General features: G+C 42.1%; 3 protein-coding genes and 1 long non-coding RNA gene across 8 annotated transcripts; 1 reads left to right on the top strand and 3 right to left on the bottom strand.

Moving 5' to 3' along the window:
* Positions 1-7,809: 7,809 nt before the first annotated feature.
* On the bottom strand, positions 7,810-45,429 carry LOC118888208. 3 transcript variants are annotated; one of them, XR_005018268.1, is made up of 8 exons: positions 45,228-45,429; positions 40,012-40,145; positions 36,977-37,049; positions 36,072-36,195; positions 19,455-19,506; positions 18,156-18,209; positions 9,719-9,792; positions 7,810-7,925 (listed from the first exon to the last, which is right to left on the bottom strand). It is a non-coding gene; the product is annotated as an uncharacterized LOC118888208 (long non-coding RNA). The 3 variants fall into 3 exon arrangements; XR_005018267.1 differs by having other exon boundaries at positions 19,465-19,506; XR_005018269.1 differs by having other exon boundaries at positions 19,465-19,506; positions 36,072-36,166.
* Positions 45,430-55,249: 9,820 nt separating this feature from the next.
* ZCCHC12 (zinc finger CCHC-type containing 12) lies at positions 55,250-58,126 on the bottom strand. Of its 2 annotated transcripts, none has more exons than XM_036839930.1 (3): positions 58,106-58,126; positions 57,498-57,637; positions 55,250-57,071 (listed from the first exon to the last, which is right to left on the bottom strand). In XM_036839930.1, exon 3 carries the CDS (start codon positions 56,960-56,962, stop codon positions 55,751-55,753), a length of 1,212 nt encoding a protein of 403 aa, XP_036695825.1. In that variant the 5' UTR covers positions 56,963-57,071; positions 57,498-57,637; positions 58,106-58,126; the 3' UTR covers positions 55,250-55,750. The 2 variants fall into 2 exon arrangements, with proteins under 2 accessions (XP_036695825.1, XP_036695824.1); XM_036839929.1 differs by lacking the exon at positions 58,106-58,126 and adding an exon at positions 57,873-58,017.
* A 21,836-nt stretch (positions 58,127-79,962) lies between these two features.
* IL13RA1 (interleukin 13 receptor subunit alpha 1) lies at positions 79,963-139,168 on the bottom strand. Of its 2 annotated transcripts, none has more exons than XM_036840374.1 (11): positions 138,944-139,163; positions 132,667-132,806; positions 126,999-127,137; positions 124,989-125,109; positions 111,840-112,027; positions 109,147-109,298; positions 103,331-103,378; positions 102,911-103,043; positions 99,366-99,462; positions 96,458-96,542; positions 79,963-82,432 (listed from the first exon to the last, which is right to left on the bottom strand). In XM_036840374.1, exons 1-11 carry the CDS (start codon positions 139,020-139,022, stop codon positions 82,340-82,342), a joined length of 1,275 nt encoding a protein of 424 aa, XP_036696269.1. In that variant the 5' UTR covers positions 139,023-139,163; the 3' UTR covers positions 79,963-82,339. The 2 variants fall into 2 exon arrangements, with proteins under 2 accessions (XP_036696269.1, XP_036696270.1); XM_036840375.1 differs by lacking the exon at positions 79,963-82,432 and adding an exon at positions 89,024-89,195 and having other exon boundaries at positions 138,944-139,168.
* Positions 139,021-142,160, top strand: LOC118888348 (translation initiation factor IF-2-like). Its single transcript, XM_036839315.1, has 4 exons — positions 139,021-139,116; positions 139,176-139,607; positions 140,042-140,230; positions 142,080-142,160. The coding sequence occupies exons 1-4, from the start codon at positions 139,021-139,023 to the stop codon at positions 142,158-142,160; spliced, it is 798 nt and encodes a 265-aa protein (XP_036695210.1).
* Positions 142,161-144,179: the final 2,019 nt, after the last annotated feature.

Below are 144,179 nucleotides of genomic sequence, written 5' to 3'. Positions count from 1 at the left end.
CACCTGCTTGGAGCACAGGGGCCGTGGCCAGAAGCCCTCAGGAAGGCCACTGCGCCTGCCCCAGTGCCTCTGCCGTCCATCTGTTGCTCCGCTTATTTAACCACGGGCTGCTGTCATTATATGGTTTGAATCTGTTACAAACCAAGATGATAAACTGCACTTTTGATTATTCCTTTGTTGTTTTAAACATCCTTTTGATGCACTAAGAGCCACTTACATATACATAAAAGAAGCAGCTGTCTCTTTTATGAACCATCAGATTGAAAATGTGTCAACTCAAGCACAGTCTACCAATTTACTAATTGTTGGCCTATGGCTAATTAACAGAAATTAGCTATGTTACTGGCAGACACACCGACCGTTACTTCATTAATTGTACGTGTCTGTGTGCGGCGGGAAGTTGTAAAATAACACTGGTGAAGAAGACCAGGGCCCTGGTTCACCCCGGGCAGAAGGGGCGTTCGCTTCCTAAATGCAGCGTGCAAGGGTTGCCCTACTGCCCTCAGTGCCAGGCTAAGCCCAGCCACCGAGACTGACTCCCCTCCGTCACAGGAACCAGACTCAATTCACCCTCCACCTGAAGTCTCTGATACTTGGCAGTCAAGTTCCTTTTACAGGTAGGACTTCAAGAGTGGCCTGCCTTTGGGGAGAAGGATAAAAGGCTATAAACACAAAAGAAGGGGAAACTGAATAAAAAAGAAAGCTCTCCTGCGATCAGAAGGTGCCTTTCTCCTTAGTTAAGTACACTGGATTCATAAACACTCTTTTATTGAGTTGGGTTTCAGAGCTTTTACTTAGTGTTGACTTACTAGGTAGATAAGACAGCAACAAACAAGGCATCTAGTGATCCAGCTCAAGAGTGGGGCCCACCAGGGCACGATCCAGGTGTACTTATGAAACAGGCAACTTCTGATCTTAGCACGTCCCAATTCCTCTTTTGACACATTCCCCTCTTTTCAGCCCACCTCCTTGGGTCCCAGTATCTCCTGCTGCCACTTGGCCGTGCAGGGTCATCCCCTGACCTCCCCTCTAACTTAAGCTGGAGTTCCCAGTCCTGAGCACTGCGCACCACGCCAGACCTGGCCACCGCCTCAAATCAGGTTTTGTTCCAGTCCCTCAGGGCCAGCGTCATAATGGGATATCCTTATAAGTGATACGTTTGCATTTTTTTTAGAGAGGTCTTCTGGAGTTCCTTATCCTGAATGAGTGATTCTAATGGTAGAAGTTTCTGGCATGATTAAACCTTAGTAAAAGACATTTTGGGGTCCTTGGGAGGGCAGTTTAAGAACTCCTTAAAACGTTACCTTCTAGGCAATTGTACTCATTCCTGTGCATGGGACTGTTTCTAGAATCACACGGAGGTTCCTGGGCAAGAAGCATATGTCTAGAAGTCCACTGGCCACTGCTGTCTTGGTAGGTTTCTCAAGTGGTGAGAGAAGTTATTTGAGAACAGTTCAGGCAGTCAGGGGTGCTGCTTTCTGGTTTTAGAACTCTATAATGCTTGTTTAGAAATTATTATCTACTTCTTGCCTCTCTACTTTTTTTTTCACCAGAAGAAACAGATTAAGAACTGGATAAGAGAAACATTAATAACTGTCAGTCATTTGACCAAAGGTGATTTCATTGCACACAGATTACACTTTTGCTGCACTATTACAAAGCCTGCTTAGAGAACTAATCAACAAAATTGGAGAGCAATTCTTAAGTAAAAAGGGATCTTAAAATGAACTACTGAGAGATACAACAATGTGATGAATCCCAAAGACATGATGCTGAGTGAGAGAAGCCAGTTTCAAAGTTCCCTACTGTATGATTCCATTTCTATGACTTTCTCAAAAAGACCAAACTACAGTGATGGAGAACACATCAGTGGTTGCCAGGGTTTTGGGGCGGGGGTTGTGTGTGTAACTACAAAGGGGCAGCATGAGGGAGTTTGGGGGGATGAATCCTGATACAGTCTGTATCCTGACTGTAGTGGTGATTACATGAAACTATACATGTGTTAAAATTCATAGAACTGTATACCAATAACATCAATTTTTCTATATATTAACTTAAAAACTAATATAAAGGGAAAATGCACTTCTCCCATTGTTTGTTTAGTCCTCTGTAACATCAAGTGATAAGTTCAAGATGCTCCAGGTCTGAAGAACAGGCATGAAAAGGGCTCTTCGGAAAAGATCATAAAAACCCTCTGAGCTCCTCCTAAGGAAGGTGTTGAATCTAAGAAGGCGGCAGAGCATATGTTTGGAGGCGTTGGCCCAGCAATGGAATGGGGTTTGCAGCCCATCATCCACAGCTTCTCATTCCCCCTCAGGGTTCCTCTCGTGGTCTGAGCCCACTGGCTGACTGACCAGGGTTAGGGGTGGCGACTGTTCACCATACAGAGTTAACAGGCCCATTCAGGCCTCACATATTGGCTCCATGAACAATGAGCAGGCCAGTGATTCCTATTTTGGAAGGGCTAGGGTGGGGACAGGTTGGAGATACCCTATTCTGATTTCCTAGGGCGGCCCTCTGATATGAAGACATATGGCAAACACTTGCTTTGTCATGGAAGTGATTTGCAATTAAATTTGGTTACTGAGAATTTCCAGAAGGTGAACAATACCTGTTTGGATTATTATAGAGGCTTATAGATTATTATAGAGGCTCCCGAAGGGGCTGCATCCCCAGGTTGGGGGAGTCACTGTTCTTTATAACCATCTAGTCTGTAGCCAGATGGCCAACTAGTTCCATGCCCGCGCAACGAGCCAGATTCCTCAGCCCAGCTTCTGGCAAAATGTTCAAGGGCTCAATTTTTTGTCTTCATCTTTTTTTCAATTGAACTTTTTACTTTGAGATCATTGTAGAGTCACATGCAATTGTAAGAAATAATGCAGCGAGATACCACATACTCTTTAATCCAGTTTCCCGAAAGGGTAACATCTTGTCAAACTGTAGTATAATATCACAATCAAGGTATTGACACTGCTGCGAACCGTTGATCTTGCCCAGATTTCCCCAGCTTTACTTGTAAACATTTGTTTGTATGTGTCTGTGTATTTAGTCGTATGCAATTTTATCGCATGTGTAGGTTCACGTATCCACCGACACGATCAGAACTGTACTATCACCAAAAGGGTTCTTCCTCTGCAGCCACACTCACCTTCCATCTGCCCCATCCCCTCACCCCTGGCACCCCCTAACCTGTTCCCCATCGCTATGTTTCTTGTCATTTCAATAGTATTATATAAATAATCATATAGTATGTAACCTTTAAGACTGGCTTTTTCTCACTCAGGAGGATTCCTGGGAGATTTATTCAAGTTATTACATGAACCGATACCCCATTTCTTTTTATTGCTGAGTAGTATTCCATGGCACGGATGTCCTACAGTTTACTTAACCATTAATCTGTTGAAGAATACATGTATGAGTGATTCAGTTTCTCTGCATCCTCACCAGCATTTGGTGTCACTATTTTTTATTTTAGCTATTCTGAGAGGTGTGTAGTAATACCTCACTGTGGTTTTGATTTGCACTTTCCTGATGACTTACGGTGTTGAACATCCTTTCATGTGTTATTTGCCATCTGTATACCCTCTTTAGTGAAATGTCTGTTCATATCTTTTGCCCATTTTCTAACAGGATTGTTTGAGTTTCCAGAGTTCTTTATGTATTCTAGATAAAAATCTTTTCTCAGATACGTAGCTTGCAAATATTTTCGCCATTCTGTAGCTCATATTAATAGGATCTTTCATAGAACAAAACTTCGTAATTTTGATGAAATCCAATTAATAGTTTTTCCTTTTATGGATCATGCTTATGGTGTCAAGCCTAAGAACACTTTGCTGAGCCCTAGACCATGAAGATTTTCTCCTGTGGGCTTTTTTTCTACAAGTCTTATAGTTTTACACTTTAAGTCTGTGATCCATTTTGAGTTAATCTTTGTATACGGTGTGATGTTTAGGTCAACGTTCACTTATTTTGCCTATGGATGTCAATTGCTCATGCACTATCTATTGAAAAGGCTACCCTTCCTCCATTGAACTGCTTTTACACCTTTGTCAAAAATCAATTGAACAAATTTGTGTGAGTTTATTTCTGGGTTCTCTATTCTGTTCCATTTATCTGTGTGTCTCCCTTCCACTACTACAATACTAGCTTGATTACTGTCGCTATATAGTAAGCCTTTACATTGGTTTATTCTTTTAAAAAGTTTATTCTTTATAAAAATCATTTTAACTACTCTAGGTCCTTTGCCTTTCCATATAAAAAAATTTGGGGGGGTGGGGGAACTACACCACGTGGCTTGCGGGATCTCAGTTCCCCAACCAGGGATGAACCCGGGCCATAGCAGTGAAAGCCCAGGATCCTAACCACTAGGCCACCAGGGAACTCCCTCCATAGAAATTTTATAATAAGCCTGTCTATATCTACAAAAATCCTTGCTTGGGTTTTCATAGAGATTTCATTAACCTATAAATCAACTTGGGGAGAACTGACATCTTAGTATGTTGATTGAGTATTCCAATCTATGAACACGGTCAGTCTCTCAAATTACTAATGTCTTAAGTTCTTTCATCAGTGTTTTGTAATTTTCAGCATACAAATCCTGTACCTGTTTTGTTAAGTTTATACCTAAATATTTCATTTTCTTTGGAGCACTTATAAAAGGTGTTATTGTTTTTTTTAGATTTCCCGTTACTATATAGAAATGTAATTGATTTCTGTGTGTTGCTCTTGTATCATACGGCCTTGCTGAATTCCATTATTAGTTCTAGAAGGGTTTTTTTTTTTAAAGATTTCTTGTGATTTTGTATGCAGATGATCAAGTTTTCTTCAAATAGAGACAGTTTTACTTTGTTCTTTCTAATCTGTATGTTTTAAAATTTCTTTTTCTTGCCTTGTTACACTGTGTAGAACTTCCAGTACAATGTTGAATAGAAGTGATAAGAGCAGACATGCTTGCCTTGTTCCAACCTTAAGAGCGAAAGCATTCAGTCTTTCACCATTAACTATAATGTTAGCTGTATGTTTTTTGTAGATGTTCTTTACATGGTTAAGGAAGTTCCCCTCTAATTCCTAATGTACTGAGAGTTTTTATCACGAATAAATGTTGAATTTTATCAAATGTGTTTTTCTGTGCCAATTGACATGGGCATATGATTTTTGTTTAGTCTTTTGATATGGCAGACTATCTTGACTGATTTTTTAAATATTGAACCAGGCTTGCATACCTTGAATAAATCCCACTTGGTCATGGTGTATAATTCTTTTATACATTGTTGGTTTCATTTTGCTAATGTTTTGTTGAAGATTTTTCTAAGTTCATGAGATACTTGTCTATAGTTTTCTCCCTTTTCTGCACTGCCTTTGTCTGGTTTTGGTATCTTTCTGGGACTCTGACATGAATGTTGGATCTTTTGTTATTTCCCACAGGTTTCTGAGGCTCTATTTTTTTCCAGTCTATTTTCTCTCTGCTGCTCAGATTGAGTAAGTTCTATTGGTTTATCCTCAAGCTCACTGATTCTATCATCTGTCATCTCCACTATACTACTGAGCCTATATAGCAAGTTTTGAATGTCTACTATTGTATTCTTCAGTTCTATAATTTCTGTTTGGTTCTTTTGTGTAACTTGTTTTTCCTTTGCTCAGATTTTCTATTTTTTTCATTTGTTTCAAGAGATGTTGCAATTGCTTATTGAAGCATTTTTGTGATGCTGCATTAAAATCCTTGTCAGATAATTCTAACATCTGATTCATCTTGGTATTGATGTCAGTTGATTGTCTTTTCTCATTCAAGTTGTGATTTTCTGGTTCTTGGTATGATGGGTGATTTTTCATTGTATTCTGGACATTTCGGCTACTATGTTAGGAGACTATTTAAATCTTTTATTTTAGCAGGCAGTCAATGTTTAGGTTTAGCACACAAGTCCTAGCCTACTTTTGTAAGCTGTGATTTCAATGACGATTTACTTTCCAGAGCCTCTGTGGTGCAGTTTTGGTCCGATTGGTTAATGTGGTGCTGATGGGGCCCTCACTGGTCCCTGCTGGTGTTGCCTGAGGGAGCAGAAAGTGCTTTACCAGGCTGCGTTGCCTGATGTCTCTAGGTGGAGGAAGTGAGTCTCTAGTCTGTGGAAACAACAAATCTTCCCTGGCTTTGCTTTGGTGGAACCCCCCTCCACTTGCCAGTGCTGTATGCCCTCCTGGTATCTCTTTTGGGGAGAGGGGATCCTTAAGACCATGGGGACAAAGGCTTCCTGAGCCAGACTACTTGTTGTAGTGGGATTTCCTCTTGATGGTGCCCTGGTTGCACAGTATCTTTTGGTGGGGCAGGGGAGTCTCTGGCCTGGTGGGAAAGGAAGGCACTTCCCCTGGCGGCTTATTGTCAGTGGGGCTCCCTGTTAGGCTCCCTTTGCTGGAGTTGCCATGCTCACTTGGTGCTGTCAGCAGGACTCCCATTCAAACCAGAGGGAGAAGGAGCCTATCTGAGCCACTGTTGCTAGGTTGGGAGCTGGGAAATGCTGGGTCTGGGTTGCCTTCTTCTGTTGGGTAGTAAGTCATAAGGCTCCCATAGTGTTCCTCCAGTCCTGGAATTCCTAACCATTCTGCCGTCCTCTTTACACCTTTTAGAATTCTCCTTTGGTTGCCTCTTGAATTATTTCTAGGATTCATAATTATACTTAGCTGGGAGGAGCAAGGAGAAATGAGTCTATGCCATCTTGTCCAGACTGGAAGTAGAAGACCAGTTTTGCACTGGTTTCTGCTGCTGCTTCTCCTGGGAATGACTCAGGCTTTCATCTGCCACCCTTTCCTTGGCAAAGAGAAGCTCAGGAGGCTTTGCTTTGGTTAATATAACAAGCTCCCAGTTTGGGGGCTTTTGTTTGTGTGTATGTGTGTGTGTTGTTTGTTTTTAAGAAAGGCTGGCAGAGATCAGCCCTGAAGGAGCAACTGTGTTACAGTGGGGCAAACACTCTTGATAGGACGCTGAGTCAGCTGTGGATCTGTCTTGCCTATAAGATACTCCTGTGCCACTGTACTCACAGGATCATATTTTGAGGAGTCAGAACAACCAAAGTTTGGTATTTCCAGAGAGGATGGAGGCAGAAAACAAGATTTTAAAATATTCTCCTTCCTTTGCATAAAACCTTGGCATATCAGTGTGTGGCATACTCTGTGCAGCACTGGTCCTCAAGGAAAACAAGATGCCACTGGAGGACACTGCCTGTTATGGTAGGCTGAATCATGATTCCCCAAAGATGTCCACGTCCTAATCCCTGGGATCTGTGGAAATGTTACCTTACATGGTAAAAGGGACTTTGCAGGTGTAATTAAGTTAAGGATTTAAGAGGGGGACATTATCGTGGATTATCCAGGTGGGCCTATTCTAATTACAGAGTCCATATAAGAGAGAGACAGGAGGGTCAGAGTTAGAGAAGGCAATGTGAAGCAGAGGTCAGACAGTGAGAGAGAGGTTTGAAGATGCTATGTGCTGGCTTTGAAGATGGAGGAAGGGGCCAGGAGCCAAGGAACGCAGGTGGCTTCTGAAAGCTAAAATATGGCTGATTTTTTTTAAATAAATAAATTTATTTATTTATTTATTTATGGCTGCGTTGGGTCTTTGTTGCTGCGTGCGGGCTTTCTCTAATTGCATTGAGCAGGGGCTACTCTTCGCTGCAGTGCACGGGCTTCTCATTGCGGTGGCTTCTCTTGTTGCGGAACACAGGCTCCATGTGTGCGGGCTTCAGTAGTTGTGGCTCGCGGGCTCTAGAGCGCAGGCTCGGTAGTTGTGGCTCACGGGCTTAGTTGCTCTGCGGCATGTGGGATCTTCCTGGACCAGGGCTCGAACATGTGTCCCCTGCATTGGCAGGCAGATTCTTAACCACTGCGCCACCAGGCAAGTCCCAAAATGGCTTATTTTAAACTTCTGATCTCCACAACTGTAAGATAATAAATTTGTGTTGGATTAAGCCATGAAGTTTGTGGTAATTTGTTATAGCAGCAACAGGAACTAATACACTGACAGAGGGCAAGTGACATGATCAGGGTAGGAGGTCGGGGGGTATCGTACAGTAGTAGGAACACGGCTGCTGCACAAGGACATGCTGAAAACATGAGACTTCAATCTGGAAAGGGGAAACCTGAGAGGAGACTGATTTGAAGTCTAGACCACTGCTGAAAAATAGAACTTTCTGTGATGATGGGAATGTTGTGTATCTGCATTCTCCAGTACGGTAGCCACTAGCCACATGTGACTACTGAGAACTTGAAATGTGGCTAGTACTACTGATTTACTCAATTAATTTATATTTAAATTGTAAAAGCTTCATGTACCTAGTGGCTAGACAGAGTGTATTGGGCAGAGCAGGTCTCTACCATTAAAAAGAGTGTGGGGCTTCCCTGGTGGCACAGTGGTTAAGAATCTGCCTGCCAATGCAGGGGACACGGGTTCGAGCGCTGGTCCGGGAAGATCCCACATGCTGCAGAGCAACTAAGCCCGTGTGCCACAACTACTGAGCCCATGTGCCACAACTACTGAAGCCCGTGCGCCTGGAGCCCCTGCTCCACAACAAGAAGCCACCACAATGAGAAGCCCGCACACAGCAATGAAGAGTAGCCACCGCTCGCTGCAACTAGAGAAAAGCCCGTGCTCAGCAACAAAGACCCAGTGCAGCCAAAAATAAATTAAATAAAATAAAATTTTAAAAAAAAGAGTGTGGATAAGGTAAATACAAACTTATTCATTAAATCCTTCAATGCTAGAAAACTAGCCCAAAATAGCTATATCATATTAAAGAAGCACCAACACTTCTCTGGAGATCAGATTTCTCATAACCTCTGCCATAATACAACCACAAACCTAGAAAAGAAAAAACCATCTAAACAGCATGTCAAATTGCTATCATAAAATCCATGAACTTCACAGGAGGTGTATGGGGTCAGTCCTTGGTCAAACACCTGTACATTAGAAGAACCTAGAATACGCTGATCTCAGCCTCTGACAACAAAAAGAGTAAAGGTGGAAACTAAACGAGATAGAATTTCAAAAGCACAGAAATCTGGGACCCATTTAATAGGGAAAGACATATTCCTACATGCCTCAAAGGTCCAGGGCAAAAGCAGATGGTCATAATGGCCATTCTGAGTCACAAAGGAAGGTTATATTATGTTCTGAATTATCTGTTCAAGAAGACAAAACAGTGAATGATGTAATTTTTTTAACATCTTTATGGGAGTGTAATTGCTTTACAATGGTGTGTTAGTTTCTGCTTTATAACAAAGTGAATCAGCTATACATATGCATATATCCCCATATTTCCTCGCTCTTGCCTCTCCCTCCCACCCTCCTTATCCCACCCCTCTAGGTGGTCACAAAGCATCAAGCTGATCTCCCTGTGCTATGCGGCTGCTTCCCACTAGCTATCTATTTTACATTTGGTAGTATATATGTGTCCATGCCACTCTCTCACTTCGTCCCAGCTTACCTTAAAAAAAAGAAAGAAAAACTCAACAAAGGAAATGGGTAAATCAGAACAAAACAAAAAAAACTATCTTTCCAGTGTCATGCAAAACCCCTGCTTTTAAGGTTCCAGCCACTATGCTATACCATCCACGCCAGCTCCTCGTCACTGTCACTTACACAGGAATGATATGCACCAGGGTTGATAACTCACTTCAAGAACTCTCTCACCATTACCATCAACACCATTCTCACCTCATCCTCCTGCCTTACCTGCCACACAGCTTCCAAATTTGGATCAATGCAATCATCGACCACTGCTGTTTCTATGTCCATTCTGCTGAGCCCTGGGGGAGGAAATAACACAACAGTACAGACAGGATCATCTTGAAAAGCATGGTCTCTGTGGAACATTACATAGCAGTTATATACACAAGAAATCTATATTTGCTGATATGGAACAATATTCAAGGCACCTTAAATTAAAAAGCAAGTGATATCACACCCCTGAGTATGGCAATCACCAAAAAGATAGATTGTAACAAGTGTTGGTGAAGATGTGGAGAAACTGGAACCCTTATAGGCTGCTGCTGGGAATGTAAAATGGTGCAGCCACCTTGGAAAACAGTGTGGCAGTTCCTCAAAATGTCAAACAGAGAGCTACCATATGACCCAGCAATTCCACTCTTTGGTACATACTCAAGAGACATGAAAATATACGTCTACACCAAAACTTGTATTTGAATGTTCAGAACAGTATTATTCATAATAGCCAAAAAGTGGAAACAACCCAGTGTCCACTAATTGATGAACAGATAAACCAAATGTGGTCTATATGTACAATGGAATATTATTCAGCAATAAAAAGAATGATTCTGATTCATGCTATAACATAGATGAACCTCAGAAACATGTGCTAAATGAAACAAGCCAGTCACAAAAGACCACCTATTATCTGCTTCCATTTATATGAAAGTCCAGAATAGGCAAATCGTAGAGACTGAAACGAGATTAGTGGTTGCTTAGGGTTATGAGTGGGGATTGTGGATAAGGGGGTGATAGCTAAAGGGTACAGAGTTTCTTTTTGAGGTGATGAAAATGTTCCAAAAACTGACGATGGTGGTGGTTGCACATTATCTGTGAATGTAACTAAAAACCACTGAATTGTACACTTTAATTAATGTGTGAATTGTATGGTATGTGAATTATAGCTCAACAAAGCTGTTTTTTTTTAAAAAAAAAGCAAGTGCTAGAATAATGCATGTACTATGAGTTCATTTACATAAAACCCCAAACTACATATGCATGTAATATAAACATTTGTGAATGTATGTAAATATATAGAAGATGATTTGGAAGGCTACCCACCCATCTGTTAACATTGGTTACTTCTGGAGAGGGAAACAGGATTGCCTTCTGTACTATCACACTTTCCTGTTTCTCCTCCTACCACCCTAGTTGTTCCTTCAAGTTGCTTTTGTAAGCGTTCCTTCCTCTGCCCATCTCTTTTGAATCTCATTCTACTCTTCAGGCTCTCCTTGAAGTAATCCTAAGATCATACATTTCCCATGGCTTCACCAACCTCCATCCATCTCCTGACTCATTCATTCAGCAAATATTCATTGAGCACCTACTAGGTACTGTGCTAGTACCTTTGATTCCTTCCTCTCCCTCGTCTCCCATCCCTCATCCAACAAATTCCACCAGTCCTCTCTCCAATAAACATACTCTGTCTCTCTACTTCTCTCCATGTCCGTGGCCTCCAATGTAATGCAAGCTACTGTCATCTCTCCCAGATCCCTGCAACAGTCTCCTGCCCCGTCTCCCTGCTTGCATAGGCCATTCTCCACACAACAGCCAGAGCCCACTTTTAAATATATAAATCAGCTCATATCAGTCTCCCTGCTTCGAAGCCCTCTAAGGACTTCCGAATACACTCTGCATAACATCTAAGCTCTTTACTTTGACCTAGTAAGATAGAGCCCTTGCCTAAATCTCTGATCTCATCCCATCCTTGTTTGCTATGCTCCCAGCTATAATTTCCTCTCTCTTGAGGGTCTCTGAACTTGCCTAAAATGTTCTCTCATCATCCACGTCTCAGCTCCAGTGTCAGCTCCTCAGTGAGGCCTTCCCTGATCATCCCAACTAAGTAGGCCCCGAGCCTGGTCAGTGTCTCATCGCATCTCCTGTTTTACTTTCTCCCAGCGTTTATTGTCATCTGCAGTTGTTTCATTTATTGGTTTGCTTGTTCATTATATGTCTTCCCTGCCACTTGAATGTAAGCTCCATGAGAGTGGCAACTCTATTTGCCTTGTTCCTGCTGAATCTCTAGCACCTAGAAGGTACTCAATGAATATTTGCTGAATGAATGAGTCAGGAGATGGATGGAGGTTGGTGAAGCCATGGGAAATGTATGATCTTAGGATTACTTCAAGGAGAGCCTGAAGAGTAGAATGAGATTCAAAAGAGATGGGCAGAGGAAGGAATTCTTACAAAGGCAACTTGAAGGAACAACCAGAGTGTCTGACCCTCAGGTTTCTGGCTGAAGCAACTAGACAGATGGTGGGTGCCATTCACTGAGACTGAAAGACAAGGGGAGGAGCAAGCGGGGTTGGGGATTGCTTCAAGAACTGAGTTCTGGACATGTTAAATTTGAGATGTGTATGAGTCACCCAACTGGAGATCCTAAGTAGATGGCTAGTTATAGAAGTCTAGATAGACTTCAGTGAGGTGGTCAGGGCTAGAGACGGAAGTCTAGAAATTGAATTCATCAACATAGATACAGTATTTAAAGCCCTGGGAATAAATAACCTAGGAAGAAAGCAGAGAATGAGAAAAAGGGGGCCTGATGCAGAGTTCTAATGTCTCCCACACTTGTATCTCCAGTCCTCACCTCCTTCTTCCAGGAGTTCCAGAACTACTATCAAATGCCTTACATAAACCCAGGGTGTCCCATAATGACTCCATTGACTTCCTCTTCAAAACTGGTCCTCCTTCTGTATTCACCAGTCAGTTGGACCTCTTCGTAACATCCCCAGTACTGTTCCCCACCTTTCCTTCCCCGTGACAGTTACCTTAGGTCATCAATCTCATCATCTCATGCCTGGATGACTACAATAGTTTCTTAGCTGGTATCTCTGCCTCCAGTATTGACCCCCGACTGCTGCCAGTAGGGTCCTTCTGAAATCCCTTGATCATGGTACTTCCTTACTTAAAACCTTTCGATGGTTTCCCATTGTTCAAGATAAAGTACAAATTCTTAAACCTAATGTATAAGGTCTTTCAGGACCTGCTTCCTGCGACCTTTTCAATCCTGTCTTCCGCTTACTCCCTCTCCCTTACATCCTAGGCATACCAATTTATCAACTGCCTTTAGTTCTCTGGATGCATCATCCTTGTTTATTTCTACAAACATGTACCTGCGATGCACCCCACCACTACCTGTTCTCCAGCTCCATGAAAAGTTTTGCCCTCCAACCAAGCCAACTTGCTCTCTTCTTTCTTGATGTCCCCTCAGCATCCTGAGCATCTTGCATCTTTATTTTCTGTAGTATCTTATTGTATTTCTATGTTCATGTAGCTCTCTCCCTCTACTAGCCTGTAAGCTTAATGAGGGCAGGGATGGTACTTCCTTATCTTTGTTTTACCAGCACCTAATATAGTGCCTAGCATATAGTAATCACATCAGCCAATATTTATCAAGTGCATATCAGTGCCAAGTAATTCTATAAGTGCTTTACATGTACTGATTCATTTATAACAACCCTATGAGGCAGGTAGTATTATTATGCCCAATCGACAAATAGGAAATAAAGACAGAGAGATTAAGTAACTTTGCTCAAGTTACACAGCTAGTAATGGATACAAGCCCAGTCAGTCTAGCTCCAGAGTCTGTGCTTGTAATCACTAGTCTCTCAGCAAATGCCTGTTCAATGAATGGGAAATTGGAAATGTGGGACATGTGACTTTTTTCATGTTATTATTCTGACCTTGACTATTTCATCTTTTCTTTCATTAAAAAATCTCATTTCATTCAGAGCTCAGACACAATAAAGTTACAAAATCAAATAACAGATCCTGTGCTATGGAGCTCAAGGGAGTCAATAAGGGCAAATGTCATTATCCTCACACCTCCAGGCACTTAGCAAGTCAGGTTGATTTACTGATGTTGAGCGACTAGGGCCAAAGCACAGAAAAGTAAGATAGGACGAAACATCATAACATCTTAACATCAAAACATCCTGACAGCAACCACTTACTGAGAGCCTCATAGATGCCAGGCGCTTTGTTGAGAGTTTTACATGGATTACCTCATTCAATCTTTCCAACAGCCCTCTGTGATGTCCGTACTGTTAGGCTCCCCATCTTACAGATGAGAAAATAGGCTCAAATAGGGAGCCTATAGGCTCCAATAGGGAGGTTGGATAACTCGTGCAAGGTTACAGGGTTAGTAAATGGCAAACCAGGATTTACGCCAGGGCTGCTGGCTGCAGTCCGTGCTTTATTTTTTTTTAACATCTTTTTTGGAGTATAATTGCTTTACAGTGTTGTGTTAGTTTCTGCTGTATAACAAAGTGAATCAGCTATACATATACATATATCCCCATATCTCCTCCCTCTTGCATCTCCCTCCCATCCTCCCTATTCCACCTCTCTAGGTGGTCACAAAGCACCGAGCTGATCTCCCTGTGCTACGTGGACTGCCCCACTCACCCTTGTCAACCGTGACTCTAGGGCTGCACTGCCCCCACTGGACAAACACTAGCCATACACGGCTAGGTCAATTTATTTATTTACTTTTTAAATTTTATTGAAGTATAGCTGATTTACAATGTTGCGCTAATTTCTGCTGTATAGCAAAAGTGACCCAGTTATAGATATATATATTCTTTTTCATATTCTTTTCCATTATGGTTTATCACAGGCTACTGAATATAGTTCCCTGTGCTATATAGGACCTTGTTTATCCATCCTATATATACTAGTTTGCATCTGCTAATCCCAAACTTCCCATCCATCCCTCCCCCACCCCCTTTCCCCTTTGGTAACCATAAGTTTGTTTTCTATGTCTGTGAGTTTGTTTCCGTTTTGTAAATAAGCTCATTCATGTCATATTTTAGGTTCCACATATAAGTGATATCATACATATGGTATTTGTCTTTCTCGTTCTGACTTAGTTCACTTAGGATGATAATCTCTAGGTCCATCCATGTTGCTGTAAATGCCATTATTTCATTCTTTTTTATGGCTGAGTAATATTCCATTGTATACATGTACCATTCCTTCTCTATCGATTCCTCTGCTGATGGACACCTAGGTTGTTTCCATGTCTTGGCTATTGTAAATAGTGCTGCTATGAACATTGGGGTGCATGTATCTTTTCGAATTATGGTTTTCTACAGATATATGCCCAGGAGTGGGGCTGCTGGATCATATGGCAGCTCTATTTTTAGTTTTTTTAGGAATCACCATACTGTTTTCCATAATGGCTACACCAATTTACATTCCCACCAACAGTGTAGGAGGGTTCCCTTTTCTCCACACCCTCTCCAGCATTTATTGTTTGTAGATTTTTTGATGATGGCCATTCTGACTGGTGTGAGGTGATAGCTCATTGTAGTATTGATTTGCATTTCTCTAATAACTAGCAATGATGAGCATCTTTTCATGTAGGTCAATTTAAATTAATTAAAATTAACTACAACTAAAAATTCAGTTCCTCAGTCACATCAGCCACATTTTAAGTGTTCAAAAGCCAGATGTGGCTAATGACCGCCATATTGGAGAGCGCACACAAAGCACATTGCCCTCATCACAGAAGGCTGCATAGGTCAGCGTGGCACCAGAGTGTGCTGGCTATGACAGGGTAGGTTCGGTGAGCTTCTTCCAACTGCTGCCCCCCTTCTCTCCACCCTGCCAGTCTGGCTCTTCTCACTTCAGCGTCTTGGGGAAACTTTGAGGCATACGGTAAGGTAATAACTTTCATTATCGTCCCCTCCATCATTCACCTCCTCAGTAATATCACCCTTTCTATCCACTGCCTGCAGTTCATCCTCGTGCCCCATCCCAGTCGCCCCCTCCCCTCTCCAGTTCTGGGGAGACAGAGGTCCTGTTGTTATGCATTCTCATTGTGCCTCCAACCAACCCAGATGATCCAGTGCAGGACAGGCACTTTACAGCCGCAAGAAGCAGAGATCCCTGACCATCGTCCGCAGCCACACCTTGTCTCCCCACCTGCCGCCGGCTCAGCTCTCCAGAGGGAGGGCTCACCCTAACCCTGGCCCAGCCGGCTGCTGAGGTGCAGCCTCCTGTGGCCACCACGACTCCAATATGATTTTGGAGCTGGTGAAAAGGACCTGGAACCTTCCTAAAATCACATGTTACCCAATGTCAATGAAATCTAATAGGATGCTAGAAGGCAGGCTGGTTATATATGATCTGCTCTGCACACAGGGACGAGTTGGGAAGAAAGGAGACAAAGCAGCCAGGGATAGGGGAGCTAAATAAGATACACTCCATTACCCATGGTCATGGAGAACAGACATGGCAGCTTATTAAAGCCAGTCAATAGTCCCAAAGGCACTCTGGAATTCATCATATGACGCAGCCATAACCTACCTCTGAACCCCAGCGGATTTATCCATCTAATTAATTTTTCTCAGACTGATATTAAAATGAGTGTATACTTTCCAAGCTGATTCTAACTGATGTCTAGAGAAGCGGGCAATGGCATGCATACTGGGAAGGGTAAAGACAGCCTAAAATGATTAATTTGCCACTGAAAATCTCAGTGTAGGTATTTGAGAGTCACCTGTACACACTGTCCATAGGAGAATTCTGCCTGTCAAAGCAACTAAAGAGTTGAGCCACCTAAGACTCTTCTCGGAGGCCCACATCAAAGATGTAGGAAACGGTCAAGTCAAGCTGGATGTCTCTCAGTCCATAATGCGCCCAGTCACAAAATCAGAGACACCCTGCTGATTCCCAAAAGGTTCTCATGCAGAAGCAACTTCACTCCAGCGCATGCCACTTAACAGCAGGGGCTATAGTAGGGAAAGGAGGGGTAGGCAGGCTCTGTCCCCATCCCCGTGATGTGTGGGCCACACCGCCTCTGAAAACACAGCTGTGAAACAGGGACAGTAAGCGACACTCAGGGTTCCGCTTCAGTCATGCTTGAAGTGGGTAGAGCAGAGTGACAATGGAGCACGGAAAGGACAAGGGGCCAGAAGACAGAATCAACGTTCCTGAAAGCAAGAGTACTCGCGAGACACGTATTGGTTTCTGTTTTCCCTCTGAAGGGGAGAAAGTAGGTCAACACACTCAAAGAACTGTGACCAGGGACCGTGGGTCTGAGAGGGAGCCAGTGGCTGAGCCCTGCCAAGATGAAGCAGTGAGACACATGCCTTTCACTTTCAGGGATTTGTCTGAGGTCACTTGGCCTTGGGAAGAACTCGGGCTGTGAATCCCTTGGTGTGTATCCTCTGCAGGCCCTCGGAGTTGGGTGCAAGGGGAGCCTCGCATTTTAAGACCGACATCCTAATGATTGGCTGGCGTGAGCTGGCAGGCACAGGAATGTTTATGAGCAACCTGCCTGCTTTGGCTTTCAGACAAGGTGGACAAGGCCCGGGGCAGCGTGGCTAAATATAGACAGCACAGGGGGCCCAGAAAGCAGGAGAGCTCGGTTTCATTCCCACGTCTCTCGGTTAACTTGGGGCAAACTCCCTGAGTGTCCTTCTTTCATGGACTGATTTGTTGGTAAGGCAGGAGCACTGAGGAAGCTTTCCCAGGCCTAGAGCAGGGGGTCACACTGAGTCTGCTGCATTTTCTTGCCTCATCTTCCCTCAACGACCCAAGTTTGGGGAAAAGACCGGTTGTGATCAGGTGGGAGGTGGAGTCGCCGATTCACGTATGGAAACAGGACAAGCTGTGATGACCCAGTGGCGGCCACACGAGGCCCCCTCAACAAGGTTGCTGCCCAGTCAGAGCCAGAAGGAGGCTGCCTGACCCCTGGTCTAAAGGTAGAGGTGGCAGAGACGCATACCAGAGGCGCCAAGTCAGAACTCTTGCTGCCTAGCACACAGCTACGAGGCAAGCAGTGTGAAACGCAGGAATTTAGGTAGGCAATTTTAGGAGGAAATTCAAAACCCAGGCAGTTCCTGCCCTCTGTCACTGCTCATATGCCATTCCTTTCCTCAGCAAGACTCTACTTGTACAGAAGCAAAGAACCCAGGCCAAGGCGGCCGCTTGTCCAGTCCCGTTAGGGGGCAGTGTTCTTAGGAAAAACCTGGACTAGCCATGGAGCAGGGGAGGCCGAGCCCAAGGAAACTCTTCAGTATTTCCCGCCCCAAGGCCCTCGGCCCTACCCTCATTCCTGGACACTTCCGCCAGAAGTCAGTATATCCCTGGGTGGCAGCAATACCTGGGAGGAGCTGCTACTTTTTTTTTTTTCTGATTATAAAACTGATAAGTGATTACTGTATAAAACTGAGAGCATAAAGGAAAATAGAAACTAGAAAATTTTAAAAATCACTATAATCCCATCACCTAAAGATTACTACTGTTAACAGCCTTTATGTAAATTTGGAGTAGTCAGGCCTGGATTCAAGCCCTGGCTCTATTGCTTACTTACAGTGTGACTTTGGGCAAGTTACATAAGCTCTCTGAACCTCAGTTTTCTTATCTGCAAAATGAGAATAATCATAGCACTCACCTTAAAGTGTTGTTTCAAGGATCCGAGAATTCCCGTGAAGAGGTGTAGTCGTCCCTGGCAAATAGTAAGTGATCAATAAGTACTGGCCACCACCATCATCATCATCATCATCATTCTACGTGCCTGTATTCAAAACCCTCCATAATGATGGCTGCATAATATTTCACCTTGTGATGGTACTATTTCCTGAGTGTTAAACATCTATGTTGCCTCCAAGATTTCGGTATTACAAAACTGCTGCAAGGAATATTCTTGCACATAATCTCTGATCATTTCCTTAACATAAATCTCCTAGAATTGAGTTTACTGGGAAAAAGAATATGAACATTTTTTAGGCCCTTGTTCCAGACTGTAAAGTGGCTTTCTAGAAAGGTTGTACTCACTTACATGTCTACCAGCAGGGCATATAAGTACCTATCTCTTCATACTTTCACCAACACTGAGTAATAACATTTTTAAAAAGTCTTTGAGGCTTCCCTGGTGGCGCAGTGGTTAGGAATCCACCTGCCAATGCAGGGGACACGGGTTCGTGCCCCAGTCTGGGAAGATCCCACATGCCGTGGAGCGGCTAGGCCCATGAGCCACAACTACTGAGCCTGCGCGTCTGGAGCCTGTGCTCCGCAACGGGAGAGGCCGCAACAGTGAGAGGCCCGCGCACCGCGACGAAGAGTGGCCCCCACTCGCCGCAACTGGAGAAAGCCCTTGCACGGAAACGAAGACCCAACACAGCCAAAAATAATAAAAAATAAAATAAAAATAAATAACAGTGTGTGTGTATCTATAAGGGGTTAATTGTACAAAGTTCTATACTTTAAAAAAAAAAAAAAGGTCTTTGCCGGGCTTCCCTGGTGGTGCAGTAGTTAAGAATCCGCCTGCCAGTGCAGGGGACACAGGTTCGACCCCTGGTCGGGGAAGATCCCACGTGCCATGAAGCAACTAAGCCCGTGCACTACAACTACTGAGCCTGCGCTCTAGAGCCCGTGAGCCACAAACACTGAGCCCGCGCGCAGCAACTACTGAAGCCCGTGCGCCTAGAGCCTGTGCTTCGCAGCAAAGAGAAGCCACCACGATGAGAAGCCCGTGCACTGCAATGAAGAGTAACCCCCCCCTTGCCGCAACTAGAGAAAGCCCGCATGCAGCAATGAAGCCAAAAATAAATAAATAAATTAAATTAAATTAAATTAAAAAAAAAAAGTCTTTGCCAATTTGATAAGGGAAATGGTGCTTTGTTTTCACTTGTAAGGCTTTGACCATAAGGGAGGATACACATTTTAAGCTAATTCTCTGTTAAACTCGTACAGGAACTCACGTGTCCCCAGAGACAAAATCCATAATGAAGTCTTCAGGGATCCTGAAATGAAAACACACGAGGGACATATGCATTAAAATAATTTACATTTGAATAGTTGATATACTTATTTTGAAACACTTTTGGTTGTAAAATCTAACACATAGAAAACTACGGATCTTAATAGAGCATTATAAAGTCAGTACCTTCCTGTTCTCATCTAGGTCAGGAAATAGAACCTTGCCAGCCACCTCAGAAGCCTGACACACATCCCATCCCAATCCTAAAATCAACCACTATGATGACTTTTATGGTAATCCCTTCCTTGCTTTCTCTTAGTTTTCTTTCTTTCGTTTGCACCAGAGTTGCAACCTTAAGCACTATACTTTAGGTTTTTTTTGTTTTTTTAAATTTATTTTTGGCTGTGTTGGGTCTTCTTTGCTGTGCGCGGGCTTTCTCTAGTTGCGGCAGGTGGGAGCTACTCTTCGCTGTGGTGCACGGGCTTCTCATTGCAGTGGCTTCTCTTGTTGCGGAGCAGAGGCTCTAGGCGCCCGAGCTGCAGTAGCTGTGGCACGAGGGCTCAGTAGTTGTGGCATGCGGGCTCTAGAGCACAGGCTCAGTAGTTGTGGCGCACGGGCTTAGTTGCTCCGGCGGCATGTGGGATCTTCCCAGACCAGGGCTCGAACCCGTGTCCCCTGCATTGGCAGGCAGATTCTGAACCACTGCACCACCAGGGGAGTCCCTATACTTTAGTTTTGCTTTCTTAAAATATTTTAAGTCTCTTTCCCTTAGTAACTGACATACTTGTAATAAAAGCTATGCTGGATTATAATAGCATATAACTGAAAGAAGCAAATGCTTGTTTTTTTTTAATGGACCTGTACATACACATAAAAACATACACAATTTTCCCCAGGCATGTGAGTAAATAAATTACTCTGCCTCAAACTTAGCATATCACTTGGATATAGTTACATGTGTTAGTTCAATTTCGAAGTCATGCCCCCAACGTCAGTATAATTTTAACATTTTCCACTCAAGTTTAAGTGTCAGTTATAAGTCAGGATTCTGATGTTCCATCTTTTTTTCCCTCCTCAACCTGTTAGATAGGTCAGAGTTCTTAGCTGCAAACTACAGAATCCACTCTGACTAGTTTAAGCAGAAAGGAAATTTATTGAAGAATATTAGACAGTTTCAGGATCTCTTGGGACCCATAAAGCCAGGCTCTGAAGAAGCCAGAAGCATGGTGCAAGTACACTGGGAGCACTGCTCTGGCAAAAACGCCACTGCCCCTACCCTGCAGAAGACAGCAGTGCCCCATGATCCTTGCCTTCCATTTGGAATTTCCAGGCTGCTGGTATCTCCCTTCCAACGGCCCCTAGAAGCCCATCAAAGAGAGCAATGGGCTGGAGAGATTCGAGCTGCTCGACGGGGCCCCTCTGCATCTGCTGGTTTCTGCTGTCCAGGACAGCAGGACTGACACGCCCTATGTTGGATACCAGAAAGCACAGAGAAGTTTTCTGCGTGTTCTGCTGGTTCTCACCCAACTTGCCAGTAGAATGTAAACTTTTAGGGGCAGAGACCGGCTCTTCACTTTTAAGTAGTCACATACTGAGTATTTACTAATTATCTGCTACATGTACCAACAAATAGTTCTGAATGCCTACTCTGAATTTGCCACAGTGCTGGGTGCTGGGGATATAAACTGTGGACTAGATAGAAAAGCGTCTCCTCTCACAAGCTTACATTCCAGCCAGCGTTGAGTGACAGCAAATATATAAACAATCATGATTTCAGGTGAGGCAAGGGGCAAGGCTACCTTCAATAGGGTGGCCAGAGAGGGTCTCCATGAGGGCCTGACGGTGGGAATAAAATGCTAAGGATGAGAAGGATCCAAGCATTTGAAGAGTTAGGGGAAGAACAGTCCTGGAAGAAGGCATACCACACAAGGAGGAAACAGACTGACTCACTGGCTCTGGAGCTGGAGCATGATGAGCGAGCAGGGTAGAAAAATGTTTGCATTTTAATCCAAGCACATTGAGAAGCCACTGGAGGCTGTGAATGGCAGGGAGTGACAACATCCGGTACACATTTTGAAGGATCACTCTGGGTGGTGAGGGGAGAACACACCATAAGGGAGACAAACAGAAACATTAAGAAGGTGAGTAATCCAGATGAAAGATGATGGTGGATTGGAGCAGGGTGGTCGAAAGAATGAGAGGTGGTCACATTTGGGATGCGCCTCAGAGTTAGAATTAACAGGAATTACAGATTGGCTGTGGGAGGTGAGAGGAAGAGGCGAATCAAGGATGATGCCCAGATTTGGGGGCTTGAGCAATAGAGCAACTGATGCTGACAGTTACTGAGATGGGGAAGAGTGGTTGGGGGCGGGGCGGTTCGAGTTCAGATTTTGACAGGTTCACGTGCCAGTGTCTACGGGACTGGACGGGGTGAGTAGATAGTGACGTGTATCTGAGTGGAGCTCAGAGGAGAGGCCAGGTCTTGTGTTGCCCCACACTGAGCACTCCGAGAGGGGACATGAACTGTACCAGACACAGCTTGGAAGAAGGAGTTAACACAGAAGGTCTTGTCGATCAGTCCTTGTGTGTCTCCAGGGAAGCCTGGCATCATAATTGACCCTTGACCTACCCCGGGGACTATGGCCCTCAGAAGGCTTTTTTATGTCTCTGATTGACCTTGTTGTTTTACGTATCTGTCCAGAGAAATGGGGCGTGTTTGTACCAGTTCAGGAGGACCTCTCAGGAGTGTTTAAGAAGAGTCATCATGTACCTGCTTTCGATGCTGGAGTCCTGAGTTTTGTTTCATAAACACCTCAGACCCTGAGACTTGGTGGACTTCCCTGGGCACAGACATGTCACAGGTGTCCCTGTAGTTTGCTGTGAGCTGCTCCTGTGTGGCCCTGGGCAGGGAAGAACTTGGAAGCCTGTGCCTGAGCGATGCGTATATTTTTCCCACTGCCTTTCTCTGTATCCTCTGCTGTAAGAAACCTTAGCTGTGACTAAAACCCACTGTTGAATCTTATGAGTCCTTCTAGTCAATCACCCAACTTGATGTGGTTGTGAGCCCCCCGAAACACAGCCTTTGCCCTCAAGGGGCTTAAGCTTTAGCTGAAGAGGAGAAAGGAAGAAACATGAAGCAACAGTGACCCAAGCAGGACAATATATTTATATAGCATGGTCCGCCCGAGGACAGGGACTAAGTCTTTATTCATCTTTGTATCCCCCAAAGAGGGCTGGGGAACTGCAAGGGCCTCAGTAAAAGTTTGCTGAACTTCACACAAGAGGTGGAACTTCCTGGATGGTGAGGATTTTCAATAAGCTAAGAAGAGAGGGAAGGCCTGCCAATTGGAGAAAACAACTTGATGGAGGCCCAAAAGCAAGAAGAGGCAGGGTTTGTTTGTAGAAAGCTGTCCTCTCAGTCTCCCTGCTCCACAATGCCTGGCTCAGTCACCAAACAGTGGGCATTTAATAAAGTCGGCCACTTGTCAGGTATCCGGGCCCAAGTTTGCTGCCACACCCTCTCCAGCCTCCCCCCCTGCTTTTCTGGGCAGCGCTAAGGATGAGAGGTGAGGGCACAGCTTATTCCTCCTGCACCCGCTCAAGTCACTTGCAAGAGAGTAAACTGCGGCTGAGATGTCTACTTCCAAATCTTACTGCAGCACAGTTAGCTGGGCTGATCTCCCTGTGATTCTGAGATAAAATTCCAGATGGGACTACAATACCTCTATTAATCCTGAATTCCAGGTCAGTTCCAAAATCAAAACTCCCAGAACTTAGGCATCTCTAATACAATCTTTGCCCAATTCCCTGGGCAGCTTTCGAAAGAAATAGATTCATAACTTCTTCACCACAAGAGAGGCTCAGGTGAAGGGAGATATGGAGACCAAGGAAAAGAGAAGGCACTCTCAAAAATGGACCAAAACATTTCTGTCTGTATGAACAGGAAAGAGAATGGAAGGATGAGCACCTGGACTTTATAGAGATCATCGAATGCAACCGTTGCCCCTCCCCCTCTGGCAGATGAAGAAGAGATCTGTCTAGCATGGAAGCAACCTAAGTGTCCACCGACAGATGAATGGATAAAGAAGATGTGGCACATATATATAATGGAATATTACTCAGCCATAAAAAGATACGAAATTGAGTTATTTGTAGTGAGGTGGATGGACCTAGAGTCTGTCATACAGAGTGAAGTAAGTCAGAAAGAGAAAAATAAATACCATATGCTAACACATATATATGGAATCTAAATTTTTTTTTAATGGTTCTGAAGAACCTACGGGCAAGACGGGAATAAAGATGCAGACGTAGAGAATGGACTTGAGGACACGTGGAGGGGGAAGGTAAGCTGTGACAAAGTGAGAGAGTGGCATTGACACATATACACTACCAAATGTAAAATAGATAGCTAGTGGGAAGCAGCCGCATAGCACAGGGAGATCAGCTCGGTGGTTTGTGACCACCTAGAGGGGTGGGATAGGGAGGGTGGGAGGGAGACGCAAGAGGGAGGAGATATGGGGATGTATGTACATGTATAGATGATTCACTTTGTTATACAGCAGAAACTAACACACCAGTGTAAAGCAATTATACTCCAATAAAGATGTTTAAAAAAAAAAAAGGAGAGAGAGATTTGTCTAGGACCACACAGCTGATCCAGGACCAGAACCCAGTTTTCCTGATTTCCAGTCCAGTGCTTTACCACATTTTAGTGGTATTCAGCCCTATTCAGTAGTTCTACTGCCATAAGGATCATCCCCAAAGAAGGTGGATGCGTTAAATTTCCAAATTAGCAACCATCCCTTGGTGAAGCACGTTAAGGGCCAGCACAGGGGAGGGAGGCAAGAGGCTCAGCCAAGGCAGCACAATTGCAAGGGCTAAGTGAGACATGCTTCTGACTGCTTTACAGGCTCTGCAGCCTCACTGTTTCTTTGCTTTGAGCCAAGTCAATCACGCTCTGTGTCATGGGGTGGGGGGTCAGGCAGGGAGAGGAGTGAACAAAACAGACTTTCCTGCCGGCAGAGGTGCGTGGCCAGACTATTAATCGACCAGCAAAAGGAAGGAGGTAATTGCAGATGCATGTGCCGGCAGCAGAAAGCCCTGGCCCGACCAGCATCCCTCCCACCCAGGCCTGCCAGTTCACAGCAGCCGGTCAGAAAGCTCATGGTCATGAGAACGGGATAGGTTGCCAGAGTGGAATCTGCACATCAGCCTCTGCGCCCTGCCCAGACTTCTGACTCAGAGGTGGTGACGAAGAGGCTGGGCTGGTTCATCAGCACGGTGAACCCAGACGACAGGCTGGCAGTGACTTCTTTGAGGACCAAAGTCACTTCCTGTTTGGGACCCCCAAGCCCTGAGCTGCACTCCCACACAGCTCGGACCTCCATGGACTATCACAGGTGGCTTCTAGGCCAATCGCAAAAATGTCAGAAAAAGCCTAGAGGTAGTTAAGGGAGCCTTAGATAAAGTCTGAAATGTGACGCCTCTACTGAGTACCAAATCCGAGAATGAATGAATTCAGGATTCAAATCACATTCTTACTAAATGCCTGAATCACTCTCACAAAACAAGACTTAGCTTCAGCTCCTCTCAGGGCTTCAAATCCTCACTATAACAAAGCATTATATTGTCATCACAGGAAATACCCCATAATTCTAGCTTAGGTGAGGTATGGCAGAGTTAGAAATAACTGGATTTGTACAGATAAGGGAATCGTATCCTTTAAGCACCAAAACATTCAAACAGTATCTTTGTTGACATGAAATATACGTGTATATATTACACGCTTCCCAGATTTCTTAATTCACTCGATGTTTTTCCCGCTAATTCAGAGTAATGAGAATCAACATGCTTTATTATGTTATGCTATTTTGTTTTTCTGTCTCTTTTCAGGATATCAGGCCTTCAGCCAGCACTTCCTCTGTCAGTATCTCTGAGCTTCTTCCCCCCCATCCCCCACTCCAACATCTCTTCCTGTTGCTTCTAATCTGTACAGCTAGGAACCAGATTACAAAACTCTTTATAGCTATGTTACAAGCAAGGCACTAGAAAATAAAGTGCCTTGGGGAATAAAGTTTGTGGCTTTAGTGCTATCTCTGTGTGTTTGAGGGAGTTTGTAGCTATTTCTTCTTTCCAGGTTTGGAGAAAATTTCCAGAGAACAGAAGTTGTCAGAAACCTGGCCTGGGGTTAAGTTCTGTGCTACTGAATATCTGCCTGGGATCAGGCCAGGCCTCAAAATCCCCTGTGCCCACACCAACTCCCTGGCTCAGACAGCTCTGAGTGACAGAAAATTGGGAAGAATAACCAAGAACAAACATGAGGCCGTGCCAGATTCTTCTTTCAGAAAGTGAAGTGCTGACAAAGTAAGGGCAACATGGGCTTGGGGAATCTGCTCTAACCTCCAACAGAGGAGCATCCCTGCACTATCCCCAAAACTGTGAAGCACTGAGGAAATTAAAAAGGTGAATTCTCAGAGCTAGAACAAAAAAAATCTTAAAATCTGTATGGAGACAAAAAAGACCCCGAATAGCCAAAGCAATCTTGAGAAAGAAAAACGGAGCTGGAGGAATCAGGCTCCTGGACTTCAGACTACACTACAAAGCTACAGTAATCAAGACAGTATGGTACTGGCACAAAGACAGAAATATAGATCAATGGAACAGGATAGGAAGCCCAGAGAGAAACCCACGCGCCTATGGTCAAGTAATCTATGACAAAGGAGGCAAGGATATACAGTGGAGAAAAGACAGTCTCTTCAATAAGTGGTGCTGGGAAAACTGGACAGCTACATGTAAAAGAATGAAATTAGAACACTCCCTAACACCATACACAAAAATAAACTCAAAATGGATTAAAGACCTAAATGTAAGACCGGACACTGTAAAACTCTTAGAGGAAAACACAGGAAGAACACTCTCTTTGACATAAATCACAGCAAGATCTTTTTTGACCCACCTCCTAGAGTAACGAAAATAAAAACAAAAATAAACAAACGGGACCTAATGAAACTTGAAAGCTTTTGCACAGCAAAGGAAACCATAAACAAGACCAAAAGACAACCCTCAGAATGGGAGAAACTATTTGCAAATGAAGCAACTGACAAGGGATTAATCTCCAAAATATACAGACAGCTCATGCAGCTCAATATCAAAAAAACAAACAACCCAATCCAAAAATGGGCAGAAGATCTAAACAGACATTTCTCCAAAGAAGATATATAGATTGTCAACAAACACATGAAAGAATGCTCAACATCACTAATCATTAGAGAAATGCAGACCAAAACCACAATGAAGTATCACCTCACACCGGTCAGAATGGCCATCATCAAAAACTCTACAAACAATAAATGCTGGAGAGCGTGTGGAGAAAAGGGAACACTCTTGCACTGTTGGTGGGAATGTAAACTGATACAGCCACTATGAAGAACAGTATGCAGTATGGAGGCTCCTTAAAAAACTAAAAATAGAACTACCATACGACCCAGCAATCCCACTACTGGGCATATACCCTGAGAAAACCATAATTCAAAAAGACACATGCACCCCAATGTTCATTGCAGCACTATTTACCATAGCCAGGTCACAGAAGCAACCTAAATGTCCATCGACAGATGAATGGATAAAGAAGACATGGCACATATATACAATGGACTATTACTCAGCCATAAAAAGGAACAAAATTGGGTCATTTGTAGAGACGTGGATGGATCTAGAGCCTGTCATACAGAGTGAAGTAAGTCAGAAAGAGAAAAATAAATATCATATATTAACGTATATACATGGAATCTAGAAAAATGGTACAGATGAATCTGTTTGCAAGGCAGAAATAGGGACACAGATGTAAAGAACAAATGTACGGACGCCAAGTGGGGAGGGTGGGGTGGGATGAATTGGGAGATTGGGATTGACATATATACACTATTATGTATAAAACAGATAACTAATGAGAACCTGCTGTATAGCACAGGCAACTCCACTTAATGCTCTGTGGTGACCTAAATGGAAAGGAAATCCAAAAAAGAGGGGATATATGTGTACATACAGCTGATTCACTTCTCTGTACAGCAGAAACTTACACAGCACTGTAAAGCAACTACACTCCAATAAGTAAATAAGTAAATAAAACATGTGCGTACACAGATTTTACCAGAAAAATAAAAATAAACATAAAAAGGTGAATTCTCATGCTTAGGCAGATCCAGAGAGAAACCCAATGACATAAAAAAAAATGCACTCATCAATTTTTAAGCACATGATACCTTATTGTTAACTATAGGCACTACATTGTACCGCAGATCTCTGGAACTTTCTCATCTTGTACTATATATCTGTAACTTTATACCTATTGAACACCAACCCCCTCCCCATATCCCCATCCCCCCAACCCCTGGCAACCACCATCCTTACTTTTGACTATTTTAGATGCCTCATATAAGAGGAATCATGCAGTACTTGTCCTTCTGTGACTGACTTAGTTCACTTAGCATAATGTCTTCTAGGTCCATTCATGTGTCCAAACTCACCAAATTATATATATTAATTATTTACAGTTTTTTACATACCAGTTACACCTCAGTGAAGCTGGAGAAAAAATAACTAAGCCATGGGCTCTACCTTCCAGCAAAACAAAAATGCACTAATCAGAAGTAAGGTAAATAAAGTGAATTTTGAAGTTTCTTAACTATGGTAATACTTGAGATCTTTGAGGTCTTTCTTTAAAATCCTGGGAGAAAAGCAACACATGCAATTCATAATGTAGTACCAATAGCCATCATGTGTTCCATGTTTTTACAATTTAGAAACCATTTTCATAGTCAATACTTCACTGATAAACTGCAGAGAAGGCCATTCTCTCTCGCATCCTCAGCCATCACTTGTTACTTTAAGAAGCAACATTTGAAATTTTCTACTGTCTATAATATTATTGACAGCTAAATCCCCACTGTGTCCACATCCTCTGTAGACGAGGATTACCACAGGGTCCTGCTGGGAGAGCTGGGTCAGGCCGCAAAGGCCCAGCTACGCACAAGATATAAAAGGAGGATTGCCTAGATGCTGGGGTCCCTGCCTTCTGGGGACATATGACCCCAGAGTCCTGCCTCTGCCAGACCATTAGCACCCACACGATGCAGAGCAGTCTCCTTCAGCCTGTCCCAGTGTCATTTTTAGCCCAGGATGGAGGTAATAATGCAGAATCCACAGGTCAGCATTTGATTACTTTGGCCTGGACATCAAACAGCCAGCAGGATGAAGATGAGGTTCATCTCTGAAACTTGATTTGACCATTCTTAAGATAGAAGGGATAAAACTTGCCCCTACCTAGTTCCCAGATATTTGGAGATGATAAATGAAGTACTACAATGACATATTTTAGTTTTTAAGGTGAATTACTTTGAAGTCCTTGGAAAGATCACAGAAGTCTGAGAGATTCTAACTGGCTCAAAATTAAATATCTTCGATCACTTAACAGTTTTACTAGAAATCATACACAACATCTCAAACTAAAGATATGGAAAAGAGAAAAAAGCTTAGGTTTTGATGTTGGGAAGTAGGAGGAAACTTAGTGAGGAAAGTGTCAATCAACAGCAGGAGTATGAAATAGGAAGAGGAAGACATGAAAACGTCAAAGTGAAGAATTAAAATTTTGTTTCTGGGAAAGAAAGCGGGGAATGTAAACAGCAACCATCGAACAATGTTTTCCCATAAAGAAAACACAAAGAAATTTTTAAAAGTGGTTCAATCTGGAATAACTGATAAACAATTAAAAACACATCATAATGGACATAATGCTTGTATGTGTGAAATAAATTTAAATGGCAAACTCCAACCAAGGTGAGTGCTGTACCTGAGTCTTAGAAATCTTTTAACCATAATGAGTTTGGCAGTGATTCTAGAAGGTAAGGGGATGTGAGTTGTATCTCAGAACTGTATTTGGGTGAGTCTCATCCAGATTCAAGCTAACAAGACCCACACAGAGTATCGCAATGAAGCCAAAGGAGAGAAAGGAAAAACTAATCATCCTGCCCCTCTTTCAGATACAGCCTTGCCTAACCCCTACCTCCTTATGTTGCTGCCCCTTCACACCCTTCTAAGCCAACCAGCTAACCAGCCAAGCAGTCACCCTGCGGCTAACTTACTTACATCTGGTCTAGGGCCTACCCTGCAGAAAGATACACATGCCAGAGGCAAGGAAGCTGAGCTGCAATTCTGGCAGATGTGCACTCCTTGGATTGGTCTACACTGATTCCAGCCACCCCTTTCCTCTGGAAGACACTAAAGGCAGTAAGAGTAAATTATTATTTCCTTAGTTTGCTCACGCCTGCAATTCCAAGGGAAAATAACAACAACAGAAGAAAATTGTTGCAAGGGCTGGGCAACCAAAGTCACCAAGTACCACAGGATCGATTTTTATACACACACACACACACACACACACACACACACTCTAGTATACTCTAGTGGTTATGGTTCAGCTAAACACGCTAAGTCAGGACAGGAGAAGGCAACCACTTTTTTACTCTCAGGTCCGTTCTGGGAATTTGGTCCTCACTTCTAGTGAGAAATCTGGAAATGGCTCCACTGGTCATCCTCCTCTGGGAGAAGGACCACCTTAACTGTGGAGAACTTGGCTTTGGGAGGGGAGTGAGTTCCCTATCTCAGTGATACTCCTGGACACTTGGGGAATTCTGCTCCCTCAATCTTGTCAGAGGGTTTGCCGTAAATTAATTTATGGTGACTCAACCCTGGGGCATCTGGACCACTAGAGACATGGACAGCCTGCCCCAACCTTGTGAGAACTTCATAAACACAACTCTTGCACTTTCTCATCAAACACTCCCGCAGCTCCAGTCAGACCTGGAACCTGGGACTAGAATGACAAAGGTGCCTGACCTGGGGGCAACTCTTATGTTCATATGAGTGTGACTCTCAGGACAGAGCAGAAGTGAGAATGTTTGCTTCATGGTGAGCGACGAGGGAGGACAAGGAAAAGGACTGTACCTGTCAAACAGGTGAGCACTGCCCGTCCTATCCCCTTTCCTTAGATAAAACAAGCGCTGTCTGTCAGGTTGGAGAGCTGGTTTGGTGTTCACAGTCAGGTCTGTTACAGAATTAGAAAATCAGCATCGCTCATACATTCCCTGAGAGTGGGGTGGGAAGTTAAGGGTCAGTTGGTACCCAGGGGATGTAGCAGAGACTGTTAACAGCCACCAAATACACCAAGTATGCTTCTACGTACCCCTTGCAGTTAGATTGGGGTGAAGTGATTAGTTCCTGCTACTGAAATATGTGAAGTGATGTGTGTCAGGGCTGGGATGAGGCAACTAAAGCATACGAGCTTCCAGCTGTCTTTTCCTCTGCCATGGTGCCCTTGGAGGTCACGTGTGCCAGATGGCATTGCTACAAGATTAAAGAGAGCCAACCAGTCTGCATCAAACCTTATTTATGTGAGCAACAAATAATCCTGTGTTGTTTATTTGTTACTGCGTCAGAGTCTAGCCTATCCTGACTAATACAGGAGCCAAAGTAGCGGCCTGTCCCCAATGCCAGAGACTTTAGTGCACTAAGTTTAACCTAGTCACACTCACAAACTCTATGAGGATGATTGGATCTCACATGTCTTCCAAGACTTTCTTCAACAAAACATTGTCTCTGAGGGAGGATGGTTCATCCTAAAACAGTAACTTCAAGTGTAAAGGCCACCTTTCCCAAGACATGTGTCTTCAAAATATCATAAAGCATCCAAAACTCATTCAATGGCTCATGAAATCTCTTCCCAGGCACCTATAACCTCCTGCTGTTTCCCATTTTACTAACATCACTGGACACAAATGCTGGCTTATAGCCTCTATAAACAGAAGTTCCTCATAAATTCAGGTTCCCATAAAAATCAAACAAGAGAAAAGTGAAAAAAGAGCCACCAGTAAGCTTCTCTCTGTCGAGACCATCTCAGTTTCGTGAGGGCCCTGGCTCAATTCACTTTTAAAGTTTGGAATAGGAAAAAAGAGGAGCTTCCCTCACGCACTGTCTCTAAAATGTCTGGATCTCTCTCGGAGAGCCAGTAAGTCCGGCATGAGGTAGGAGGCACATCGCTTTAAAGTTTGAACTGAAAGGGCTGGGGATGCTTCTGGCTGGGCACTCCTCACAAGCTGCTGGAAGCCCTACCTTTCAGAGCACCTACCTACTCAGATGACAAGGACCCCGTATAGGACTACTTGTACATGACCAAAACGTGTCTTTAAAAACACGTCTTTCAGGCTTCCCTGGTGGCGCAGTGGTTGAGAATCTGCCTGCCAATGCAGGGGACGCGGGTTCGAGCCCTGGTCTGGGAGGATCCCACATGCCGTGGAGCACACAATTACTAGGCCCGTGAGCCACAACTACTGAGCCTGCGCGACTGGAGCCTGTGCTCTGCAACAAGAGAGGCCGCGATAGAGAGAGGCCCACGCACCGCGATGAAGAGTGGCCTCCACTTGCCGCAACTAGAGAAAGCCCTCGCACAGAAACGAAGACCCAACACAGCCAAAAATAAATAAATAAATTAATTAATTAATTTAAAAAAAAAACCAAAAAAAACCCCACGTCTTTCAAAGGCAGGTCACATTATCAGTGTAAGTTTGAGAAATTACACACATATATTTTTCTCGGGCTGGGACTGGATGGAAATGTTCATGTATTCAACCCCTAAGAGAAGGCCTGCTGGTGGTTAGGGGCTGCACAAAAGCCACGGCCTGGGCCCGTGCTCCGCACCCGGAATCTTCTGGCAGGAGAGGATGGTCAGAGAAGTCCTTACTCTCTGACCCAGAAGGCCTCTTCTGAGCATTGCCCAATGCTCTTGTTATACAACATGCAAAATAAATAACCAACCTTAAAAGTCAGGCAGCCAAAACTCTACTCAATAATAAGCCCTTTTACAAGCTGCTTATCACTTGCCAAAATCAGCTCCAGAGGAACACCAGGAACTCTGAATTCTATTGTTCTTATGAACTACTTGGGGAATATAGACAAGCTTCACTGGCTTTATTGGTTTTCTAAGAGACAAAAGACAAAGGTTTTCATCTACCCATACTCTGACCTTGATCTCAAGAATGTAAATATAGCCCCATCCCACCATCTCAGAGAGGTCCCTATTACGAGTGTGAGTTAGAAAGGGGTCCTGGTCTTTTCTTAGAAAACACGCCGCTCTCTGCTTTCCCTCTCACCTGATTGTTGGGGTGAGGAAGGGAAGATAAATGCCAACCTTTTCAGAAAATTCACTGGGAGGGAGGGAGAGGGCAGGACAGAGGCATCTGGAATGCAGTCTTCTGCCTGCGAGGGCTCTCTGGCTTAACTACAAAAGGAAAGAGGAGTTTTGCTCAAGGAAAACTGTTCAAAACCATTTTTGGTACACTTAGGTTGGCCTGATGATACGTTGTTGTTGGCCCAGAATGGTTTCTCTGGGTTTCCAAATACACGGTGGAGCCTCTTGTTAAGGGGTCTTGTTAAAGAAATTGATGGGAGAAATCTGTTATAAAACTCATTTCTGATGAACCACAAAAGGGATTTTGATACCCATTTGGCATTCTTATTCCAGGATCCTCAACCCACAGATGCAAAGCTCAGGATGTACCTGCTCCAGAAAACCTTACTGCCCTCCCATTTCCCCTCATTGCTCCCTCCCTCCGCCAGGCTCTATACATACTGACTTGTTGCCTTCACTAGCTGAGAGGTTTTCTTAGAGCAGGAAGCAAGCCGTACACCCCTCTGCATCTCTACTGTCTAGCACAGTCCACGGAACATGGTACGTGTTTATTAAATCATTTAATTAACGATAAGATTAATAATAAATATAGTTAATATCCGAATGTTCAGTAACTGTGTTTAACTTCCAATATTTTTTCTCATTTTCCAGATGAGGAAGCTGAGGCAATGAGGGGTTAAGAAGCTAATAAGTGGCTAAGCAACGACACAAACTAGGCCATCAGGCTCTAGAACCTTCATTCTTAACTGCTACGTGGAGCAGTACACAGCAATAAATAAGTGAGCTGATGAAAGGGCTATACACATATGAAACCATTAAACATGAACCTGGTTTAGTCACACAAAAATGTATTAAGCACCTAGCACTCTGTGCCAAGCCCAGTGCTAACATAAGGGCATCATCTTATTCCTCAAGGAGAAGAGAGACAAATAACAAAAGCTTATTGAGCACTTACTACAGGCTGGGCACTGTTCTAAGTACTTCACACATATTCTTTCCTCTTTACAAAATCCCTATGAGGGCACTACTACTACTATTATTATTATATTGAGATGAGACAGGTGAGAAACTGAGGCAAAAGGAGATTAAGCAATTTGCAAGAAGCACTATTCAAACCCAAGCAGCCTAGCTCCAGAGCCCGTGCTCTTATCCACTACACTCTGCCGCCTTTTCTGTTTACAACCGCACACAACTCAGCGTAACATGTGCGAGAAGAGAGAAAGAGAAAAAGTGGTATAGAAACTCAGGGAAGGAAATGGTTCGTTTTGCCTGAGACGGGGCTCACAGAAGGCTCTGCAGAACAAGTGACACTTGAGCTGGGCCTTGAAGACATGAGAATCGGAAACAAGTTCAAATAAAAACAGGACATGGAGACCAGTAAAACTTGTGTTTTCAAAGCCATCACTACTAAAACACAGAGCTAAGAAGCAAGCCTGGCTCAACAATGGCTTCTGCTGCTGAGGCCACTTCTTGCCAAGTAACAGGGACGTCATTAGTGGAACTGTGACCTGAATTTTTATGTCACTTTTCCCACTTGGTTCAAACTCTACCTAGGGTTTTGTCATGCTCACAGTATCTATAGAAGTTTCTTTTCCTCTCCCTTCTCTGGATAATAAGAGATAATAATGTTTCTGGAAGCGGATCTACAGGCCGTCTGCAGTGTAACTGAGGCCAGATCCTTCAAGGTTGGCAAAGGAGGCTGGAATCACCCAGTGGACAAGGGGGATGGCTAGAGCTCATGGCCCCAACCATTTCCACACGTGGAGATACTCTCCCTTTCCCTAACTGCAGAGGGTCTGAGTCCAGTTTTATTAAAGGCTGCCCACGGGTTTCCTTAGAGTTTGTTCCAGTCAAACCTGGCAACTTCCCCTCCCTCAACATCTAGCTTCTCTGAGGATTACTGGCTACTATGCCCAGAAACGCATGTGGCTACGGACTAGTGAACTCCCACGACCAGTGAGTACTCCTGGGGCAAACGTTCCATTATTTCTCCCATTCTGAGTTTATTTTCGTGGATGGTGTGAGGGAGTGTTCTAGCTTCATTGGTTTACATGTGGCTGTCCAGCTTTCCCAGCACCACTTGCTGAAGAGACGGTCTTTTCCCCATCGTATATTCTTGCCCCCTTTGTTGTAGATTAATTGACTGTAGGTGCGTGGGTTTACCTCTGGGCTCTATTTCTCCCATTCTGATACCTTCTTTTGACCCCCTCTCCCACACACCATTCCAGTTACTGCCTCATCTCCCTCCTCTTCGTGACAGCAAAACTCTTCAAAAGATTTGTCTATATTCCCCGTGTACAATTTTTCTCTTCCCTTTCTCCCTTGAACCCACTCCAATCAAGCTTTTGTCCACTGAAAAGGCTTTTATCCAGGCCACTACTGGCCTCTATGTTGCTAGAGTCCACCGAATATTCTCGGTCCTCATCTTGCTTGGCCAACCAGAAGCACTTCTCACAGCTGATCATCCCCTCTTCCCGGAAGCACCTTCTTCACGCGGCTTCCGGGGCACCATCCTCTTCTGGTTTTCCTTCCATCTTCCTGGCCACTCCTTGTCAGTCCCCTTTGCGGGTTCCTCATTGTCTGCCTAACCTCTGGCTGTGGGAGTTGCCCCAGGGCGGGGTCCGTGGTCCCCTTCTCTTAACTCTCCTCACTCCCAGTGATTTCATCCATCTCACAGCTTTAAATACTATCTAGATGCCTATGACTCAAGAATGTTTATCTCCAGCCCTAACCACGCCTGTGAGTGCCAGGCTCATACATCCCACAGCTCACTCCTCACCTCCACTTAGATGTCTAACTGGCATCTGAAATTCAACATATCCCAAAGTCAACTTCCGATATACTCCCAACCTTGTCTACCCACAGTCTTTATCACTGCAGTTAGTGGCAACTCCATCCTTCCAGCTGCTCAGGATGAAAACCTTGGCATCGTCTCGAACAGAAACACTGTGTTATACAACTCCAGAGGGCACGAGCCACATTTTATGCAATGCTATTGGTGTTATGTAACATGGTGACCCTGTTTTCCTTGATTCCTCATTCACATCCCACATCTGATCTGTTAGCAAATCCAATTGGCTCCACCTTCAAGATATACCCCCAAATCCAACAACTTCTCCCAAATTCCACTGTTACCAGCCTGGCTCAAGCTTATCCCCTTAAACATAATGTATTATCCAAAAAACAAGAGTGATCCTTTTAAAACATGTCAGATCACATCATTCTTACTCAAAATCCCCCACTGCTTCCCATCTCACTCATAGTAAAAACCAAAGTTCTTACAATGGCCTTCAAGACCTTGCATTATTTGTTCTTTTTAGCACTTATCCCTATCTAATATACTACATATTATTATATATCTAACTTACTTATTATCTGTTGCCCACATATGAAATAAGCTCCATGAGGTCAGAGACTTGGTCGGTCTTGTTCACAGATGAAGCCTCAGCATCTATAACAACATCTGACACAAAGCATATGCTCAGTATATATCTGTAGAAGAAATAAAAGATTGGGAAGAGGGAAATCTTTACACATGGGCCAGAATCATACCAAAACCCAATACAACAAGTGAAATGGCATTTGGGCCAACTGGTGCTGAGACCAAGTCAAGTCCCAAGAGATGTTATGTGCAGTTCCTACTTCCTACTATTTGTTTTCCCATTGCTTTGATATTTTGCCTGATGAAGTCTCCTTTCTTTTGCCTCTAAAGAAAAAAAAATTGACCTAGCTATAGTAAGGAGCTCCCCCTGGAGGAAGCAGCTCCATTAAAGCAATGGCAAAGAAAATCATAGAAAACAGGCTTTAAGTTACCAAGGAGATCGCTGGAGACAAAGGAGTGACTCCAGCATTTCACAGGAAAAGTCCTTACTAGAAACAAGAGAAACTAAAGATTAGATTCAAGGTACATGGGGGAACTTATCAACTTATTTTACTGCTGAACTTCTTTTGCATCTGATGATGAGAAAGAAAATATTTAAAGTCGAACAACCTAAGTACCCTTCCCTCAAGGAATTTAAAATCTGGTAGAGGAGGTAAGTCATGAATACAAATAAGTACAGGGGCTTCCCTGGTGGTCCAGTGGTTAAGACTCCACGATTCTACTACAGGAGGCACAGGTTCAATCGCTGGTCGGGGAACTAAGATCCCACATGCCACTCAGCCAAAACAAACAAACAAACAAAATAAACAAATAAGTACAAAGCAATGAGTATAACTGTGAAAGAGTGAATGGGGGCTAAATAAAAGGAATAAACTAAGAGCTATGACTTACCTAGGAAAAAGGATTACTTTAGGCTGAGTAAATCCAGGAAGACAACTTGGAGGAGGTGGTTCTTGAGCTGAGCCTTGAAAAACAGACGAATTTTTATTGAGCGTAAATGTAGGGAAGGGCACATCATGTGGAAACCCAAGTTGACCAACAGGACCCTGTAAAGGTCACAATTTGAGTGACAACACAGAATTCAAACTCTTTCTTAAAAAGAGCAGAGAGGGATTCTCAAGAGAAAACTCCTTGGCAGAGGTAGACACAGCAGGTAAACAAAGAAAGCTCCTTTCCTTGTTTTTCCTTGGGTGAGAGGAACACTATTAAAAACTATAGAAGAAAAAAAAGATAAAATACAATCTCCATGATAAATGGTCCAGCTTCCATGCTAGAGGATTTAGAATCCACAAAACCAATGAAAAAGCCCATATAGACATGCAGGGTCTATTCTGTTCTATATTTTATCTGAAGGTAATGTGCAGAGAACATCCTTTTCAAATGAGGCTGGTCTCCCTTCTGTTCCCTCCTGTGCAATGTCCTTCCTGTGGAGACGCCAAAATGCGTGCTGAATCCATCCACCCCTCTCAATTTCCACTGCCATCCCCCTAGTCTGAGCCACCATCATCTCTCCCCTGGTCTAGTGCCACAGTCTCCTGACTGGTCCCCCCACTTATACTCTGGCCCCTCTGTAAGCCCCGCTGCACACGGCAGTCAGATCACCTAGGGATATTTGGGGGTGAGGTAAATAACTCATGTTTCATTTTCTTTTTTTTTAATTTATTTTTATTTATTTATTATTTATTTATTTGGCTGTGCCGGGTCTTAGTTGTGGCATGTGGCATCTTCATTGCTGCGTGTGGGATCTGTAGTTGAGGCATGCGAACTCTTAGTTGTGGCATGTGGGATCTAGTCCCTGACCAGGGATCAAACCCGGGCCCCCTGCATTGGGAGCACGGAGTCTTAGCCACTGGACCACCAGGGAAGTCCCTCATGCTTCATTTTCAACTTTTCATTTTGGAAGTACAGACAATGAAAAAAGTGGCAAAATAGCACAAAGAATTCTCATATACCCTTCACTCAGATTCTCCAAATGTTAACATCTTCCATAACCACAGTACAATATTATAAATCAGGAAATTAACATTCATACAACACTATAACGTAATCAACAGACTATTTGATTTTCTCCAATTGCCCCAACAATGTCCTTTTTCTAGTCTAGGATCACACCTGTCTCCTTCAGCTCCTTTAATCTGGCATAGTTCACTAGTCTTTTTTTTTTTTTTTTTGGTCTTTCATTACCATGACACTTTTGAAAAATACTGACTGGTTTCAATTTTGGGTTTGTCTGATGGTTCCTCGTGACTCAATTTAGATTATTTGTTTTGGCAAGAATACTACAGATGTGATGTTGTGTCCTTCTCAATGCATCCTACCAAGAGGCACATGGTATCAGTTTGTTCCACAACTATTGATCTTAACTCTGATCATTTGGTTAATGTGGTGTCTGCCAGGTTTCTCCCCAGTGAAGTTACTATTTTGCCCTTCGTAACGAATAAGCATTTTGTGGGGAGATACTTTGAGACTATAAACATGTATACTGTTTTTCATCATACTTTTGTCCATTTTGTGGAGAAAAGGGAACCCTCTTGTGCTGTTGAGTGGGATTGTAAACTGGTGCAGCCACTATGGAAACAGTATGGAGGTGCCTAAAAAATTAAAAATAGAACTGCCATATGATCCAGCAATTTCACTTCTGGGTATTTATGTGAAGAAAACAAAAACTCTAATTTGAAAAGATATATGCACGCCCATGTTCACTGCAGCATTTACAATAGCCAAGATATGGAAGCAATTTAAGTGTCCATCGACAGATGAATGGATAAAGAAGATGTGGTGTATACACACACAGACACACACAGACACACACACACACACACACACACACACACACACTGGAGTATTACTCAGCCATAAAAAAGAATGAAGTTCTGCCATTTGCAGCAACGTGGATGGACCTAGAGAATATTATGCTAAGTGAAATAAGTCTGACAGAGAAAGGCAAATACTGTATGATCTCACTTACATGTAGAATCTAATAAACAAAACGAAAACAGACTCACAGATACAGAAAACAAACAGGTAGTTACCAAAGGGCAGGAGGGTGGTGGGAGCAAAATAGGAGAAGGGAATAAAGAGGAACAAGCTTCCAGTTATAAAATAAATAAGTCACAGAGATGTAATATACAGCATAAGGAATATGGCCCATAACATGTAATAACTTTGTATGGGGACAGATAGTTACTAGACTTATCATGGTGATCATTTCACAATGTATGCAAATGCCAAATCACTCTAGGGTACAACTGAAACTAACATAATATTGCATGTCAACTATATTTCAATTTAAAAAAAGGAATTCCAATCTTGTAAGTAACTTAGAGTCATGTGAAATTGGGAATACTGACACATGCTAATAAAGCTCAGAAGAGAATGAAGTTTATAAATTACAACATCAATTTATTAATTGAACTGTAAAGTGGGCATTCTCTCCCCACAGGCTTGCCTACTAAGACAGTTTTCTGGTGAGCCTAGAACAAGGATCCACAAACTTTTCCTTTTAAAGGGCCAGATGGTAAATTTTTTTGATTTTGTGGGTCATATACTCACATCTGTCACAATTACTCAACTCTGCCATTGCGGGGTAAAAGCAATGATAGACAATAAGTAAACAAAGAAGTATGGCTGTGTTCCAATAAGACTTTATTTACAACAATAGACGTCAGGGTTTATAGATCCCTGGCCTAAAATAAGAATAAGAGGAGTAGTAGTTACATGATTCAAATGCTTGATCACATCAGGCTTTTGTAGCCTGATGTGTCCATCAATGGAGGAGATAAACCCGTCTCCGCTATCAGATTAGACACGCTGCTTAGCTGGACACTGCCAACGTCTGCCTCTCTAGTCCCCCTTTTTTAATGCCAGCCACCCTACAAAATTCCCACCCCATCCTAAAGCCTTGAGTATACGAAAGCTCTACTTACCAGTAAAACTCTAAGGGAAATGCCAGCAGGCTCAGTGTACATTCTGCAGCTATTTCACGGAGAAAGCCTTGATCCTTTGTTACCTTCGGGGTGGGGCGGGAGGAAGAGCACCCTCCATTCTTACTTGTGTTCCCCTAGAAAAAAAGTGACAGATTTGGCAATATTAATACTTATAAGAGGCACTAGCATGTAAGCTCCATGAAGAGAGAGATTACTTTTTAAATTAGAAAGAATCTCTTATTTTTACAAAAGCAGTGTATGTTTGTTCATTGTGGAAAATTAGAAAACAAAAATTAATAGAAACATTACATTTCTACCACCCAGAAATTACCACTGTTAACAGCTTAGTATACATCCTTCCAGATCTTTTTCTAAGTATATATAATATGTATATGTACTTTCTACCAAAATGAGGTAATGCATGTGCATAATGCTTTTTCTCAATTAATGACCTCCACCATTCCACGTTAAGAAGTTTTCATCTCATCTAAGACCCATCCATATCCATATCCACTTACTTTTCCCCAAAATGTCCTATAAAGCTAATCTGTTCAAATTAAGATCCAATCTCAGACCACATATTGCAAGCTAAGTCTCTTTTCATTTAGAACAGTATCCTTTTTTCAGGACAGGAATTTTGTTTCCCAATGTATCCTCAATGCCTTTAACAGTTCTCGGTACACAGGAGTAGATCAAATATTTGCGTAATTAAGTAATTAATAAAAAACTTAGGAGATGGGGGGCTTTCACCCTCGAGCTTATCTCATCCACCCACCACCCCTTATCTTCACTTTATAGATAATAAAAATCAAGGCCAGAGAAGTAAAGTGACTTCCCAAGGTCACCCAGCAAGTACATGGCAATTTCTCGGTTTCTTCTGTTAAACCAGGAGTCGGCAAACTTTTTCTGTGAAGGTCAGATAGTAAACATTTTAGGCCATATGGGCCAAGAAGCAAAATCGAGGATATTATGTAGGTACTTATATAATGACAGAAAAAAATTTCCATAAATTCTTTACTGATGAAACCCAAAATATAATAATAATTGATTATACGGTTTTGTAATACAGGTCTACTAATGAAAAAATGGAATTGAAGAATAATATTTTGTTTTATTGTGGTTGAAACTTAGTGTTCCCTATCATCAAACTGATTGTAAATGTTCATCTGAAAAAACATTCTTAGCTGCCAGGTCATAGTGTGCCAACCTCTGTCCTATACTATGCTGCTTGTCTGTGATTTGGCTTTTTCTTTGAAAGTTTGAATGAAAATAACATTCTTCCTAATTGACAGTTGTAATTGGAGTCTGGCTTATTGAAGTTATATGGTACGAAAATACCAATGAGGAAAACAACTCCTTGGCTGCTCCTTTAAAATGTATATCTTGTCTTACTTCAGTTATTCTGGTACCTAACTGTTGGTAATGCCTGTCTTCTTTCATTTAAATGGTAAGGTAGGTTGCACTGTGACTGTGGCTTTCACGATTAACCATGTGTTAATATTAAATGGGGCTGGGACTTCCCTGGTGGCGCAGTGGTTAAGAATCCGCCTGCCAATGCAGGGGACACGGGTTTGAGCCCTGGTCCGGGAAGACCCCACATTCCACGGAGCAACTAAGCCCGTGCGTCACAACTACTGAGCCTGTGCTCTAGAGCCCGCGAGCCACAACTGCTGAAGCCCACGCACCTAGAGCCCGTGCTCCACAACAAGAGAAGCCACCGCAATGAGAAGCCCGTGCACTGCAACGAAGAGCAGGCCCCACTCGCTGCAACTGGAGAAAGCCCGCGTGCAGCAATGAAGACCCAACGCAGCCAAAAATAAATAAACAAACAAATAAATAAATAAATAAATATATTAAATGGGGCTGACCAATTGAGAAATCACTGCAAGTGAGGATGGTGATTGTTCGGCCTGTGTTGGGGCTGATAATTTTTCTTCTAAAATAAAAATATGCTTGCTATTTAAAGATATAGAGGTAAATATCCAAAGAGTTAAAAGAACAGAAACTGATTGGTTTGGGGGAAGCAGGGAATGGGGAGGAAGGCTGGGGACTCCTCTTTTTAAAAATAGCCAACCTTGTAGAAGTATTTGACTTTTTAAAACTATGTACATGTGTAATTTTGATAAAAATACACAAAAGAAAACCAAGGCACATTAAAGTGCCTTCTAGAAAAGGCTTTTTTAATACTTTCCTGTACACAAAAACAAACTCAAAATGGCTTAAAGTCTTAAATATAAGATATGACACCATAAGCTCCTAGAAGAGAACATAGGCAAAACATTTTCTGACATAAATCATAGCAATGTTTTCTTAATTCAGTCTCCCAAGGCAAAAGAAATAAAAGCAAAAACAAACAAATGGGATCTAATCAAACTTACAAGCTTTTGCACAGCAAAGGAAACCATAACAAAACAAAAAAGACAATCTACGGACTGGGAGAAAATATTTGCAAACAAAGGCTTAATTTCCAAAATACACAAGCAGCTCATACAACTCAGTATCAAAAAAACAAACAACCCAATCAAAAAAATGGGCAGAAGACCTAAATAGACATTTCTCCAAAGAAGACATACAGATGGCCAACAGGCACATGAAAAGCTGCTCCACATCGCTAATTATCAGAGAAACACAAATCAAAACTACAAAGAGGTATCACCTCACACCGGTCAGAATGGCCATCATCAAAAAATCTACAAATAATAAATGCTGGAGAGGGTGTAGAGAAAAGGGAACCCTCTTGCACTGTTGGTGGGAATGTAAATTGGTGCAGCCACTATGGAGAACAGTATGGAGGTTCCTTAAAAAACTAAAAATAGAATTACCATATGACCCAGTAATCCCACTCCTGGGCATATACCCAGAGAAAACCATATTTCAGAAAGACACATGCACCCCAATGTTCATTGCAGCACTATTTACAATAGCCAGGTCATGGAAGCAACCTAAATGCCCATCGACAGACGAATGGATAAAGAAGATGTGGTACATATACACAATGGAATATTACTCAGCCATAAGAAAGAATGAAACATTGCCATTTGCAGCAACATGGATGGACCTAGAGAATACCATACTAAGTGAAGTAAGTCAAACAGGGAAAGACAAATATTACATGATATCACATATATGAAATCTAAAAAAAATGATACAAATGATACAAAACAGAAACAGACTCACAGACATAGAAAACAAACTTATGGTTACCAAAGGGGAAAGGGGGGGAGGGATAAATTAGGAGTTTGGGATTAACAGATACATACTACTACCTATAAAATAGATAAACAACAAGGACTTACTGTATAGAACAGGGAACTATATTCAATATCTTGTAATAACCTATATTGGAAAAGAATTTGAAAAATATATAACTGAATCACCTTGCTGTACACCTGAAACTAACATAATATTGTAAATCAACTATACTTCAATTTAGAAAATAATACTTTCCTCCATCCTCCCCCCCAGACTAGGTTAGGTGTCCCTCGTCTCTGCTCCCCATAGCATCCCTTGCTCGGCTCCATCAGAACACTTAACACACTGTACTGTAATTATCTGTATCTCTACCTGTCTCCCTGAAGGAACTGTATATGAGCTCCTTGCAAGGAGGGACCATGTATTATTCATTTCAGCTCCTAGATTAAAATATTAAAATAGGTATTCATTAAAGTGAAGTGAAACTAGCTAAATACCACTCAGTCAGGCAAATTAACATCACAATGAGATGCCAAACAAAAAGACAAAACAAGTGTTGGTGAGTATGTGGAGAAATTGGAACCTTCATACATTTACCGACGGGAATATTAAATGGTGCAGCCACTTTAGAAAACAGTCTGGAAATTCCTAAAGAAGTTCAACATGCAGTCACCTTATGACCCAGAAGTCCCACTCCTAGACCAGGGAACAAGTGAACATGGTCCTTGCCCTTTCCAGTGCAGAGATAGAGAATGAACCCAAGCTTATAGGGCAGTGTGTTAAGTGTTATGACAGAGGTCTGCTAAGGGCACTACGGCAGCACCCGAGCAGGGCAGTGAAATCAAGAGAATTGAAAACATATGTCCTCACAAATGTTCACAATAGGATTACCCATGATAACCAAAAAGTGGAAATAAATGTCCATCAACCGATAGATGGATAAACAAATGCGGTATACCCATTCCATGGAATGTTATTCTGCCATAAAAAGCAATGAGGTACTGATACATGCTACAGCATGGATGAACCTGGAAAACATCATGCTAAGTGAAAGAAGCCATTCACAAAAGACCACATATTGTATGATTCCATTCACATGAACTGTTCAGAAAAAGCAACTATAGAGACAGAGGGCGGTTACATGGCTGCTTAGGACTAGAGGTAGGAGGAGAGATTAACTACAAATAGTCTTTTGGGAATTTGGGGAGGGGTGATAAAAATGCTCTAAAACTGGATTCTGGTGATGGTTACACAACTCCATAAGTTTAGTAAAAACAAGTGTACACGTAAAATGAGTGAATTTAATGGTATGCAAAGTATAAGGCTCTTTTTTAAAAAAAAATCCCTCAATTACATTATTTAGTTTCTCTCTAAATTAACTTTTTTCCTCCATGACAAGACCTGGTAAGAATTGTGGTAAATGAAGTTTCTGAGGCATTTATGTCGGTTGGGGTTTGGGGTTGTGCTGACAGAAACATCAAAGTCAGCCTCTCTGAATATTGCGTGATGAGGTGTACAATGCGTTTCCGGTTGGGTGATCCCAGTGTGTAATCTGGACAATCCGTGGTCTGCCAGTTTAAGTGTGAGTGTGCCAGGCCCCTACTCCAAGCAATAAACTGTAGTCAGGTAACAAATTCACTTCTTGCAACTCTCAAGCCTTGTTCACAACCAGGTGAATTGTTCTATTACAGCATATCTGTGAAAATGTTAGTGGTTTTTGTTTGTGTGTTTGGGGTTTTTTTTGGCAATTTGGTCAGTGCTTACTAGGCAAGGATGTCCTGCCAGAACAGCTGATAGATACTAACTCCACCCCTCCAGACCCGCCCCCTGGGATACTCTAAAGGAAAGCACATCTATCTAAGGGTGATGGGGGAGGTGCCAGGGGGTGGAACAGCGCCTCTCCGAGCTAGGGGAAAGGCTAGGACCGAGTCCCTCCTTCTTTGCGTTGCGGAACGGGCAAAAACTGCTACAAAGTCAGGGTGAGGTGTCTCCTCCCAGGGCCTCCTGGTGCCCGGGAAACTCACGCGTCTGCTTGTCAGGGTCGCCAAGAGGTTACAGATAACTGCGCCCAGACCTCAGTCGCTTTCGCCGCTACAGTCCCACCGTGTGGTCCGCGCACAGCGAAAGAAGGCGATGGAGGAAGGCAAGCGGCCTGAGCAGGCTTGCAGCCGTCCCGAGTTCCAAGCCGCGGTCCCCTAAGTCCCAGCGCTCGGCTCCCTGACCACGTGGCCGCCACCCCTCCCCGCACGCGCGATTATGTCGTGGCGCCCCCTGGTAGCCGGAAGCGGGCAAAACCGGCGCTGTTGTCACCAGCTGGTCGGAGCATGCGTGGACTGGCGAGTGGCTTCCGGTCCGCGGGGCAGCCCAAGCAGAGGTTTAGGCGTCTGCGGCGGAAATGGCCGCGCCGCTGGCCCAGGGCGAAGCGGCGATGCCGAGGGGAGCTGACCCAGATCCAAAGTGGAGTAGGTGGAGGCGGCCTCCACCCCTTCCTCCTTTCTCCCCAAAGGGAGAAGGACCCCAAACAGGACAGAATGGTCAAATAATTATCTCGAACCTGGATGCCAGCTCCCTTCTGCAAAAACGGAACAGAATAAGGCAGCTTTGTTGAAGATGGTTTTTGTTGACGTTCCGAAAAAATGCATTTGTAGCCGCATCGCTGTGAGCTAATTATTACCTCCCTGAGCCTCAGTTTCCTCCTCTTATAAAATAGGGATAATAATAGTACCAACTTCACAAGGTGTTTGTGAGGATTAAATAAAATAATCCACCCAAAGGGTTTACCAGACTGTTAAAGCTAGCTATGTAGTTTGTTTCGCAGGATAAGAGTAGGTATTATCTTCCCTCGGGATTCAGAGAAACGAAAGGATTTTGACACTACCAAATAAACGCATACCTAAGGTGAATTATTCATAAAAGTGTTTTGTATATGAGAAAACAGTCCATCCCCACACTCAGCCTGGACACTGAGAAGCGAAACCACGCCATACTATGTACATAAATGTGTCTTGCCAGTCCACTGTCTTCGTTGGCATTACTTTTCCAGGACTCCTCTGTCCAGGCAAATAGTTTCTTCACTACAGCAACGTCCCCAAAGATCCATCAACTCTTCAATGGAAAGCAGCAACAGTTTGCTCTCTGAAATTCTTGAAGTCCCTCTCCTCAAAATCCTCCCCTTGCAGCTTCCCTCAGTCCCAGACTGTTGGTATCATGATCCTTACCCAATCCTAATCAAGCCCCAGAGTTGAAAGACCCTCTGCCTTAAACCATGCTTTCATTTCTCAATAAATTCTGCCCTTTCTTTCCTCCCTGAAACACTGGCAAAGCTTTGTGAGGTGAGGGTTCTCCCTTACAGAGGTAAGCGATAAATTCAGCATTGTCATACCAACAGGTGCATTGGTGATATTTGGGGAGCCAGCACTTGACGGTTTTGAAGTCCCCACTGGCATCCAGTGCCCCTGAGACCTCAGCACCACAGCTCAAGACCTTCAACTTGGAAAAATGTGCTCCTCCTGCCTCTTGGGCCTCCAGCTTGGGGCTCTCTGACCACAATGGTAAGGTACGTAGGTTTCACATTGGTCAGCGCTCTGATCCCTTTGAGCTCCCAGTTGCTGAGGATACTAGTCCCACAGCCTACACATGACCCCCTGTGAGAAGCCTGACCCCGCGGATTATAGGGCCCTCCTCTGTGTTCTGACTGTCCCCTGACTCACCCCTGCCGTGGCTCTCACCACTCTTGTTTTATTCCAATGAGCTACTGCACTTAATAGTAAGCCAAGTGGGGCAGAGGATCCCTGCATTGTAATTGTGAGGTCCAGCCTGTGATGTGGCTGGGGCCTGGGTGATTTTATGATAATGTCTTCCTCTACATCCACCACGCTCACCCACCATCCTCTAGCTGAGCTTCAGTTCTCTCCTTTCATTCGTATCTTCTAATGGTAAAAAGAGTTTTATCATTTTCTTTTCCTAAGCCTTTCAGATTTTACATTAACGTCCCTCATTTTATTTTCAGAAACGTTTCCACCAATTCTTTTGCTTTGTCTATGAAAATAATCATACTTACTACAATTAATGATCATTATTTGTCAGCCAGTAACAGCACAGTGTTTATTTCTTGTATTTTTTTGGGGGGTATGTTTTTATATTTGCTCAGGCTTTACCACCCCCTTACTTCTCTTTTTGCCAATCTTTATTTTCTACTTTTGAAATTATTGCACTTATTAACAGAAAAAGAACAAAATTTACTCAATAAATTGTGCATATATCTACACTCACAAAGTTAGAAAAAGGATTTAAAAGAAAGATGCCACAATGTTCAGTATTCACCTATGGTTTATTTTTTCTTCCTGTATACTTTTATGGCTATTTAAATATTAACCATGTAAAATCTTTTGTATAGTTTTGTGACATTCTAAATACTCTACTTTTATAACAACTCTAAAATTATTTAGTGAATAAAATAGTTTTACCAAGCATTCTGGCAGACAGAGAAGGAAAAAGTTTATGTGTCATTTCTTGAGTTTCAGAGATCAGTGATACTAAAGACATTCTATTTTCAATTATGTTTCCCTGAGCTAAATTAGATCTTGGTCCATTCAGGATATTTAAAATCAACCTCTATCATGCTCCCTCTAGTAAAATTTAAGTTCTTTTACTTACAGATTTTCAAACAGCTTTAACCTGTGCTTGATGAACAGGAAATTGATCAGATGTTCATATCTTCCTGGTACCCCTGCCCCAATAACTGATCTTCCACTGTGATACAGTTTTTCTCATTAATGTCAACACTTCTACTTCAGATATATGATGGAAAGTTCATAGGCTTTGGTGCCAGACTTACCATCTGTTTACTGGCATATAACACCTTAATCCTGTTGCTGTCTCTTACTGAGACCCATTTATTGCCTCTAAAATGGGGTTAATAATTCTTACTATATTATTGACATGTTCAACACATAGCGAATGAAAATAATATTCATTATTTTACTCTTTTTTTACATCTTAGGTTATTTATTTATTATGCATGCAAGTCTTACATATTTTTATTGAAGTATAGTTGATTTACAATATTGTGTTAGTTGCAAGTGTACAGCAAAGTGACTCAGTTATATATATATTTTTCAGATTATTTTCCATTATAGGTTATCACAAGATGTTGAATATAGTTCCCTGTGTTACACAGTAAATCCTTGTTGCTTATCTATTTTATGTACAGTAGTTTGTATCTGTTGATCCCATATTCCTAATTTATTCTTCCCCCCTCCCTTTCCCCTTTGGTAACCATAAGTTTGTTTTTTATGTCGGTGAGTCTGTTTCCATTTTGTAAATAAGTACTATTTGTACTATTTTTTAGATTCCACATATAAGTGATATCATGTAGTATTTCTCTTTGTCTGACTTCACTTCGTATGATATTCTCTAGGTCCATCCATGTTGCTGCAAATGGCAATATTTCATTCTTTTTTATGGCTGAGTAATGTCCCATTGTATGTGTATATATATACCACATCTTCTTAAATCAATCATCTGTTAATGGGCACTTGGGTTGTTTCCATGTCTTGACTATTGTAAACAGTACTACTATAAACATTGGGGTGCATGTATCTTTTTGAATTAAAGTTTTCCTCTTTTCTGGATACATGCCCAGGAGTGGGATTGCTGGATCATATGGTAGTTCTATTTTTAGTTTTCTGAGGAAGCGTCATACTGTTTTCCATAGTGGCTGTACCAACTTACATTCCCACCAACAATGTAGGAGGGTTCCTTTTTCGCCACACTCTCTCCAGCATTTGTTATTTGTAGAGTTTTTAATGATGACCATTCTGAGTGGTGTGAGGTGGTACCTCGTTGTAGTTTTCGTTTGCATTTCTCTAATAATTAGTGATGTTGAGCATCTTTTCATGTGCCTATTGGCCATTTGTATTTTTTCTTTGGAGAAATGTCTATTTAGGTCTTCTGCCCATTTTTTGTTTGTTTTTTTGTTTTTGTTGAGTTGTATGAGCTGTTTGTATACTTTGGAAATTAAGCCCTTGTCGGTCGCATCATTTGCAAATATTTTTTCCCATTCTGTAGGTTGTCTTTTTGTTTTGCTTATGGTTTCCTTTGCTGTGCAGAGCTTGTAAGTTTGATTAGGTCCCATTTGTTTATTTTTGTTTTTATTTCTATTGCCTTGGGAGGGTGACCTAAGAAAACATTGGTACGATTTATGTCAGAGAATGTTTTGCCTATGATCTCTTCTAGGAGTTTTATGGTGTCATGTCTTATGCTGTCTTTAAGCCATTTTGAGTGTATTTTTGTGTATGATGAGAGGGTGTGTTCTAACTTCATTGATTTACATGTGGCTGTCCAGCTTTCCCAACACCACTTGCTGAAGAGACTGTCTTTTTCCCATTGTATATTCTTGCCTCCTTTGTCAAAAGGTTAATTGACTATAGGTGTGTGGGTTTATTTCTGAGCTCTCTATTCTGTTCCATTGATCCATATGTCTGTTTTTGTGCCAGTACCACAGTGTTTTGATTACTGTAGCTTTGTAGTATTGTCTGACGTCTGGGAGGGTTATGCCACCTGCTTTGTTCTTCTTCTTCAGGATTGCTTTGGCAATTCTGGGTCTTTTGTGGTTCCATATAAATTTTAGGATTATTTGTTCTACTTCTGTGAAGAATGTCATGGGTAATTTTATAGGGATTGCATTAAATCTGTAGATTGCTTTGGGTAGTATGGCCATTTTAACAATATTCATTCTTCCAGTCCAAGAGCATGGGATATCTTTCCATTTCTTTGAATCATCTTCAGTTTCCTTTATTAATGTTTTATAGTTCTCAACGTATGTCTTTCACCTCCTTGGTCAGGTTTATTCCTAAGTATTTTATTTTGGGGGGGTGCAGGTGTGCAGTTTTTTTTTTTAATTTATTTATTTATTTTTGGCTGTGTTGGGTCTTCGTTTCTGTGCGAGGGCTTCCTCTAGTTGTGGCGAGCGGGGTCCACTCTTCATCGCGGTGCGCGGGCCTCTCACCATCGCGGCCTCTCTTGTTGCGGAGCACAGGCTCCAGACGCGCAGGCTCAGTAGCTGTGGCTCACGGGCCCAGTTGCTCCGCGGCATGTGGGATCCTCCCAGACCAGGGCTCGAACCCGTGTCCCCTGCATTGCCAGGCGGATTCCCAACCGCTGAGCCACCAGGGAAGCCCAGGTGTGCAGTTTTAAATGGGCTGTTCAGGAGGAGGTGCCATCTGAGCAAATACTTGAACATGGTGGGGAGTCAAGGCACAGGGATATCTAGAGGAAGAGTTACAATAGCCAGGGCAAATACGTGAGGTGAGAGTGTGCCTGGATTCTGTACCAAGGTATTGAAAACTCCCTGTGCTCTGCACAGGGGTTATAAGCCTCCTGGGGAGGACAGATAATTAGACAAGAAGTTACAATGAAAAGTACTACCTAAGCTGTAAGGAATGACCTTTAGTGGAGTCAGAGAAAGCTGTCCCGAGGGAGTGCCAGGGGCGATGATACTAGAAATTTGACAAGAGTTTTGCCAGATGAAGGGGAGGACCACGCTGATAGACACAGCACATTGGGAGTCACAGATAACACAGAAGCCCTGGTGGACCGGTGGTCTTCTAAGCCCTTTTCTAGAGGGGCCACTCTTCATTTGTCTGGTTAGGCCCAATGATCTGAAAGCACTCCCAGAGTTTTAAAAGCATAGCATTCCATTCCAAGTGTGGAGCCTAATTTATTCAGCCAAACTTTACTCCTGGTCTTTCAAGTTGTTTCCAGTTTTCCACTGTTACAAAGAAATTAAAAAGCTAGAATAAACACCTTTGTTCATAAGAATGTTTACACTTGTTCAGTTACTTTCTTAGCATCAATTTCAGGACTTGTTCAGTTACTTTCTTAGCATCAATTTCAGGAAGTTAAACAGCTGGTTTCAGGGTTTTCACATTCAACCTTTGATACATTTTCCCCTTGGCCTTGTAGAAAGAATGTGTCAATTCTCAGTCCTGCCAGCAGTGTGGGAGAGAGCCTCTTGCCCATGTCCTCACCAACAATTTGTTATTTTTAGTATGTTATCCCAGAAATTGGATACAAAAATAAATATGAGGAGAAGATGGTTTCAGGCTCTGAGATGGAAGTTTCCTAAAATGATAATTTTTTCTGCCTTGTTCAGTAAAAGAAATGAGACCAAGGCCATCCTACTATGCTTAGGTTGTGAGTATGACAATTCAGAAATCCATACCCAGGATGCAGCCAATAGAATGATCAGATGTCTTGTACCTGTTACCTTAGGAATGACTTTACAGCACAATGGTAAAAACTACAGTCTCTGGGGAGGGGCAAATCTGATGTTCAGTTCCAGCTCCAACTTTTACTAGCTGTCTGATCTTAGGCAAGGTCCTATAACCATGTGTGCGTCAACGTCCTGGTCTGTAAAGTGGGGATGGTGAGCGTGGTACATATCTGAGAAAGCAGTTGTGAGAGGCCATGATAAACTGTGACCTCTGATCTGAGATGAGATGCTGCAGCTGGAGATCCATACACCCTGTCAGGATGCGGGGGGAGACCCAGCCCCACTCCCTCTGCCCCCTTTTATCCTGTCCCTGAGATCCCTGGTAGTGACAGGATTGGGGGGTTATCTGGATCGTAAAGGACTCCTCAGACCTCAGTCATGTCTCCTTCCAGCCACGCACTAGGGAGCCTGTGTGACCCTCTGAGATCAGCTCCCCTGACCCCTAGCTCCCATCTGCTGCTCAGGGGAGTTGTTTGAGTTGGAGAAGACTTGGCTGGTCCTGACCTATCTGAAAGGATAGGAGTGCCTCTGACATGTGGGGGAAGGAGACCTCCTCTGGGGACACGCAAAACTAGGAGAAATCCACCTCGGCATTCAGTAAGTGTTCCCTTATCATCCCATCATCAATCATCATCATCATCATCATCATCATCATTACCACCATCATCACCATCACTAAACACTCAGGCATTTCTGAATCCACTCTTGTGCCTGTCAGGGGCCAGGTTCGGCGTAGCTCCTGGAGCCCAACTGTCATGGTGTCAGATTAACACTGAATAAGCACTGCCTGCGTAGCATGGACTGCACTGAATTTTCCCCGTCCTTCCTTCTGTAGCAGAATAATGCATTCTAGCCGAGTAATCATAGCTACCATTTCTTGAGAGCCTACAATGGACCAGCCCTATGCTAATCACTCATACACTGGGCACCTGGGGAAAACAGGTCTTATTATCCTGAATTTACAAACGTCAGTTTCCTCATACTTCATATGCAGATAATAACACCTACATCGTAGGGTGCTGTGAACACAGGAGAGCTAAGACGTGTAAGAAGCATAGCCTTCTCACCTGGGAGAGTGACCTCTGGCTCCACCACTAACTAGCTGCATGCCCCTAGGCAAGTTTCTTAACTTTGCAGAGTGTTTCCTCATCTGAAACATGTGCTAATAGTAATACCTATTTTATGGAGTTGATATGAGGATTAAAGGAGCTAATGCGTTTAAAGGACTTGGTACAGGGTGCCTGGCACTCAATAAGCTCTTAATAAATCACAGTTGTAATGATTTTGATTTTGATTACTATTATGGAAGGATCAGGAAGAAGAAGAAGATTCAGCAAAGGAGACTGAGAACTGGGCACCAAGAAGGTCAGGGAGGGGGGAACCATGAGAGAGGGGTATCATGGAAACCAAGGGGAAAGAGTGCCAGGAAGGAGAGAGACATAACGCAGAAGGGTACTGGGAGGCCAGTTTCTTCTGACAAGACAAAAGGGTGATTTTCATCTCTTAGCGACCAATGAGAAATGAAGGCTGAAAGGAAGAAAAGAAGCCTATAGTTTGAAATGAAGCCTTTTTTAGGCTAACCCCATTAGTCTGATCTGAATGCCCAGGTCTTGGTTCCATGTCTCCTAATTAGGGAGAATACATATTTCTTGAGTAAAGAAAAAGCCAGTGTCACACAAAGTGAAAAAAGAAATGTCAGATTACATCAGGTTGGCGAAATAAAAACTTAGACAATCTCAAATTCATACAATAGAGAGGAGGATGGAGGAGGGAAGAAAAGGGGGGTGAATCACAGAACAAATTTTCAAAGCAGTGGTCTATACTGAACTCCCAAGCTAACTCCAGTGAAAAGGAGGGTAGTGAAATGGGCAGAATTTATTTATCTATCATTTCAGGTTTCTCTTCTACCTGGTGCCAGAAAGAAATTATGGCAACATAAAGGGGGTCTTTGGGCAAATATTCAACAAGTGTTTATAAAGTAAAATTAAGAAAAGACGAGCAGAAAGGGAGAGGTATGGGGAATTAAGGGTTAAAAATCTATGTGATCTGGGAAATGGTGGTGGTCCCTGTGGCTTTGGGGGCCTGAGTGGAGCTGCCTCTTGCCTGAAGGTGATGGGGGGGTCCTCTTTGGCTCTGGAGAGATGGAGGTGGCTACCAAGGTCCCAGAGGTGCCATGGATGGATGCAAGGAGAGGGCCTCTGGAGTCTGCACTCCTGGCCGGTTCTCAGCTAAAGGGGCCGAGGCAGAGAGGCCCTCCCAGTCTCCCTCTGGCCAGGAGGGTTAAGGAGGCTGAGGCTTAAGGCAAACCTGGGATGCTAGGGGTGGGGGAGGAGTAATGGCAGAGCTGGGGAGGCTGAGCCTCCACCCCCCTGCACCGAGAGAGACTGTGTGGCAGTGTGGGGGGCCGGGGGGGGGTGTCTTTCGAGGCAGGCTCAAGGCGTGGCAGCCCAGGGAAGGCTGCACTGGCTTCTTACAGCGCCTGGCATCGCCCCTCCCTCCTCCCTCAACTGCTAACATAATTAGAAGCCCACTACCTCTCCCTGGGCGCCTCAACCTGTGCCATTCCTGGTACACACAGCCCAGAGTTCTGTATGAAACCCTGGAATCTGTGACTCCCACCGGGCTTCCTGCCCCCGTCAGTCTCCATGTGAGTGTCCCTGGGCATCGGGCCCTCAGCCGCTCTCCTCTTACTCTGTGCTTAGCCCCTGACACACCATCTCCCGCTGCTGCGTGCGCTGTCCTCTCGGCTCTATGGAGCACCGATTTCCTGCAGGACAGCTGCTTCAGGTCCCCAGGTGTGCGCGTTCGTTTCGCTCCACCCCCTGGCTTAAATGCAGTCATCCCCCCCACCACCCACCCCAGCCCTGTCCTGCTCACAGAGGTAGGAACTTACACACCTACAAGAAGCATAGGGACCCTCAGGGTCTGAGGTCAGATACGTCCTCTTTTACCACCCTCCAGTATGAGATCAGGAGAGGGGACAGGGCAGGTTCCTGGGAAGGTTCTCCACGCCCCCCAACCCCGTCCCGCCTCTCCAGGCCATGAATGCCCACCACTCCACTAAAATAGTGTGGAGGGCTTCCAGGCTTTCTGATCCCCGTGTTCCTTCATGCGTCCTGGCAACTGGATTGCTTTTCGCTCCTCCCCAGCTATTCTCAGTTCCTGGGTTGAGTGGGGTTAGGCTTGGAGTCCTCGGGCTGCCTGTGTCCTCAGGGCGCTGTCAGGAGCTGAGCCTCCTGGTGCTGGGCTCCCTTTCCTTAACTGGGGAGTGGGGAGAGGGCCATGTCAGCCCCCAGGAGAGATTCCCGGTTGTGACCAGGATGTGGTGAAGCAGCGGCAGCAGCGATCTCAGAAATCCACCCAGAGGAGGGAGAGCTGCCCCTCCCCAAAGCGGTCAGGAACGGAGCCCCTGGGATCCTCATTTTGGGCTATTACTTCAGCACCAGACTCCCCTGCTGTCAGAATCTTCTGGATACATTAGAGAAGAAAGCATTAGCATGTTGTCAGCTAGTGGGTGCCATAGTTTGGCTCTGTGACCTAAGGGACAGGTCAGTTGTGGTAAAGGGGCTCTGTCCATTTACCTTTGGGGAATATGTCAGCCCATTTCTTCTTCCTTTTTCCTCATCTGCAAAGGGAAGTTAATAAAAACTCCACCTCAGGGTATAACCCCACCGTTTATAGCTTTTTACTGTATTTTTCTTATTCCTTTTTCCTTTACTTCTTCCTAAAATAATATCAGAGACATTAAGATAGATGCTGATATATATTTATTGACATAGAAAGAAGCCTACAACATATATTATTTAGTGAAAAAATACACTTTAGAACAGCACTTATATTTGATCACTTTTATCTATACATATATCTATCTGGGTACATAGGTATAGGGAACTATCTAGAAGGACATTCATCACAGGGTTGACAATGGTTATATAAGGGTTGGAGGGTTTGGGGTTACTTGTACTTTTTGTACTTCCCTTTACTGTTTTAATATTTAACAATGAATTATACCAGTTTCACAAAGAGAATAAAGCCATCAAGGAAAGGGGCACACACAGAAGGTAGACCCTTGGGCAGCAGGGGATTGGAAGCAAGGACGGAGGTCAGGCCATCTCCCTCCACTGTGCTAATATTCAAGACCCTTTGTCTTCCATCCCAAAAGAAAGCCACCTTGTGGATTAATTCATGCAGTTAGAACCACCACCCGCCATTTTTCCCATTGCTGCACTCTGTATATAGGTTAGGGTTCATTTAAAGCTGGGGACTAGCACCTCACTGTGGCTCAGAAGGGTCACTGGGTTCGCCAGGGGCCTCTCTTGACCCCTCCTCCTCGGTATGTGTCAGCTCCTGCAGGGTGATAATCAGGTTCTCAAACATCTGGGCCTTGTTGCTCTCATTGTCACAGGTTTCCTTTGAGTGGCCCTCCTCTCCACAGTACGAACAGCGGATTGTGTATTTTCGCTTCCTGGTTCTACGCATATCCCCAGGACCATCATTCTTATACCCAGAACCCCCGCTGGTACAAGGAGATTGAGCCCGGGAATTGTTGGGGGAATCAATGACTAGCACTTGATTCCGAGGTCTGGCCCTGCGTCTGGGGGGAGGAGAACTCGAGAATGAAAGTGGAGGGTCCTGAGACTCCACCAGGATCACATCCTCATCTGAGTCATCATCGGGGGTATCATCTATCTCTATCACGTTGCAGTCGGCATTACCGATCACTATGGGTGGGGAGCCCCCAAATGCCACTGGGCTAGTTGCCCTCTCCACCATTGACTCAGATCTCTTGGCCCGCTTCCGTTTAATAAAAGTGTCATCCCAATCCTCTTCCTCCCTTATCATTCTGATTAACTCCAGGAAACTGGGGAGACGCTCCTGCTCATTTGCATACATCCTGAGAAGATTCTTCAGCCTGAAGCGCAGGTCCCCATTCAGCTCAGCCCCTAAAAGGAGCTGGTGCAGGCGACTCTGGTTTGCATCTTTCTGAGCTATGATCCCTGCCTGAATAGCGTTCTGGAGCTGCACCTCTAAACGGATCACGTAAAGGGAGGCTTTCTCCCCTTGTGCCTGCAGGGTGTTAAAAAATCTACCATGAGCGGTCACACTGCTTTCAGACTCCCCAAACACCAATTTCATGGCGTGCAAGAAATCTGCCACACTTAGATTGGGGTTGGCCGCCTGCAGCAAACGCATGACCTCCCGCGCGGGGCCCCTCAGGGTTTTCATCAAGCGCTTGAGCTTTTCCTCCTCAGACATATTCCAATCTGGTAGGACCCCATTGACTTGGGTCAGCCAGTTTTCAAAGGTTTCTTCCCCCTGGGCTGGCACCACCCTCCCCGAGAACAACTTCATGTTTCTCTCTGCCAAGTTGGCCATTAAAGGACCAAGACTTCTCTCCAGGGACCTTAGCATAGAATGGGCCCAAGGTGGCAAGGGTGCGTTCTGCCGCCGGCTGTTACCCACGCGCGCAATGATGCTAGCCATGACGGACGATGACCGCGTTTCTGAATGTAACAAGATGCTCAGGCTTTTTAGAAGAGCCTAATCTGCAGGCGTGCTGGGGGGCTCTGCCTTCCTCTTATCTCAGTAGGAACTGTAAAAAAAGAAAACAAAACAAAAAGCGGGAGGAGGAGTTCATAAGGGACCGGCTGCAGCTGTATTCTCTCCCTTCCTGAATATCCTGCAGTACATTTTATATCTGCCCACTGCCCTAAAAATATCCTCCAGAAGACTGGCAATTACAACCTCACGGAGCCAGCCGGTGTCTCCGGGTTAGCAGGGTGCTTTTTACAGCCTCATCCATCCCCTCCCGCCAGTCCTTCAAGAGGGACGGCAACTGTTGCTTCTAATTCTAAGTGTAATAGTGTATGGAGCTGATATTGGGCTCTCAAAATAGAGCACAGCGGTCACAGATTTGTGGGAATAAATAAGATCTCATTAACCTCTTGGTCTCCGGTCTCAACCACACCCCTTTCTTAAAGTCCCCTCTCCCCCGCCCCATTATTTTTCAGATTCTTACAGGAGCTCAGGAGCAACCGCGCGCCTTTATTTCACTTCCAGCTTCTGCAACCGGTGGCCTCCGTGAGAAAGCTCGCCTCTGGGGTACGGTCGATCGCTGTCCACCGGGGGTCGCCGATCCGGGACCTTAGGGCGTCAAGACTGCGCCGCCGCAGAGGGCAGGGCAGGGAGGGAAGGGTCAGAAGCAGCCGCATCCCTCATCCCGCTCCCTCCCACCCCGCGCCCGCCCCCTCCCCCTCCCCTCCCCCTCCCCTCCCCCCTCCTCCTCCGGCAGCCTCCGTAGTACCCAGACGGAAAATTCCTTCTCCCACCTCTGAATAACAAGCCAAAGCAAGCCCCCCGCCCATTACATTTCCCCCGGGAAATCGTGCCCTACCAGCTCTGCAATCAGCCGTACAGAATTCAAGTTCGGATTCGGCTTTGGTCGCCTGCCACGGAGAAAGGGAATAGGAGTTGGACGCTCACACCCACGTATTCCTCCCCCAGGAAGGGATGAGGAGATGCAAAGGGGTTCAAGGCAGACACTTCGCGATTCTCCCCCCAATACTAACGCGCCCCTTGCCACTTCCCCCCGAAAACGCCCCCCCTCTCAATCCAGGCGAATCCTACCCATTCGGCAGCAGCCAGTGGAACCCCACCTCCTCCCTCAGCGCAGCCGGGCCGCGGGAGTGCTCCTCCCCCTGCCGCACAGTCCTCGATTTCCCAAACGGGGAGCCGCTCAGTCCTGGTAGGGCTTCCCCTCCTCTCTCCTCGCGGGGCAATCGCGCCCCCTTCCTTTACCTGTGTTCCGCTGGTGGGCAGCGGACGCTCCGGCGTTGACAGCTGTGATCCCGCCTTCAGTCTCCGCGGCCCTGCACGGGGAGAGGACGGGCGCCTCCTCGGCCGCTGAGCGACCCAGGACCGCCCGACGGAGCTGCTTCGCACGGCCACCCAGCGAGTGGTAGCCGAGTCGAGGCAGCACGGTTCCCACGGCAGCCGCGGCTGCTTTTATCCTCTGCCCCCCCCCCCGAGACAAAAGAGCGTGACGAGCTGGCAGACGGGTCCAATCAACGGAGCGCGGGGGCGGACTCCCCGCGCCGCCTCGGGCAGGATGCAAATGTGCGCCGGCGGCCGAGGGGCGGGGGGCGGTGACCAGCAGGTCCCCGGGAAGTCAAGCGCAGCTTGGTTGCGGGAACTGGAGGAGTTTTCGAGTCTTCCCCTCTCCCTCTCGTCCTTGCCTCAACCCTGGGCCTTGAAGGCAGGTGCATTAAACATGAGGCGGAATGGAAATCAAATAAGCAATAAAAGTTCTTCACCTTCGTAGAGGGGGAGTGGAGAAAAGAAAAGAGCGTTAGCGCTTTCTTTGTGCAAACAGCTCGCACAGACTTTTTTTTTTTTTTTTTTACTGTGAAGGAGGTGGCAGTACCACGTCCATTTAACAGTGAGGGGACTTGGGCACTCAGGCTCTTAACCAATACTCACTAAAGTATGCGTGCAAGGCTGGCTGCCTCAATCATTTTGGGGAGCTTGTTGGAAATGCAGATTCTGGGCCCGGCCTCTGGGAGATTCTGACTGACGAGGGCTAGAGCTGGGGGTGGGATTTTGTATTTTTAACCAGCACTGTAGTTGATTCTGAGGTGTCAAGAGGATGGTGGATAATAGACCTGCCTCCAGCGTATCTGTTCACAGCATACCTATGGTGAAATGCAACGCCAGGGCAGATGTTCCTCCTGGAGTCCATGATCTTCCTGAAATTGTATACAAAGATTTTGGACTCTGTAGGAGGCTGAATAATGTCCACCCAAACATATCAAGTCCTAATCCCTGGAACCTGTAAATGTTACCTTATAAAGTAAAAGAGTTTTTGCAGGTGCGGTTAAAGTAAGAATCTTGATGTGGCGAAGATTATCCGGGATCATCTGAGCGGGCCCCAAAACTGACCACAAGTGTTCTTATAAGAGAGAGAGGAAGAGAGAGGGCTGATGCACACAGAGTAGGAGAATGTGACGTGAAGACTGAGGCGGACATTGGGGTGGTGTGGTCACAAGCAAAGGAATGCTGGCAGCCACCAAAAACTGGAAGAGGCAAGGAAGAGAGTACAGCTCTGCCCAGAGACACTGATGTTGAACTTCTGGCCTCCAGAACTATGAAAGAATAAATTTCTCTTTTTTTAAACCACCAAGTTTGTGGTGATTAATTACAGCAGCCATAGGCAACTAATACAGACTCTGTATTTTGCCGAGTCCATAGCTTTGTAGATATTTTTAAAATATTTATTTATTTATTTTGGTTGCGCCAGGTCTCAGTTGCAGCAGGCAGACTCTTAGTTGCGGCATGCGGGCTCTAGTTCCCCGACCAGGGATCGAACCCGGGTCCCCTGTATTGGGAGCACAGAGTCTTACCCACTGGACCACCAGGGAAGTCCTGTAGATATTTAAATAGTGGTTAAAAGCCATTCCCCTACAATCTTTCTTCATTCATATTTTCCTCCTTCCATTTGTACTTGAGGACGAAGTGCAAGAAACGAAACACAATTTGATTACACACAGCACAGCTCTCTGCTACTGATACAACTCTTCCATTTCTCAGCTTGAAGACAGGTTGCTAGGCTGCTCTTCTGTGAGCTAAGGACAGGTTGAGGGGACCTGTCCTTCGCGGGATTTGGCATCACTGGCCTCAGAGGAGTAACTCCATGGAAATAGCATGCAGGGCAGTCCGGAGTGAATCGGCGGTGAAGCCAGCGGCTCCATGTATTAGGGCGCTGGGGCTGCCATAACAAAGTATCACAGACTTGGTGGCTTAAACATCAGAAATTTATTTATTTTCTCACAGTTCTGGAGGCTGGAAGACCAAGATCAAGGTGCCCACAGGGATTGGTTTCTCCTGCCGCCTCTCTCCTTGGCTTGCAGATGGCCGCTCTCTTGTTGCCTCTTCACAGGGCCATCCCTCTGTGTGCTCAAGTCCCTGATGTTCAAATTTCCTCTTCTTATAAGGACCCCGGTCAGTTTGGATTAAGACCCACCCTATCAGCCTCATTTTAACTTAATCACCTTTTTAAAGTCCCTATCTCCAAATACAGGAGAGGTATTGGGGGGTAGGGCTCCCACATATGAATTTTGGGGGGATGCGTTTCAGCTCACAACACTCTATTTTCCCTTACTTCTGGTTCTGGGAAAACATGTCTCCTTTCCTTCATGTAGAGTGTGACTAGGAGGTCCCTGTGGGGCTTTTGGGGGTCAGAGTGGTGGCAGCATGCACTGCACAAGTGCAAAGTTGTTGCTGCTTCTTGTTCTTGACTGCTGACATTTGGTGCTTTTTTTCTTTATTATTATTTTAATTTTGGCTGTGTCGGGTCTTAGTTGCCGCATGCGGGATCTTTCACTGTGGCCCGCGGGCTTCTCTCTAGTTGTGGCATGCGGGCTCCAGGGCACGTGGGCTCTGTAGTTGTGGCGCGTGAGCTTTGCTGCCCCGTGTCATGTGGGATCTTAGTTCCCTGACCAGGGATAGAACCCGAGACCCCTGCATTGGAAGGCGGATTCTTTACCACTGGACCGCCAGGGAAGTCCCTTGACTGCTGACATTTGGAAGCAAGTGAACGATCTGATGTCCTTTGGCTGCTGTTGGGTTCCTCTTTAGCCTGCTAACGTACGTCACCTGCTCCTTTCTGCTTTCTTATTTCCAACCCCAATACTTAGAATGCCTTGGAGTAGACCATCTCAATTTGGAGATGAAGCCCCCTCCATGTCAGGAGTGTGGCCTTTCTCTTGTGGACGGAACAGTGGGGGGGGGTGGCAGAGGGTGGAGGGTGGTGGAGGTAGAGAGAAGGCAGGCTGGTCACCCGGCAGAGTCAAGGGTGATGCTGGCGGTAGCTAGCTCATGGGTTACCTTCAGACTCCTCCTTCGGCTCACCAGTGCTGTGAAATCTGACCCTAGCCTCTCAGCACACCCTTGTTCTGAATTTAAATAGCTTCATCACCAAATCAGGTGATCTGCAGTTGGACATGGTGGCATCATAAAAGACAAAGACTAGATCTCAGAGCTCTGACAAAATGTTGGAAGGAAATGGATTGTGTATCAGGTGCCTGGGTGGGGTCATTAGAACAAAGACAGGGTCACTCCCTGTAGGGCTAGGGGAAGAATGTTGGATAGTGAGCATCCCTGGTCTCATGTTGCCGGGTGTCGGGGGACACTTCCAATTGCAAAGATTCAGCTCTGGTGGCTCTAAGGAGGCCACATTTTATTTTCCAATTGCAAAAACCGAAAGCTTAAAAACCTGTAGGTTAGGAGCTAAAGCTTTCAGTTGAAACAGTATTAGCTACCTTCGGCTGCCTTCCTCCTCTGTGCCAGGAATTTTCCCTCTGTTATCTCATGTAAGCATCTCCAGCAACTTTGTTGAGATAGACATCATTCTTTCATCAAAGGAGCTGAGGGCATGCAGGCACTTCACACTAGGGCTTTGGCTCATCAGAAGTCAAAGCTGGGATGGGGATGCTTCCAGGAGACCCTGACCATAATAAACTGGGACCCTGAGGGCAGCATCTTTCATGAAAATCTTCAACAAGAGGGTGAAATAAGGATATTTTTAAACAAACAAAAACTAGGAGAGTTTGTCACCAGCAGACTGCACTAATGGAAATTCTAAAGGATGTACTTCAGGAAGAAAATGATTTTAGAAGAGCTAAGTGCAGGAAAGAATGAAGAGCAAGGAAAGTGATAGTATGTGGACAATGTAAGTGAACACTGACGACAGAAGGAATCATAAAAACGTCTATTCTGTTTTTTAAAAATAAACTTAAAGTACCGTACAATAAGAAAAGACGTCGAGGGGCATAAATGGAGTTCAACTTTTCTAAGGGCCTTGTATCATATCGAAAGTGATTTAGGTATTTATTAAATTTATACTTTGATAAGGTAATTACGTATGTAGGAATTAATAGGATGTAACTATTAAAATAATAGCAACAGAATATAAATTTCCAAACTAGTAGAGAGGGAAAATAATTGAATAAAAAAATTCTGAGTCAATTTTTTAAGTCAAGAAAGAAGAGGTTAAAAAAACATAGGTGGAAAAAAAAATAGGTGGAAATAATACAAGCACAAAATAAAACGATAGCTTGAAACCCAAATATACTAATAATTTTATTAAATGTTTGTGGGCTAAATGCTCACGTTAAAAAATATTGTCAAATGGGATTAATAAATACACCCATATGCTGTTTAAGAGAGACTAATCCAAAATATAAGGATACAGATAGGTTGACAATAAAAAGATGGAGAGAGATAAATCATGCAAATAACAATTAAGTGATAGAAAACTTGTATACCTGTGTTTGTATCAGACAAAATACACTTAAAAGCAAAAAGCATTATTAGAGATATAGAGGGTTATTTTATAATGATAAAAGGTTCAATTCACCAGGAATGATTATGCACTTATAACAAAACCTCAAACTACATAAAGGCAAAGTTAACTTACTAAAAAGACAAATAGACAAATATACAGAATGGGAAGTCTTACCACACCTCTCTCAGTAGTTGATCAAGGAGAGAAAAAAATGTCTCTGAGGATATAGAATATTTGAACAATACAGTTAATAATTTGAGCTAATAGCCAATGTATAGAACACTGCCCACCAACAACTATAGAATACACACACAGAACATTTATAAAATTTGACCATATACTAGGCCAGAAAGCAAGTCACAATAATTTCAAAAAATTGAAATCTGATCATAATGCAAATAAGTTATAAATCGATAAATATAAAAGATAACTGGAAAATCTCTGTATGTTTGGAAATTAAGGTACACACTCTGAAATAACTGATGGGTCAAAGAGGAATGATAGTAGAATTTAAAACATTTGTAGTTGAACAATAATGAAAATATATCAAAACTTGTGGAATGTAGCTAAAGCAGTGCTTAGAAGGAAAAGTATCTTTCAGCAATGATGAAAGGCCAAAAAAGTTCATGAGTTAAGTATCCATTTCAAGATTTAAGAAAGCAAAAAAGATATGCCCAGCAAAATTAGGAAAACATGAAATGATAAAGATAAGAATATAAATTAATGACATAGCAATAAAGACAAGTCAAGAATGTCCTCTCTTGACACTTCTATTCAGCATTGTATTGGAGTTCTAGCCAGGGAAATTAGGCAAGAAAAAAGAAATAAACAGCATTGGATTGGGAAAAAAAGAAGTAAAACAATCTCTATTTGTAGAGGACATGATTTTGCATATAGAAAATCCTACAGAAACCACGAAAAAACTTCTAGGATGAATAAATTAGTTCAGCATGATTGTAAGATACAAGATCAAGACACAAAAATCAATTGTATTTCTATACACTAGCAAAGAACAATCCAAAAATGAAATTAAGAATGCAATTTAATTTACGATAGCATCAAAAAATAAAATATTTATGAATAAATTTTAGAAGTGCAAGACTCCTACAAGGAAAACAACAAAACATTGTTGAAAGAAATTAAAGATCTAAAGAAATGGAAAGATATTTCATCTTCATGAACTGGAAGACATAATATTGCTAAAGTGGCGATATACAGATTGAGCCATGAATTCAGTGTAATTCCTATCATAGTCCCAGTTGGCGTCTTGGTAGAAGTTGACAAACTGATCGTAAAGTTCATGTGGAAATGCAGGAGACCCAGAATAGCCAAAACAATCTTGAAAAAGAAGAATAAAGTTTGAAGATTCACACTTCCCAATTTCAAAAGTTATAAAAAGCTACAGAGTCAAGACTGCCTGGTATTGGCATGAGAATAGATATACAGATCAGAATAGAACAGAATTGAGAGGCCAGAAATAAACCCATACATTTATGGTCAATTGATTTTTGACAAGGAGAGCAAGACCATTCAGTGGGGGAGAAGAATAGTTTATGCAACAAATGACACAGGGACACCTGTATATCCACATACAAAATAATGAAGGTGGGCCTCCTATCTCATACCATGCACAAGAATTAACACAAAATAGACCATAGACCTAAATATAAGAGCTAAAATGATAAAACTCTTAGAAGAAATCACAGAAGTAAAAATTTGTGACCTTGAGTTAGGCAAAGACTTCTGTGACACCAAAGCACAAGCAACACAGGTAAATTAGAAAACATAGATAAGTTAGACGTCATCGAAGTTTAAATATTTTGTGCATCAAAGGACACTGTCAGGAAAGGGAAAAGACAATCTATAGGATGAGAGAAAATATGTGCAAATCATATATCTGTATCTAGAATATATAAAGTACTTTTATAACTCAATAATAAAAAGACAAATAACCCTATTAAAAATTGGGCAAAAGATCCGAGTAGACCTTTCTCCAGGGAAGATATAGAAATGGCCAATAAACACATGAAACCATCACAACCAAACACAATAAACATCATTAACCATCAGGAAAATGCAAATCAAAACCACAATGAGATACCACTTTATACCTACTAAGATGTCTGTATAACCAGTGTTGGGAAGGATATGGAGAAATTCGAATTCTCAAATATTGCTGGTGGGAATATAAAATAATACAGCCACTTTGGAAAACAGTCTGGAATTTCCTCCAAACATTAAATGCAGAATTACCATACCATGCAAAAATTCCGCTCCTAGGTGAATACCCGAGAGAAATGAAACCATATATCAACATACAAACTTGTACACGAATGTTCATAACAGCATTATTGGTAATAGCCAAAAAATGGAAACAACCCAAATGTCCATCAACTGATGGATAGTTAAAAGGAATGGAGTTCTGATACACGCTATAACATTGGGAACATTATGCCACATGAAAGAAGCCAGTCACAAAAGGCCACATATTGTATGATTTCATTTATAGGAAATGTTCAGAATAGGCAAATCCAGAGAGACCGAAAGTAGAGTAATGGTTGCTGGGAGTAGGGGAAGGAGGAAAAAGGGGGTGACTGCTAATGGGTACAGGGTTTCTTTCGTTGTTTTTTTTTTTTTGGCTGCACCACGCGGCATGCAGGATCTTAGTTCCCAGACCAGGAATCGAACCCGTACCCCCTGCAGTGGAAGCACGGAGTTTTAACCACTGGACCGCCAGGGAAGTCCCCAGGGTTTCTTTTTGAGGAGATGAAAATGTTCTAAAATGATTGTGATGATGATTGTACAACTCTGAATGTATTTTTTAAAAAACACGGAATTGTACACCTTAAAAGGATGAATTTTATGGATGTGCACTGTATCACAATAAAGCTGTTTTAAAAAAAGAATACTTATGGTATGGATCCATTTATGTAAAGCTCAAACACAGGTGAGACTATATTGTCCAGACATGCATTCAGAGATGATAAAACTAAAAGAAAGCAAGGAAATAGTAAATATATAAATATTAAATAAATTAAAGTCAAGATAGTGATTACCCTGCAGGTGAGGGAGAAGTTTTGATTGAAAAGAGACCTCCAGAGGGCTTCCCCAACGTTCTACTCCTGACCTTGACTGGTGGTTACATGGGTGTTTTTTTTCTATTTTTTAAAATGTATATACGTGCTTTATGCACATTTCTGTATAAATGCCCTATTTTGAATAAAACAATAAAATTAAACTCATTCGCAGGAGTTTATGTGGACTACACTAAATTGTTAAAATGTTGGACTGAGCCAGGTTATTTATTCCAGATATTCAAAGAAAAGAGTTGCTGTATTAAGTGTCCGTGAGATTAAGAGAGGGTGTAGAGGTGGAGAGGGAGTAGGGTAGAGGAAGAAAGAAGAGTATTTGACTTTCCTAAGAAGTACTACCCCTTGGGATCCTGAGCAAAGCACTAAAGGTGGGGTAATAGTGGTGAAGTATCCAGGCTCTGCAGCCAAAGCAACTAGGTTCAAATTCTGCATCTGCCACTTAGGTCTTAGTTTCTGACTCCTCCTGTGCCTCAGGTTCCACGTCTGAAAAGGCAGTTTATAATCACATCTAGCTTAAATGTTATTGTAAGGATTAAAGAGCTAACCCTTGTAAGGTCTTGACAATGGTTTTTGACACACAAGTGCTCAGTAACTATCATTTGTTATTATTTCTTCCTAAAGCTCTTAATAATGTGAAGAAATTAATTCTGAATCCCTGTTGTATGTCTGCTATTGTCCTCCTTTCCATTTCTCGTAGATATGAAAATATTAAAATTTCATTTAAAAAATCTACATTTCTGACGTTTCACTCTTTCAGACTGGTTCTGCTTCCTCAGCCCAAAGGAGTAGTCAGGTGTTAGACGTATGCCAACTCCCTTAATCCTCAAACATATCCTGTGAATTGCTACATTCAATAGAAACTGACACTCAGAGAGGTTAAGAAGCCTAAAGTTGTACAGCTTGGAAGAGATAAGGTCATGTTTTGAAAACAGGTCCATCTAAGTCCAAAGTCCTTGCACTTCCCACTGCATCAGGTTGCCCTGGGGTTGAACATAACCATTAATCCACAGGATTAATATACTGGGCTTGATTGTTTTTTTCTCTTACCATTGCTAGTGTCAGAGTTGGCCCTTTGTGTAGCTAGAGTAGCCAGCCTCTTCCGTAGCCTGCTGTTGAAGCAGCTTCAGTGTTCCGTTAGCCTGAAACTATTTCCCCTGACATGCTCTATAAACAGGTCAGCCCTGAAATAATAATACTAACATGTATTATGTGCTTACTGGGCCAGGTACTGGTTTAAGTGCTTTGCATGCATTAACTCACTATGTCTCCAAACCCCCCCACCCCCGCAGGATGCAGCTCTTATTATTCCAATTTTAACAATGAGGCATCTGAAGTTCAGATAGATTTTGCTATCTTAATTTGGTTCAGGTCCAATATGTTAGAACATTTAAGACATTATGTTCCAGTTCAAGTGAGTGTATATGGAGATTTTAAAAATTGGTTTAAGGGCTTTCCTGGTGGCGCAGTGGTTGAGAGCCTGCCTGCCAATGCAGGGGACACGGGTTCGAGCCCTGGTCTGGAAGGATCCCACATGCCGTGGAGCAACTAGGCCCGTGAGCCACAATTGCTGAGCCTGCGTGTCTGGAGCCTGTGCTCCGCAACAAGAGAGGCCCGCGCACCGCAATGAAGAGTGGCCCCAGCTTGCCGCAACTAGAGAAAGCCCTCGCCTGGAAACAAAGACCCAACACAGCCATAAATAAATAAATAAATAGATAAAAATTTAAATAAATAAAAATTGGTTTAATTCTTAAAAAAATAAAAATGAAAGAAATCAAAATCTAGTATTTCAAGAGTTCAGGAAAATTAATATTTCTTTATCTACTTATTTCTATTCTTTTCCAAAAGGGGCAGTCTAATTTGTAGTTATTTTTTTTAATTAATTAATTAATTTATTTAGTTTCTTTTTGGCTGCGTTGGGTCTTTGTTGCTGTGCACGGGCTTTCTCTCTAGTTGCGGCAAGCGGGGGCTACTCCTCATTGCGGTGTGTGGGCTTCTCATTGCAGTGGCTTCTCTTGTTGCAGAGCACGGGCTCTAGGCACGTGGGCTTCAGTAGTTGTGGCAGGAGGGCTCAGTAGTTGTGGCTTGCGGGCTCTAGAGCGCAGTCACGGTAGTTGTGGCACACGGGCTTAGTTGCTCCGCGGCATGTGGGATCTTCCCGGACCAGGGCTCGAACTTGTGTCCCCTGCATTGGCAGGTGGATTCTTAACCACTGCACCACCAGGGAAGTCCTTGTAGTTATTTTTTATCTCTATTTCTATGTTTCCTGATTTTCTGATTGCTGTTGTTGTAATTATTATTTTGATTTTAAACACACACTTTTCACTTTAATTGACATGCCAACTCAAGGTTAAAGATTCTCCTAGGGATTGTCTGTGTAAAGCTTGGAGTCTCCCTACTGCACTATCAGTCTAGAAGACAGAGGAACCAGGTGGATGGCTCCTTCTTTGCCCGGCCTTGTGGGTTCCATATTTTTTAGAATAGTTAACTCCTAGCTAATTCTGACTAATCCTTCAAATTTCAGCTTAAATGTCACATCCTTAGAAAAGTTTTTACTACCCTTCAAGACTAGGTCGGATTCCCTTGTTACCTGCTCTCACTGCATCATGAACCTTTCCTTCATAGCAATGATCACATTTAGTATGATTGTTTTTCTGTCTTTACAGTTAGACTGTAATACAACTTTTTGAGGGGTCCCATCTGTTTTTGCTCCTCAATGTATCCTCAGTACTTAGCACACTATAGTCACTCAATAAATGTTTGTTGAACGAATGAACGAAAAGATGAAGGTCCAGTTCCATTACAGAAAAGGAGGTTAGCAAAAGAAAACATCAGCGAGTAAGTGGTGCCCCTGCAGGCAAAAAGTAAGATATTCTACAGCAGTATCAAAAGTCAGAGCCAGCCAGTGACTCAATCAAAGCCAGGGATTTGGTGGGTCCAGCAAGGAGTTGTGGTCCAGGCCAGAACTTTGGTCAGTAGCTACAGGATAGCAAGAGCAGCAGGAAAGATCTCAATTCAGTGCTGGGATGCCAGACTGGAAGCAGTCTGTGGTCAAGGTCAAACCCTTCTGGAAAGAAAGGATGCTACAGAACACATGCCCCCATGGTTTCTTCATTGGGGACCGAGAAATCAAGCTAGCTAAAAAGAATTCGAGGGTGAATTCCCTGGTGGTCCAGTGGTTAGGACTCGGTGCTTTCACTGCCATGGCCCCGGGTTCAATCCCTGGTCGGGGAGCTAAGATCCCGCAAGTCGCAGGGCGTGGCCAAAAAAAAAAAAATTCCAGGAAGAACTGTAAAAGACTTTTGAGAGGCGAGGTCTTTCTTGCTGGCTCCAAAATATGTCCCCTGTCACTAAGCGGCTTTCGCAAAGCTGCCATTACAGATTCTACATGCTGCCCCCAGATGGCAGCAGTGCGTTAGTCTTGAGCTGGAAGGTACTGGTGAGCGCTCCGTCTCGCTGGGAGTCCCGTGACTGCCCCATAGTAAGCTTAGATTTGGGGTTTCCTCACCCTGTGCCGTGAAGTCTTGCAATGCGTCTTCTTCTGCGAGTGCGCGCCCCTCCCCCATTGGTCTTTCCCCGGCGCCTGGCTCCCGCGACCCCAACTCTTGAAGTCATTCTCCTCTCACTGCCATCCCTGAGTGCCCTCCACCCCGATGGAAATCATGACCCGATGGTTCCCTCCAACAATCCACGTCAACATGTCCAGAACAGAATTCTTACTTCTCATCCCCCCCATCGCCGACCCCCCACTCAAGCCTCCACTTCTCTCTATCATCTTAAACATCTTCCATCCATTCCTGGTGAGCCCACCTCTAAAATATTTCGGATCTGCACCCTCCTCTCCAATTTGCCTGGCACAGGAGATCCTCAGCACCTCTCGACTGAGCTCCTAACACATCTGCTTGTCTCCATTATCTTCCCCCACAACCCAGCCTGACACCATGATCTGTGCCTTCACTCAAACTCCTCCAAGGATAAGAATGTCCCCTTTTGTTAATCTCATCAGATTCTACTCACACTTCAAGATGCAGATCAACTAGCACCTTCTTTAAGAAATTTTTCTATCACTCTTTTCCCTGCCTGTCTACAGCACTTTATTTGGACCTCTTTTTATAGCTCTAATTTTTAACATTCTGCCTTGCAGATTATTCATTATTTATATAGATGAAGATGTCCCTCCATCCCTCAGCCCAGGGTGGCAACTGTGTGGCACAAATGCTTCAACTCATCTCCCACCGGCACACAGTAAGAGACATCACTATTCGATCCTAGCTGTCTTGCTACTGGGCCCAAATTCAATCTCAAAATCCTTCTCGAAACAGTACTCTAGGCAGAACTGGTCCACAAGATTAAACAAATTTTCCATCCCTGCCCCAGACTATAAGAAACATTAAGACAGAAAGCATGTGCTATTCTTTGAATCCACCACTGCATCTTGCACATAATCTATACTCATTTCAAGGCTTCTTGAATGAATGAATTTAAAAAGTGGAATGGAGCAGACCCTGGCAGCAGCAATGCTGCTGCCAGATTCCACAGTTCAATTTAATCAGCTTTTTTTTCACTCCAATGTATCTACTATATCCTGCTGGTGATAGACATGGCGTATATCAATATTTCCCAATGGTATTCAAAGCAGCAACTTACTGAAAGCTGAATGACTAAGTGTACACTCAGCAGGTTTAAGAAGCACATACTTAACCATGCATAACTTTTCTCGGCCTAATAGTCAGACCCATAAGCCTGTTTTTCTACCCTGCTTTCAGATTTTCAGTGCACTTAAAAATATCATGAAGGGGTTGCACCATTTTGGTCTTAATCCATGCTGAAATGCTCTTTCAATATCACATTTCCAATGTGCTTATATTGGTCCTTATCCTGAGGGAAAAAATGATACAACACACATATGCTTTGTACTGCCATATGCAAAACCATTCCCTAGACATATTACAAGTTGGCATTTGGTTGCATGTGTGTGTGTGTGTGTGTGTGTGCTCATGCAAGCGTGCAGGGTTTTTTTTTCCAAGGAAACCTATGTGCTGGTTGTGTAAGAGCTTTCTAATTTCAAGGCCAAACTTGAGTTTTCACTTCTTTCACAGATGTCATACTGTTCTTATAAAGAATTTCCGGAGTCCAGTTGGACACTAAACTTATGTTTAGTCACAGCAATCTGGAAAGGAGAAAAAAAGCTACTTTGTGGTGACAGGGCCATATTCATTACTAGATGCCAACATGGTATGGTTTTGAGGGCCAACAATTGTTTGTTGCCAAATCCTTGCCCCTGCATATCACGAAGCATCAAGATTCAAAAATCCACCATGAGCCTGGTTGGATCCTGATTTGAACAAATTATAGAAAAAAAATTATGAGACAATTGGGAAAATGTGAACACTGACTGGATATTTGGTAATATTAAGCAATTATTGTTAACTTTTAAGTGTAATAATGGTATTGCAGTTATTTTTTAAATAAAAAGCATCCATAGTTTTTAGAGATGTATACTGATATGCTTACAGATGAAATTATATAATGTTTGGGTTTTACTTTAAAATAATTCATTTTGTGGGGGGTAGGGAATGGGTGGAGGTATAGATGAAATAAGATTTTCCATGTTGATAATTGTTGAAGCCGGATGATGGGTACATGGTCGGTCATTTATTGTAACAATCTCTCTACTTTTATGTTTGAACTTTTCTATAATAAAAGACTTTCAAAAATCTACCATGGAAGTGGTAGCATGGTCTTGGGGAGGCTCCTTGTAATATGAATCTTATCCAGGAATAATTATCCACAAACATCTTGGACTTCCTTGACCACATTAGCGAAGATGAACTGATCAAATGTCTTAAAATGAGGCAGAGGCCAAAAGGAAGAGGAAATGAGGCAGGGCGAGTCTGGAAAGAGAGGAAGTTGGGAAAGGCCTGGAACATGGACTCTTGCCAGAGTGGACAAGCCACTGCCAGCCACTGAAAGAGAGCATTTGGGGGCGGTAGCAGCTGGAGAGAGAATGCTGGAAGAAAGTAGTAGACTCAAAAGAGGGAAGGTATCTTGCATATGCATGCTGGTGAGGGCTAGTGGGATGCAGCTGGAATGTCAAAGCTGTAAGACAAACCCACCTTTTGGGTAGAGCTAGCTTTGTCTCCCCTCTAGTGCCTTTGGAAACATCATGGAGATAAGACATTTAGAATTCATTCTTAGTCCAATTCTCAAGTCAAACAATAACTCATAGAATCATTTTCTGTTTTTGTCTACATTTTCAAATCTACAAGTCTTGGGTCAGCTGCTGTTTTTCTATATCTGCTTCCACTGTTGTTCTAAAAACAATCAAACGTTATCATTTTATTGATTGTGGAGGTTAGACCGGAAGGGGCTCCTGTAGATCACCTACTCCTTTTCACAGGAGAGAAAACCGAAAGTAAGAGAAAGGAACTGACTTGCCCAGCATCGTGCAGTGCGGGGGCGTGGTAGGTTCTCAAAAAATATCTGTTGAGGGTGGAATTGTTAAACTTGAGTCTTGGAGAGTAAGCTGACTGTTCACTGGGTGGAGGGGGGAGGGGGCAGGGAAGGAAGTGCAGAGAGACGGGTTCTGCGCCCATGAGTCTTTCGACAAGTTCAGATTGTCTAACCATTGTTCTATTTGTGCATTTTAGTTAATGTTGCTGTGTATTAAAGAATAAGCAAGTCCTAATGCCCAAAGTATATTAAAAGTAGAGGTAGTGGGCTTCCCTGGTGGCGCAGTGGTTGGGAGTCTGCCTGCCAATGCAGGGGACACGGGTTCGAGCCCTGGTCTGGGAAGATCCCACATGCCGCAGAGCGGCTGGGCCCGTGAGCCACAGCTGCTGAGCCTGCGCGTCTGGAGCCTGTGCTCCGCAACGGGAGAGGCCGCGACGGTGGGGGGCCCGCGCACCGCGATGAGGAGTGGCTCCCGCTCGCCGCAGCTGGAGAAAGCCCTCGCACAGAGACGAAGACCCAACACAGCCAAAAATAATAAATAAATAAATTTTAAAATTAAAAAAAAAAAAGTAGAGGTAGTAAAATAATCCCTTAATAAATGCCCTTTTGTTGGTTTTTAGGAGTGTCTTCTGGGAGTGTCTATGTTAATCCACCTCTTGGAGCTAGATGTAGTCCTGTACTCAGCTGAAATGCTGGAGGAGGGGTAAGAGGAAGGGTGAAGGGGAGGGCTCTTGGCTAATATCTCCATATCTAAAAGTCAGTTTTAGGTTATAACCACAGGTCTATATGTGCATTTTTTGTAAAGTACCTATGTTTATTATGGACAAGGTTCATTCATTATTTTGCAACATCTAGGCTTTTTAGATGTCCTGAGGTGACAATGTATGATAAAAAGTAGAGCTAGTGAATTAACCAATTTGTAAATATCTTTGTTATAGTTGATAAAAAAGCAGCATCTTGGACATGGAATTGTTAAACCATCTCTGAGAAATGTACGTCAGGACTTGTTCATTAGGTTGGCAGCAGAGGGGCAGAAGGAAGTATAAAGGGAGGGATGTATGTGGATGTGTTCATCTTTATATTTTGATGATAACCATGCATGTGTGTGCATCTCTTGGCTGTACTATAGGAATACATTGTTAAGTAATTCAATGGAAACATGCCTCCTTGCTAATACTTTAATAGTTTAGATCGGATAATGAATCCTCTTAGAAGCATTATACTTTGTGTACTCTGTTGCTTCATGTCTCATTTTTAATGGAATATTAAGGGAATGTAGTATTTTAATCATAACTCTGACAATAATTTTATCTAGAAGCCTGTTGCCATTTTTGTCTTCTGTGAAATTTTTTTCACCAAGAAAGACAGGATTACATTTTTTTCTTCCATATTGAGTTGGTATAGTGTATTCTTGGTTATCAAGATACTCATAGCTTTGGGACTTTGAAATGGTAAATATTCATGATATGTGAAAAAGCATGATACATAACTGTATGATCTTAATTACATAAAAATGGATGCTTAGTTGTATAAATACACAAACGAGACCTAGAAGCACACATCAAATGGCAAACTGCTTGTGATGATGGATGACTTTGTTTTTTGCTTCTTGTGTTTTTTGGTTTCCTATTATGCACATGTTAACTTTTAAGAAATAAATGTTATTTTAAAAACCTTAAAAAAAATCTGTTGAATCCAGGATTGGTACATACTAGTATGACCCTACCAAGAAATTACAGCTGGCATCAGATCTGATTGGTTGGTGCCCATGTCACATAGTTTTAATATCACTCCTGGTTGAAAAAAATGAATAAATAAATAGAGAAAGCAAAGTTAGATTGTCCCTGACTTACAGGCTTTCTTCCTCTGTAATTCTAGTTCTGGTCTCCTCGGGGCGCCTACGTGCAGGCAGAGAAGCTCTTGGCTGTGAAGGTCACAGCTAATCCAAATCTCCTCTTGGGGCTGAGTTTTGTCGATTATCTGTTAGCCTCCTTAGTGCACTGCACTCCCATCCTGAGAAAATGGTTAGTTGGCCTCCAGACTACCTATTTTACTGTCAAGGAGCAGCTATCCAGCATTATTTTTCCAGTTTTTAATCTAACCCAGGGGTGAGGGGAGAAAGTGGATCTGTGTGGTTTTTTTCTGACAACTTGAAAAGTAAAAAAAGAAAAAAGAAAAACAGAAAAGGAAAGAAAGAAAAAAACTACTTTTGATTTTAAACATTTTTAGAAACATAAATAAAAGTTAAGATTTGAATTCTAACATTCTAAGATTCTAATATTGCTAACTAGACTTATACCATATTTTTTTTCTAAAACAGTGCAATTAGAAAATGTCATACCATTACAAACTCAGTACAATGAAGGTTAATAGTATAATAAGATACTGTAAAAGCAAGATATATTGCTGCCACTAGGATTGTCATTTTCACATAAGAAGGAAAAAGGAACTGGTGCCAGAATAACAGTACATACAATCACAGCCATCATTTTTTGACGTTCACTTCACATGGTTTATTTCATCAACATCTCAAAATAATCCTATGAGGTAGGTCCTTTTATCACCATTTTACAGATGAGAACTGAGGCTCAGACAGATCAAGTTAACGAAACCTCCAAAAAAGTAGAACCAAAAGACAATTAATTGAAACATGAGAGAAAGACATGAAAATTAAAGAATCAGTCCAGGACATCCAATATCCAACTAATAGGAGTTCTAGAAATAGAGAAAACAAAAAAGAAGATAGTATGTGAGAAACGTCTCAAAAATGAAAGATGAGTTTTTTGATTGAAAGGGCTCACAAAAGCCCAGCCCAGTAAATGGAAGAAGACGCAGAAGAAGGCATATCACTGTTAAATTTTAAAACACTAGAGATCAAAAGAGAACTTTTAAAGCTTGCAGAAAAAAAAGTTACATACAAAAAAAAAATAAGAAATCAATACAGGATCAGACTTTTCAAAAGCAACACTAGCAGCAAGAACATATTGGAATAATGTTTTCAAAATTCTAAAAGGAAATTGTTTCTAATTAGGAATTCTTCACTTGGTGAAAATGTTAATGATGTATGAAGATATATTCAGACACAGAAGGGTTTTATTAAAATTGCCTCCCATGCAATCTTTCTAAGGAAGTTAGTGCAGGATGTGGTCCAGCAAAACTAGGGTGTAAAGCAAGAAAGTGGACAAGCTGAGAGCTAGGAAACAGAATCTAACACAGAAGAGAAGCAAAGGGAATTCCCAGGATGACAGCTGGGAAGCGGGCCTAGAGGGCAACCATTCCAGAATGGATCAAGAGGGCAGCAAACTCCACTAGGGCTGTCTCCAAGAAAAAGAAATGGAACTCGTAGAATCGAGTATGACTAGATTACCTAATATGCTTGACCATACTGAGTGGAGTTTAATGGTTCTGATAGAAAGTTTGAGACTGAAGTCATGGCAGGTGCATAGCAAAACAAATCGAACCAAATGTACAGTGTGGGGAATATAGTCACTAGCTATGTGATATCTTTGTATGGTCACATACTGTAACTAGACTTATCGTGGTGATCAGTTTGAAATGTATAGAAATACCGAAGCACTATGTTGCGTAACAGGAACTAACATAGGTCAATTATAATTCAAAAACAAATAAACTCATGGAAAAAGAGATCAGATTTGTGGTTACCAGAGGCAGGGGGTGAGGGGAGTGGGAATTGGATGAAGGCGGTCAAAAAGTACAAACTGGCAGTTATAAGATAAAACAAGTACTAGGGATGTAATCTACAACATGATAAATATAATTCACATGGCTGTATGTTATATGTGAAAATTGTTAAGAGAGTAGATCCTAAAAGTTCTTACCCCAAGAAAAAAATTGTGGTTTTTTCCTATTTCTTTAATTTTGTATCTATGTGAGATTATGGATGTTCGCTAAACTTATTGTGGTCATCATTTCATGATGTATGGACATCAAATCATTATGTCGTATACCTTAAACTTATACGTGCTGTCTGTCAATTATATGTCAATAAAACTGGAAGAAAAAAACCAAACCAAATCATTTTGTTGTGCACCTTAAACTTATACGTGCTGTCTGTCAATTAAATGTCAATAAAACTGGAAGAAAAAAACCAAACCAAATCATTTTGTTGTGCACCTTAAACTTATACATGCTGTCTGTCAATTATATGTCAATAAAACTGGAAGAAAAAATCCAAATCAAACCGAAAGAGACAATTTGGGAAAAACAAAATAAAGGAAGTACAGTTAATGGCACTCTACATGGATCAACTGTGAGCAATAATTATATGGTATAATGCAAATATTGAATATTTAAACCAAAATGTGTTGTATTTGTGGAAGAGAATTATGAGTGCACGTGGTGTGTGTGTATGTGTTGGGACGCATATATGGAAGCTAGTTCCTCATCTTCCATAGCAGAAATTTAGAAATAGATAATTTCTAAACCTAAATAAAAATAAGAAATAGCATTAAGTATTAGGGTATTATTCCAAAGTAAAGAGTTATATGTCAAAAGAAACAGCTAAAAATGTTAAAAGCAGTTTTAAACAACACAAATTTATTAGCTCATACTTCTGCAGGTCAGAAGTGCAGCCCAGCATGACTGAATTCTCTGCTCAGGGTCCCACAAGGCTGAAGTCATGACAGATCGGCCAGCCTGGGCTCCTTATCTGGAGGCGCTGGGAGAGAGTCTGTTTTCAGGCTCATTCAGGTTGCAGGCAGGACGCGGTTCCCTCTGACACTTTCTACATGGCCTCTTCCAGTCTCAAGCCGGCAACAGCACTTTGGGTCCTTTCTGTGTTTTGAATCTCTCCTCCTCTTCTGTTTCCAGCCAGAGAAATTTCTCTGCTTTTAGGGGCTCAAATGATTAGATCCGACCCCCCCACATAATCCAGGATAATCTCCCCATTTTAAATTCTGTCATCTTAATCACATTTGCAAAGTCCTTTTTGCCATGTAAAGTAACATTTTCACAGGTTCCAGGGATTAGGGTGTGAGGATCTCTTCTGGGAGGAGGAATCCGGGGTAAGGAAGGGCGGGGCAGGGGACTGTTTTTTATAAGCCCTGTGGTACTCTTTGACTTTTAAAATTATGTACGTGTTTTATTTTGATCAAATGAAACCCAAAAAGTTAAATTCAATGACCAAATTTGCAAGTATTGAATTCAAATGGATTTTAGAGAATGCATCAGATGTAGTCATTATACAAGCAATCTGTATTATACAAAGTCCATTTTTGCATTTCTAGGCAAAATGACCTAAGGTCTGCAAAGCATGTTAAGAAATATTTGTTAGGCAGAGCCATGGCTGGGCCCTTGTGAAAATTCTGATTTGGGTGAACCACAAGGCTCTTCCAATGTATCAATTCCTTTGTTCTTACTGTTGTATTAAAGGGCCGACTTTGGTTATTTTTGGCAGTTACTGCTAATAGCTAACTACCTCCTATAGCAAGAATAAGAGGTGACCATAAACATATTTTCTTGATATGTACAACAAAAGTCATCATCTTAATTTCTGCAGGATGTCAGAATAGAGCTAATCTAGTCCAGTCTCATTTCACAGACGAGAACCCTGAGGCCCAGAGAGAGGAGGGGACCTGCCCGTGGCATTGCTAGTGCACGTAGCAAAGATCCTCACTTCCAGATGAGCTCTACGACTTATGGCCACTGTTATGAGCCTTGGATGGGATGATATATCACTGTCTAACATCTTCATTTTATAGATGGGGAAGCAGATGCAGATAGGAAGAGATACCTGCCCAAGGTCATTTGGAACTCCTACATTCTAATCCAGGTTTCTTTCCCTGTACAAAGTAGCCTCCCCCTGACTAACCACCTGATACCAAGACAAATCTTATTCACTTCTAAATTCCTAGTGCCTAGCACATTGCCTGGCTCATAGAGGAATGGACGCACGAATGAATCTTAAGACACTGTATAAAGCTCACTTTGCAATTAAATGATTTAAATTCTCAGTCTGTCCGTTGATAAGAAATTTGGCAATAATTTGAAATAAGATGTTTCTTCTTTAGCCTCCTTAGGACAAATAAGTACATCACTGGCTATATTATACAGGCTCTAAAGCCAGGCTGACTTGTTTTCCGGTTCTCTCAGTCACGATCTGTGTGATCTTGCACACATACACTCAATCATTTTATGTCTTGGTTTCTTCATCTGTAACATGAAGATAATAATCAACCTATCTCATGGGACTCATATGGGGATTTAGTGAAATAACAGATGCAACTTGGCACACAGTAGCTACTCAATAACTATTAATTTTCTCTTTTTTATATAATGGTCTACCTAATAAATGTTGAAAACTAGCAGTGAAGTATTTTCCTGTTGCTAATGGTAAACTAAAAGTGTGACCATTAGAAAAGATGGCTAAAGGCCAAAGAATCTTCAGGAAGAAGTCATCTTGGGAATTGATGTCAAAAGTATCTAGCACATCCAAATGTCAGCAAAACTGCTCCTTTTCTTAAAGTAAAAGCATGCCAAGATTTCCCTACGGTATTTACAAAGAACTTTGTTGCTTGATCTAATCATTAGGGTTTAAAAGAAAACAGAGTCTCTGAAATAAGTGTTCTTGTCCCCTTACTTTCTTCTAAAACTACTAATATTCTAGTAGCATGATATGCTACTCACGTGAGCACAAAGCTGTGCTTGTAAAAGAAAAGGACTTCTTGGAAATGACAAAATGGTAAATTACCCTGGAAAGCAAATGGTCTCAGGTCATTCTGGCTCCTCTGCCCTGAGATGAGGTGAACATGTTTGTGGCTACAGGAATTTGTTTTCCATAGATCTCATACAGATATACAATCTCAAGGGTCCTCAGTTAAATGTTTTCTGTCATAATACTCAGCGTGTTGATGTGTTGAGGACCAAAAGGTGATTTCTTATTCAAAACAGAACAAAAGTATACTTACCTGGAGATGGATTTCCAGAATCTTCTTGGATCATTTTAGATAGTTACAGAAGTAACCTGACCAAGATCAGCACCCCCTACCCATACCCTAGGGCTTGGATCCTGGAAAGATGCAGGGTAATTAACAAATGTTGGGCTAAAGATGCACTCCTAGAACTTAATACAAATGAGAAAAACCCTCCGTGACATTCAAACCATTTTGCTGTAGTTACAGAAAACATGAAACTACATTACCATCTCTTAAGAGGGAAGCTATTGAAAACTGATTTTCTTAGTCTCAAATCTAACCTGTTTATGTGATTAATTCATAACTAGAGGTCCCTCATCGTGTATATACCATGACAGTCTCCTTAAGTACACTGCACTCTATTTGAAGCTTAAAATTAGAAAGGACCAGTTCTCCATTTCCCTTAATTGTCAGAACCACGATTTAGCAAATACTTATGTCCCTTTAGGTACTGTTTGCAAAGGCTGTACTAATACTAAACCAAGTGCAGGGCTTTATCAGAAAACACAGGCATGCCGAGAATAGCAGGGAAGCTTATGATACATGGTTGTAAGATAAAATAGCTGTCTTGGAATTTTTTCCCAACTTATATTCTTTTAACTCCAATTTCTTCTGCCACCCACTCCTCACAACACTTTCCCCAAAATAAGACAAAGGAAAACATTTGGGTGACATACAAAAAGACAATTAATATTTATTTTACTCAAGCTTTTCTGTAAGAAGTTAAACAAAATGATCCTCATTTGAAGGCATTACCAAAAATGTTAACATTGTTTCACGTATCCCTTCAGTGCGGGATGAAGAACACACTTATCTGAATGAAAGAATAGGAATGACCATCCTTACAGTGGCTTTACTTAGATATGTGGAGAAAACAAATCCATAAAGGTTAGACATAAAATAGCACATGAACCTACTAGTTTCCTACAGGTAGTGGGAATTCCACTGATGTGTTAAAGTCTCCAAGAGCTCTCAAGACCTGGGGATCAGTTGTCAGCAGTTATATAACAGCCATAGGTACTCCCATAATTCACTGCCCACTTTTCCCTCAACTATTTTACCACTAAAAGAGCAAGATGGAAACACCCCCGCTCCCAGCCCACTCCCAGGCTGCAGGACTGTAGGCGTCAGTTCTCTGGGTAATCAGAATATCAAAGCATCCCCTCCCCGCACTGCCATCTAAATAGGATGACAGGAAAAATGGCTTTGGGTGAGGCATTTAGGTGTTTTGTTTTGCGGAAGTATAAGAGCTGGCTAGGAAATCATCTCATCCCTACACAGGAAAACCAAATATTCTTTCTAGAGAAGAGTAGGACAGAATAGCACATCCATGCCCGTCTCCCAGCCTCAGTCTGACCTCAAATATAAAAGCAGGGGGAGGAAACACCTTGCCATCTGCCATTGCCACGAACCCCAATTTCCTCAGGAAAGCCAGGGCACAGTTCTCCTGCACTGTACCCACACCTGAAAAGAGCAGGGATGTCTGATCTCCCTTCCCTAAGAGCAGGAATTGGAAGTAGCATTATCTTATTAATACAAATGGATGAATGTTTGGAGAACTTGTGATATAGAGTTCTCAAGTTCCTACCAGTAATCTGAGTCTATGTGTGTGAGGAGAGAAACATTGGAGGGGGACTTCTCATTTCCACACTTTAAATATGGAGGAAGTAGAAGTAGAGGGAATATATATATATATGGATACGTTGTGGGGATGGGTGAGAATGGAGCCTTAACATATGCAAAAAAAAAAAAATACAAACGTTGGAGCCTTGGATGGCTGGTTATCAATATAAGAAACAAAACCTACTAATAACCATTTGTGGGAGTAAGGGAAAAGAGAAAGACACAACTATTCTTTTTTTCTCAAGCAAATAGCAAAGTTCTAGGTGACGATAATAACTGTTTTCTGTTTATAAAATGCATACAGAAACAGTAAATGCTGAAAAGCTTCAAATAAATGCAGAGTCACACAGAAGTTACAAAATATGCGAGAATTAGTCATTGTTTCTCAGTCTACTCACACTTTTCCTGAGATGCAAATTACTCCCTGCTCCTCTAGGTGCTGTGAGCAGATTTATATTCTAATTGCTCATGAGAGGTGAAAGACTACACAGAAGGGAATGAGGGAGATGCAAAAAGGGAAATCGAGGTGGGAAGTGGGGTGTTGAAAGGTCTGGAAAATGACTGGTGGGGAGAAAGAACTGAGGAGACCCAACTAGACTGTGAATTCTTTGAGGGAGTTGGTGCCTCACACCTGGGGGCCTAACACAATCTGGACGCAGAGTAAATACTTGATTTGAGTAGCGGAGGTGAAGAAAAAACAATGCATCATTAGAGACTGTGTCGTTCAAGCTCTAATACCCAATAAGTCATTCTGCCTCTACTGCCCTTAAAAGCCTGAAATGGCTTTGAAAGATCTCAGTAAAGAAGCTGCTTCTGCTTTTTCTGTAGTCACGGCCAACATGGATGCCTGGGCCTTTCAAAGCAGAGGAAAATGCTGCTGAAGGGGATGAAGATTCCGGACTATTAAAGAGTTTTAATAGCCATAGCCATTACTCAGTGGGATCCCAAACAACAGATAACAGATTTATCAATTTTGTTTGCTAGATGTTCTCTATGACTCAAGTTTGACTTTAGCATTTGCACCCAAAATGAGTTCTCCTACAAATAAAATTTGTTGGTATTATTTGAGACAAAGAATACAAAGCAGGCATAGGTCCCTCAGGAAGTTGTCACAACTCTTGATAAGATTAACTCGACTGCCATCATCACTTTTTGCTTTTGTCCTCTAGTTTGAAGCCTTAGCAAAAGACGTCTGCTTTTTATAATTCAACGAAAATGACTCCACTCTTTTCTCCAAAGGGCCCATTATTATTTTTAGTTTTTCGGTGCGCGGCTCAACATAAAGACCTGTGGCTCTTATGAACTGCCTGTTTTTAAATGGTCCAGTAGTTTCGGTTTCCATTTAACAAGTTCCCAGATAACAAATGGAAAACGGAATGAATCTTCACAAGGTCACATTGAAGGTTAAAATAAATTATCCCCATCACTGAGAGGCTCTCTTCAGGCTTTCTATCAGCACTACAGAGTCAGTTTCCTCTTTGGTTTGCTTCTCACAGATGTCGTACTTCTTCCAGTGCTGGAAGGGAAGGAAAAACACATACACGATGACTTTTCTAAACAGTGTTCTTTCCCTGAGTACTTGCAGCCAATGCTTATTTTTAGGTTTGTGTTCATGGAACCCTGAGTATATGTTTTCCTGTTTTGATTGGAGTCTTTTTTTTTGACCTAAGAATCTTCATCTATTTGAACAATCAATTAAACAAAACAATCAGGAATTAATGTTAAAGGTGAAAAAACCATGGGACTGTTATATGATATTTAATAGCTATCTCAAAAGATAAACAAATGTGGACACCTCCAAAATTGGAAACGAAGTCTTTTGAAGAAGAATAAAAGAGCAGCATGCTTTCCTTACTTCAACTGTTTCTATCTTTATTTTTTTACCACTCAAATTTGACCATTGCTCCAGAGATGTAGGCTCAAAAAGGCGTCAAGGTGAATGGCAATATATAAAATGTCCCAAAAGTCTTAGTGCAGTTAAAAGTTTTGAAAGACCTTGCATTAACAGCTTCATGTAACATCATTTGCTAGAACAGGGAATTATGCATATAAGGTAAGCTCATCTTGAACTCAATTTAAGTGTGTATCTTATGGTGAAAGCCAATATCCTGGTCCTTGCCTTCCTTCCTTACAAGTCAAAGGAAAGGGTGAAATGTGAGCTCAGTCCCCTCTTCTGTAAAATAAAGTTGTTAGACTAAACCAGGGGACTGCAAACTATGGTCTAAGGGCCAAATCCAGCAGGCTGCCTGTTTTTGTAAATAAAGTTTTATTGGAACAGAGCCACCCCCATTTGTTTCTGTATTGTCTACGGCTGTTTTCATGCTACAACAGCAGAGCTGAGTTGCTGTAACAGACCGAAAGGCTTGCGAAACCAAAAATATTTACTATCTGGCTCTTTACAGAAAAAGTTTGCCAATCCCTGCACTAGATTATTTCTAAGCTCCATTTCTGCTCTGTTGTTTTCTGGTTCTATAAGCCTAGAAAAGGAAATAGAAAGAAGGAAAAATAGAAACAAGCAACAATGATGATTCAGCTGCCTCAGGTTGTGCAACTGGAGATGGACTCAGCAGGTCAGGAGCATCCAGTCTTAGAGAACATATGGAGAGAAAAGTTGGAAAACACTGTTTAAAATATCCAAATTCTACTGAGCCTGTGCTCTGTAGAGCCCGTGAGCCACAACCACTGAAGCCTGCACACCTAGAGCCCGTGCTCCGCAACAAGAGAAGCCACCGCAATGAGAAGCCCACGCACCGCAACGAAGAGCAGCCCCCGCTCGCCGCAACTAGAGAAAGCCCGCGCACAGCAACAAAGACCCAACGCAGCAAATAAATAAATAAATATAATTAATTTTTTAAAATATCCAAATTATTCTAAATAATTATTTAACCCTGATACTCCTAGTAGAATGGCTAAAATAAAAAACACTGACAATTCCAAGTGCTGATAAGGATGCTGAGTAACTGGATTTCTCATATATTATTGGTAGAAACGTAAAATAGCACAGCCACTATGGAAAACAGCCTGACAGTTTCTTATAAAACAAAATATATACTTACTGCATGACCCAGAAATCTCACTCGCAGGTATTGACCCAAGAGAAATGAAAACATGTCCACACAAAGACCTCTACATGAATGTTTATAGCAGTTTTATTCATAAAAGCCAAAGACTGGGAATAGTTGTGATATCCTTGAACAAGTGAATGGTTAAATAAACTGTGCTACAGCCATATCATGGAATACTGCTAAGCAAGAAAAAGCAATGACATGCAACAACGTGGGTGTGTCTTAAATGCATTATGCTAAGTGAAAGAAGCTAGACTCAAAAATCTATGTATTGCATGATTCCATTTATATGATATTCTGGAAAAGGCAGAACTCTAGGGACAGAAAAGAGATCAGTGGTTGCAAGGGTACAGGACTGGGGAACGGGGTGTACTGCAAAAGGGCATGAGGGGGCTTTTGGGGGGGATGATGGAAACTTTCTATATCTTGATTGGAGCGGTGGCTACAAAATTGCATACATTTGCTAAAACTCTTCTAACTGTACACTTGTGAAGAGTAAAATTTATGGTATGTAAATCAAATCAACAAAGCTAATTTTTTAAAAATGTGAAATGCACACACTTCTAATAAAAAACAATCTGAAAAAAATTACATAACCTTAAAATAATGGCTTATTCAATAAATGGCACTAAGACAACTGGCTAAACATTTGAAAAATAAAGTTAAACCCTACCTCACAGCCTACACGGATAAACCCCCTATGGGGGGTTAAAGACCTATACGTGAAAAATAAAATCAAATAAGTCCTGGAAAAATGTATTAAGGAACAATTATATAAATCTGCAGTAGGAAAGGGCTTCTTTCTACACATAAAAAATAAAGGAAGATTTGACTGCATAAAAAAACTTCTGTACATCATTAATCACCCTAAATACAATACAAACATCGACGACAAACCAAAAGATTACTAACTGATGTATAAAGAGCTTTACAAACCACCAGGGAAAAGACGAATATTGCAGGGCAAAAATGGACAATGAACAAGGATTTCACGAAAGAATTAATTCAAGCCAATGAACACGTGAAAAAATACAAAACTTGATATGTAAATTTAAAACAAGATGCCCTGGACTTATATATACTAGCAAATGTAAAATAGATTGCTAGTGGGAAGCAGCCGCATAGCACAGGGAGATCAGCTCGGTGCTTTGTGACCACCAAGAGGGGTGGGATAGGGAGGGTGGGAGGGAGACGCAAGAGGGAGGGGATATGGGGACATATGTATATGTATAGCTGATTCACTTTGTTATAAAGCAGAAACTAACACATCATTGTAAAGCAATTATACTCCAATAAAGATGTTTAAAAAATAAAAATAAAATAAAACAAGATGCCCTTTTCTCATCTAACACACTGGGAAGAATTTTTTTAAAAATTAGATATATTCATGTGGGCAAAAGCATGGCCAAACAACCACTGAGACACACTACTGGTTGGTATGTAAGTCAGTACAACCTAGTTGTAATCAGTGCTTCTTGTGAAAAATTTAAGTGTGTGTATTCTAATGCCACCATTTCCTTAATATGAAGGAATCATACCCTAGATATGTAACCAGAGTGTTTAATTTGACAGCATAGAGTATATGTTTTTGTACATCAGTAAAACAGATCTACCTCATTTCCTTTGACCTCTGTATAATATTTCATTGCATGACTGCACCATAATTTATTTAAGCAGTATCCTTAATAGATATTTAACCTGTATATCCTTTCTGGATGACAATTTGTCAATAACAATCAAAGAGTTTAAAATGTATATAATCTCCTTTGATCCGGCAATCTTACTTGTAACAATTTATCCCAAGAAAGTAATGAAATATATATGTTAATATTAGCTGTGAAATGATGCCTGTAACAATGAAATTTAGAATTCATCTAAATGACCAATGATAGGGAACTGGTTAAGTACACCATGATATATTCACACAGTATGATACTATTTAGCCATTAAAAAGTATAGGGCTCACAGGGAGATCAGCTCGGTGGTTTGTGACACCTAGAGGGGTGGGATAGGGAGGGTGGGAGGGAGAAGTAAGAGGGGGGGATATGAGGATATATGTATACATATAGCTGATTCACTTTGTTATAAAGCAGAAACTAGCACACCATTGTAAAGCAATTATACTCCAATAAAGATGTTAAAAAATATATATATAGGGCTTCCCTGGTGGCGCAGTGGTTAAGAATCCACCTGCCAATGCAGGGGACACGGGTTCGAGCCCTGGTCCAGGAAGGTCCCACATGCTGCAGAGCAACTAAGCCCATGCGCCACAACTACTGAGCCTGAGCTCTAGAGCCCACGATCCACAACTACTGAGCCTGCGTGCCACAACTACTGAAGCCCACACGCCTAGAGCCCATGCTCTGCAACAAGAGAAGCCATGGCAATGAGAAGCCCGCGCACCGCAAGGAAGAGCAGCCCCCGCTCGCCGCAACTAGAGAAAGCCCGCGTGCAGTAACGAAGACCCAACACAGCCAAAAATAAATAAATAAATAAATTTATTTATTTTTAAAAAAAGAAAAAGTATATTATAGAACCAGGGTTGGCAAACTTTTTCTGTAGATGGCCAGATAATAAACATTTTCAGCTTTGAGGGCCATATAGTCTCTGCTGTTGTAGCATGAAAGCAGCCATAGACAATACATAAATGAATAGGCATGGCTGTGTTCCAACAAAACTTTACTTATGGACACTGAAATTTGAATTTCATATTATTTTCTTCTTTATATTTTTCAGCTACTTAAAAGTGTAAACACCATTCGCAGCTTGCAGCCTGTACACAAACAACTGGCAGGCAGGAGTTGGCCCATGGTCTGTAGTTCACAGAGAAATCCTATGAGGAAGGTAGTGGATGGCAGCATAGTTTTTGCATTTCCCCAAATGCCACTATAAAAACCACAAGTAGGAAAGGTAAGCAGGGTAAGTAGGAAAGCAAAGCAAAATCCACGGACACAATCTGCAACAAGACCAGATGAAAGTGATGCCCCCATGAACCCTGAAATATGAGCGGGTAGGGACAAATTAGAGATGCTACAAGAGCAAAGTGGCATTAGCTATGGGAAAGCATGGAGAGGGAATCATCAGGGCATCTGATAGATCTGAGAATTCTAAAACAACTCACTCAAACTTCAGCAAGCTAATTTATGAACAATAAGTGAGTCTGGCAGGGGTTTGCACTGCCAAAAGAGTGACCAAATGCAAGGAGTCCATAGAACAGCCTGAGAGCCACCTGAGCCCTATGAACTCTCAAAACCATCCAAAGCTCCCTTCCTGGGCAAAGTCCCACTCTGAAGAGAAACTGATAGGAACAGACTGCACACTGGCTAGGACACAGACAAGAGACACAAACTAGAAAGTCCAGATAAAAGTAGACGAGGTGAACAGGCAGAGCCAGATTTCAGAAAGGAATTCACTATAGTTTTGAAAAATTGTCAAAAATCATAGAAGATGGGGGCTTCCCTGGTGGCGCAGTGGTTGAGAATCTGCCTGCCAATGCAGGGGACACGGGTTTGAGCCCTGGTCTGGGAAGATCCCACATGCCACGGAGCAACTGGGCCCGTGAGCCACAATTACTGAGCCTGCGCGTCTGGAGCCTGTGCTCCGCAACAAAAGAGGCCGCGATAGTGGGAGGCCCGTGCACCGTGATGAAGAGTGGCCCTCGCTTGCCGCAACTAGAGAAAGCCCTCGCACAGAAACGAAGACCCAACACAGCCATAAATAAATAAAAAAATAAAATAAATTAAAAAAAATAATAATAGAAGATGGAACTCTATAGCCATGAAATTAGAAAAAAAAAAAAAAAACTATCCTAAATCAAGTCTCCTTCTAAAACTTTAGGGAAACTAATTTCATGTAAAAATAAGCAACAGAATAATATTCTTATGGAATTAAAAGATGCCAGAAAGATGTCCACAAAATATACACAGATGAAAATTATAATCTAATATTTCAAAACTAGCAAAAGTATATTAAGAAAAAGTTATGTGATATGAAAAACTGTGCATGATATCGAAGAATATAAAAATTCAGAATAAGAACAATTTAGAAATGACATGGTAAAACCCAAGAAACAATTAGAAGTAAAAGAAAATAATCATTTCAGAAATGAAGACTAGCTAGAGGAAACACAGGGGCAAATAAACACAACAGATAATACCTTAAGAGAAACAAAAGATGAAAAGGAGGATTTTTTTAAAATCAAAAAGAAATAAAGATAGATGAAAATTATTCAAAAGGATGTGACAAATATAGAAGACAGGCAAGGAAAATAAGGGAACAGAATAACAAAGTCTATAAGTGAAGACATTTTCACTGAAAATTTTTAAAAAGATTTGAAACTACATACTGAAAAGGTACACTATATACCTTGGAAAATCAACCCAGAATGACTAATACCAAGACATATTCTAGTAAAATTATTGGACTTCGAAGGAAAAAATCTTTTGACAAGCAGGCAAAAAAGACCAAGTGTTTTAATACAGAAAGAGTATTATATTGTCAGCAGACCTTGACAACACTTTATGCCAGAAGAAAATGGATGACATATTTAAGATCCCCAAGGCAAGAACATGTAAGCCATGGATTTTATATCTAGCTAAAATGAATTTCAATTATTAATGCAGGAAACTCCATCAATATGTAAATAATCCAGGAAATGTTGGTCCCATGAATCCTTCCTGAGAAAACTTTTGGAGCTTCAAAAAACCAAAATGACCGGAGAGACATCAACATAAAGATCGGGGGTTAGCATCAAATACATACCATATAGAATTAAGACTAAAGAGGGCTATAGGGAGACAATATAGTATATAATGGCCTTATGCACTGGAAATGCAGATCCTGGACAACTTTAAGAATGGGGAGAGAATGGGAAGAACATATGGAAAAATTGCTGTCTTTAATAATCATTAAAAATTATTTTATAGTTTGTCAAAAGTTCAGAAATTCCTTCAGTTCCACCTGTTTCCTTTTCATCTGTTAAATTCAAATAAAGATAAAATGAGCATTTTATTAAAACATGTTATATAATTTGTTAGAAGTGTGGACTGCAGGATCAGGAAGCCTGGCTTCAGGACTCAGGTGCTGAGCAGCTCTAACTCTTGTTAGTTAGATTTCGATACCAGCTCTGCTAGGTAGCAGCAGTGTAACCTCAAACAAGTTACATATAATCCCTCTGGTGCTTCACTGTCTTCATCTGTATAGTGGAGATAATCCCTGTGGCAGGATGGGGACAAATTAATGAAGGAAGTGCTTAGAGAAGTGTCTAACACATAGCAAAAGTTCAATAAGTATGAACTGTTATTATTATTGTTGTTACTATTATTCCATTTACCAGTAAAAGTGCAGTCAGCCCTCCGGAGGATGTGCATAGGTTATGTGCAAATACTACACCATTTTATATAAGGGACTTGAACATCCATGAATTTGGGCATCCGAGGGAGTCCTGAAGCCAATCCCCCACAGATACCAAGGGACGACTGTATTTCCATTTCTCTGTGTTGTTCTCATAACCTTAAAGATGATTATAGCTGGGTGACAAGATTAATTTTTCTCTTTTGGTTATCTGTATTTCTCATTTCTCTATAATAAACATATTTCTTTTAAAAGAAAAATTATTTTAATTTAAAAAATGCACGCTGAATGTTACATTTTCATTGGTTTCTGCTCATTAGACCCAATGCTTAACTGTGTTGGACAGGAAAAAAGCAATCAGAATAGTGCAGCAGAAATGGCTTCTAAGAAAACATTAATTTTTTAATTGCCTTTTTTCATTCCTGAAACTTTGATTACTCTATCTTCACCCATCATCAGCATCAGGGCCTTTGCCTGAGCACTGCTTCTATGAATATGTCTATGTAAGGTAAAAGGGACAAAGGCAAAGGCTCTGACCTGTTATTCAATTTTGTGAATTATATGTCAGTCTAATTTTAAAATTACTTGTAGAAAAAAAAAATCCACAAAATTACAGTCCATAATTCAATTCTTACCCTGCCGATTTTTTAAACAAGGTAATAAACAATAGAATAATGGCCAAAGATGAAAAACATCCTAGATGAAAAAAAAATCAGTGTTTGGGTGGTGAACACAACTGGCTTTTAGCTGTTTGTCATCCTAGAAAAATACATGCATGTATATATAATTTTTTTAAAAGAAAGAAACAAAAGTCATAGAATAATGGAACATCAAGTTTCAATTTAAGAGTACTTTCAAGATTTGGTTATTTCCCACAGTGAATTGCCAACAGAGGTGAAGTGGGTTTCATGCACCTAAGCACCACGCAAAACACTGGCCTTGTGTGTACAAGTCAGCTGATTATGCGCCCCCATCTTCTTCAGAGCAACAGTCACAATAGAAAGTTGTACAATATGAATTGTAGATCCCCACGCCTTAAAAATCACTGCAGCTTAAAAAGAACTTGTTGAATGCGGTGTGGAGGGGACTAATTTGGTACCATTTGAGGTGGCTATCAATTCAAACCCTCACTTTAAAAATTGATAATTAAAGGGAAAGAATTAAACATGTTTCCTGCCTTTCTAGCAGAAACCGAATTTCAGAACAACTAAGAAGCCTAGTTGAGGACTGAAAGCAGTGCTTTGTAGGAAAGTGTTAGCTTATAAATGTAGATTAAATGATAGATGAGAAAAATCATCATCGTTTCACAACCCCTAATGAGATTATTGATTCAAGCAAGGATACTAATTGGCCAATAAAAAGCATCAGCTGAAGAGTTGACAGGGTGCTAACATTAACACCACACAGATTATCTTCAGGTGGCAAGGGGAGGAAACGTGTAGATGGCAGGAGGGGACATGCTATTATCACCTTAAATACAGTGGTCCATCTCACTAATGGTGGGACAACTGGATATTATCTGTCTCCTGACAATTGGGACAGTTGGAAATATTTAAATATGGACTGAGTATTAGATGATATTAAGGAATTAATAATTTTTAAAGTGTGGCCATGCTATTTTGGCTATGTAGGAAAGCGATCTTAGCTTTTAAAGATACACACTGAAGTTAAAAAAAAAATTCAGCAGTATTTGGAAGTCAATTCCAAGTTAAAAAGCTGCTTTCCAATCAGGAATTCAAAACTGGCACAGTACTGAAAATGTAATTGGTTTCCAAGAAGCGGAGGAAGAATAGATAATATTTTATGGATGAAAAAGAAATGCAGATGCAGAAGAGAAGCAATTCCCTCCGCAAAGCCCCCCTACCCCGCAAATATGGCCAGCAGCCCAATTAGTCACACAGAAAAGGCAAACAGCAAAACAACAGGAAAAAATGCTGTTGGCCAAAATGTTACTACAGTGATGAACAAAACATTGTCAAAACAGTAGAAACCTTAAGGAAAATGATACAGAAGATTTAATTTATTGGTGGCCACACCTAAATAAGTTTTTTTTTTTTAACAACCACTACTGATGGTGCAGCGTGGAAGAAGAAAGTGTTTAGAAAGGGCATGGATTCTTTCTTGGGATTAGAAGTTGGTAAATTTGGGCTACAATGGCTTCTACTTCAGGTTCTGCAATTCTCTCTCTATGTGATAGTCCTTGAGAAATTTCTCCATGGTCCCCAATGTCCCCATCTTTAAAGTGAGGAGTTGGACTAGAATCTAGAGTTTTGAAAATTTATAGTTAAAGACAACTAAACATGTAAACATACACCTCATTAGATGACCTCTAGGGCAATGTTCACTCCATAATTATTCATTCCCTAATTCGATGATTCTAGAAGTAAAAGGACAGTCTTCCTGAAGCATATGCAGTTCAATTTTCGAGAACTGCTGCCATGTAGAGAAAGTAGATTATTCATTTGGTTAAAAAGCAAACATGGAAATTTGTTCTATTACCCTTTCCCCTGTCTGGCATTTTTATTATACTTTTAGTTTTAAACACTGATTTTATTTAATGGTCTGCAACCACCGCAAACAAAAACATCTTATGCTTTTAGTGGTCCATCTTGTCAGTGTATCCACCTCACTAAATTATAGAATTATCTGACTCATCAGGACAACATATTATCCTCTAGACAGCAAATTGAAAAAAAGCAATTTTCCCATCTCTGAGAAAGATAATTGATCTGATTTTGCTGTCAATGTTACCATCATTCACTCTATCACCCAGGCTTGAAACCTTGGAATTATTTTTTACTCTCGCCACCTTTCATCACCCACACAGAGTCACCAAGTCGTAATGAGTTTCCTTTAATAATGTCTCTTGCATCAATCTCCTCTGCTACCACCTAAGTTCAAATCCCTATTATCTCACAGACCTGGATGACCACAATATTCTCTTTTCCCTTAATGACTTGTACAGCGTTTCTTTTTATTATAAAAGTAATACATGCTCATTACAGGCAATTTGGAAATTTCAGAAAGGTAGAGAGAGAATAATATCAATTATCCACAATCTTCCTGCCCAGAGATGATTATTTTGACCCATTTCCTTCCACTCATTGTTCTATGTATATATTGATGCGTTTTTTATAAAAATTAGGATTGTAATACACTACACATTTATGATATGTTTCTTACACTTACACCGTGAGTATTTTGCTAGGACATTAAATGCTTTGAAAACCTAACTTTTTTTTAAAATTTATTATTTATTTATTTTGGCTGTGTTGGGTCTTTGTTTCTGTGTGAGGGCTTTCTCTAGTTGCGGCAAGCGGGGGCCACTCTTCATCACGGTGCGCAGGCCTCTCACTATTGCGGCCTCTCTTGTTGTGGGGCACAAGCTCCAGACGCGCAGGCTCAGTAGTTGTGGCTCACGGGCCTAGTTGCTCCGCGGCATGTGGGATCTTCCCAGACCAGGGCTCGAACCCATGTCCCCTGCATTAGCAGGCAGATTCTCAACCACTGCACCACCAGGGAAGCCCCCGAAAACCTAACTTTTTAAAAAACTTATTCTTGATTGTTGATGTTTCCTTAGTTTCTAATTTTTCGTTTTAGAAACAAATGCTACATTGACCATCCTTGTACCACTGTTGGATTATTTCCCTAAAATAGATTCCTAAAGAAGTAATTACAAGATCAAAGATTCTTGTTACATTTTACCAGGTTGCCCTCCAGAAAGAACACATACCATTTTACAGGCCCACCAGCGTTGCATGAAAAGTGCCAGTTCCCCACCCACTTGTTAACACTGGATATTATCACTTTTTAGAAATTTATTAAGCTGGAAATTTATATCTCATCAATGCTCTGGTTGTATGTCTTGTATATATCAGTGAGTCCAAACATGTTTTCACAGACATTGGACATTTGTGTCATGGCACTTTGACTGTCTTCATTCTGCTAAAAGGGGTAGCAAACTCAAATGCTTTTCAGGGGTCTGGCATGTTAGGTCAACATGTGAAACCACAGTGGGAATTAGGAATGGTAGGGCCTCAGCTGAACTGGTAGAGTGCATGCCCTGCTTAAGATCCCAAATTGAAAAATTTTAAATACACCACGCTGGCCAAACAAAACATCTGTGGGGCAAATTCAGGACTAGGTTCCCAGTTTGCTACCATGCTAGCGCCTCCCCTCTCTAATCCATTCCCTCCAGGTTGTTGTCAGAATGATAGGTGTGGAGAGAAGGGAACCCTCCTACACTGTTGGTGGGAATGTAAATTGGCGCAGCCACTATGGAGAACAGTATGGAGGTTCCTTAAAAAAACTAAAAATAGAGCTACCATATGATCCTGCAATCCCACTCCTGGGCATATATCTGGAGAAAAACATGGTCTGAAAGGGTACCCCAATGTTCATTGCAGCACTGTATACAATAGCCAAGACATGGAAGCAACCTAAATGTCCATCGACAGAGGAATGGATAAAGAAGATGTGGTACATATATACAATGGAATATTACTCAGCCATTAAAAAGAAGGAAAGAATGCCATTTGCAGCAACGTGGATGGACCTAGAGATCATCATACTGAGTGAAGTAAGTCAGACAAAGACAAATATCGTATGATATCGCTTATATGCGGAATCTTAAAAAAATGATACAAATGAACTTATTAACAAAACAGAAACAGACTCACAGACTTAGAGAAGAAACTTATGGTTACCAGGGGCAAGGGGGGGGGGGAGGGATAGTTAGGGAGTTTGGGATTGACATGTATACACTGCTATATTTTAAATGGATAACCAACAAGGACCTACTGTATAGCACAGGGAACTCTGCTCAATATTATGTAACAACCTAAATGGGAAAATAATTTGAAAAAGAATAGATACATGTATATGTATAACTGAATCACTTTGTTGTACAACTGAAACTAACACAACATTGTTAATCAACTATACGCCAGTATAAAATAAAAAGTTATAAAAACAAAGAATGATATTCCTAACACCTTCTCATATAAGGCCAGCCATAACATGACTCCAAATCTGTTTCTCGGAACTCCCCTATCCCAACCCGGTACTTCTATCATACAGAACTCTAAGGAGGTAGTGAGGTTCCTGAGGACAAACATTCTATCTTACAAAAGGCAATGCGGCATAGTGGAAAGAAAGAGAAAAGTCTAGAATCAGACAGTCCTGGGTCAAATCTCACCTTATTATCTACTAGCTGTGTGGCTGCAGTAAAGTTATTTAACCTCACTGAGGCTCCATTTCCTCATCTGTGAAATGGTACTAACAGCACCTACACCACAGGGTGGTTATGAAGATGGAGCATTTAATACACTGTGTACACATGGTAGACTTCCAATCACTGGTTAGAGGAGTTGTTAGAATACTTGCACAGTTCTCAACCTCCAGCATCTGTCTCAGTAGCTGGCAAAATGAAGACACATGGGTGATCCTAAGGAAAATATCTATAACAGTGATTTTCAAAGTGCGCTCCGTGAATGATCTTGCCAGGACAGGAATCATCTTTGGGCTCCTTTTAAATATGCAGATTCCTGGGACCCATCCCAGAGCCGGTGAATCCGAACTTCTGAAGGTAGGGCCCAGGATTCTATATTCCTACAAGCATTGCAGTTGACTGTTACTCAAAGCTGAAGAAACACCGTCACCTCAGTTACAGTATACCAGCCCTCCATCAGGTACCTGACTTCTGGACCTCCCTGGCTAGTGGTGCCCTATCTGGCACAGTTACCCACTGCCCATGCCCATGACTTGGTGAAAAAGTGATCCAGATGACTCTTCCTCTGACTGCATGGGAGCCTCCCTGCCTTCCTTCCCTAGCCACTGTGTATCACCCGTTATTACAAGAATCGTTTGGGCGTTAAAGATAAACGGAAAGTATTATCAATAGTAATACTAAGCACTAACATTTACTAAGCACCTATAATGTGCCAGGCATACTAAGTGGTTTCTATGTATTAAATTAATTTAATCCACATAACAACACTGAGGCAGGTGCTATCATTACCTCCACTTTTTACACTTTTTAACAGGAAGGTTAAGGAAGTTACCTAAGGTCAAATAGATGGTAAATGACACAGCAGAGATTTGAATCCAGACAATCTGACTCCAGAGCTCAGGCTATTATCTACTATGCTGTACTATTTCCCTGAATTAACTGCCCTATGCCTGAAATTACTAATTTAAGATATATACAATAATATTGATATTTATTTCATTTAGTGTCTTTATTATTTTATTTGGGTGAATGTATTTATCAGAGAAGCCTCAAACTCTTTTGTTCCCATAAGGTCTTAGCTTTTCCAGCCACAAATTCTAGTGTGAGAGTCTGCAGCCAACTAACTCTAACAGTTCGGGTGGGTTTGCTCTAGCTCCATGTCTTCGGAGGCCAGCTTTCCAGGCAATAGCATGAACACAATCTATTTCAATTGTTTACCTTATCTTTATATTTCCCTAAATTAAGTTTTTAAAATTACTCCAGTCAGAAGACCTGCCTATTGGCTTAGTTTCATAAAGGAGGCTCCTCCCCCTGCAGGTTTAGATCAAATATGTTCCCTACCCCAGAGAGAGAATGAAGCCCCGTGACACAAGACAGGCGAAGTATTCTGGGAACTTCTTAAATGGTATGCTTGGCCTGAGACACAACATTTTAAATCAGCTCTTCTTTAATCTTTTAGATAAAATGTAGTTTAAAATAACCAGTTTTGAAATGAAATTCTGACACATGCTACAACATGGATGAACCTTGAAAATGTTATGCTAAGTGAAAGAAGCTAGCCACAAAAGGACAAATATTGTAGGATTCCATTTATATGAGGTACCCAGATTAGGCAAATTCAGAGAGACAGAAAGCAGAATAGAGGTAATCAGGGGTTGAGGGGAATGGAGAGTTATTGCTTAATGGGTACAGTTTCTGTTTGGGATGATGAAAAAGTTCTGGAAATACTGAAGATGGTTGCACAACACTGTAAATGTACTTAATGCCATTGAACTGTATACTTAAAACTGGTTAAAATGGTAAATTTTATGTTATGTTTTACCAAATTTTTTTAAAATCCCATAGCCTCCCCCCCAAAATAATCAATTTCAAACTTCACAGAGTCAGTGCTTACCAGGGTATCATCATTCTGGTCTCCAAACATTTCTTTAAAAATCTTGCCAGGATCAGGAATTGGAGGGAATATAATAATCTTGAGCCTTTAAGAAAACAGAGACATTTTTGATCAAACCTTCCATTCCATAGAAATGTCCCACTTAAATACAGCCATATTAAAAGAAGGCTTGGACAAAAGACATGGTACACAAGTCATCTTTAGTGATAATGTAGTTGTGAAAAAATTTCTAAAACAAGCTGAGAAATCGATCTCTTAAAAGTATCAAGTGTGGATAAAGCAGAGGGCCCATCAGTAGCAGACTACTTATACCCTTTCAATGAAAAAAAATTTTTCCAGCTTTATTGAGATATACTTGACAAACAAAAATTGTATAAATTTGAGGTGTACAAAGTGACATTTTAATATATGTGTACATTGTGAAATGATCATCACAATCAAGCTAATTAACACATCCATCACCTCACATAGTTATAATTGTGTGTGTGGCTCTGTGTGTGTTATCCTCTATCATTTAAATAATAATGGTGCTTTACTTATCACAGATCAGATGGGAGCTTGCTGTTTATAATTTTGAAAAAAATAATCTTCCGAGAACAGGGGGCATTCTCTTTAATTTTTCTTCCTTTTTCTTACTTGTCTCCTCTCTGTTTTTTTTTAAATTAAAAAAAATTTTTATTTGAAGTATAGTTGATTTACAATGTTGTGTTAATTACTTCTGTACAGCAAAGTGACTCAGTTATACATATATATACATTCTTTTTCACATTCTTTTCCATTATGGTTTATCACAGGATATTGAATATAGTTCCCTGTGCTATACAGTAAGACCTTGTTGTTTATCCATTCTATGCATAATAGTTTGCATCTTATAATCCCAAACTCCCACACCATCCCTCCCCCACCTCCCTCCCCCTTGGCAACCACCCCAGTCTATTCTCTATGTCTGTGATTCTGTTTCTGTTTCATAGATATGTTCATTTGGGTCACGTTTTAGATTCCACTTATAAGTGATATCATATGGTATTTGTCTTTCTCTCTCTGACTTACTTTACTTAGTATGATAATCTCTAGTTGCATCCATGTTGCTGCAAATGGCATTATTTCATTCTTTTTTATGGTTGAGTAGTATTCCGTTGTATATATGTACCACATCTTCTTTATCCATTCATCTGTCAATGGACATTTAGGTTGCTTCCATGTCGTGGCTATTGTGAATAGTGCTGCTATGAACGTAGGGGTGCATGTATCTTTTAGAATTAAAGTTTTGTCTGGACTCTCTATTTTTGCATCTGATAGTAGTACCCTTTGGTGGACCTACCTCATCTCCTAGGTCTCTAAATGTTGATGTGTCCCAGCATTCTCTTTTGTCCTCTTTATCTCCCTCACTTTATTAGTGCTCTCTTCCAGTCTTAAGGCTTTAAATCCATTTACATGCCAAGGACTCCCAAAATTCTATCTCCAGCCCAAACCTCTCCTTTAAACTCCAGATTCATGTATACAAGTACCTATTTAGCATCTCTACTTAGATATCTAATAGGTATCTCAAACTTCTCATGTTCAAAACTGAAGTCCTCACCTTTTCCCTAAAGCCAGCTCTCCTCCCAACCTTCTCCATCTTAGTAAATGGCTCTAGCATTCACTCAGTTGCTGAAGCCAAAAATCTAAGAGTTATCCTTGAATCCTCAATTTCCCTCACACCTTCAGAGACAAGCAGCCATCAGCAAGCACTATTAATTCCATCTTCAAAATATATTCCACACAGACTACCTCTTACTACCTCCTACCTAGTCTACCGGCCTCCACTCTTGTCCAAGTCAAGTCTTCACTCAGCAATACAATGATCTTTTACGACAGTAAATCCAATCACATCCCTCCACTGATTAAAACTCTCTCATGTTTCCCCATCATGCTTAGGATAACATTTCAATTCCTTGCCACAGCCTACATGATCTGGCCCTGCCAGCCTCTCCAGCCTCATCTCCTGTTGTTCTCCCCCTTGCATGCTCTCCTCTAACAAGACACACGGAGTTCATTCCAGCCTCAGGACCTTTGCACTTGCTGTTCCTTTGGCCTAGAATACTCTTTCTTTGAATATCTGACTGGTTTGCTCCTTTAGTTCTGTCCTCAAATGTCACTTTCTCAGAGAGGCCTTCCCTGGCATCCTATGTAAGATGAGCCTCATATCACTTCCTAGCCTTTCTCCCCAGCCCAACTCCACAACTTTACTACTCACTACGTGAAACCATAGATAGGGACTTTGTTCTGTTCATCGCCACAACCCCAGCAATAACAACAGTGCCTGGCACAGAAATAGGCACTCAACAAATGTATGTTTAAAGAATACTGAAATAATGATAAAATGTTGATTCTAGAACCAGCTTAATAACCTTATTCCAACTTTAGGTATTTACTGAAAGAGCAAATAATAGCACCAGACTAGTCCCTATGATGAAATCGAGAAAGTAAAACATTCTCAAGGAATGAGTGCTGTAACTTAGAGACAACTTGAAGTTCTCTTTCCTATAGCATTAAGTAGCAACCTGTTTTGCATTCACACTAGACAAGTCATTTAATTGGTAATGGTCTCCATTTCTAAAACTTATGAGCTACCAACCAACTGTTGACAAATTAGGCATTTGAAAGAGTAGAGTGAACATAGGTCTTATCAACAATTCTAAAAATATACAAAGAGAGCACTGCCTGAGCAGAGCCCTGGGATCCAACACTTTTCTCACCAGAAAATGGGCACAATAATATTTCTTTGCCATGCCATACTACCAAAAAGCCAGGTATAGCCAAAATGCTTCCAACACACTGGGGAAACATCAAACACACCCACAAAGAAGAATAACCATAGCAACCAGGGTAGCAGAAACTGTCAAGCCTGCCTGGGCAGTTGCCTTACCTTTTCAGGTACAGCAGAAGGACTATGATTGCAGCCGCAACGAAGATCGGAATGATGAGTAATGTGGTTATGTAAAATGTTGGATTGGCCTTCTGACCTGGAAAATGAAAAACAAAGAGAAAGACATGAGAAATAAAACCCTTTTAGAAATAAACCAAGCAACAGTTGTGTTAGACTAATGAGATTACAGATATTTCTGCCCTCTACACCAACATATTTCCCCAAACTCTTCAATTCTCTTATCTTTTGTTATCTTAATAGTGAAAAAAAAAGTCCTGCTCTGGTGCCTAAAATTCCACGGATGGAAAAGCACCTTAAGGGTTATCTGAAACCAGGATATCCTAACTGGTTTCAGACACTATTAACAAAGATGTTATATTTGTTAAATATGTCATCTCATTAACAGTGACTATCTTTTCTTATTGGTTACTTAGCACTATTAGAACACCTAAAATAATCCTAGCAACAACTACCACTACTATTCTTAATTGAGCAACTACTGTATGTCTGATATCATACTAGGTAATTTTGCATGCTTATATCTATGCTAAAGAGATAGATAATATTATTTCCCACTTATACAGATGAGAAGTGTAAGGCTCAGAGAGGTTTAGTGGCTTGTCCAGAGGGTTTAGTAAGTGATGGAGTCAAGCCTCAAACCCAGCACTATCCAATTCCAAAGACTTTCATTAACAGCCTTGCTACACCTAACACTTAGAATGGCATGTCTATTTATTGGGTTGGCCAAAAAGTTTGTTCAGGTTTTTCCATAACATCTTACAGAAAACCCAAACAAACTTTTTGGCCAACCCAATATATGCTCATCTTTTCCACCAGGGCATGAAAATCTGGAAAGCATCTCAGGGCCTAACATTGTGTTAGGCAGCCTCTAAGATGACTCTAAATGATCCCTGCCTCCTGATATTCACACCCTTGTATAATTCTCTCCCCTTAAGGGTGGGCTGGACTAAATGTGTGAATAGCAACAGTGATGGGATGTCACTTCTGAGATAAGGTTATAAAGGGCTGCAGTTCTCATATTGGGTGTTTTCTCATATGCTCTTTCTTGTTTGGACCACGCACTTGGGGAAGCCAACTGCCATGTCATGAGGTAGCCCTGTGTGGAGATCCAAATGGTAAGGAACTGAGAGAGGCCTCTGTATTAGTTTCCTAGAGCTGCTGTAACAAATCACCACACACTGGTTGGCTTAAAACAGGAGAAATATATTCTCTCACAGCTCTGGAAGCTAGAAATCCCAAATCAAGGTATCAGCAGGGACATGCTCCCTCTGAAGGCTCTAGAGTAGACTCTCTCCTTGCCTCTTCCTAGCTTCTGGTGGCTCCCAGGAATCCTTGGTGTTCCTTGGATTGTAGCTGCATCACTCCAATCTCTGCCTTCATCTTCACATGGCCTTCTTCTCTGTGTTTCTGTGTATCCTCTCTTCTTCTGATAAGGATACTAGTCATTGGATTTAGGGTCTGCTCTAAGCTGGTATGACCTCATCTTAACTTGATTACATCTGCAAAAACTCTATTTCCAAATAAGGTCACATTCACAGGTACCAGGAGTTGGAACTTGAACATATCTTTTTGGGGCACATGATGCAACCTGCTACAGCCTCCATCCAGCATCCAGAGTGGAAACGAGGCTTTCCAATGACCATATGAGTGATTTTGGAAGTGGATTCTCCAGCCCCAGTCAAGCCTTCAGATGAGACTGAAGTCCCAGTCAACAGCTTGACTGGAACCTTATGAGAGAACTTGAGCCAGAGGTACCTAGCTAAGCTATGCCCAGATTTTTGAGCCATGGAAACTGTAAGATAGTAAATATGTGTTTTTTATTTTTTAATTTTTTTATTATTTTTTTAAATTTTTTGGCTGCACTGCACAGCATGTGGGATCTTAGTTCCCCAACCAGGGATCGAACCCACGCTCCCTGCATTGGAAGTATGGAGTCTTAACCACTGGACCGCCAGGGAAGTCCCAAATATGTGTTTTTTGTTTGTTTGTTTTTTTAAATTAATTTTTATTGGAGTATGGTTGCTTTACAATGTTGTGTTTTCTTGTTTTTTGTTTGTTTTTTTTAAATTAATTTTTATTGGAGTATAGTTGCTTTACAATGTTGTATCCAAATATGTGTTTTGTAAGCCACTAATTTTGGAGGTAATTTGTTATGCAATAATAGATAACTAATACAACCTTGCCTGGCACATAGCTTGTTCAGTCTTTCAATTAACAGGGAATTGACTACTTCAATAACCTGTCTCTCTGACTGTTAGATAGCTGTCAGAAAGTTCTTAAGTTGGTCCTGTTTTGGCCCATGGTGCCACAAAAAAGATAGCCTATTCCCTCTTCTACCTGACAATACCTCAAATATTAGAATTCAGCAATTATGACTCCCTAAGCTTACTTCGTTAACTGTTCTTCCCCAAATTTTGAGATTCTTCAACATCCTGATTATCCTTTCAAAGAAAGATTCCAGTCTGCCAATGCACCTCTTACAATGTGGTGCCCAGGATGGAATACTGTATACTTTTGATGTGGCCAGGACACTGTGCCCCACCCTGCAGCATTCCCTTGTTCTGGATGCTGCACTATCACTGCTGCCTATGACTGCAATATGCCTTTGGGGGATATTTAAGGTACCGATGTTGAGTCACTTTGAGCTTACAGTCAAATAAAACCCTATATCTCACCCCACAGCACACACATCCATAAGGGACATGTCTTTCCAATCCTGTACTTGACCCTGGCACATAGCTTGCTCAGCCTCTCAATTAATAAATGAAACTGATTTTCTTCAAGCCTAGATATATGTTTATCTCTATAAAATGCTATCAAGGTCATTGTCCTACTCTTGATTCTGTTACCAGCACATAGGATAGTACTCTAGCATTGCATAATCTGCAGATTTAATCATGCCTGCCTTCTATATTTTTGTTCAGGTTGTTAACAAAGATACAGACAGGACAGAAGAAAGGATAACAGCATTTGGACTGCAAATTTTCAAAGAGTTGCATACTGTAAATTAACCCTGAGTGATTTGACAATAATTAAACAGAAAATACATTTCAATTGTAAGTATTCTCTGGCTGACGTCAAGAATGAAGAACGGGGACTTCCCTGGTGGCACAGTGGTTAAGAATCTGCCTGCCAATGCAGGGGACACGGGTTCGAGCCCTGGTCCGGGAAGATCCCACATGCCGCAGAGCAACTAAGCCCGTGCGCCACAACTACAGAGCCTGCGCTCTAGAGTCCACGAGCCACAACTACTAAGCCCACGTGCCACAACTACTGAAGCCTAGAGCCCATGCTCTGCAACAAAAGAAGCCACTGCAATGAGAAGCCCACACACCACAACGAAGAGTAGCCCCCGCTCGCCACAACTAGAGAAAGCCCGCGTGCAGCAATGAAGACCCAACGCAGCCAAACATAAGTAAAATTAAAAAAAAGAAAGAATGAAGAACAGCCCTTTCCCACAATCAATTTTCTGCTTCAACTCAGTTTCCATGCATCAATGGTTTAATAAAATCCCATTCTCTTACCTATACTCATTGCTTGACTCCAATTACTCCAGAGTTTGTCATCCTCATAGCATAACTTATTTGTTTTGACTCTTATTCTGACTGTGTTCAAAGTATCAGGAAGAACACCAGGGACCATGAAACAAATTGTACCCTTAGATATAAAATAAAAGCACACAAGGAATATTACCAGCTTATTCTCTTTCTCTGCTTCTGAATCCTAAATATAATTATCTGCCAAATTTTGTATATGATTAAGACTTTGTATTGCAATACAAATTATCTGACTTTAACTCCTGAAAAAGAAAATTGGCAATAATCCACAGAACAAAGTAGTCTGTTTTTTCTCAAAGCAGTTCAAATTTAGGATATGCTCACCCTGCCCCGCCCCCAATTACTCTGTGAGTTTAAGCCCAAATAGCTAAAATTGAATTTACTGACCTCTAGGTTTCCTTCAAATTCTGAATTCTGACATTTGGCCTCTTCAACCTTGAAAATATAAAAAATGAATAAATTCAAAAAGTTTTAAAGACCACACTTTATATCATTTAACTGTTTTAACAAGTTTTCTTTTATGCCATTATCCGAGGACCAGGTGCAGTGAAAAAAGGTAGGTTTTTAAAAATAAGTGGTCAATTACATATCCATATGTGAAAAAAAAGAATCTTGACCCCTACCTCACACTATTTACAAAGTCAATTCCATATGGATTGCAGATCTAAATGTGAAAGTTAAAATAAATTAATAAATAAATACATAAATACAGCAAGCTTTTAGATGAAAACATAGAACATCCTCATGACCTTAAAGTAGGAAGGCATCTTAAATAGGACCAAAAAAATATTAACCATAAAGGAAAAATTTTTATAAAATCATCCATATTAAAATTAAAAGTTTCTGTTTATCAAAAGATATCCTATTAAGGAAATTAAAAGGTAATGCATAGAGTGAGAAAAGATATTTGCAGTTTCTGACAAAGGACTTGCATATATATATAAAATATATATTTATATATAATACACACACATATATATACCTCATAAATTAATAAGAAAAAGACAGACAGCCCAATAGAAAAATGGCAAAAGACTTGAACAGACATTTCACAAGAGGATATTCAAATTGCCAATAAACATAGGAAAAAGTGCTCAACTTCATTAGTTATCAGGAAAATGCATATTAAATCCACAAGATAACGATACACGCACCTACAGGACAATACCAAGTGTTGGTGACGATGTAAAGCATCTAGCACTCTCAATTTCTGCTTTTAGTAGTGTAAATCGGCACAACCATTTGGGAAAACTTATTATCTACTAGAGACAATCATATGTAACCCTATGGCCCATATATGCGCAACAGAAATGTACACACATGTGCACCAAGAAATAAGTGTGCAAATGTTCATAAAAACTCTATTCATAAAATTCCAAACTGGAAACTATTCAAATGTCTATCAGTGGGAGAATGGATAAATCAAATGTGGTATATTGACATGATGGAATGAATGCAATGAGATGCATCTTCAACCACAGGCAACAATATCACTGAATCTCATAAACATAACATTGAACAAGAGAAGACAGACACAAAAAAAAGTTCTGTATAATTCGTTTATATAAAGTTTAAAAAGAGGCAACAAAATTAATCTACGGGATTAGAAGTCAGGATAATAATTGTTCTTTGGGAAAGTAGTGACCAAAAGGAGTCATGATTGAGCTTCTAGGGTACTGGTTATGCAAGTGAAAAATCATTTGCGAAAAATCATTGAGCTGTACATAATGACTTCTGCAATTTTTCTATAGTATACTATATATAATAAAAAGTTAAAAAAAGAAAACTATTATGCTCCGTTGTTGAGAGTATAATATACCAAAAATGACTGGGTTAGAGAAAAGAAAGTAAAATGCATTTTCTCCTCTAAACAATTTAAGTCACGTGCTGTCTGATGTAAAGAGAATAACCAGTTCCTAAAATGTAAATATTTCCAAATCAACACATGAAAATCTGTTGCTTAGTTAAATAGTCTACTTCTGGCCAACAGGTCCATGAAAAGATGTTCAACATCACTAATCATTAGCGAAATACAAATCAAAACCACAATGAGATATTATCTCATACTTGTTAAATGGCTATCATCAAAAAGATAAGAGACAACAAGTGCTGGAGAGGGTGTAGATAAAAGGAAACCCTCATGCACTGTTGGTGGGAATGTAAACTGGTGCAGTCACTTTGGAAAACAGTATGGAGGTTCCTCAAAAAATTGAAAATAGAACTACCATACGATCTAGCAGCCCCAAGGAAATCCTGCCATTTGTGACAACATGGATGAAACTTGAGGGCATTATGCTGAGTGAAATAAGTCAGAGAGAGAAAGACAAATACTGTATGATCTCACTTGTATGTAGAATCCAAAAAAGTCGAATTCACTGAAGTGGAGAGTAGAATGGTAATTGCCAGAGGCTGGGGAGTGAGGAAAATGGGAAGATGTTGGTCAAGGGTGCAAATTTTCAGTTATGTATTCTGGGGATCTAATGTACAGCATGATGATTACAGTTAATAATACTGTATTGTACAGAAACTAACACAACATTGTAAATCTACTATACTCCAATAAAAATTAATAAAAAAATACTGTATTGTATACCTGAAGTTTGCTAAGAGAGATCTTAACTGTTCTCATCACACACACAAAAAAGGTAAGTTTGTGAGGTGACGGATGTGTTAACTTGTTTGTGATAATCATCTCACAATGTATATGTATATTAAATCATGTTGTACACCTTAAAATAATCACATTGTACAACCTAAATATATACAATTTTTACTTGTAAATCATACCTCAATAAAGATGGAAAAAATAGTCAACTTCTATCAAAGAGATGTTTAAACATGGGACAAAGACCAGAACACACGCTATGATCTTTGGCATTCAATGTCATTCACTAAATGGTTCCTATCAGCATTTGTGAAGAGTGAAAGGCCAACTGAATGATGAAGAGCCATCCTATCAATATTTCATATAGGGGCAGAGAAAAGGCCACTCGGGGGCTACTGTACACCATGCTGGCCATTCGGAATCAGAGGCCTGCTGGGGAATCACAAGTGCCAACCACCACTTGAGGGACCAGGTTGCAGGCTGATGTCCCCCCTCCCCTGGACCATCTCCCAGATATATATATTCCAAAGTCAGCAAATCATTGTGTAAATTGATAGTTCTGGGCTCTTGTTCAAATGTAAATCTCCTTGTGTAGTTTACCAACTGCTCAGATATTTCCGTGAGAAAAGGAAAACAAGGACACAGATCACCAAGTAGATAGCTGGCGGGGATGGAGGTGGTCAAAGACAAGTCACTTCTTACTTTATGATCCTGTCATGAGCTACCTCTGACCCAGCGCCATGTGATGGCACCAGTTCATGTTCCAGCCTACTTCCCCCTCTTAACTAGAACACCAGGCAAAAGAATTCCTCAAAAAAAGTCTTGCAAAAAGAACCAAAAAGGATCTAACCAGCAGAGCTCAAAATCAGCGAGCACACAAAAAGCTGATGACATTCTAGGGGAAGAAACAGCTGGTGAACATCTGCTAAGAGAGAGAACATTAAACTCAAGTGTATAAACAGAGTTAACTCCAAATCAACTATAGTTCTGGTTTTGATGGATAAATTCCACAGTATAGTGTGCTCTCTTCAGTTCAGAAGTTTGCAAAAAAAAAAAAAAAGGTAACTCAATTCAACAAGAATTTATCAAGTGGTGACTATGCACATGGTCTTATACCAAGTGTTCTTGGTCAAAGCTTAATACCTGGAGACCAACCTCTGAAGTGATACTTATGAGCTATGTGGCCTGTAGCAAGTTACTTAACCTCTCTGAGCCTTAGCTGCTCAATAAGATATAGGTTAAAAGAGAACCTATTTCATCAATAGTTATGAGCTACTGTATAAGAAGTACATAGAAGAGTGTATTTGTAACACATCATAAACAGTAAGTGATGGCTGTTACTATTAACAGGAAGTATTGAGGTGGTCCCGGGGGTCAGACTTTTATGGAAATCTTGACTCTATCACTTATTAGAAATGTGACCTTACAAGTAACCTCTGAGACTGAGTTTTCTCATCTGTAAAATGGGGACAAAACAACAGGACCTTGGGACTTCCCTGGTGGTGCAGTGGTTAAGACTCCGCCTGCCAATGCAGGGGACACGGGTTCGAGCCCTGGTCTGGGAAGATCCCACATGCCGCAGAGCAACTAAGCCCGTGCGCCACAACTACTGGGCCTGCGCTCTAGAACCCGCAAGCCACAACTACTGAGCCCGTGTGCCACAACTACTGAAGGCCGTGCGCCTAGAGCCCGTGCTCCGCAACAAGAGAAGCCACCACAATAAGAAGCCCATGCACCGCAACGAAGGGTAGCCCCCGCTCGCTGCAACTAGGGAAAGCCTGTGCACAGCAACGAAGACCCAACGCAGCCAAAAATAAATAAGTAAATAAATAAATTTATTAAAAAAAAAACAAAACAGGACCTAGATCCTTGGGGTTATTGTGAGGACCAAATGAGACAATTAAAATAAAGTGCTTTTTAAAATAGCTAATACATAGTAATTGCTTAATATATGTTAGCTGGTATTAGTAGCAGGAGCAGCACAAAGTAAACACCACCTAACTCCTCCCTACAGGAGCTTATATTTTTTGGTAGAGATCATGGGTAACTAGCAGGACATAATTCAGTACCAAGTGAGTAATGCAAGCAGCACGTGTCTCAGGATTTCAGACAGAAGAGAACAGTAAAGGCTGGAATAGTCAAGCATATTCGGCTTTCTGATAACTCACTTGGTTGTAAATTCAAGCCTCACCCCCTCCTCACTTGGAAGCCCTTTGCCTTTTCCTTTGTGGCATTATCTGGGGACTCCGGTTTCTGGTACGAATAATGATTATTCTATTTCAGCAAACGCCTTCATTTGCAAATGTCCAGAAGAGGTCTGCTCAGCTGTGGACCTGGTCACTCCCTCTTGGAGTTACAGCCAGTTAATGCTGGCTTATTTTAGTAAATAAAATAATTTAGTTTTTGAAACTCCCATGATGAGCTAAAGCAAGTGGACCAAGGAATCTGCCCACATGTGAGATTCAGGACTCCTTTAAAAACCAATATAATACACTTGGTTTCTAACCTCTAAAACTCAAATGCACACAGGGCCCAGGCAGGTGGCACACAAATGAGTGGGGCAGTCCCCATGGTCCTAAGGCGCCACCTTATGGCAACTACACTGTCAGGTACCACAGTTTTAAATCTGGGTAAAAAATTCAAATTTAATATACAAGCAAACAAAACCCCACTTTGTTTGTGGTCCAAACAAAAATGTTTGAGGCCCGAGTTCATGTCCTCTGCTGTAAGGCGTAACAATGAGACTGAGGCCCTGAGGTTATGCCACATCCTGTTATGCCCAGTGCCCCACAGTGACCTCTAATTAGCATGTTTTGTATTAGATTACAAATAGCGTAAATGTACATAATCCAAAAACTACTGACTACTCAGTACTGACTACTTTAGTTGCCACAAACTCCAAGAAAACTGAATGGCTGTACTGGAGCCTCCAAGTATCTACATAATCTGACCCCAGCCTCATGCTCAGACATCTCTTCCTACTATATTTTGGTCACACCAGTCTCCTTTTTCTCACACACGCCAAGTTCATTGCTGCCTCAGAGTCTTTGTACATGCTGCCCCCTCCGCCCCCAGATCGTCAAATGGCTAGCTCCTACGCATCGTTCTGGTCTCACCTCAAGTGTCATCACTACGGATGACTACCCTACCTAATATTCCCTCAGGACTTCCCATCACCCCCATTTAATTTTCTGCATAACATTCGTTCTCTAAAATTAGCTTGCTCATTTACACACTTGTTTTCTAGTAGGTAAGCTTCGTGGGAAAAAAATTCTTTTCATCAGGTGTCATGTGCACATAAAATAGTGCCTGGCACATGGTAGGCACGTAATAAAAAATGTTTGAACAAATGAATTAATGAATGGCTGGAATCTTGCAGCCAATGCTACCATAAACTGTCAAACCTTTCACCATACTCTATTTCAGAGAAGTTTCATCATCATCATCATCATCATCATCATCATCATCATCATCACCATCATCATCAGATGACAAATCTAAGAGCTACATTTCATTGATATTTCAATTTATTACACTGTAAGAAATTCAAGTGAAAGAAAAATATCCAAATAACAACAACTATCAAAAAAAAACTTACGTAGAAAATATCATGTGTCTCAGCTTGGCTGTTATTGACTTCTACTTCATAAGATAAGCATCTGCTATAAAAATTCTGTGGATTCTTCCACTGCACGTATAAGTCACCATTTTGGAAGGAGAGATTTTTAATATGTGGAGGATCAGGTTTCACTGATAGAAATAGAAGAATACAAATTAGCTTCCAGAGTTTATTTTGATGAGATACACATATGGGTAGAGACAACGAAGGTCACAAAGTAAATCAAAATAGGGCTGATGCTTTTAATGGCCTTATATGATCAGACATACAGTTCTAGAATTTCTGATTAGCCACGATTAATATAGGGAGCTTATTTTAAACTGCCTAGTAAATGTATCTACGGAACATCTTTGGGGTGTCTGCCAGATGACACGAACTCTGATCTGCATCTGGTTAGGACATGGCTGGGGTATAATCAGGACATCTAGCTGCAACAAGGAGGGTAAAGAAAAGAAGTGCTTAGGTCCAGATATGCCTCTACGTGATGGGTACCGAGGAACATCAGGTACAAGCGGTTTCCCCAGGCGACACTCACTTATGCCAATCAAAGACCACAATTAAAACATTAGCATAGTTTTCCGTGGGACAACTAAGCCTGCACGCTGCGACTACAGAGCCCACGTGCTCTGGAGCCCGAGTGTCACAACAAATGAGCCCACGTGCCGCAACTAAGACCCAGCACAGCCAATAAATAAATAAATATTAAAAATAAAAAAAACAGCATAATTTTGTCATATGCTACAACATGGATGAAACTTGAGGACATTACGCTAAATGAAATAACTCCATCACAAAAGGACCAATACTGTATGATTCCAGTCATATGAGGTACCTAAAGTAGTCAGTCATAGAAACAGAAAGTAGGAAGGTGATTACCAGGGGCTGGGGGAGGGAGGAGGGGGACAGGGGGGAGGGGGAATTAGTGTTTCATGGACATGGAGTTTCAGTATAACAAGATGAGAAAGTTCTAGAGATCTGTTGCACAACAATGTGAATATACTCAACACTACTGAACTGTACACCTGAAAATGGTTAAGATGGTATATTTAATGTTATATAATTATAACCACAATTTAAAAGAAAGTAAAAAAAAAATTAGCCTAATCAATTTAGTTTTTCAGGAGTCAACTATGCTTAAGACCGAGCAACAAAAGAGAATGGATAATTAACATAAAACAACTTGACAACGTCATCTTCTAGCTGAGAAGGATCTCCCTTTATTTTATTTTTTTAATTAATTAATTAATTAATTAATTTATCTTTGGCTGCATTGGGCCTTCCTTGCTGTGCGTGGGCTTTCTCTAGTTGCGGCGAGTGGGGGCTACTCTTTGTTGCGGTGCGCGGGCTTCTCATTGCGGTGGCTTCTCTTGTTGCAGAGCACAGGCTCTAGGCGTGCGGGCTTCAGTAGTTGTGGCACGCGGGCTCAGTAGTTGTGGCTTGCGGGCTCTAGAGCGCAGTCTCGGTAGTTGTGGCTCACGGGTTTAGTTGCCCCGCGGCATGTGGGATCTTCCCGGACCAGGGCTCGAACCCGTGTCCCCTGCATTGGCAGGCGGATTCTTAACCACTGCGCCACCAGGGAAGCCCAGGATCTCCCTTTATATCACCACTAATCTCTAGGAAGAAGAGCAGCAAAATGAGCTTTAAAAGGTCCAACGAGGACAATCTGCCAAGCCGGGGGGCGGCGGGGGGTGCAGAGAAGGGCTTTGCTTCAGATGATCCTATTTGGCAAGTTTGCGCACACCCCCCGCATCCCAACCCCCTGCCCCGGCCTACAAACTAAGCTGCCCTGCGTGCACTACTAGAATTCATTTCCATGGCTGTCTGAAGCGGCGGTAAACAGTGTTCTACTCACAGACTTGGAAACCTCTGTCAATTCATGATTATTTGCCTATAAATTTTCTGTGTACCACTTAGCCAGAATCTGAGCTCTCTGTTGGGATATCACAACAAATAAATAAACATGATGCTTATACTACTCTGCTATAGAGATTTACAAAATGCTTTTATACAGCTCACATCATTTGGACCTTACAACAATCCTCTGAGGTCAAGAGGAACTGTGTACCCCCTTTTACAGATGAGGAAGCACTTAGAGTGTATATGCCTTGTCCAAAGTGAAGAAGCTAGGACCTTAAGCAGGTCTCTTAAGTTTTTAAGTTGAGGACTCTTTCTAGTGGGCTGAAACTCGGCTGCACTGGTTGTCCTGATTGATCAGTGCCTGGGTCACCCAGAATGTTAGACAGTTTGAATATCACCCCTGATCACTCCGCCTCCAGTCTAAGCTTTTTTTAACTAAGAGGCAGATTATCCAGGAACTATATTAAGTCACATTTATTCTGCAGCATCATCCTCTGGAGTGTAAGTAAAAGAGAACAGATCTTGAGTCAGAGAGCCCAGGTTCTAACCTCGGTTCTGCAACTGACTACTTGCTCTAAGGCTCAGTGTACTCATAAGTAAACAAGGATAAAGCATGTGGCATGTGTGCTCAATAAATATGAGAATTTCCAAGCTTGCTTCTTTAAAAAGGAGCAAAGAAATATATACATAAATATAGTCCCTTTTTTTCTGGGAAGATCTTCAAACCAAAAATCATCATTTTTTATTATTTCTATTGATGTTCAAAAAAAATAACACTTTTATCCACACTGTCTTAGAGGACTTCTAAAACGTACCATGAGAAGTTAAAGGCACTATATTGAAGGATGGTCTGATTTTTCCTGCATTGTCCTTGACCATCACTTGGACACTGTGTTGTTCAAAACTGGAATCCTTCACCTTAGTCAGAGCAAAGGAACAACCAATGTGTTGACCTTCTCTATAGATGTCTTCACACTGAAGAATTTTTCCTAGGCTGCTGTGCCTGCAAGATAAAATAAGACAACCTTCTGCATTATTTTTAACCAGATATTCAAGAAACAAAGGTAGAAGTTTATTTGTTTGGTTGTTTTTAAATGACTGAAGATGTCCATGAAAAGCCATATTTGCAAACTGGCAGGGTAGCATTTTTTTAAAGCGCTATTTTATAATGTGGCTCCATTTCATACTCTAGGAAGAAGTGAATGATCCTTTTTCATGAATTGGTACTTTCAATAGTTATAGAAACTAGAAGGGTCCTGACTCTTCTTCCTCTTCTGTGTGGGAGATGGTATGAGGCCAGGATGAGGAATTTTATGCTCCCTGAAAATGCCTCATCTGCTCAATCCCGTGGTTCTCCTCTGGTCCCTCTGCCTGCTCCTTCCTTGTTTTCCTGGCTTGCTCCTCTCCTTTCTCCTATTCTCAGAGGATTCACATCTGGTCCTCAGCCTGCTTATATCCCTCTCTATTTCTTACTCCCTCATCCACTCAGCCGTTTATCACTTCCACCCCTTGACTAGAATTTCTGCACTGAGGATTCCTAATCCTGACTTCTCGCCTTGGAGCTAGTCCCAGATTTCTAACTGCTCCACTTGAGTGTTCCACTCACCTCAAATTCAACAGCCAAAACAGATGCCCCCTCTTCCCTGCCAAACTGCCTTTTCTTCTAACCGTCCCAGTTTCCATCAGTCAGAACTCAGTTTCTCTGGGCTCCTCGATTAGAGCCTTTGAAATCACCTCTCCTCACTTTCCCTATATTCTATCACCAAATTTTGTTACTTCTTCCTTTGCAAAGCTTCTGGGATTCTCTCCTATGATATTCCCCTCACCCTGTTTCATGTCCTAATCACTTGAGGCTTCATGGCTTCTCCAGACTGACCTCTCTGACTTCATTAGTGTCCTCCAACCAGTGCCAGATCAATGTTCCAGAACACAATAGCTTTCTCAGTGTCTTACTCCACTGTGTGGATCTAAATGCTGGTATCTTCTTTCCCATTTCAAAAAACCTCTACATATACCTTTCCCCAATGATCATCTAGCACAGCGCAGGCAGACAATGTGCTCATTACACTTTTTTGTCTAGGCTATCAAAGGACTCTGTTTTATAGTAACTGGCAGAAGACACAGAGTCAAGCCTTACATTATCAGTCACAAGGGGAGGAGTGCAAAGGTTCTGCAGAAAAGGAAGACAATTTAGAAAATGAACTAAGAGTAAAGAGTCCCAAACCCTTCACCTGTTTACTTCAGAATCATCTGTGCTCATTTTAAAATTTCAGATTCCTCAAACCCTCTCCCAGAGAACACTACTTAGAAGGTTTTGTCCAGGGCCTAGGAATAAGCATTTCGACAGCAATTCTCCAGGGGATTGTGCTGCAAAATCCAGTCTTATAAAACTCAGATCTTTCCCATAAGTACAGTTAATTGATCTTTGACAAAGGAGCAAAGGCAAGACATTGGAGCAAAGATAGTCTCTTCAACAAATGGTGCTGGAACAACTGGACATCCACATGCAAAAAAAATGAATCTAGTCACAGACCTTACACTATTCACAAAACTAAACTCACAATGGATCACAGACCTAAATGTAAAATGCAAAACTATAAACCTCCTAGGAGATAACACAGGAGAAAAGCTAGACAACCTTGGGTATGGTGATGACTTTTTAGATATAACATCAAAGGCATGATCTTTAAAAGAAATAATTGATAAGCTGAATTCCATTAAAATTAAAAACTTCTGCAAAAGATAATACCAAGTGAATAAGGAAACAAGGCACACACTGGGAGAAGATATTTGCAAAAGACACATCTGATAAAGGACTGTTATCCAAAATATACAAAGAACTCTTAAAACTCAACAATAAAACAAACAACCCAACTAAAAAATGGGCCAAAGATCTTCACAGACACTCCACCAAAGAAGATATATGGATGGCAAATAAGCATATGAAAAGATGTTCCACATCATATGTCATCAGAGAAATGCAAATTAAAGCAACAAGATACCACTACACACCAATTAGAATGCCCATAATCCAGAACACCAACAACACCAAATGCTGACGAGGATGTGGAGCAGCAGGAACTCTCATTCACTGCTGGTGGGAATACAAAATGGTACAGCCACTTTGGAAGGCAGTTTGGCAGTTTCTTACAAAACTAAACATATTCTTACCATATGATCAGCAATCGTGCTCTTTGGTATTTACCTAAAGGAGTTGAAAATTTATGTGCACATGAAAACCTGCATACAAATGTTTAAAGCAGCTTTATTCATCATTGCCAAAGCTTGGAAGCAACCAAGATGTCCTTCAGTAGGCAAATGGATAAATAAACTGTGGTATATCCAGACAACAAAATATTATTTAGCCTTAAAAAGAAATGAGTTATCAAGCTCTGAAAAGACATAGAGGAACCTTAAATGCATATTACTAAGTGAAAGAAGCCAATCTGAAAATGCTACATACTGTATGATTCCAACTATACAACATCCTGGAAAAAGTGAAACCATGGAGAATAAAAAAATCAGTGGTTGCCAGGGGTTGGGGTAGGGGAGAGATGAATTGGTGGAACACAGAAGATTTTTAGGGCAATGAAAATACTCTGTATGATATTATAATGATGGATATATGTCATACATTTGTCCAAACCCATGAATGTAGAACACCAAGAGTGAGCCCTAATGTAAACTATGGACTTTGGGTGATTATGATGTATCGATGTAGCTTCATCAATTGTAACAAATGTACTATTGGTGGGGAATGTCGATAACAGGGGAGGCTATTAATTGTGGGGGCAGTGGGTATATGGAAAATCTCTGTACCTTCCTCTCACTTTTGTTGTAAACCTAGAGCTGTTCTAAATAATGTCGTTTTTGAAAAAGAAAACAAAAATTCAGATCTAATGTATTTAGTTCTTCAAAAGCTGTGCAAAGAAATGCTTCAATATAGAAAGTGACCTTGTCCCTTAAGAGATAGTACATAAGATTTTTCTTGTGGTTGTAGGCCCCTGTGGTTCATGAATGAAACAGTTTTTTAAAAGCTTAGTTACAGCCATGACTAGTTTTTAGATCAGACAGGTATGAAATGTTTTCCACCCACAGCCAAAAATAAAAAACTGAAGAAACTTATGATACTATTTTTACATAACTGAAGAAAACTATGCAGAGAGTAAAATTTTTTTCAATAATGAAAGGAACTCCTCTAATGGGTAACCTTTGAGATTCCTTTTCCATTTTTGTACCCTGAATATTTCATATATGCTCATGGACCCCAGATATGAAATTTAAAAAAAAATTTTGTTGCTCTTTAGAAAAAAAATAGCGAAAGGAAAAATATCGGTTTTGAACGGACAACTTTCGAAATTTTGTGAAAGATTAGATGATAACCTAAGATAGGAGGCATTCAAGTGCTTCCTGTTAAAAATCAAACACTGGAATCCACAGAATCATACTGTAGACATAAGGAGGAAATGGACAAATTAAAGACTATTTCCCCACTCTGAAGATGATTAATATGGTAAGAAATTCCCGAAAATTCATTGGCATGGCTAGTCTGTAGCTATTAAGGTCAGGCTCCCTTCAGTGCCAGACTATCCCTGGGACGAAGTGAGAGAGTGGCATGGACATATATACACTACCAAATATAAAATAGACAGCTAGTGGGAAGCAGCCGCACAGCACAGGGAGATCAGCTCGGTGCTTTGTGACCACCTAGAGGGGTGGGGTAGGGAGGGTGGGAGGGAGGGAGACGCAAGAGGGAAGAGATATGGGAACATATGTATATGTATAACTGATTCACTTTGTTATAAAGCAGAAACTAACACACCATTGTAAAGCAATTATACTCCAATAAAGATGTTTAAAAAAAATGGATAGCTAGTGGGAAGCAGCCGCATAGCACAGGGAGATCAGCTCGGTGCTTTGTGACCACCTAGAGGGGTGGGATAGGGAGGGTGGGAGGGAGACACAAGAGGGAGGAGATATGGGGATATATGTATACATATAGCTGATTCATTTTGTTATAAAGCAGAAACTAACACACCATTGTAAAGCAATTATACTCCAATAAAGATGTAAAAAAAAAAAAAGCCTATAGTAACAGCTTTCTCCAGACTTCACCACAACATAATCAGGGCCAGGCTACTCCTTTTAAGGCTTAGTTCTCGGTCCCTTTCACTAGCAGTTCTTTCGGGAGGCAGATGTACTCAATCCTCCTCTGTTTTTATTCATGAACTATAATGCTCTTGAGTTGTTTATCCCTCCCTTCTAAGTCCTCACCCCAGTCCTGAATGTTGTCTAACTTTGGATCCTACCAAACATTCAAAACCTATTTATGGAGCACCTACCATGTATCAGTCACAGGGGGAAACAAGACACAGCCCTTGCTCTCAGGGGAGATGGCAGTCTGGGGAGGGTGACCACTAAGTAAACAGGAAATGCAACACAATGTGCTGAGTATTATGACACAGGAAGGTGGTACATGATGACTGGGCACATATCTAGGCTTGAGAGGTCAAGGAAGGCTTTCTGGAAGGGAAGTGATGTCTGAGCTAAGAAGGACAAATAAGGGGCATCCAGGTGAAAGGGCAAGGCTTGGACTGTGAGGGAACGCAGAGTGCTTCCGCTATTCTGGCTGAACTTTCGGTTTGGCTGCCGCTCTTCTGTTTGAGTGTTTGAAGAGCGACTTTGAGGAACTGGAAGAAGTTCAGTGTGGGCTGGGAGGTAGGTGCAAGAGGGGTGGGGGTACATGGGGGAGACGAGACTGACGCTACAGAGATGGGCAGGAGCTGGAGCACAAAAGGCTTTGTCGGTCACACTGGTGAGTTTGGACTTTATCCTGCAGCCACCAGGGAGCCACTGAAGGGCTTTAAGTAAAGGAGAAACAACAGGTACCATAAGCGGGCAAGTGAAACTGCAAAACCTCAAGTGAGAATGATCTGTCCTGAGGGGTGGGGGGGACTGAACTGCACAATCTCAGTCTGGCTTCGCCTCCAGTGCTTCTCAATTTGGCCGGGAGCACCTCTGGGGACAGGGGAGGAGAGTGAATGCTAACCCCCCGGCAACTTGGGAGGTTTTTGTTAAAAAATTCATGTGATATTTTTATACTATAAGCATACTTTTTTTGTACAGAGTGTTCATTCTTGAATAAAGTAAGTTCAATGTTGGCTTGTAGATAATAAAGTATTTGATTTTGATTCAATAAATGTTTCTCAATCCTGAAAAGAAAAATTCATGTGGTTGTTCTGCGTTCTATTGCATGATATAGCCATGAGTGTTTTCATATACCAAAAATACTTTACAGCAAGTCATCAGGCAAAATGGACATTCCAGGACAAGGCCATGTTTATCCTATAGCTTCAGAAGTCTTGGACGAGGCCTTCCACCCCCCACTCTCTCAGAAACAGTCTGAAGGAGCGATAAACAGGGGGACAAGGGCACGTGCAGGGCAGACTGCCAACACTAGATCTCCTGCTTCCCCACATGGAATCACACAGACTAAATGCCCGCCGTCCTCAGACCACTCTTGCCCGGTGCCACCTCCAGCCTCGGAGACTCCTCCCCATCCAGGCAGTCCACCCCCTTCATCAAAGCCTCTCAGCTTCACTCCGCCACCACCCCAAGCTCCACTGTCCCACCCCAAGCTCCACCGTCACTTCCCATAGAGTCTGCCTACACTTCTGGAAGCCTCCATCATGCACTCTTATTTCTATATAGGCAATTGTGCCCAGTGCTGTCTCCTCCACATTTGAAGCTTTAGGAGTGAAGAGACATGTTTCTTATCTCTGCTGCCCATTCAGTGCTTTACCCACAATGTGTGCTAAAGTTTTACTGAATTGAATTGATTAGCCTGGTCCTTTCTTCCTTGTTCTGTTGTTAATAATTCTAGGCTCTAGAGAGGGCAGACAGCAGAAGCAAGAAGAACTACAATCCTGCAGCCTGTGGAACAAAAACCACATTCACAGAATGATAGACAAGATGAAAAGGCAGAGGGCTATGTACCAGATGAAGGAACAAGATAAAACCCCAGAAGAACAACTAAATGAAGTGGAGATAGGCAACCTTCCAGAAAAAGAATTCAGAATAATGATAGTGAAGATGATCCAGGACCTCGGAAAAAGAATAGAGGCAAAGATTGAGAAGATGCAAGAAATGTTTAACAAAGACCTAGAAGAATTAAAGAACAAACAAATAGAGATGAACAATACAATAACTGAAATGAAAACTACACTAGAAGGAATCAATAGCAGAATAACTGAGGCAGAAGAACGGGTAAGTGACCTGGAAGACAGAATGGTGGAACTCACTGCTGTGGAACAGAATAAAGAAAAAAGAATGAAAAGAAATGAAGACAGCCTAAGAGACCTCTGGAACAACATTAAACACAACAACATTTGCATTATAGGGGTCCCAGAAGGAGAAGAGAGAGAGAAAGGACCAGAGAAAATATTTGAAGAGATTAGAGTCGAAAACTTCCCTAACATGGGAAAGGAAATAGCCACCCAAGTCCAGGAAGCGCAGACAGTCCCATACAGGATAAACCCAAGGAGAAACACGCCAAGACACATAGTAATCAACTTGGTAAAAATTAAAGACAAAGAAAAATTATTGAAAGCAGCAAGGGAAAAACGACAAATAACATACAAGGGAACTCCCATAAGGTTAACAGCTGATTTCTCAACAGAAACTCTACAAGCCAGAAGGGAGTGGCATGATATACTTAAAGTGATGAAAGGGAAGAACCTACAACCAAGATTACTCTAACCAGCAAGGATCTCATTCAGATTTGATGGAGAAATCAAAAGCTTTACAGACAAGCAAAAGCAAAGAGAATTCAGCACCAACAAACCAGCTCTACAACAAATGCTAAAGGAACTTCTCTAGGCAGGAAACACAAGACAAGAAAAGGACCTACAATAACAAACCCAAAACAATTAAGAAAATGGTCAGAGGAGCATACATATCGATAATTACCTTAAACGTGAATGGATTAAATGCTCCAACCAAAAGACACAGGCTTGCTGAATGGATACAAAAACAAGACCCATATGTATGCTGTCTACAAGACACCCACTTCAGACCTAGGGACACATACAGACTGAAAGTGAGGGGATGGAAAAAGATATTCCATGCAAATGGAAATCAAAAGAAAGCTGGACTAGCAATACTCATATCAGATATAATAGACTTTAAAATAAAGAATGTTCCAAGAGACAAGGAAGGACACTACATAATGATCAAGGGATCAATCCAAGAAGAAGATATAACAATTATAAATATATATGCACCCAACATAGGAGCACCTCAAAACATAAGGCAACTGCTAATAGCTATAAAAGAGGAAATCGACAGTAACACAATAATAGTGGGGGACTTTTAACACCTCACTTACACCAATGGACAGATCATCCAAAATGAAAATAAAAAAAGAAACGGAAGCTTTAAATGACACAATAGACCAGATAGATTTAATTGATATTTATAGGACATTCCATCCAAAAACAGCAGATTACACTTTCTTCTCAAGTGCGCATGGAACATTCTCCAGGATAGATCACATCTTGGGTCACAAATCAAGCCTCAGTAAATTTAAGAAACTTGAAATCATATCAAGCATCTTTTCTGATCACAACGCTCTGAGATAAGAAATGAATTACAGGGAAAAAAACGTAAAAGAAACAAACACATGGAAGTTAAACAATACATTACTAAATAACCAAGAGATCACTGAAGAAATCAAAGAGGAAATAAAAAAATACCTGGAGACAAATGACAATGAAAACACGATGATCCAAAACCTATGGGATGCAGCAAAAGCAGTTCTAAGAGGGAAATTTATAGCTATACAAGCCTACCTCAAGAAACAAGAAAAATCTCAAATAAACAATCTAACCTTACACCTAAAGGAACTAGAGAAAGAAGAACAAACAAACCCCAGAGTTAGCAGAAGGAAAGAAATCATCAAGATCAGAGCAGAAATAAATGAAATAGAAACAAAGAAAACAATAGCAAAGATCAATAAAACTAAAAGCTGGTGCTTTGAGAGGATAAACAAAATTGATAAACCATTAGCAAGACTCATCAAGAAAAAGAGGGAGAGGACTCAAATCAATAAAATGAGAAATGAAAAAGGGTAAGTTACAACAGACACCGCAGAAATACAAAGCATCCTAAGAGACTACTACAAGCAACTCTATGCCAATAAAATGGAAGAAATGGACAAATTCTTAGAAAGGTATAACCTTTCAAGACTGAACCAGGAAGAAATAGAAAATATGAACAGACCAATCACAAGTAATGAAATTGAAACTGTGATTAAAACTCTTCCAACAAACAAAAGTCCAGGACCAGATGGCTTCACAGGTGAATTCTATCAAACATTTAGAGAAGAGCTAACACCCATCCTTCTCAAACTTTTCCAAAATATTGCAGAGGGAAGAACACTCCCAAACTCCTTCTATGAGGCCACCATCACCCTGATACCAAAACCAGAAAAAGATACTACAAAAAAAGAAAATTACAGACCAATATCACTGATGAATATAGACGCAAAAATCCTCAACAAAATACTAGCAAACAGAATCCAACAACACATTAAAAGGATCATTCACCACGATCAAGTGGGATTTATCCCAGGGATGCAAGGATTCTTAAATATATGCAAATCAATCAATGTGATGCATCATATTAACAAATTGAGGAATAAAAACCATATGATCATCTCAATAGATACAGAAAAAGCTTTTGACAAAATTCAACACCCATTTATGATAAAAACTCTACAGAAAGTGGGCATAGAGGGAACCTACCTCAACATAATAAAGGCCATGTACGACAAATCCACAGCAAACATCATTCTCAATGGTGAAAAACTGAAAGCATTTCCTCTAAGATCAGGAACAAGACAAGGTTGTCCACTCTCACCACTGTCATTCAACATAGTTTTGGAAGTCCTAGGCACGGCAATCAGAGAAGAAAAAGAAATAAAAGGAATACAAAGTGGAAAAGAAGAAGCAAAACTGTCACTGTTTGCAGATGACATACTATACATAGAGAATCCTAAAGATGCCACCAGAAAACTACTAGAGCTAATCAATGAATTTGGTAAAGTTGCAGGATACAAAATTAATGCACAGAAATCTCTGGCATTCCTATACACTAATGATGAAACATCTGAACGAGAAATTAAGGAAACACTCCCATTTACCATTGCAACAAAAAGAATAAAATACCTAGGAATAAACCTACCTAGGGAGACAAAAGACCTGTATGCAGAAAACTATAAGACACTGATGAAAGAAATTAAAGATGATACCAACAGATGGAGAGATATACCATGCTCTTGGATTGGAAGAATCAATACTGTGAAAATGACTATACTACCCAAAGCAATGTACAGATTCAATGCAATCCCTATCAAATTACCAATGGCATTTTTTACAGAACTAGAACAAAAAAATCTTAAAATTTGTATGGAGACACAAAAGACCCCGAATAGCCAAAGCAGTCTTGAGGGAAAAAAACGGAGCTGGAGGAATCAGACTCCCTGACTTCAGACTATACTATAAAGCTACAGTAATCAAGACAATATGGTACTGGCACAAAAACAGAAACACAGATCAATGGAACAGGATAGAAAGCCCAGAGATAAACCCACGCACCTATGGTCAACTAATCTATGACAAAGGAGGCAAGGATATACATGGAGAAAAACAGTCTCTTCAATAAGTGGTGCTGGGAAAACTGGACAGCTACATGTAAAAGAATGAAATTAGAACACTCCCTAACACCATACACAAAAATAAACTCAAAATGGATTAGGAACCTAAATGTAAGACCAGATACTATAAAACTCTTAGAAGAAAACATAGGAAGAACACTCTTTGACATAAATCACAGCAAGATCTTTTTCGATCCACCTCCTAGAGTAATGGAAATAAAAACAAATATAAACAAATGGGACCTAATGAAACTTCAAAGCTTTTGCACAGCAAAGGAAACCATAAACAAGACGAAAAGACAACCCTCAGAATGGGAGAAAATATTTGCAAACGAATCAACGGACAAAGGATTAATCTCCAAAATATATAAATAGCTCATGCAGCTCAATATTAAAAAAACAAACAACCCAAGCCAAAAATGGGCAGAAGACCTAAATAGACATTTCTCCAAAGAAGACATACAGCTGGCCAAGAAGCACATGAAAATATGCTCAACATCACTAATTATTAGAGAAATGCAAATCAAAACTACAATTAGGTATCACCTCACACCGGTTAGAATGGGCATCATCAGAAAATCTACAAACAACAAAGGCTGGAGAGGGTGTAGAGAAAAGGGAACCCTCTTGCACTGTTGGTGGGAATGTAAATTGATACAGCCACTATGGAGAACAGTATGGAGGTTCCTTAAAAAACTGGAAATAGAACTACCATATGACCCAGTAATCCCACTACTGGGCATATACCCAGATAAAACCATAATTCAAAAAGACACATGCACCCCAATGTTCATTGCAGCACTATTTACAATAGCCAGGTCATGGAAGCAACCTAAATGCCCATCGACAGACGAATGGATAAAGAAGGTGTGGTACATATATACAATGGAATATTACTCAGCCCTAAAAAGGAATGAAATTGGGTCATTTGTTGAGACGTGGATGGATCTAGAGACTGTCATACAGAGTGAAGTAAGCCAGAAAAAGAAAAACAAATATTGTATATTAACGCATATATGTGGAACCTAGAAAAATGGTACAGATGAACCGGTTTGCAGGGCAGAAATAGAGACACAGATGTAGGGAGCAAACGTATAGACGCCAAGGGGGGAAAGCGGCAGGGGGTGGGGAGTGGTGGTGTGATGAATTGGGCGATTGGGATTGACATGTATACACTAATATGTATAAAATCGATGACTAATAAGAACTTACTGTTTAAAAAAACAAAATAAAATTCAAAAATTAAAAAAAAATAATTCTAGGCTCTAAAGAAAGGAAATGTTGAAAGATTAATTTAGAAAAGAAAGAAAATTTTAACAAATTTTGTAGATATAGTCACAAACATGAAATGTAAGTTATTTTGTGGGGAACTAAACTACTTTTGAACCCTGGGAATGATTTAAGTTTCCTTTTGAGAGGTAGATACCAATCACTCAGACATTGTTGATGGGAATGTAAAACGGTACAGCCACTCTAGAAAATAGTTTGGCAGGTTTTTTTATAAAACTAGATATGCAATTACCATATGATCCAGCAATTACACTCTAAGGCATTTATTCCAGGGAACTGAAAAGTGATGTTCACATAAAAACCTGAATATGAATATTTATAGTAGTTTTATTCATACTTGCAAAAAATTGGAAACACTCGAGATATCCTTCAGTGAATAAAAGGTTAAACAAACCAATACATCCATATCATGGAACACTACTCAGCAAGAAAAGGGAATGAACTATTGATACACACAACAGCTTGGATGGATCTCCAGGGTATTATGCAGAGGCTAAAAAAGATAAAGTCAGCCTGAGACAGTTATATGCTGTATGATTCCATTCCAGTTACATTCTTTTTTTTTTTTTAATTTATTTTTGGCTGTGTTGGGTCTTCGTTTCTGTGCGAGGGCTTTCTCTAGTTGCGGCAAGCGGGGGCCACTCTTCATCGTGGTGCGCGGGCCTCTCACTATCGTGGCCTCTCTTGTTGCGGAGCACAGGCTCCAGATGCGCAGGCTCAGTAGTTGTGGCTCACGGGCCTAGTTGCTCCGTGGCATGTGGGATCTTCCCAGACCAGGGCTCGAACCTGTGTCCCCTGCATTAGCAGGCAGATTCTCAACCACTGCGCCACCAGGGAAGCCCTCCAGTTACATTCTTGAAATGACAGAGGTTAGAGACTTGGGGGAGAGGAGTATGGGGAGAGGGTGTGCAGGAGGGAAGTGGGTGTAGCTATAAAAGGGCAACTCAAGGGATCCTTGTGGTAATGGAGCTATTCTGTATCTACGCATATGATAAAACTGCATAGACCTGCACACACACACACACACACACACACACCCAAATAACTGGACAGAACACCGGTGAAATTTGAATAAGGTCAGTGGACTGTACCAATGTCAATTTTCTGGTTTTGATATTGCACTCTGGTTATAAGAGATGTTACCATTGGAAGAAACTGGGTGAAGGGTAGATGAGATCTCTTTGTATATATTTTTGCAACCTAATTTTGCGGATCTATAATTTTTTTTAACATTTTTGTTGGAGTAGAATTGCTTTACAATGGTGTGTTAGTTTCTGCTTTACAACAAAGTGAATCAGCTATATGTATACATATATCCCCATATCCCCTCCCTCTTGCGTCTCCCTCCCACCCTTCCTATCCCACCCCTCTAAGTGGTCACAAAGCACCGAGCTGATCTCCCTGTACTATGCGACTGCTTCCCGCTAGCTAGCTATTTTACATCTGGTAGTGTATATATGTCCATATCCACACTATCACTCTCTCACTTTGTCCCAGCTTACCCCTCCCCCTCCCCGTGTCCTCAAGTCCATTCTCTAGTAGGTCTGCGTCTTTATTCCCGTCTTGCCCCTAGGTTCTTCATGACCATTTTTTTTTAGATTCCATATATATGTGTTAGCATACAATGGAATATTACTGAGCCATAAAAAGAAACGAAACTGAGCTACTTGTAGTGAGGTGGATGGACCTAGAGTCTGTCATACAGAGTGAAGTAAGTCAGAAAGAGAAAAACAAATACCGTATGCTAACACATATATATATGGAATCTATAATTATTTTTTAAGAGTTTGGTTTTTTTTTTAAATGAGACACCAAAAGCAGATGGCATTTTCCAATGAAGCAATGTGTAGAAAAGAATAGGCTGTTCCGTTTTGGGGTTTGTTTTAACTAGGTTAGGTGCAAAGGCTCCCAACGCAATCACAGTCAGTCCCTCTCCAGTAAGTCTCCTGTGCATACTCACCAATAGTAGAGAGTATAGTTAGTGTCAGGATTTGTATTCCTTCCAGGGAGCCAAGCGCACTTCATGTAGCTCAGGTTATACCAAATGCATTGTAGCTCAGTAACAGCGGACTCAGGATCGCCTGGAATATGCAGCCAAGAGTTTAGGACCCTTGTCTCCTTGCCCTGCGAGCTGGCCAGTCACTCTAGGGGCTGGGGGATGGCAAGCGTGCTTCCGGCTGCTTCTCCGGAAAGCTAATCCCTAACCTCTCACCCCATTTGACCCAGAAGGCACCCAGGTGGAAGAAAACCCAAATCTAATTTGTTCACAACTTTCTCTCTTTACTATCACTGAGGGACCCTAACTCCTGTATTCCTAACTGGAGAGAGAGTCTGAAGGTCAAATAATATTTCAGTCATAGGAAATGACTATGGAATTTCCCAAATGAATGTGAAAATATAAACAACCATTATATCTACCTGTCTTTTAAAAAAAACAAGTGTTCTGAGTTATAATTTACCTTGTCTTTTGAGCAATACTGACACACCTTGTTTTAAAAATTAAACAAACCTTCCTCCTGAGGCAATTTGGGGAAAGGTAAGCAAAACGTAACTCTTAGTAGTTGTCTATTGGGGGTTATGGCCTTAGGAGCCCTAAAATCTTGATGATCTGAAATCTCTACCTTTATAAAGCCTTTTAAGTTAAGACTTCACGTCTCTAAGTTAAATGCCTATGTTTAAAATTCAAACCTGTTATCTCTCGTGCTCCTTAAAGGCGTACTGTGCTGAGCCATCACCACCCACCTTTTCGTCATAATACAATTTAGTTTCTTTCAGATTATTAAACTCCTCAAGAAACGAGTATAGGGGAGGTAACTTGCTGTAAACCATGCTCCCAGCCTCCTAGCAGTACTGAATTTTATAACTTTACAAATATTACTTCATATACTTTTGATCCGTGCATACAGGTAGAGAGAATGGTCTAGAAAACAAGTCATGTAGTGCTAAGGTTTGGAGGTAGGAGATGGGACCTTGCCCAACCAAAGGGCAACATGGTATGAATAGATAATATGTATCTAGCTTTTACTGTCTGCCAGGCGCTATTCTCAGCACCTCATATGTGCTGATTGATGTAATCCTTTCAACATTCCTGGGAGGTAGGTACTATCATCATCCCTTTTTACAGGTGAGGAAACTGAAGAGAGAAGGGGCTAAGTGATCTGCCTAAGGTCACACAACTAGAAGCTGGCAGAGCTGAGATTTAAACTTGGACATCTGGGCTCTGGTAGCCCTGCTCTTCCTGAGTATATGCTTCTCCCTGCATGTAACATAAGAGCCAGAAGGACACTGGGTGATGGGTGGGAAGGGAGCTGGGGGAGAATGATCAACCTGACTACTTGACAGCTTTTTCTAGGGCTAGTCTTGAGTCAGAGCTGGGCCAACATGCCCACTTTCCTCTGTTAACATCTTTCCCCAAATATATCCTGTATATCAATCTAATCTCTCTATATAATGAGTAAGACACTATCAATATTTTCGTTTGTTTAAGGCACTGGCCTGGGACCTGAAGATCTACAGCAACTCACTCAGTTCCCTTCTTCCTCACAAAACAGATCAGGGTAATAATACATGCCTTGCTCATTTCACCGAATAAGCTTGAGAAGCTCAATTTAGGGGAGAGGCGTATGTGTGTGTGTGCGTGTGCGTGTGTGTGTGTGTGTGTGTGTGTGTGTGTGTGTGTGTGTGTGTGTGTGTGTGTGTGTGTGTGTGTGTGTGTGTGTGTGTCACTTTCCAAATTATTAAGTGCTCTATAACTGTCAGGTATTGTTATTCAAGTTGTCTGTGAGCACCTCGAAGGCAGAGATGTCCTGACAGTTATTGGTGTGTTCTCAGCATCTAGTACCAGTGCCTGACACTTATTAGACTCAACAAATGTTTGAAAATTAAATGAATTAATGAACACTGAACATAAGCATATGGGTAATTTGGATTTATTCTCTAAATGCCAAGAGACAGTGCTTTTAGCTGTTACCTTCAGGGGGCGAGATGCACTTTTCCACCAAAATGCTAGGCTTCTCACTTTCGTTGGTGCTACACTGGGACCCCACTTGCAGACAAATCCTCTCATTCAGGGGCACTTCTTTTGAACGATAAGTTTCTGGAGCAATTTTCTAGGACAAGGAAATTTAAAAAGGCATTGCAGTAGCAAACACACAGAAATACATTTGTGTAAAGAAAATGGAAAGTTATCAAATGGTATACAGTTCAGTGATTCTCAGCTTCCGGTGATTCTGTTCTCCCATCCCTGGGGGACATTTGTTAATGTCTAAGAACATTTTTAGTTGTCATAACTTGGGAGAGGGCTGCTACTGGCATATACTGGGTAGAGGCCAAGGATGCTGCCAAACATCCTATAATGCACAAGACAGCCTTCCCTCCCCCAACAACAAAAAATTATCCCGCATCAAATGTCCGTAGTGCCACCATTGAGAAACCGTGGTATAGATAAAAGACAGTTTCCCGCATTTTCAATGTATAAACATCATGACATTTACTACAAACCTACCATGCTAACACATCCGTCTAAGAGCAATTTCAAAGGAAACACAATAAGTTTATCAAAATTCAATTCCAAGTAGATGCAGTATAACATCAAGATCAAGGTAAAAAGGACTGCTTTAAGAATCTGGCAATCCTGGTCACCTCTGAGGAGAGGAAGTAAAGAAGGGGAGCCTGAGGGCTGAGGAGAGACTTTTCAGGAAACACCTTTCTGCACTGTTTGATAATTTTGACTATCTCACATACACATATGAATTATAAGGGTTGATATTATATGCACTGAGTATAGCACGCTCTTATTCTGAAAGGTAGATAAGCTTTGTGGAACCACAGAAAGCCAACTTATACACAGCTTACGGATAATAATCACAAGCCTGGTTACTATGATTTAGAATAATGAGATTAGAGGCTCTTGAGGAAATTAACATTTTCCAAGGTGACAGAGTTGGGATAATTAAGAACTGAGCTGCTTTTAATCAGAGCTCCAAGGAGCTTCCTGTTTTGCAATAGTTTCTGACTCAAGGTGGAGACAGCATTTCCTTTTATATACGTGCTGATAGCCATGAAGGGAAATTTTGTCAGAGTTACCTCTATCTACCACCCTAAGGGGTACTCTGCCATTTCACATGCCTGCTGCCAACTGAGCATGAGGGCAACTGTGAGAGACTCTCAAAACCAGGACACAAGGATGTCCTCGGAGAGGTAGCCAGCAAATCATCAATTAACGAACCATAGCAAAGACATGGGGAGGAAAACAACACTTTGTATAGACCGAACAGCTCTTAGGCCCAGGCAAGACAGCACTCTAAAAAAGGAGTTAGCTGGTCAGCCCTGGAAGAAGAGAAAAAGAAATGTCTGCAAACAAAATTCTGACAGGGAGAAAAGAGAGGGTGATTCAGCTCCATGGACATTGATTATTTTTGTCCCAGCAGCAAAGCCCTGCCTACCCTCAGTGGGGCCTCCAGCTATTCTGAGTCAAGTACATTTTCACAACAAATTCCTGATTCCTTGCCAAGAAACCTACTTATCATTTGGCTTTCCATATAGTTGCTGCCTACAGAAATGGAACATACCAATTGTGCCAAGAGAAGGCTCTCGAGAATGTTTCACCATTATAGCTCTCATGGCGAAGTAAGGAAACTGGCCCTTAATTGATGAATGTGTGCTGAGGAAACAAGGATTGTTGGTAATGGTGGCAGGAAAGCTCCGAATGCAAATTTCACCAACCACACAATTTTACTAAGCAAAAGTCCCATATACCCCTGAAGCAGCCACCCTGACCCAAGAATCCTTGATAATTCTTGTGTGGAAGCTGCATTTGCCCTCTGAGGACACCCGGGGGAAAATGTACGGTCAAATGCCATAAATTAGAATCATTATGGAAAAATTCCAGTTCTCTTATTATATTAGATATTGTTCCAGTGAGAGGGCTGAGGAGTTTTATTACACAAGTATTTTTAATAAATGGAATTTCCTAAGGTAAAAACATACTTTAGCACCTAAATCTGAGCCTCTTTTTAAAAAAAAACTTCATTTTCAAAGTTAATCAGTTATTGATTCAGACCCTTTATTAATTTATTTATTTTTGGCTGCGTTGGGTCTTCATTGCTGCCCGCGGGCTTTCTCTAGTTGCGGCGAACGGGGGCTAGTCTTCGTTGCGGTGCATGGGCTTCTCATTGTGGTGGCTTCTCTTGTTGCAGAGCACAGGCTCTAGGCACGCGAGCTTCAGTAGTTGTGGCACGTGGGCTCAGTAGTTGTGGCTCACGGGGCTTAGTTGCTCCATGGCATGTAGGATCTTCCTGGACCAGGGCTTGAACCCGTGGCCCCTGCATTGGCAGGCGGACTCTTAACCACTGCGCCATCAGGGAAGCCCTAAACCTGAACCTTTTGTTTTCGGCATATGAATAAAAAAATAACTTAGAAAAGACATGGTAGGGGGAAAGATAAAATACTTTAAAAAAATCTCTTTCAAAGCTCAAGGCAAATAATATTAAATTGGCATGAATAAAGTAGGAACCCCAACTGTCAATGATCGCCAAGTCAAGTGCACCTCTCTGTATCAGACAAGAAACTAAATCCCTCCCAGAAGATCTTGATGAAGTATGTGTGATAGCTCCCACGTGACTTTCGGCTGTGGTGACTCATTCCACTGGTAGCTGCTGTTATGACATTATGCTCCACCTGTCAGAGAATCTGGGCTCCTTTGAAAATTTATCAAAAATCAAGGCCAGAGTCCTGAACCGATCCCTCCCCCTCAAGTCCAAAGTTCATTTGGCTAGATCGAAGCTTTCCCAATTGCTAATCCTTTCTCAGAAGGAAAGGGGAGTCAGCTTCAGCTTCAGTCTCTTTGGATGCCTAGACAGAACATCCGTTTAATTTATTCACCTAGTAAGATTTGCCTATCTCTTGGTGATGAAAGAGATCTAAAATCTGATGCCAGATCCTTCTTCTAATTGCCAGATTAGACATTGCTAAAACAATGGTGAAGGGCAGCCACTTAAGCTAGTCTTGTATTGAATATTTTTTTTAAAAAAAATCATCTATGATTCCATATCTTAATGGTCCTCCAATCTGAAGATTGAAAATGACCTCAAGGATTTACCTCATTTAGCAATTTGGGACCGTTGGACGGTCATAAAAGCCCTGTAACATGTACAAACTATCATAATGCCACTGCTTCAACATGCTTCAAAGCATATATACACCCCGGTGTGGTCTGATGACATTAATGCTGTGTCCAAAGGACAGAAAGAGGGAAGGAAAACCACTCCTCCCATTGATTCTCAGTCTCAGGATTGTAAACTTCAAAAAGGTCCAGACAGGAAATCCCCCATCACTGACTGGAAAGAATAATCTGTGTTTATCACAACTGCTGCATTGGCAGCCTTCAAAGCTGTCAAATGTCTGGAATAAATGAGCAGGCCTTAGGCAGAGGCCACCCTTTATGGTCTCCATCTGGTCTCTTCAGGGGCAAAACGGAGGGACCAAGATTAAACGATAATATTAGGTTGAACCATATAATATGACCTATAAAGGCAACAATTTCAGATGGTTGAATCTAACAACAGTAATAATAATAAAAGCTAACAATTACTGAACACTAACTCTGTGCCAGGTGTATCACAAACATTATCTCCTTTAACAAACACACACCATTCATATGAAGTAGGTACTTTTACTAGCCTTTCCCCCCAGCATTCTACAAACAAGGAAATGGAGGCTCAGGCTCAGATAGGTTAAATGACTTGCCTAAGGCCACAAAACTTGAAAGGGAAAGAGACAAAATTTCAAACCCAATTCTACCTGATTCCACTGCCTCCTAAAGTTACTTTCAAGTCTAAATTTCTGTAACTATACTGAGGAATTCGCCCCATTTCTAGACTAGCATATCAGCATGTCTACCTGACTGATCCTTGAGCGTGGTTGACGGGCTAATGAATAAGGACATGTTAGAAAGATGGTGACCTCTCCTGGGGGTTTCAGTTAGATACTTAGGTGACGCACCAAAGGGTCTTTCCTGGAATTTCTCAAGGCTGAACTACCAAAAGTTGCCACTAAGACTCCAACTGTCTAAGGCCCCTCCTTAGGAACAAGAGGAAGCCAACAGTGTGAAAAGGGAAACTGGCCTACCAGAGTTTCACAGGCTTCTGCATTTGGAGGACCTCTTTTAAAACACAAATATTTCTGACCAGCCTCAATTCCTTATCAATCAACACCTAAACTATAATTAACACCTCTGCAGGAAAGCAGGAAGGCAGATTAGCAAGTTTCCCTCTAGAGGAAGAGCCCATTCCATCCTCACTTCATTAAGTTTCCCATACATTATTTTTGGTGGACCAGCAAGCCAGAGACGTGAGTAGAGCCACACTTTACACACGAGGAAATGAAGGCTCAGAGAGGTTAAGGAATTTACCCCAGGCCACTGAGCTAGCTGAATGGTGCACTAACTAGTTCTCCAGACTCTTCCTGCCACCAAACTGCTTGAACATGGTGATTCCACAGTTCACTGAGCCAAAGTACTGTCATTAATAACAACTTCTCATTGGCCTTCTCAAAATCCGGGACAAATTCAACCCCAAACATCCTCCACCTCCCCCACCCACACACTGAAAGAAGATACAGTCATCCCTCTTACACCCGAGGGGCATTGGTTCCAGGACCCACCACGGACACCAAAATGCATGGATGCTCAAGTCTTTATTTAAAATGGCGTAGTGTCTGCATACGACCTAGGCACATCCTCTCCTATACTTTACATCATCTCTGAATTACTTATAATACCTAGCGCAACGTAAATGATATGTAAATAGTTGCCAGTACGAGGCATTCAAGTTTTGCTTTTTGGAATTTTCTGGAATTTTTTTCCCCTAATATTTTCCACCTGCAGTTGGCTGAATCCACAGATGCGGAACCCAAGGACTGTATAAAGATATAAAACAGTTCTGAACAGACGATATGATGCTTTGAGGAACCTGTCAATTAGCAGGGGCTACAAACCAATAAGGCTCAAAAGGAACTTCCATTGAATAAGACTATCATAAAGAATCCGAAATTATCCAAACTTGTTAACAAAAATTCACTTAAATCGGTCGCACATCCGACTGGAAAGGCTGAAAGTTTCTCTCATTTTTTCTCAAGCATCAGGGAACTGTCTGGTCAACCCCACCTGCCACTGACATCTTATTTTTTCATTTTCCATATGGCCATTTACTTTTGCATCACATAGTTCTTGCATATCTATCTGTGCATGTGATTAGTGAGATGGTAAATGTGAAAATTCCCTGAGAAATGGAAAGTGTTATATAAATACAAGGCTTCAGGCAGCAACACAGAAACCAATGTTAACATAATTAATTATTCACTGGGTGCCTACAGGAACCAACTTTAACATAATTAATTATTTATTGAGTGCCTAGTATTTCCTAAAAGAGTAATAATCTCAATTGTATTTGATTGGCAAATATTTTCTAATGTTCAATTTTGTCAACAGTTGTTTCCATAATTTTCCCAGTTAAAAAATTTGGACACAACTCAAAAATAAAAATCCCACTTTGAAGTAAGATTAGAATTTGGCTTATTCTTAGCTCCAACTCACAGTGTTCACTTTACCTTATCAATGCAGTATGTTCCAGAAAACTTACCTTATCCTGTTTGTTGCCAAAATGACTAAAATACTTTAGACTACAATTTGGGCTGGCTCCCTCAGGAGGATTCCATGTCCATGTGACTGTGCAGAGGTTTTCAACAGACACGCTCAAATTCGTCACAGGTGGCTGAGTTTCTGTTCAAATCAAGCACAAGAAATACATTTATCCACAGCAGCCAGTGTTTTCAGTGGTTAATTTAATCCATTCCTCCAAGTCCTAGAGACCAAGAATCATAAAACTGAGTTATCAAGAGCTCACATTTATTGAGCCAGACAGCATTCTAAGTACTCTCCACATGTTAATCTCAATCCTCACAACCTTATGAGACAGGGACCCTCAGCCTCATGCAAAGATGAGGCGACTGAGGCACAGGGACATTGAGTCACTGGCCCCATATCCCAAGGCCAGTCAATGGCAGAGCTGAGACGCAAACCCAGAAAGTGTGGCTCCCAGGCCGCATTCTTAACCACTTGCTATAGTGTGAACACAGAGGAGAGTATATTCTTAAATGTCCAAGTTTCCCTCCGGTGGGTATTTGGGGTCCCCTACACTGCGCGCCCAGGCGCACTCAATACAGACAGTTCAACCCCAGCAGTTCTGCGAGTGAGTTTAAGCAGCTCATCTTTAATCGTGCTTGCTAACGTGACCTGGCAATTGTTCTTGTAACTTTTCCAAAGAAGTACTGAGAAAGAGATCTAACAACCCTGTTGCTCCCCTGAGATCTGACACTAAACAGCTGGAACTGTAGCTTTGACAAATCTGAAGAGGGACGAAAAGAGGAGAAACTGTGAACCAGTGTCTTAAAAAATGTGTTTCATTTTGAGAAAACCCACCACTGTCTCCACCAAATATTTACTGGCTCTATTATCTTGGACCCAGCTTTAGGATCGGGGATAGGAGTTTTCATGCTTCTGCCAAATGCAGGGAAGTACATATAGAGGAGGGAAAGGAAACATCATTTCAAACTTTCCCGAGAACTTCTCCTGAGGCCAGGACTACCAAAATCGTCCCCCGGAAACTGGATGAGGGCTCCTCTGTCCTATCTTTGCAACTTTTCTGTAAGTCGAAATTTATTCCAAAATAAAGTTTATTAAACTAATTTTTTTTAAAAACCCCAAATTGTCTAAAGTGGCAAACTTAATCATTATTAGTTACTTAAGGACTACAGTTTTATTAATTTATCAATCAGTAGTTCTATTTTATACTCTATGCCAACACTTTGGAGTGCTCTGGGCCTCTTACATAATCTGCAGTATTTATGCCATTACCTTCCTCTTTAACTGAACAAAAAATACCATTTGTCCCAAAACATCAACCCCACAGGCACTACAGAGTTGGGGTTCCCCCCTAAGTCAGGTTTATACACAGCAGCCTGCACAGGCCCTGAACTCTCAATATTCATTCTGCCTTTCCTAACTCAACTACCATTAGCCTTTCTGAAAGGTAGACCAAAGGCCCAACCGTGGGGAGGAGGAGCCCACAGCAGGCCAAGTCCTTGTGGAAGCAGCGAGTTCCTATTGCACTGCATTAAAACCCAGCCTGTGCCAGGAGCACCAATGGCTTAGGCGACAGTGATTTTAAGTTAGGATTTTAAGTGATTACAGGAGTGTATAGCTATTCCAGTTTGGCCTTTCGAACATCACGTCGATATTTTGGAAGACAAATCGTTTATCAGGTATAGAGTCTCTAATGAAAACTTTGTTCCTACTGAAGATTACAATTTACTTTAGGATTATCTCCCTTACTGTGCAGTTTCCAGAAACACACTGCAGCAAAAGTCCAGGATAGCTGGCTTAGCACTTCCTGACACTCTGCCTTCCCACAAACCTCCCACTCCCACACAAAAATTAAAGTCCTAACAATAAAAATATTACCTATTTATGGTTTGCTTAAATCATACCCCAATTTTCGAGGTAGTCTAAGACCTTTTTAAATCTATTTTTTAACCTCAGTATTTTAATAGAACAATAGCCGGCCCTATTTCCAATCTCTCAAACGGATTTCATTTTCCCCCATCTGTTCTGAAGTATCCCTTAGTCAGATCTTCTAACAGGTTTGCATTTTAGGCTACTTGTGGCCATCCTTTTTTTTCCCCCCTAATGGTTCCTTCCATTTCTCTTAAGATTTTTCTACTTCCTATACTTTAAAAAGCACACACACTCACAGAAACTTTTTTTTTAATTTTTACTTTTTTAACATCTTTCTTGGAGTAGAATTGCTTTACAGTGGTGTGTTAGTTTCTGCTGTATAACAAAGTGAATCAGCTATACATATACATATATCCCCATACCTCCTCCCTCTTGCGATACAATCTCCAAATGTGTAAATATATCTGAATGTACGTATGTGGGTATAATACATCCAGACACATGCATAAATAAGTGGGGACTGTGCTTCTTGTAAAAGTCCGTAACAACTCCTCATCTGTAAGACACATCATTTCAGCGTAGTGTATTGATTAAGAGCACGGACTCTGGAGCCAGACTGCCTGAGCTCATATGCCAGCTCTGCTACTTACTAGCTGGCAAGTTACTTAACCTCTCTCTGCCTCAGTGTTTGCATCTATAACATGAGGATGATAATAGTAAACTAATGAAAAAGGGTTATTATGAGGATTAAATGAGTTAATACAGATAAAAAAGCTCAGAACAATGCCTGGCACAGAGCAAGTGCTATGTAAATGTGTGCTGTCTGCTTTCTTTCTTTCTGAAGAGACGAAATAGGTCTAAACCGTTGCTTTGGTTTTCTATGGAATTGATATGTGTCCATGGCCTTAGAGACACAACAAGCTTCTCTGCCTGATAAGCTTTCCTTAGGCATCTAATTCTAACCATTTCTTAGGGGTTGATCACTGACCAGAAAGGGGAGCGGGAAGGAGAGAGGGACTCAAGTAGCTCCCTCAACTATACTTCAAACCTCAAGCGAGTCTGTGTGGTAATCTAGCACAAGATCCCATTCTAATTATGAATTAACATGATCAATGCTGTTTCTAATAATAAGGCATGTTACTTAACTAAAAGTTTTTGCTCTCTCTTGTTCAATCACAGGAGCTGGCAGAAGCATGCATATTGCGGGAAAAGTCAAGGAAATCACAAGAGTTATACACGAGTCATCCATCTCCTTCCTTTACATCTACTCAGTCATCAACCTCTTTCAGAGTTTTTTGCAACACTTTTTTTTTAATAAATTTATTTATTTATTTATTTATTTTTGGCTGCATTGGGTCTTCATTGCTGCTCATGGGCTTTCTCTAGTTGCAGCGAGTGGGGGCTTCTCTTGTTGCGGAGCACAGGCTCTAGGCACACGGGCTTCAGTAGTTGTGGCACACGGGCTCAGTAGCTGTGGCTCGTGGGCTCTAGAGCGCAGGCTCAGTAGTTGTGGTGCATGGGCTTAGTTGCTCCACAGCATGTGGGATCTTCCCGGACCAGGGCTCGAACCCATGTCCCCTGGATTAGCAGGTGGATTCTTAACCACTGCGCCACCAGGGAAGCCCTGCAACACCTCTCTTAATCATCCCAGTCACACTAATGTGCTCTGCTGGGCCCCGTGAGCCAGGCAGACATACAGCAGTAAGGCACGGGCCTGGACAGAAGGTGTGCACAACACATCTTTCTCGTGGCCACCTCCAACCCTAGATCCCTTCGTAGCTTCGTACTCCAGTGATTCCCCACACTCAGTCAAGTCTCCCTGCTGGCTTCTCCTCTAGTGTCATTTCCCTCACGCTGCGCCCCACTCAGCTTCAAGGGCAAATGAAGCCCTTCTGCCTGGACTGATTTTGCCAGTGCACCCTCCTGCCAAGCTGGGCTCCTCGCTGAGCACAAAAGGGCACCCTCACCCTTACTTCTGGGCCTCTGTAGCTGCTATTCCCCCCAACTGGGAACAACTGCTCCTCCACCTACTCAAATGTCACCCACCCTAAAAGTCTAGCTCAAATTTTAGCTCTTCCACGACACTCCCAGCCCTCAGTTTCCCCTCTTCTGAACGCCTACAGTACTTATTGTTTGGACTACACGGTCTGGCAATTATAAAGCAAGTCTCCAATACATGATCATTCACTTCATACCAATGGCCTGTACATACTTGCATGGGCGCCAACCAGTCCTGCCCTGCTGCTCTGGGAGGGGCCCAGCTCCTCTCCCAGCCAAGGACTCCCTTCACTTCTGCAGAGAGAGGCACTGAATACAGTGGTTAGGGGCATGGCCTCTGGAACCAGGCTGCCAGGGTTGGAAGCCTAGCTCCTCCACTCTATCACCTAGGAGAGCTCTGGGCCTTGCTGTGCCTCAGCTTCCTCACATACAAAACAGGACTAATAACAGCACCTACAGAGGGTATTGTGTAAAAATTAAATGAAATAGTTCAAGTGGAAAACTTAGAACGCTGCCCGGCAGAGTAAACACTATATAAATGCTAGTTGTTATTAAGACATGCCACAATGTGGGCTACCAATCTAAATAGACTAAACTAAGCTGGTAACCTAATCTTTCATAAACACTCAAAAGATTAGAGCTGGAAGAGCCCTTAAAACTTATGGAGTTCAACCTCCTATCACAGATGAGAAAGCTGCTGTACAAGGAAGGGGAAATGACAAGCCCTGAAGTCCCACACCTGGGAAATGTCAGACCACTAAAACTCAAGTCCCCTGACTGTTTTTCTTCTTTTTTATTTCACCATGCAATTCTATCAATATTTCCAATGGGAAAAAAGTTTGTCTATTTCTAAGTAACCAAGTTACTAATGAACTTCTGTGACAAAACTGATTAAGTTGGGGGTTGCCAGTATTACTAGAGGGCCAGCTGTTTGTTGTTCCAGGTGCGTGGGGGGAGGAAGTCTGTAGGAGGGAGGGGGTTAGAGTAGCACTGTGAAAATCAGGAGACTAAAGAGATGGGTGACCCCCTCCCTTCTCTGGACTGCAGCTGCCCCATATGATTATGGGAATCAGATCCCCCCAAGTGAACTGGGGGCAACGATTACGCAGTATACTCTAAGGTTCTAAGCCAACCTACAGAGCCTGGCTCAGTACTAAACAAGGCAGGCACTTGAATCATTGACTGTCAAACTTCAAACCTCCCTCAAGTCTCTACTCAAATGCCACCTTTTCAGTGGAGGTCTTCCTACTCCACCCTATTTACAATGGCAAACCCCTTCCCTGCTTTGTTTTTCTCCATAGTACTTATCGCCATCTGACATACCTTATATTTTACTCCCCCCGGCCCCTTCCTCTGACTGCCAACAGCATATAAACTCCAAAGGGCAGGGACTTGACCTGTTTTGCTCACGGCTCCACTCTCTGCCCCTAGGACGCTGCCTGGCACAGAGGAGACTGTGCATACGTTTTGTTGACTGAATCAATAGAGGCCATCCAGGTTTCCTAATCAACATTTCAACTTGGGTTTCAAAGCACAACACACTGGTTGAAAATGCAATAAACAAATTGTGGGTGTTTGTGTCAATGTGACAATAAAACCTATCGAATTTGGAGCTACTATCGTCACCAAAAATGTCCAGAAGGCCACTCATGGCAAAAGCTGGCCGTGAGGAATTCATTAGCCCTCAACTTTTCACAGTAACTCTGGCTGATTAATTTAACTTGCCGCACCAGGGTGAGGGGTATACGAGAACTCTCTATACTATCTTTGCAACTTTTCTGTCAATTGAAAATTATTCCAAAATATAAAGGTTAATAAAGGAAAAGGAAAAAAAGGCATCCACGTGGATGCTGCTCCGGGATTCCCACTGGATTTCTTGGACGCCAGGGGTGGCCGCGACCCTCACGTCCTTTTCCTACAGGGACTAGGAGCTTTAGAGGTTCCCTTCGACTCCCACCCCCTCGCTGGACCGGCCGCGCAAGAAGCCCCGGCGCGTCCCACCTCGCCCGGACCTCGCTCGCCGTCCCCGCGGCCTCCCAGCCCCTCATCCCCTCCCGGGGGCACCGGCGACATTCCGGCTCCCGACCCCGCTGCCCTCCGATGCCACGGACTCGTTTCGGCCCTGGGCCCCGGCGCTAGGCTCCTCGCCGCTTCCCGACGGCCGAGGGAAGTGCGGCGACAAGTCGTCGTCCTCCGGCCCCGTCGCCGCCCCCGCCGCCCGGGATCCGGGAAAGCCCGGCCGCTCCGGTTCCCCCACCTCTAGCCGGGCGAGGGAGGCGGCGGCGGCCGCGGGGCGTCGTGGGGACGGCCCCCGGCGCCCACCCCCGCCGCGGCGGCCCCGGAGCGCCCCTGCTGGCCTCTCGGCCGCGACCCCCACCGCCCCGGGCCCCGGGGGCCGCACTCACCCGCGGGCGCGGCCACCCCGCCGCCGCCGGCGCAGAGCAGCAGCGCCCACAGCCCGCAAAGCCGCGCCGGCCGCTCCATGCAGTCCCTCGCTCGGAGCCCGGCCGGGCTGCAGCCGCGGCAGTCTCCGCCTCCTTCGCCCCCTCTCCCACTTCCCGGCTCCGCCGCCCTGGAGGCCGGGGGCCGGCGCAGACCGGAAGGGCCGCCCAGCCCACAGGCCGCAGGTAACCCCAGGCGGCCAGCGAGGGCAGAGGGGCGGGGCGCGGCGCCCGCGACTCCCGCGGCGGCTTCCGCGGCGCGACACCTGGCCCCGCGGCAGCCGAGCCGCCACCGCGCCCCCGGAGTCCGATCCCGAGCCAGACAGAACTTCCCCGACCGTGTTGCGGCGCGGCCCCCGCGCCGCCCGGCCCGGTGCGGACTGTGCAGCCTGGCGGAGCCTCGGACAGGCCCCGGGCTGTGCCCTGCCGGGCACCGGGGCAGGGCGGGCTCGGGGAAGGAGCCTTGGCCTGGGAGTCTGGAGACGAAGCTTCCAGTCGTTGGCCTCTGAGCCCTTGTTTCCTAAATTCTGACTCGGGGGTTAGTAAACCCAGGCCTGACCTCACAGGGAGGACTTGGAAGACCAAGGAGGGGACTTGGCGGGAGTGTGCTTTGTCAACGGGACGAAAGGTATATTTGAAAGCTGGTGAGACATAATGTTGAGTCGAAGAAAAAAAAGAAAGAAAGAAAAATTATAAATATGAGGGACAGTGCCATACTGTGTACTTCGATTTTTCAAAGCTCACCAAGAACTTTCTTCATCTTTCTTTTTGATAGATATATATTGAGAGACGGAAGGTGAGCGGGAAGGGTGCGCACTGAATACGTTGAAAGTGGGTGGCTATGAGGATTAATGACGCTGAGGGTGGAGGAAAACGGGAACCCTTTAGTTTCCTGTGCCTGATGTAACAAATTACCACAAATTTAGTGACTTAAAACAACCCAGCTGTATTATATTAGAGTTCTGGAAGTCAGAAGTCTCACTGGGCTAAAATCTAGGTGTAGGCAGAGCTGCGTTCCTTCTGGAGGTTCTAAGGGAGAATCTATTTCCTTGCCTTTTCCAGCTTCTAGAGACTGCCTACATTCCTTGGCTCATTCCTGTACCACTCAGACCTCTGCTTCCCTCGTCACATACTCTGACCTTCCTGCCTTCCTTTTACATTTATAAAAACCCTTGTGATTTGATTGGACCTACCAGATATAGAGAAGGAACTAGTGGTTGGGGGGGCCATAAAGGGGTGGGGGAGTGGGAGGTACAAACTACTGGGTGTAGATAGGCTCTAAGGATGTATTCCACAACACGGGGAGTATAGCCAATATTCTGTAATAGCTGTAAACGGAGTGTAACCTTTTTAAATTGTGTACAAATTTTTTAAAAATTGGGGGGTGGGGGATTTCCCCAGGATTTCCCCGGTGGCCCGGTGGTAAAGAGTCCGCCTTCCAGTGCAGGGGACGCAAGTTCGATCCCTGGTCGGGGAACTAAGATCCCACATGCCCGCGGGGCAACTAAGCCTGCGCGCCACAACTACTGAGTTCAAGCGCCTCAGCTAGAGAGAAGCCCGCGTGCGCGGCGAAGATCCCGCATGCCGCAACTAAGACCTGATGCAGCCAAAAATAAATTTTAAAAAAATTTTTTAAGGAAAAAAATAGATTTGGACCTACCAGATAATCCATGATAATCTCCCTATCTCAAAATCCTTGATTAATAACTAATAAGAACCTACTGTATAGCACAGGGAACTCTACTCAATACTCTGTAATGGCCTATATGGGAAAAGAATCTAAAAAAGAGTGGATATATGTATATGTATAACTGATTCACTTTACTGTACACCTGAAACTAACAGAACATTGTAAATCAACTATACTCCAATAAAAATTAATTTTGAAAAATCCTTGATTTAATCACACCTGCAACGTCACTTGTGCCATATAAGGTAACAAACATATTCACAGTTGTCTGGGATTAGGTCATGTACACCACTGGGGGGGGGGGGGGTTATTCTGGCACTATCGCCCCAAAAAAAGTGTCATGTCTGGATGGATGATGAGACCCACTAACTAGGGTGTATTTTGGTTGAATTAAGCCAATGGACACACCTGAAATCTTTTGCAAAAAATATAGCAATAAAATTGCAGATAATACACCTAGTCTAGACCCTACTCAAAGAGCCTGGGGATGTTTAACCTATCCGAAACAAAGGCCTCACTCTTGGAATTAAGGCCCTCAAGTTCAATAAATATTATTGTCCTTCTAGAAACTGCAGTAGACACTCATTAAAAGCAGGCCCTGCCAACAAAGTGCTGCAGCCAGTGTGAGGGGCGATCATAAGGCAAGAACAGGGAACTCAAAGAAGGGACAACCTATGGGAGGGCAGAGGCAGGAGAGGCTTCCAGAAGGCAGGCCTGCCCGTGCTGAATTTTGAGATATTGAGTCTTGCACTCCAAAGTTCAGAATGAATCCTTGCCTGTGTATATTACTGAACAAAATAATGTTTATGAAAACACTGTGTAAACTATCGAAACCAGCAGAACTGAGAGAGGTTACTATTATTTCTAAATCGCCCCACAAATAGGCTAGCCACTCTCTAACCTAAGACCTCCCCTTCCCCATCACCACACACATACACTTGTTGACATTTGCTATAAACATTATACAATAAGTTTATAATAATGTTTCCAAAATGATTATGTCATCTGCCTTTTAAGAAGTCTCCAGTTGGAACAGGAGCCCCTGGGAACTGGCTGAGTGCCATCATGGGCACCGCCTGGCATAGACTGAGCAAGTCCTTAATGAAATGAACAGTAATGGCTGCAAACAATTAGAAAAATAAGGGTCACGACTTGTCATTAACCTTCAGAAAAGGCCCTGAAAGTGTGCGCATTGTGAGGAAAAAAAACCAAGCGTGGTGGCATGGCTTCGACAGTCCTGGCCTGCTGTAATGGGTAAGACTCTTAGAGTCAGTTCCATTTCCTCTAGACCCTAAACGTCATGCGACATTTGAAAAAAGAATTTTTTTTGTAGGGCTAGGCGAGGGTTAGGAATGCTGTTTCTTCAGCATCAAACTTTTATTTGTAATCTCTGTGTACTTTTACTCAAAGAACATCTTGATTGAGTTAGGCCACTGCCCCCGCGTGCAAGAAGATGAAGACAAATGCAAGGCTTTCCAGGAACTGCAATAAACAAAGAGCTCTCATTTTGGCTTAGTGTAATCAAAGTCCTGATGAGTCAACATCAAGTTTAGCTCTAACCTTTAATCCATTGAGCCCTGATGACTTGGGTGTGAGATTCCCAGTTGCAGTTCTTTTCGCTTTGGCTGGTCGTGGCTGGAGTTCTGGGCTGACTGGTACATCCTGTTGGCTTTCTTGATCTTTACCCTTCTCACTAAGGCTTTCTTCTTTTCTGTAAATGGAGTTAGAAAGGGGCACAAACAAGAAAGTATCTGGGGGGAGAGAATGATGTCCCTCTTTCCAAAGTCAGCTCTCCTTCCAGCCAGCTAGAGGCCCCCTGCTGAGTTCATAAAGGACACAGACCCGGGCTTCCCTCATGGTGCAGTGGTTAAGAATCCGCCTGCCAATGCAGGGGACACGGGTTCAAGCCCTGGTCTGGGAAGATCCCACATGCCGCGGAGCAACTAAGCCCGTGAGCCACAACTACTGAGCCCTTGTGCCACAACTACTGAAGCCCGCATGCCTAGAGCCCGTGCTCTGCAACAAGAGAAGCCACCACAGTGAGAAGCCCGCGCACCGCAATGAAGAGCAGCCCCCGCTCGCCGCAACTAGAGAACGCCCGTGCACAGCAATGAAGACCCAATGCAGCCAAAAATAAATAAAATTTTTTAAAAAAAGGACACAGACCCCAGCACAGACCAAGGGCTTAGTCAAGAATTCTGGCTCCTTAAGCAAAAATCTCACAAAAGGTCTTCTACCTTTTACTAAGCGAAACCAGAACAGACCCTCAGCGCCACTGCAATGCAAAGAAAAAAGGGAAGTAGCAAACAGGGAATTGCCCTCCTGACACTAGAGCAATGGTTCCCAAACAGGGGCGATTTTGCCTCTGCGGTGGAAGCAACGTCTGGAGATACTTTTGGCGGTCACAACTTGAGGGATCTAGTGGGTAGAGGCCAAGGATGCTGTGAAACATCCAACAATGCACAGGGTGGTCCCCCAGAACAGACTTCCCCGGCACAAAATGACAATAATTGAGAAATTCTGAGCTAGCGTACTTTGTTATCTTTTGTACTTTATCCCTACCCAGCCACTGTCCTCATGCCCACCAAAAATCAGTGAGAGATTAATGCTAAAACTTATCCTTGACACCTCCCTTCCCTGTATCTAGTGTACATAGTCTGCTCACCCCACCAATAAGCCATGAGGTCACTTAGATGGGAGAACATTTCTCAGATCTACTCTTTGCCCCACCTCACCTCCACTGTTCTGTTCAGGTCCTTATCGTCTTGCCCTTATAGATCACAATGGTCTTCAAATCCACCCTCCAGGAGACAGACCTTCCCAATGTGAAAATCTGACCATTTCACTCCCAGCTTAAGCTTCTTCAGTGACACCCCCTCCCCTCAAATGCCACAAAAGGCAGTCCCAACTCCTTTGCCTGCAGGCTTGTTTCTTCGTGTCCGATTCCCCAAACTCTTTCCAGCTTTATGTCCAGCCAGGCTCCCCAAGTCACTGGGAGCTCTAGCCCTCCTAGCTGCTGGCCACCTTCAGGCTGAATGTCCCTTGCAGGCAATTTTGTTTGGTTCACATCATGTTTATATTTATTTAGATGTAGATGCCAGAAATGAAGAAGAAAAATAAACAGGCGATTTTGCATAACACCCCAGATCTTTAGCTTCTCTTAAGAAACCAGAAGTTCTGATAACACTGGGCCTGTGTTTCACTGTGCCAGCTGTCAGAGGGTGCTAAACAGGGCTGCCACCTCATCAAGAGGGCATGTGCCTCCTGTCTGCACAGGCCCTAAGCTCCCTGGCCTGGCCTACTTCCCTTACTACTTGTTTGTCACCTCTGGTATATTCTCACTACAGACCTTTCCTCTTGCTGTTCTGTTGCCCAGAAAGCTTTTCCATTCTTCAAATGTCACTTATTTTTTTAGCTTCTTTAACCCCCAAATGCAAAATACTTTACTCCCTCCTATATGTGTGCCCGTAGCACTCGACAAATTCCTGTACCATAGCAAATAAAACAGAG

The sequence above is a fragment of the Balaenoptera musculus genome, chromosome X (genome assembly GCF_009873245.2).
Source record: "Balaenoptera musculus isolate JJ_BM4_2016_0621 chromosome X, mBalMus1.pri.v3, whole genome shotgun sequence".
Lineage (NCBI taxonomy): Eukaryota > Metazoa > Chordata > Mammalia > Artiodactyla > Balaenopteridae > Balaenoptera > Balaenoptera musculus.
This window is presented reverse-complemented; position numbering and strand designations above follow the sequence as displayed.

What these genes read in the sequence shown, in the direction of transcription:
- ZCCHC12 (XM_036839930.1), bottom strand. Translation starts at nt 56,962, where the DNA reads ATGGCTAGCATCATTGCGCGCGTGGGTAACAGCCGGCGGCAGAACGCA.
- LOC118888348 (XM_036839315.1), top strand. Translation starts at nt 139,021, where the DNA reads ATGCAGTCCCTCGCTCGGAGCCCGGCCGGGCTGCAGCCGCGGCAGTCT. An exon ending in CCGGCTCCGCCGCCCTGGAG is followed by an intron (nt 139,117 to 139,175) that starts GCCGGGGGCCGG and finishes AGGTAACCCCAG; the next exon opens with GCGGCCAGCGAGGGCAGAGG. An exon ending in AAGGGGTGGGGGAGTGGGAG is followed by an intron (nt 140,231 to 142,079) that starts GTACAAACTACT and finishes TTTTACTCAAAG; the next exon opens with AACATCTTGATTGAGTTAGG.
- IL13RA1 (XM_036840374.1), bottom strand. Translation starts at nt 139,022, where the DNA reads ATGGAGCGGCCGGCGCGGCTTTGCGGGCTGTGGGCGCTGCTGCTCTGC. An exon ending in GAGTCAAGCAATGAGTATAG is followed by an intron (nt 99,463 to 102,910) that starts GTAAGAGAATGG and finishes TTCATTTTCCAG; the next exon opens with GTCAGAAGGCCAATCCAACA. An exon ending in CTTCTGCTGTACCTGAAAAG is followed by an intron (nt 96,543 to 99,365) that starts GTAAGGCAACTG and finishes GTTTTCTTAAAG; the next exon opens with GCTCAAGATTATTATATTCC.